At 41.8% G+C, this 122,600-nt stretch overlaps 4 protein-coding genes and 1 long non-coding RNA gene across 7 annotated transcripts; 1 reads left to right on the forward strand and 4 right to left on the reverse strand.

Annotated features, from left to right (window-relative positions):
* Positions 1-552: 552 nt before the first annotated feature.
* On the reverse strand, positions 553-49,215 carry ephb6 (eph receptor B6). The gene is made up of 19 exons (XM_061674463.1): positions 49,086-49,215; positions 36,767-36,831; positions 28,056-28,328; positions 25,776-25,945; positions 24,692-24,987; positions 9,492-9,647; positions 9,050-9,321; positions 6,897-6,978; positions 6,403-6,527; positions 5,795-5,957; positions 5,590-5,704; positions 5,449-5,504; positions 4,954-5,070; positions 4,637-4,884; positions 3,949-4,167; positions 3,714-3,863; positions 2,923-3,107; positions 2,687-2,845; positions 553-1,610 (listed from the first exon to the last, which is right to left on the reverse strand). The coding sequence occupies exons 1-19, from the start codon at positions 49,189-49,191 to the stop codon at positions 1,505-1,507; spliced, it is 3,063 nt and encodes a 1,020-aa protein (XP_061530447.1). The 5' UTR covers positions 49,192-49,215; the 3' UTR covers positions 553-1,504.
* Positions 49,216-51,963: 2,748 nt separating this feature from the next.
* slc2a3b (solute carrier family 2 member 3b) lies at positions 51,964-70,954 on the reverse strand. Its single transcript, XM_061674464.1, is given in 12 exon segments — positions 51,964-54,595; positions 55,674-55,877; positions 56,677-56,778; positions 56,866-56,970; positions 61,308-61,495; positions 61,598-61,613; positions 61,615-61,761; positions 62,950-63,190; positions 63,260-63,420; positions 64,661-64,768; positions 70,633-70,732; positions 70,832-70,954. Coding segments are annotated over 11 exon segments (1,557 nt in total). The 5' UTR covers positions 70,657-70,732; positions 70,832-70,954; the 3' UTR covers positions 51,964-54,334.
* A 6,213-nt stretch (positions 70,955-77,167) lies between these two features.
* Positions 77,168-81,161, reverse strand: LOC133401450 (cytochrome c oxidase subunit 6B1). Its single transcript, XM_061674465.1, has 4 exons — positions 81,072-81,161; positions 80,538-80,652; positions 78,120-78,220; positions 77,168-77,432 (listed from the first exon to the last, which is right to left on the reverse strand). The coding sequence occupies exons 2-4, from the start codon at positions 80,641-80,643 to the stop codon at positions 77,379-77,381; spliced, it is 261 nt and encodes an 86-aa protein (XP_061530449.1). The 5' UTR covers positions 80,644-80,652; positions 81,072-81,161; the 3' UTR covers positions 77,168-77,378.
* A 1,397-nt stretch (positions 81,162-82,558) lies between these two features.
* On the forward strand, positions 82,559-97,934 carry rasip1 (Ras interacting protein 1). 3 transcript variants are annotated; one of them, XM_061674466.1, is made up of 16 exons: positions 82,559-82,834; positions 83,394-83,515; positions 84,825-85,276; positions 86,427-86,675; positions 86,740-86,984; positions 88,790-88,954; positions 89,416-89,620; positions 90,203-90,501; positions 92,216-92,377; positions 93,376-93,416; positions 93,652-93,806; positions 95,094-95,206; positions 95,289-95,577; positions 96,198-96,361; positions 96,427-96,568; positions 97,533-97,934. In XM_061674466.1, the coding sequence occupies exons 2-16, from the start codon at positions 83,394-83,396 to the stop codon at positions 97,709-97,711; spliced, it is 2,982 nt and encodes a 993-aa protein (XP_061530450.1). In that variant the 5' UTR covers positions 82,559-82,834; the 3' UTR covers positions 97,712-97,934. The 3 variants fall into 3 exon arrangements, with proteins under 3 accessions (XP_061530450.1, XP_061530451.1, XP_061530452.1); XM_061674467.1 differs by lacking the exons at positions 82,559-82,834; positions 83,394-83,515 and adding an exon at positions 84,324-84,357; XM_061674468.1 differs by lacking the exons at positions 82,559-82,834; positions 83,394-83,515 and having other exon boundaries at positions 85,055-85,276; positions 86,480-86,675.
* On the reverse strand, positions 89,984-94,337 carry LOC133401453 (uncharacterized). Its single transcript, XR_009768419.1, has 3 exons — positions 94,167-94,337; positions 93,639-93,756; positions 89,984-90,530 (listed from the first exon to the last, which is right to left on the reverse strand). It is a non-coding gene; the product is annotated as an uncharacterized LOC133401453 (long non-coding RNA).
* Positions 97,935-122,600: the final 24,666 nt, after the last annotated feature.

Below are 122,600 nucleotides of genomic sequence, written 5' to 3' on the forward strand. Positions count from 1 at the left end.
CCTCCATCACTGAACTTTACATAATGTGGCCAGTGAGTATCTTCTGAATTATGAATGCATACGCACTTGAAAACATATTTCATGTGTGCATGAAAAAAACCTTTAAAAAAAAAATCTAATGTTTTGGATCTATTTAAAATGACCTACATGCTGAAATGATCTTTAATTTCTAATAGTTATTATTCATGGCGGATTGAGACTGAGCCCTACACAAAAAGCGACCTGCCCCCACCTCCAAAAGCTTTATAATTGCCTAGATATGCCACAAGATGGCACCAAAGCAAAAACTTTCTATTCGATGGGGCTTTGGCCTGTCGAAAAGAAGCTCCTCCCCTCTCTTAAACTTTTGTTCCTTGGCACCATGATGGTGCCAAAGCACTATTTTTCTATTAAATAGGACTTTGGCAATCTTGCAACTCATTTCTTCTCAAGTTTTGCCTTGTTTGCATTTTTTTGTAAAAAAACAACAGATTTGATGGTTTTCTGTAAAAGAAATGCCAGTAATATTTGTTAAATAAAGTCTTTTCATTTATTTTACAAATGTTTCACAATTACGGAATGGTGGTGAACAATCATACATGTAAACACAGCTATTTATGTGTGTAAGCTGACACACACACGGAGTCATGTGCAGCATACACTTTTAGCATATACATTCGCTCACTCTCTCTCTCTCTCTCTTTCTCACACACACACACACACACACACACACAAACATGCACACGCACACACGCGCACAAGCGCATCCACGTATGGACGCACATGTACACATTAGCCATTACCTTCAAGTGTTAGTTCGATCTGATTGTGTCACACATTCACAAAGCTCTCAGTGTTTTAATACTCGCAGTCAAAACCCAAAAACCAAAAAGTGTGTGACTTGTGTACAGTACGTAACCTTGTGGGGTGCTGCTCGTCTCGTGGCAAGTGGACGCTTGTTTGACACACAAAATCACAATGTCGCTGAAAATGCGAGTAAGTGTCATCAACGCGGCTGCAGTCTGGCCACGGGTACGCCTGGTGAAAAAAAAACATGGCTTTCGGGTAATTAAAATCATCTTTTTGATTACTTTTTTTCCCCAGTTTGAAGCACCTATCCGCAGGACCTTGAAAAGCAGCATACTTCAACACTTTCCAGTATTTGGCGACATAAATTGACAAATAAAATAAAACATTACTATTGTCTCTACGCAAATATTTTTTTGGGGAGTAACCTCCATTGGTAAATTCTCAAAATAAAGTTCTGGATGTGGACGGTGAGTGTAAATGAGATGCGGAAGAGAGGAAGGATGGGGATGGAAGACAACAATAATGTCTCATCGTATGTGAAACAAGTTCCCATTCTCTTCCTCCTCCTCCTCCTCCTCGCCGCTTTGACTTGGACTACATTTCTCATAGTGCACCTCTCCTCTCATATTAGTCCTGGATATGTCTTGTGGTGTCAAAAGTCAGTGTAAATCCATGCCGGCTTCCTTTAGGTTTTTGGCCTTCGGCGCGATTGGAGTCACACCTCCACCTGGCCCTGAGTCAGATGGGCCTTGAGCTGCTGGGCAGCGTTGAAGATCTTTCTCTGGTGACCCAACAGGTTCACTCCAAGGTTCTGGATGTCTCTGATGGAGAGAGCACAAGATCTAGTTAAGTAGGGTATGCACATACCGATAATCGGCCAAATTTGAGCATCCCTGGATTATTTCTTTCCACCTGGTGGATATGGTCTTCCGACAGCTACCAGGAACTCTTCGAGGGGGCCAGCTGTGCTGACGAACGTTATTGGTTGACAGATCTCTGCAGACGTTTACTTTTTGTTCACAGAGCCGCCATTATGTGAGGTTACGCAAGGCTCGAAATAAGAGAATTAAAAGACATTGAAAAACAAAACTTTGAATCCCTGATCGACCATGGCGGTGGCAGACCGAGAGAAAGAGCGAGAGAGAGAGAGAGAGAGAGAGAGAGAGAGAGAGACTGGCGAGCGCCCTGTGCAGTGTGTATTTAAATAACAGGCTACAAGACATGGATTTGTGAATAACAAAAAAATGAGAAAACTAATATTAGCAAACATTTAGCAAACATTTATTGAGTGCCAGTATACATGTGCGCCCCCCACGCTGATGCCGACTCTGAGCCTAGCCAGAGAGGAGAAATTCATTTGGACTATGCCGGGGACATAAACGTGCTCCAAAACTGCCCGGGGGCCACGTTTTATCTGTATAAAGCCCTGATAGAACCCGAAAAATGTGACGGACCCCCATCAGAAGATGATGGGCCGAGAGGGAACATACTGGCATACCGAAACATACGGCACCTTTGAGCCGTCAGTAACCCCGCCCGGATACCGTGACAGGCTGTGAGAAAACAGACCAAAAAAATCCCCAAATCATTTGCCACACTACATTTTGGGCACTGGGAACAAAGTGTAAACGTGGCATGAAGATTACAGTGACTTTTCATCCTGAACTGTCATCTGGAAAGCCAAATATCAATATCAAGTTCATTGAAGAGCTGTGAAATTGACTTTAGGTGTGAATTTAAGCACAAATAGTCGTTTGTCTATATGTGCCCTGCAATTGGCTGGTGACCAGGATTAATGCCACGTCTCAGCCCAAGTCAGCTGGGATAGGCTGCAACACGAATGAGGACAAGCGCCAGAGAAAATGGATCAGTGTCTTTCTGGCTAAACTGTACTCACTCCACGGTGAGTCGGCTGACTCTGTCCAACGTGTCCAAGTGTGCACGATCGAACTCATCTTGGTATCGCTCCATCCTCAGCGCCCTCAGCCAATCACTGACTGTTGCCACTGATGAAAAGTCTGTGGGAGTGGGGCTTAGCAGTGGCTGTGAGCAGCTTCTACAAACAAATAAAAGACAAGGAGATAAATCAAAGTCCCCACTGTGAGAATCCTCGGTGCCTCTTGACAGTCTCACCGAGTCATCTCTGTCTTGAGCGATGCGGGATGCCTGATGAGGCGGTCCATGGAGGACAAGATGGACTCGAAGCCCGGCCGGTCCCCTCGGTCGGCCTGCCAGCACTGAAGCATCACCGAGTGGAGGGCTGAGGGGCAGCTAGTGGGGGCGGGGAGGCGATACTGGTCCGCTACAGCCTTCATCACCTGTGGATAGACATTTGAAAATTGACAGACAGACTCAGTAAAAAAAAAATATTATTACGAATTAATGGAATTTCAATTCAATTCAGTGGGGAAATTTGATTTGATATGCAGCATTGCCTTAAGATACGATACATTTCCGTGACTACACCCGCAACTCAACACACACCGCATGTCATATTTACCCATTGAAATGAATGGAAATGCCATTAATCTGTTCCAGTCTCCCCACCAAAAACATTTTTGTAATGAAGGAAAATAGCACTCTATAATATTATACTTTATAAAATAATTAAAAATAATGTAACGAATTAAACTGTGCGGCATGATTAATGCATTGCGGCTCCTTCTGCGGTGCACAACTTGTCCACAAGGCGGCAGTATAACAGTCACGCAGACAAACGGAGAAGCGTTCCACTCAACTACTGTAAGTGACTCAGTAAAATGTAGCTTTTTTAGCCGAGTATAAATAATATATGCCTGTGAGTATTATTATATATTGCCTGTCTACATGTGTTGCTACATTGTCAGATGCACCTGGAATGACTTTTTCTCAGTATCAAATGACAAGAGTGAAATGTCTCCATCAACATTATACTCGATACTCACTTCCTGATTACTCATGTCCCAGTAGGGGCGTTCTCCATACGACATCACTTCCCACATCAGGATGCCGAAGCTCCAGATGTCGCTAGCCGAACTAAATTTGCGATGTTGAAAGGCTTCCGGTGCAGTCCACCTCACAGGAATCTTACTCCCCTGACTCAGGACAACAGAGCTGGTCAAATACTGAATATATAACGGGAGATGCATAACAGGGATTTTCAGATTTTCCAGTACGCACCAGTGAGGCTGTGTACGTCGGAATATTGTGGTCCAGGCCCCTCATGAGTCGGGACAGGCCGAAGTCAGACACCTTGCACACCAGGTTGGAGTTGACCAGCACGTTCCTGGCCGCCAGGTCCCTGTGGACGAAGTTCCTCTCGGACAGGTAACGCATCCCGGCGCCGACGCCGCGGAGCATCCCGACCAGCTGGAGGACACTGAACTGACCCTCGTTCTCCTACAGGGGGAGGCGAGAGAACGTAAAGTCAGTGAAAGGTGGCAAATACAGTGGTACCTTCATTCACAAGTTGAATTTGTTCCATGACCAAGCTTGTAACTCAGATTACTGGTATATCAACAATTTCCTCGATTAAGTGAAACCAACCCAGAAAACGTTTATTAGCGGTCTATCCCCGCTTATTAAAGACTTCTTAGGGTTTATGGTGAATTCCACATGCTTGAGGAACTGCTGCAAGTTTACTGCGCTGACCGACCACCAGTTGATTTCAGCGAGGCGGCTGTGTTACTAATACCAAAACACGTGATTGCCGATTAATCGACTTCAAGCTGTGATGGTGATTGAGCGACTAGTCGACTAATTGACTAATTGACTAATCGACTAATGGGTTAAACCCCTACTTGCAACTTAAATTTCACTCATATGTCAAGGCAGCACTATATTTGTTGGTTGTGTTTGATTGGCTCACCCTGAGGAAAGAATCCAAGGGCCCGTTCTCCATGAACTCTGTGATGATTCTTGCCGGAGGGACAGGGGTAATCACACCCTCTAACTTTAGCACATTGGGGTGGTCAAATTGACCTAAGACCCCCGCCTCACTGAGGAACATGCCTCTCTCTCTGTCGGACGCACCCCAGCGCAAAGTCTTGACGGCGACCAGCACCTCGCGGCGGCCTGGCGGACGGTAGCGGCCCCTGGACACCTCTCCAAACTGGGCTGCAGAGGACAGGAAATGATGCTTACCACCATATTAATCCAATTATCCGAGGAGAAAATGAGACTTACCAGCACCGATCACCTCCTCGATCTTCAGGTGAGTCGACTCAATCTCTCGAGCAAACTCTTTGACAGCCTCGCTGGGGTCCTCGTAAGTCGAGGGGTCCACGTAATATTTAATGCCACCTGGACAAACAGGTTGGAACATTATCGGCCATCAAAGTGAAATGCAATCAAATTTATCAGAATGAAATTTGTAATTATGCATAGAGCTTGTTTAAAGTTTCTTTTAATCAAGTACAGTAGGTTTTACTCTTTAAGTAGGAGACATTTTCTTTTTCAAGAACAGCTTAGTTGTACTTTACTTTTCAAAAAAATACTTTTGTATTTAGTCTTTAAGAAATGCTTGCTAATGTTCAAAAAGTGGATTATTTTACTGTGGCTCACAATAATATGGAATATACTTTTTAGGTATGAAACCTCTTCCTCGTTTTTTTTTTGATGAACCCTCATGCCTACTATGAAGGGTTGTTTTAAAATTTCGTAAAAAGCGTGTCCTCCCACCTCTGTTACTGATGTACCTCTGGAGTCTGTCGCTGTACGGACTCGCTCTTCTTTTACTGAAGCAGAGAAGCAAACACAGTTAATTGCATGATATTGCCCACCGTATAGGCTTGGTCTGGTTGCGTTGGTCGACTGTATCACCTGCGAAATACCACCACGACCACGATGGCCGCTACCACCAGTAGAAACGCCGCCCCTCCCATCACTGAGCCCACCAGCAGAGGAAGTTGATTTTGGACCTGCTGGGAATGTTCCTCTATGGAAGAGAAGATGGAAAATGAGACTTTGTAGGTACACCTGCAAAATCCAAGAGCTGGTTAGCCAACAGGGTCCATCTCGAGCTTACCAAGCGGCAATGTGGTGAAGTAGATGGTGTTGCTGTAGGGGCCGAATCCTCGCTCGTTGCGAGCTCGGATCTGAAAGGCGTAGATGGACCCCGCGATGAGGGAGCTGACGGTCAGCGTGTTGGTCTCGCTGTACACGCTGACCGCACTGTCCACGTCTGAGCCCTGTCAGAACCGTAGACTCAACAGTGAGACATATATGATGGTAAACAGAGGTGGGAGGTCGTCACATCTCAAGTCTCAAGCCTTAACCGACAAGTTTTAAACAAGTCCCAGTGCACAGAAGGTACTGTCTCGGGACAATGTCAACATAGCGTGCGTTTCCCCATCCTGATTATGGAGCACTTGAGGATCTGGCCCCAAACCTCTTCCCAATCCTTAGGTGACTCTTTATCTTAACCTTGATGTTAACTGCATTGCTACACACTCACTTGTTGCTGGACTTGTAGTAGCAGTCAATTCCAACCGTTCCTGTGAGCACTTGGGTTCTACACACCTGTGTCAGTCAAGCCTTGAGACTCGAGTCAAGCCTTGAGACTCAAGCCAAGCCTTGTGACTCGAGTCCCCCACCTCTACTAGTACGCAATAACGGAAGACTTTGTGAGGTTACCTTATCAAAGTATCTCAGCTGGTATTCCAGGATGTCCCCGTTGGGTCTGTCCGGTTGGGGCCATGATAGGGTGATGGAGTCCGGTGAACGGCTCAGCTGGTGCATCATGGGAACTGTACTGGGAACTGCAGGAGACAACAGCATAGGTGACATTTGAGTGATTCAAGAGGCAGTGACCACAAGAGAGCGGCGTTGTAGAATCCAAAAATGTCATTTCCCAGCACGTGAAGACAGCATGCAACATAATCTCCCTTCCTCATTCGTCTCTTGTCTTTTTTGTCATCCCACAGAGACTAAAATGGGATCTGACGGGATATTGTTACCTCGAGCAACCTTCCTGCCTGGACAGTAGGAGCGGAAAGAGAGGGAGGAGGAGAGCGTGGGGGTGGGGGCGTGGGGGTGCTATTCATGCCAGAGCCCAACACAAATACATTAGCATCAAAACCAGGCTTCACTTTCATGTCCTCTTTTTCATCCTTTTTGTGCGTGCTCACCTGACTGGCTCGTGGTAAAATTGATGCTTGTGTAACGAGCTGGGAAAGGGCTCAGAGCGGACACCTCATTCATTGCTTGCACCTGTCAAGACAAGAACAAGACGTGTGTCATGAACTATTATTTTATACACCATTATACACCACACTGTGGAAGATTTTACCAAAATCTTAACAATTGTGATAACGTACATCGTACACAAAAACATAAACCCTAACCCTGAAAGTAATCCTAATCGCAATTTGAACCCTATTTTGACATCGTAAATTGATTTTCGGACCTATATTTAAAGCACTAATGTAAAACCATGACACTGGCTCCTAACTCATTTGAATCTGAAACCTTAACCTGAAAGTCAAACTTTAGCTTCACAATCTAATTTGAAAGCCTTTCCCTGGTTCCAATCCCTAACCCAGGCTTTAAATCCAAATTTGAAACATGATACCTTTGAAACAAATCTTTACTCTGCCTCGAAACCATAATTTGAATCCCTAACCTTCACTTGAAACCCAACCTTGAAATGCTAACCCGGGCTGTAAACCCCAATTTGAAACCCTATCTTGAAACCCTAACCCTGTCTTGAAAACCTAATTTGAAACCCTAAACCAGGATTTCAACCCAAATTTAAAACTGTAACCATGGTTTCAAACCGTAATTTGAAACCCTAATCCTAGTTTGAAAGCCTAACCAAGGCTGTAATATTGAATTTGAAAGCCTAAACTTTGTTTGAAGCCCTAATTTGAAGCCCTAACTAAGGTTGTGAAAAAATATTTGAAACTCAAACCTTAACTCACCCCATTATTTGAAACCCTTTCCCTCTCTTGAAGCCCGAATTAAAATCTCTAAACTGAACTTGAAACCCTTGATTAAAACTCTAGCCCTGGTTGTAAACTCCAATCTAAAACAATTTCTTAAAACCCTAACCCTGTTTTAAAAGCCTAATTAAAAACCTTAACTCAGGATTCAAAACAAATTTGAAACCCTAATTTGTCTTGAATGCCTAATTTATAACCCGAACTTGAAAGCGTAATTTGAATCCCATACCCAAACTTGAAACCCTGATTTGAAACCCAAATCTTGACTTCAAACCTTAATTTGAAACGCTTTCCTTAATTTGAAACTATAATTGTGGTTTAAAACTCAAATTTGAAACTGTAATTTAGACTGTAAAACTGAATTTGAAAGTCTAACGTCAACCTTAAACCTGTTTTCACACCCTAATTACAGACCATATCCTTAATTTGAAACCATAATCCCAACTTGAAACGCTAAACCTAAACCTAACTGTTCTCCAAACTCTTACTCTTACCCCTAAACTCAAACTTTACCATCACTTTTGGGCACTGAGGGTTATAGCAGCCTGTTGCGGAAGATCCGACTCACTTTCTCTTGTATTTTTTGTTTATTTCACCTTCATTCTATTTCTTTTTTTTTGGTCCGAGGAGTGTCTACGCTATCTGACTTTTTCCAGTCTTGTTTGCGAAGCGTCACTTTCAAGGAACTACTGCCGTGCCTCTAACTTGGAGCTGGCCTGCGTCCCCTCGGCTGAGAAATGAAACCCGGAGGAGTTATGGACAGGGATGAGAGTCGGCGCTAAATGTAAGTAACACAAGAGAGAAGAGTGAATAGGACAGGTCATTTGAACCGTTCTTTCCATTGATCATTATGGAGAATCTATTGTAAGGTTACTCGCCAACGGACAAACTACTGTCTGTCAGAAAACTGCAGTCGTTTGTTTACATTGAACCTGCAGTTGCTGCAGCCAACTCGAGTGCTGTCATGCATGTTGTGATTGCGACGTTTACATTTCAGCATCCCGGCACCCGGGAAATTAAGACGGAGACGTCAATCATGTTCCTCTCCCTCATCGACTGAATACTTCACACAACATGTTAGACTGTGGGAATTACAACTCTGGACCTCCTGTGAATGCGAAGGGAGCGTACGACTAGTTTGATGTTTTCAAGGAATTTGTTTTATATATGTTATTATTATTACTATCAATGTTTTTTCTTGTCGTTTCAGCTGAGGTTGTTTTTAAAAGTTCTCTATAAAAAAGTTGAGTTGAACCAAGTTATCCTCTGCAACCCAAGTTTGACTCCTAACCTCTTACCCCCTTAATACCTTCCTCTCTAACGCAGATAATCCAGCACACCTGTATGAGATAAGTGACTCTGGTGAGCAGGTTGTTGAGGGTCACACTGGTTTGTTTGAGGTTGGTCTGGACGGGGCTGAAGGTGACGCCCTCTCCGCACCAGGAGCACAAGGCCGGGTTGGTGACGGTGGCCGAGGGGCAGATGCGACACACCACTCCGTACCACACTTCGCTGCGACCTCCCATATCCGTCGGAGGGCGCCACCTTAGAGACACCCCGCCGTCGCCGCTCTCGTACTCCCAGGACAACGACTGTGGAGCGGAGGGAGGAGCTGTGAAAATATTATTTTTTTTAAATGTTATGCTCTGCGTCCAAATGCCACAATGAAATCTCTATGAGGGAGAACAGAGGATGGTTGTTGCGTCTAGCAACGCTTGACCAAGATGAACGACTCACGGCCTCCCGTAGAGTGTAACCAACAAAAGCACACAGAAAGCTTACTTGTGCAGGCGGACGAGTTGGCATCGCCGGCTGCCCGGTAAAAGCTGCTGCGACATTCGCACACGCTGGACCCCTCGCGGCTGGTTCGGCTGTTGGGGACACACACCGAGCAGGGGACAGAACCCGAAGCTGGCTTGAAGTAGCCCACTGGACAGGCTGCAGGAAGAAAAACAAGGAGGGTTTTTGTCATAGTTTCGAACCATTTAAATGAGAACTGAATCATTCAATCTATCATCAAAGATGATAATGGTCAGTTTTGATTGACACTGTCAGAGAGCTAATTCATAATTGGGGTTGTAGTTTGCATACCACAACCAGATGTTTAATGCTCAGTGAAGTTATAATTCAAGAACTGAACCAAGCAGTGCTGTAACAGTATCTTGGATTGTTCTCCAATCCATTCATCAATCTGCATACTGTATAAAGGTCTTATATAACATGTGATTTTACATATTTATACTTGTAATATTCAGCTTTAAAAAAAACAAAACTTTATTTGTGTGTTATTTCTAGTTCCCCCCCCCCCCCGCCCTCAAAAAGCCAAAACAAATTAACTGTTGTAACTTTGACAAATTTTCTCCCAAAAAAAAAAAACAAATCTTATTTTACTCTCGCAACATTACATTTTTTCCCCTAAAAAGTGATTGTATTCTTGGAAAATTAAGACTTGTTTCAAATAGAAACACAACTTTAAAATTAAGACTTTTTGTTCCTGAAAAAACAACTTTCTTTTGTTACGTTACAATTTATTTCATGTAAAAATCCATCCATCCATTCATCCATTTTCAACACCGCTTATCCTGGTCAGGGTCACGGGGCGCTGGGGCCTATCCCAGCTGACTTCGGGCGAAAGGCGGACTACACCCTGAACTGGTCGCCAGTCAGGTCGCATTCACACCATCACTGAGTGGGAAGTGAACCCACGCTGCCCACCCCAAAGTCAGGCGAGTGGACCACTACACCATCAGTGACTTCATGTCAAAATCATGCATCGTAATTCCTAAACAATATTATTAGTAGTAGTAGCATTCGTATTAATAATCATCATCATTTTATTCTTGTAAAATTCTCAGACAAAAAGGAGTCACCTAAGACTCGATTTTAGGAAACACGTGTTGTTTGGTATTTTACACCATGGACAAATTCAACCACAGCAATAATTATTTAGGGCTGAGCATCAAGTTTTTGAGAATTAGTGGTCAAATGCGAGGCCTGTTATTAGTAGTTGGCTCTGAGCGGCAAAGTGGTGTTCTGGTGTTGACATGCTATAATGGTCCACAGTGTGCTGCCAAGCCACTGGCCACCATAGACGGTGTACACAAGAGGTCCACATGGTGTTTTGGTTGTCGCCATGTTGTTTTTCTGAGGGCAGAGGTGACCTATTTGAATGAGAGCGGGACATTTGGAGCAACATCCGTAATCCTTCTTAGCTGTGGTTCTAATTTGGATGCAGTTTATGCTTGGAAAGGGAAATCAACATTATTAGCCGCCATAATTGGAAGCAGACATAAAGTAATTTAATTAAAAAAGATGATAAAACCTATGGAATCTCTGTGACACACTAAAACTGCAGACTTTAATGCAGTACTATTATCTTTAACTGCTTAAAATGTGGACCATGTGTCGAGTGTTGATCTCAAACGTGTGCCGAGGTCGACGCCAAACATGCTCGCTGCTCGCCCGCAACCCCGTTTGTCCTGAGTGACGCTGTAAAACGATTGAGTGTTGATGTGCTGTCACCCAAAGCGAGTGTCGATTGAAGGGTGTAACATTCAAAAAGAGCCAACTGTAAAAAGAGCATAAGGATTGTAATTTTTTTGGTCAGGCCATCCATGAAAATTCACATTGAGACATGTTTCTAATATTTGGGATTACCTCATTTGGCTGCTAAAAAAGGCAAAATATTAGAAATACCTCTCAGTATTATGACCACAACATATCCTACAGGACATCCTCCAATTATTAGTATTTAAATATTTACGACATTCACTAACCATCACAACTTCAAGTTAGCTTTCAATAATAAAATTTATAATTTATAATAAATACATTTTTTTTTTAGTTAAATCAGTTATTAACAACATATGGTAAAGAATTAGATCAGGGCTGAGCAAAGTTTTGTGCTCAAGGGACTTTTGCAATGAACAGATGAGCCAGATCATTTGTAAATGATTTTTTTAAAAAAAGTGCTTATGTAAAATGTGTAGAATATTATAGTTTCTAGGGGTCTGTGAAAGAATCGCTGCGCTGGTACTGTTCAGTTGTATTGAACGTTTTAGTGCAATACATTTGCAATCTTTAAGAACAGTTTGTTTTGGAACATTTATCTATGTCAAGTTTGTATTTAGCTTTTATAAGCAGTACATTTGAATTGGATCAAAATGTATGCATTATGATCCGTGAGCACATATTTTTATTATCCTACAATTAGGTACAACGCCAATGTTCAAAACGTGCATAATGTTACTGTGACTTACAATTGTATTAATCACAAAACAACGCTGCTGTATTTTAATGTTGGTCGTGATGCTGGTACTTGGTGAGTATTTTTTAAGTATTTATTTTTGGGTTGAACTTGGTGTTTGAGAAGTTTGAGAAGCACCGAGTTAACCAATTAATGAGGTAAAAACAACGAATAACTGCATTTTAATTAACCAATTTTCAGGAAAAAGATGGCAGAATGAATGCAACAAATATTACAGGACCATTGGTAATGTAAATACTCGCCGGGCCATACTTTTGACTATGACGCTGATGAAAGCATCACAACAATATCGGAACAATTTCCGGACACCACGCAAATATGCTCGTTCGCGGCTTAAGCTTGCTTGTTCTTTCAAGCGATGCCACGACAACATTGCGTGTCTCATCTCTGATCTGTTTGACTGGATTTTACACTACTACAAATGACCCAGTTCCAATTTTTTCCGACCAAATGGCCAAGTTCAGATACTGAATGTGTCGTTATTAACATTGGGTATTTCTGATTGACAAAGGTTAAAGTGATTGGCTGGGGACCAGTATGTAGTGTACCTCCCCCTCTGCCCAAAGTCACCTGGGATAGATTTCACCCTTGACAGACAGAAGGGAATGGTTAAAAAAGAAGCATGACAATGTTTGAAATGACATTTGGTATTCTTTTATCACTAACGTTCTTTGTGGTGTGTCTTGAAGTGAATCAGATCAATGAAGTTAAGTGCTGCTAGAGGGATTGCAAATTACAATAAGCAATACGCTTTAGCCGGCAAAGGTTGTCATTATTATTTCAGAGGTTACATGCAGCCGTGCATTTTCCATAGCGCTTGTCCTCATTAGGCTCACTCGAGCGAGCTGGAGCTTAACCCAGCTGAATTTGGTTGAGACTAGAGATGGCGTACACCCTGGACTGGTCGCCAGTCCAGCACAGGGTAGGTACATATAGACAAACAACTATTCACACTCACATTTACACCTATGGAGAATTGCAGGAGTGTCAAACTCATTTTAGTTCAGCGGCCCCATTCACCTTAATATGGTCTCACATGGGCCAAACCAGTATATAATAACCTATAAATAAAGACAATTCTACTTTGTTTTGGTGCAGCATATTATATAAAGTAGGTTTACTTTGCTCCTGAAAGTTAATCAATATCAGGCGTCAAAATCCACCAGCACAAAACAGCTGCTTGTTGTGAAGTTCGCTGCTACCATCTAGCGCTTGTAACGTACAAAATGTTTTGAAAAAACAAATCTGCTGAGTGAAGGCTTGTATCTCAAAAAACTAATAAGTCGGTGCATTTGTAAGTTGAGGTACCACTGTACTGCACTATGTTTTGCAGTTTTAAGGTCCTCAATTGAGCTCTGGTAATCGCTGTTGTTCCAAGAGAGCAGAGAGAATATATACCTGTGAGTATCGTTGTGTCTTCTATTTGTATCTACTCCTTAATGTTAAAGTAGCAGTTGTTTGAAGGTTTATATTACTGTAACATATATGCAAATTTTCATGAGCCTGTCTATGGTGTTTCCCATGATATGTTATCATTAAGCTAGTAGACATTCGCTGTTGCTGTTTAGAGAATGTTGAATGTTACGTTATGTTTTATGTGTCAGTTTTACAGTAAAGTTCAATGGGGAACTTCCATTTCCTCATGGACATCTAGTCAACGCGTGGATGAAAATATGATTACAGCGTACTTGTTCAAACTGGCAAGAACGTTGGTGGGGATAATTCACCAAACTGCATGAAAAACAAATTGACTCATGATCCGAGACCTATTCTTAAAACCATATAAAAAAAAAGGTGTGACCTGTGTTCTACACACACAAAACCAATATACAATGCGCAAATCAAATGGGATACAAAATGGCCGTCCTATTTTCAAATGATGCTTTCGGTGTAAAGGAAGAGTGTGCGTCTGTGTTTTCTTCATGGCCCACCTGACCCTTATTTACACAATCTTGTCTAGAACATGTCTTAAAGCTGACACGTGGATGTGAGTACGGCTGCACTACTGGCGAGAAAGGAAAGGAAGGAAGGGAGGATGGGCAAAGTGGCAGGAAATGGAAGAATGGGGAGAGAATAAACTGATAAAAGCCTTTCTCTGTTCTCGCTTGTCTCCTGGAGTCCACGTGGCTTTTATACAGGTGTGAAGAGGGAGAAGACACAGCGAAGGGAAAAGGGGGGCAAACAGAAGGTAGGACCGAGAGCAGCCATGTGAGCTCATGGCTTGGAGGACGAAGAAGTAAGAGAGAACATGGTAACTAGAGCTTTCCTCCATCTTTAATGCCCTGTGTGCACATCAGTGGACGTGTTCTCTTACAGCTTTGACATGGAACATGAATTGGCTAAAAAGCATTACCCACCCAACCACCCACCCACCCACACACACACACACACGCGCATACTCAAACTGATTACATCAGCTCTATTGTATGAAACATCCACCGTCAGTTACGTGCTCTTTTATTCCATATTGTACATCAATCAAATGCAGTTCAGGCCATTATGGATGACCATTACACACACCAGGGAGCTGTGCTGCGGGTTGCCAGCTCCCGGGGTGAACGCCGCTTTTGTCCACCAATCCGGTAATGAGCCTTTTTATTCCTTTAGGGCAAGGGTGTCCAAATGTTTTCCTTCGAGAGCCGCATAGAGAAAAATGGAAGGATACAATAGTTGCAATAACATTCTTCAATTTTAATGTATTAATATACTTACTAATTACTCTAAAACCAGTCCATTAAGCAATTGTTTATTCTTTTTATAGATCGTCACTGTTGCCCGGGAATCTCGTATGTCCAATTATGGTCAATTTAATATTTTTTAAAATTACAAATCTATACTCTTGGTCAGTGCATAAATTGTCAGTTATTTTTACGCATTGTTACCCCAATTAAAGTGCTGAAAATATCTAGGAAACAAGCCTAGTAACTCCCTTGAATGCTCAACCGTCTGAGAAATATTGTAAAACTCTGCCGCTTGCTTAATGCTAACACAGAATGCAAAACCCTATACATAGGTTAATGAAACTAGCATCAATGTCTTGTAGTTGTTAACCTTTAAACAACTTATATTTGATTGAAAGCAGTAGCAACACATACAGACAGAGCATGAAATACTTGCATATATTCCTTTAACATCTGTGAAAAACAACGAATATTATTTCACCTTAATTATGAAGGTTTTCCCTCTGTATTCCATCATCAAATGTATGTATTATACTGCCCCCTGGTGGCCAAGGCATGCACAACAGAATGAGCAGCACAATCTCCATTGAAGTAACATGATGCACAAACTATTGAATTAAAAATATTGTTATCACTGTTTGATTTTATAAAGTACAATTAAATGGATTAATGGCATTTTCATTCATTTCTATGGGGAAAGATGATCTGAAATATGTGTTGGAGTTACGAGTCAGGTCACAGAACGAATTAAGCTCGTAAATCTGGCACCACTGTATTTTAGTTGTAAATAGTTTTCTCGTCAATTCATGTCAACACAATTCATTGGCTCCAAGATGCCACAAGATGACTCCAAAGCAATACTTATATTAGACATACCATTGGTGTGAGCATAAAAACAGTTAACAGGTAACATTTTCAGTGAATAATAGAGGAGAGCCCCCCCCCCCCCCCCCCCACCCCAAATGTCAGCGAATCACACTTGATCACACACAAACTGGGACGTAAAGACCTTGTAGCTGGTTGGTGCCACGACGGACAGTGATTCTAAAACAGTCGAGGCATCCAAGGCAGCCTAACCCTAACCCGTTACCAGATGCAAGTTTGAAATCAGGATTTTCTTTTTCTTTCTTTTTTTTTAAAGAAATATTATTATTTCTTTAGAATTAAAAAACAAACATTCCCCTGGGAAACAGTGGGAAAAAAATCGATCTAAAGTATTTACATTATTTTCTTTTAACATTCTTAACAGGCATAGCCTAATAGAATAATTGCCTAAGATAAAAACAAAAACAAAAAACACACCAATGTGCTTTCTAAAATGTATAATGTTTTCTTTATGTCTTTTTCGATTCTTAGGCATCCAGGTCATGTTAATCCACAAAGGTTGAATGGAGACAACTAGACTTTTCTTGTTTACTGAATTTGTTGCCCGTTTTCTGAAAGGTTCAAAGATGACAATTATGCTATTAGGCTAATGATGTGTAAAAATAACCACTGTTAATAGAAAAACCTAAGACAATAACAATGATCTTTACTGGTGTAGAATAAAAGGCATAATGCATCCCATTGTTATAACATTCATATTTGTCCCAAGTGGAAACAGACATTGACCAATATAAAATGTAAAAACAACAATAACAAACCACTCATCTTTGACATCATTTGACTCACTTTGAACATTAGTACAGTGATGGCTTGAGATACGTTTGACCCGACGCATGGGTTTTTCTAAATATGAGTGCACAATCTCTTTCATTCTTTACATTCTATTTCATTATGTTGTTACTCTATGCTTTTATAAAATATTAGTGTGCTATTTTCCTTATTCAAAATATAATTTAATAATAAAAATCGTCGTTTTTTTGGGGGGGGGGGGGGGGGGTTGCGCTGGAATCATTAATTTCAATGGGAAAAAAAAATATTCTTTTGGATCAAGTCTCACAAAACAGAACTCCCAAACAAACATAAAAAGCCAAAGAAAAACTAAAACACACCCAGGAAAACCATTTGATGCTCTGAGCCAAGTTGCATGATATGGTTATATTTATTTGGAAATTTTGCATCTCGTCGTGACTGTTCCCTTTTGCCTTTCCAGAACGAAATATGACAAATTTCCATTGATTAAAACATTTAGCGAGAATTAATATTACATTTGCAAATAATTTATAAGGTGGGTCGACTTTTTACATAAACATTGTGCACTTGGAACTGTGCAAAAAGCCCAAATACATTAATCCACTTATTCCTATGATTGATTTGTGTTATTTTGGATGACTGGGATTAAACCCGCAAGGTGACATTCCAAGAAAGAGACACTCAGAGGAGAACAGGAGGATGCCTGGATCTGTGACCCACTTTTTTCCTTGTTCTCTCTCTCTCGCTCTCTCTCTCTCTGTGTCCCTCTTTCATTCACTCTTTTGACTCCCAGCAAAATCTGTTACACACACACAAACGCACACATACATGCACACACTCAGGCACAGATGCGAGTACACAAAGGGAGGGATGCGTTTCGACTCTCCGTGCAAGTTCTCAGCATCCAGCACTGCCTGGGAACACACTGAATCATACATGCGCTCAACATGGCAACTACTGGCTGAGAAATCTTTTGTTTTCCCTTCTGTTGTGTACACAAAGAAATTAGGAATCCGAAAAATAGTGGGCAATAAGTGCCCACTATTTTTTTTTTCCGCCTTTACAAACAAATGACTAAAGAATTGCGAATACCGTACGTCTAATAAAATGCAGCCACACAGGAGCACAACGAAGATTGTATTATGGGAGCCAACGCCTCTCAGTCGACAGCAGTGACCTCGGACCTCGCAAATGTTTCCAACAGACACACTCCAAAATCTCCTCAGCAGGTTAATTATAGCTGAAAAAAAAAAAAAAAAGTGGGACCAACCCCATATTTTATGCTATTTTCCGTTCCTGTATGATTACTTAGTGAAGTGTTTCCTAACCTTTATTGAGTTAAGGCACATACAGCATGTTACATTACATCACCACCACACACCAACAAACAGAAATATATACCAGTACCTGAAATGTCTTGTCTCACTTTATTCAAAAATGGACTTTGTGTCACATCTGGGCTTGTTTAGTGAATCACAAAGCTATTTGTCAAAATGGCCAGAGGTGGATCTACAGGCTCATTGTAATTTACAGTATGTCATCTAGTGGAATAGCATTTAATTGCTCTGCTTGTCATCACATGTTGCCCGCATAGACAGATGAAAAAATATACATTATTTGAAGTAAATAAATAATAACTTTTAGACCAATTAAAAGAAATGAATTAATTTCCCACAGTACATTAGCACTATGGTTTATATTGGTATAAATAAATGATATACACATTTCTCAATAAATTAGAGTGGAAATGCTGGAAATAACAAGACCGGGAGATGAGAACCAGAACAGTAAAACTGCATATTTTAAAGAGGCCTTTTATTGTGGGCAGCCTAAGAATCATGCTGTCTAATCATCATCTTGATATGCCACACCTTTGAGGTACAGTAGATGGATAATCTCGGCAAAGGAGAAGTGCTCACTAACATAGAGTTAGACAGATTTGTGAACAATATTTGAGTGAAATCGGCACAAAAATGGGAGCAAAACCAAAAGTGTTGCATTTATATTTTGGTTCAGTGTACAGAGAGCAAAGAAGCTTGTCTGGGGGTTACAAAGAAGCCATGGCACAGCTGCTTGCCCACTGATGCAGGACTCGTTCACGTCTGGCCGAACAGGCGCAATTGTTTGATATTTTCCACGTGTGTTCTTCTGAGCTTCTTCTCCTCCCACACAAGCAGTCGCAAATGTCAAGAAGAAAATCATCGGTCTGTGGGAAACCAAACAACATGCGGCAGCCAGTGCGCACGTGTCCCCTTTCAAAAGAGATGAGAGGAGATTGAGCACGAAACCCAGTTTCAGAATGTCACCGTGATCGTATAGCGGGCGGATATTCCGCTCTACTTGCTTGTGACAAACACTTTGATGTATAATTAAACCAGAAGTTTTTGAATTTCTTTCTGCCAAAATGTCAGCTGTGTTTTTGTGTGCCTTAGAGATGCATACCCATCACTCTGGAAATTCCAAGTGTCTTGTTTGGGGAAAGGTACAAAACCAAATGGAACGCTATTGCACAGGGGTGTTTATCCTTATCTATTATCTATTATTTTACCATTGGCATCCAGGCGCCGATGGTAAAACACACAAACAAAATGACAATGCTCAGGCAGAAGCTGCTGTCGGCCACGGTTCACACCAAATTATGCCGATGTCAAACGCCACCCCGTCAGACTCCGCCTCTTAAAGGCACATGCATGCAAAATACAATACGTACTGTATTTTCTGCACACATTATGCTTGCAGTTTTTTACGTGTTCGAATACATTTACAATGTGTTTGAAAAGTCTGTTTCAATAAGTTTAATTATGTGTTTTTTTTTATTTAATAGGGTCTTTCATATCTCTGAATTTCACCTATTGCGAGTGGGTCTGGAACATAACCGCCAAGATAAACGGGGTTTCATAACATGCAGAAATGCATGGCTGGAGAGGACCATAATGTTTCATAAAGCCTTGTTTACATTGGCTACAACATGATTAACTGAGTCCTTTATATTTTCTTGCTGTCCCGCCCTTGATATTTTCTTACAGTCTTTGTGAAACACATGACACTTGGAAAGGATGTGACAGAAACTGAGAGGTCAGGCACGCTCAAAATTGTCCCTATTTGTTCAACAAATGGTTGCTAGTAAAATGCATATCAGCTGTAGTACTTGTTCTCTTTTTAACTGAGGTGTCTAAAACGCCGCAAACAATCAACATTTCACAGACGCGCGGCTGTCGATTTCTTACGTTGCCGTTTGGATTAGAGCGGCCGATGACATTTTAAAATGTGCTGGAGAACAAAAAGTTGCAAGTCCACAAAGTCCCGATTGTCATCTAACTATGTTTAATTACCAGTGATGACTTCATCGCCATTTGTCTCTCTTCAACAATGCGACCATCGCTCAGAAAAACACAGTCCAAAGACAGTTGGAACCGTGGGTAGCGACGTGTTAGATCGTTCATAAGAACCTTTCAATTAAGTCATGAAAAGAGAAAAAGCCTTTACATATTTCACAGCTGACTTGGCAGGACTGGACCATTCATTGTCATGTGGGGGAGTTTGAAAGGAGCCACGGGATTTGGGCAGCAAAATTCCCAAGAAACTTTTCCTTCCCTTGCTCAGACCTTCGATCGTAGGTACAGTATAGCCTCGCAACTAACAGGAGCAAACTTAGAGAGACAAACATCCATTCCCACCCCACTAACAGACAATTTAGAGCAATGGTTTCCAAACTATGGTCTGGGGGAAATGTGCGGCCCGTCGTCTATCTTTTAGCGGCCCGCGTCATATGCTAAAATAAAAATTTGACACGACCTGCAACCCTATTTTAAAAAATGGTTGGGGGGGGGGGGGGGGTTGGGTGACAGCGTGAAAGGTGTGGGTTACGATACCCACATTTTCCATGGGTGCAACAACCCTGACAACTATGACTACAACTACCACTATTAATAATATATAGTTTTTACATAGAGATTTTCTTGAAATGCAAAGAAACAATTTACAACTAAAATCGTAACTAAATCCCTCTTATGACGTCCTGGAGAATAATGAGAATTCAGTTCAGGAGGAAAAATGGTGTGCTCCCCTTTCTGCTCCGTGTCAAGGTCTGATTTGTCAACATATCACACAAATGATCCTCAAGTATACGCTTTTATAAAGCTTGTCAGCCTACAACATATTGCTTTTGTTTTGGCTTGAAATGTGGAGAGCTTTTTCTGTAGGTGGCTCGCGAAGATGATTTGGTATCAAATGTACACTAGTGGTCAAAAGCTTTAGAACTCCAATTTCCCCCTCTTTTTATTGAAAGTAAAGCAGTTCACGTCCAACGAATTGCTTGATGCTAAGATAAATGGTGAACTGCCAGAGGTTAAAAAACAGGTGAGGTTACCCAAAACTGAGTGGCTCCAAACTCGAACCCCATCAAGCTGTTTTGGGATGAAATGGACAGAAGAGTACAAGCAAAGCAACCTACATGTACCACACATTCATGGGAACTTCAGCAACAGAGTTGGAAAGAACTTTCTGAGGAATAATTGATTTCTGTTATAGAAATATATGTGTTATATCTGCCTAAGGTGGCTACTTTAATTAGTCACATTTTGTTTATATCATCTTTGTGTATATATTGAGTCGAGGATTTCTTTTGTAACTTGAATTGTTCATTTGTTTTATGCTTCTATTTCAGTGTACAATGAGACATTAATTTCAGTTTTGAAAAAAATTTGAAAAAAATTGGGGTGCCCCTAATCTTGACCGGCATTGTAGAGAGAATTTAATGAGTTGATCAAAGAGGTGCTGTGAGTTGGCTATTACAGTGTTGTGCAATATTTGTGATCTATGGTCCTTTGCGCATGCATTCAAATTTGTACATTTTTTAAAGGAGTAACTATTATGTTTATTATAAAGTATTTTTTATTTGAATACTGCTCTACTCCTAAACTTTAAAAAAGTATTGATACACAACTGCAAAAAAAAATTACCTTATGTACTTATTTATAAGTATACTATTTTATTTGCATTTATTATACTTATTTATCATACTTATACTATTTTATTTGCATTTATTATACTTATTTATCGTACTTATACTATTTTATTTGCATTGTTCACATGCACTTTGTAAGCTGGATGCATCTGAAAGTATATCAGTACACTATGGAAACTGGGGATGGAATCAATGTTTTTTTTGTGCGTGTGTTTTTTTTAATACTGTATACTAATGTTTTTAGTGTGCACATTTCCTTTTACAAATCTATCAGTGATGATAAACCATCATGATGACAATTAGCAATAAAAAAACGAAAGCAGTACTCACAGGTACTGTATATTGTTTTCAATAACAGTTACTTAACAGTACATACAAACCATACAATTTGTGATGGCGACATTTTATTTCCATTATTTTTTACTGGGAGGATTAGTTTGAAATACATTTTCATTTTGTGCATTCCAAAGTTTGTTTAAGTTGCTGTTCAATCAATGCCCGCCACCACCCGTTGCTCTGCATACCCCCCCCCCCGCTGTTTCCGTCATTTGCTCACACAGACGAGTGGCCATTACATCCCTGTGACCTAAATGTGTCACATCCCTCTCACCGTGACTCTCGTTCCCTTCCCCCTGCGCTCTTCTTATAGTATCGCTTCACTGTTTTCTCATCTTTTACCGTAATCGTCTCCCAAAAAAGATAACGAGCGGTCCCTGAGCACGATGCTACGTGTGTCCGCATCATTATCAAAAAACATCATGGCGGTCACCCAAGTGGCCAGGCATCACTGTGTGTTTTGCTGTGAAACATGCCTCCAGTGCGGTCGAATGGAGACAAATGAGCTTGGCCATATGGATGCAGTTGCCAGCAGTGTTGCTGGATGAGCGCAATATTTTAAATAGATCATGATGGCTTCACAAGCGTGGGCTCAATGTGGTGGCATGGACGTGCATATACAGTAGAGCGTGAATGATGGCTTTGCACACGACCTAGTGAAACTCTTGATGTGTCAAAATCAGTATAAACACAGAGAAACTTGTTCAGAATGTAACATACTGTGATATGTGCTTATCGTGTCCCAAATATAGAATACATTACATTTATAGTTCATGTTTAACAGTCTCCACCGTCATCAGTTTTGACAAATGTATGATTTTTGAGTTTGACGAGTTAATAAAAGTGTAATTTCACAAATAATGTCACCATTAAGTAGGATTGCAACACTCAAACTCCAACCTTTTATCTGTTGAAATGCATGACAAAATCCAGAAGATGCCTAATTGAAACATGCATCTTAGAGAGAGGAAATAAACAGATTTTTTAAAAATAAATTGTTCAATAAATGAATTAAATCTAGACATACAAATGCCAAAGTGGTCACTGGTGGATTCATCATCATCACCATCATCAAAAACACAAAGTTATTCAATAGCTACTGATATGTGACCACCATAGTAAATGATGAACTCATCAAAACACATCCTAAAAAAAAAACAATTTAATGTTAATAATTTCATACAAATAGAAACCTTTGGGTCCTAAAAAAATCTAATTTAAATGCATTTATGTATTTTTTTCAATTGAATTTCTAGCTGCCTGATGTTTTGTTATGTTTGAACAATAATAAATACAGTAACTTCATTTACAACCCAAATTCCAATGAGGTTGGGACATTGTGTTAAACATAAATAAAAACAGAATACAATGATTTGCAAATCATGGTCAACCTATATTTAATTGAATACACTACAAAGACAAGATATTTAATGTTCAAACTGATTAACCTGATTGTTTTTCTCAAAGAATCGTTAACTCCCAAAAAGCTGGGACAGGTGGCAAAAATGAGGAATGCACATCGAACACCTGTTTGGAACATCCCACAGGTGAACAGGCTCATTGGGAACAGGTGGGTGCCATGATTGGGTATAAAAGGAGCTTCCCTAAATTGCTCAGTCATTCACCAACAAAGATGGGGCGAGGTTCACCTCTTTGTGAACAAGTGCAGGAGAAAATTGTCGTACAGTTTAAGGACAATGTTCCTCAACTTACAATTGCAAAGGATTTAGGGATTTCATCATCTACGGTCCATAAAATCATCAAAAGGTTCAGAGAATCTGGAGAAATCACTACATGTAAGCGCCAAGGCCGAAAACCAACATTGAATGCCCGTGACCTTCGATCCCTTCGCGCTTCGATCATTAATCCCCTAAAATGCTATTTGAAATGATTTTTTTTTATTTATTTTTTTTTTAATTAGCACCACGTCACGTGCCCACTTGTGGAGACGAGAAAGGCGCCTTCAGTGATTTTGCTAATACATTTGTGCTAGTAAGTTTACATACTCTGGCAGAATTTACAAGATGTGCCCGTGAGTGATCATCCAAAACACATTTATCTCTTTTTAATAGGATTCAAATGAAATGACTATGTAAGGCATTTCAGAATAGCACAACCATTAAATACAATGTAGCAATGAAGAAAATGATGAGATGGTCCCCATTTAGTCAGCAGTCATATTTTGCAAAGACTTATCAATATTTCACAGGGTACATAAACCTCTGAGCACAACAGTAAACGGTGAACATTTTATCGACGTCAAGGTGTAGAGTTGTAGTTGAATTCATAGTTGAATTCAAATCTTGTTTGAAATGAGTCCAACTCAGGTCACATTAGCAAAGTCACATGACTGGAAACAAGCTGCATGGATTTCGTCATGCATCCCATCGCCACTGCGCTTCCATCTGAACTTTACATCCAACACAAGTTGTGTGAGTGACAACAGCGTCATTCACTATTGATCCTTTCTGGATAGTGTGAGATATTTTAACTATTGCCTTAAATATCACACTTTGTCAAAGGTTGCAAATGTCTCGAGCAAAGCACCCACACACTTTCTGATTAAAAGATTTGGAACTATTTTATCACAACATCGAAGGTCAGGGTCACTGTTCTTGAGATAACAAATTGAAATTCCCTGCACTTTTTGGGCAACGTGAGAGATAGATAAAAAAGAGACGCAGCCTGGAAGATCACCAGATCATCTGGCGAGAAAAAAAGTTACTGCTTCACAAAAAAGATACTGCTTCACTCGTCCGTGTGTCTCAAGCGCACCGAAAAAAACTTGACTGTATGATGGCTATTTGCTTCATACATAATTCATCTTATTTCTTGGTCTGGTTATTGACTCCCTCCACAAGTTTATTAACAAAAGAAGTGGAAAAATTACAATAGCAACCAAGAGTACAACACACACAACATGAATGTGGTGCTTTTTCTTGTTTCTTGGCAGCTGCAACATTGCGAACTTTGCTTTTATTCCTCCACAAACAGAAAAGTCATGATGGAGGCTTATCAGCCCTTCTGTGCGCTCTTAATCATTCCACACGAGGACGTGATTATGTGAGCGTTCTCCATGAAAGTGAGTCAGGCTTACCCAAGCAGGCAGATCCATTAAGGTTCGGTTCATAGCCCTCATCGCAGACGCATCCTCCGACGGGCACCATCCACTCGCCCTCGGCGTTGCAGTGCATGCGAGGCCCGCTGCCCCCCTGGGACTTGCTGTGGGGGACGCACGTGCCGCCCACAGGCACCAGAGCCGTGGGCTCCGCTCCGGAGGGGGTGGCCGGATAGGACGCCAAGTAGAGGCTGGTGGCGGGACAGCGGCGGTAGAAGACCGACACTCCCATGAGGGAAACGCAGGCGCCGCTGTCGACGATGGCCAGGACGAATCTGTGACAGGTCGGAGGAGGAAGAAGAAACATCAGTATCACGCAAACACACCTGGCAGAGGTACTCACACGCAGTAACAGCCCGGTCAAAATAGAAATACTGATTCAACTCCTTTACTTAAGTAAAAGTAAAAAGGTACCAGAGGTGCCAACTGCATTCATACTCTTTGCTTAAGTAGAAGTACAGTACAGATATTTGTGTAAAAAAATAAAATAAAAGACTGGTAAAAGTACTGATTCAATTTCTGTACATACTGTAAGTAAAAAAAAAAGTACCAGCGTTACCAAAAGTACTCACACTCTGCATGTATGTAGCAGTACTAAATACTTACAAAAGACACTGTTAAAAGTACACGTACTGATTCAACTCCTGTACCTAACTATAAAAGTAAAAGTAACATTTTTAGTGTTAATTATATGCATTACCCATTTTGATAACTTGGCACGATGAAAAAAAAAAACTGTTTATAATTTTTTTCCGTGCGCTTGAAGAAAAAGGAACAACAATTTACTTGAATGCAAAATTAGCTTATTAGCTCTGAAAAAGTACACAGTACTTTTCATAATAGTTACCCTTCTATATTTACTTAGTGTTAGTGCTCATACATAGAAGAACAAAAAAACAAACAAACAAAAAACCACGTTACATGTTGTTTTTTTAAACCAGAAACCGGCTAGTGCTGGCTGAACTTTTCAAAGTACACATTCCTGCAAAATCTATTTGATTACAACGAAAAAGTATTTGCACTTGGTTACGTCGCACCACTGCACACAAGTGTCTTTCTTTACCCATTGCGTGTGAGCGGGGCAAAGCTGCGTGTCTTGATGTTGATGCGACTGTATCTGTTGGGTTGGTACTGATGCGGTGAACTGGGCTCCACCTTGGAAAAACTCTTGTCTGCAGCGATGGTATCAATCTTCACCCAGCCCTCCCTGTTCTCCTTCTCGCCGCTGGAAGGCTGCAAATATACATGGAGGGTGGGGGGGATACATTTATTATTACTGATGTTTTTTTGTTTTCGTGTTTTTTACACAACAGATAATGTTACATAATTCAGTTAGAATCCACTCGAAATATGTATATATAATAAAATCAATAAAATATCATTGTAATTTTTTTACTTTTCGTACGACTAATCTCATAACATTACAATTTTATTTCTCAGATGAGTTACCGAGCAGAGTGAGCTAACTGAATTTTTTTACATGTATTAGTTAAGTGCAGAAATGAATGGAAAAAAAATGAATATCTTTCAGACGAAGACGAAACTATGTCCACAAAAATTTTGCAGGAAATATATCATTGAATTAATCCGACTAGATTTGAAAGCAAGAGAAAGCGAGGAGAGTAAATGTTGATTTGGATACAAGCAAGTCGCAGCGGGAGTTCAAGCCCTCTTGTCGCCTTCCAGCTCTTCCTGATCCCCTTTGACTCTCCTCTGCTTCCTTATCAGGCTTTGATTTGCATGTTAAAAACGGCATGTCATCTCCCCGAGGAGAAACGCACTCATCTTTACAAATGCCACAGTGCCCCCCCCCCCCATCCCGCTGAGACGACAGCTGCTCATGTAGCTCGGCCTCACCACTTCAACGGCGTGTCCCAAAAGGGAGGGAAAAAGCAAAGAAAACTTCTTACAAAACTAAATAAAACATCTTTGCGCAGACAGCGACAGTCACTTAGGAAGCCTTTAGAGGCAATGAGTTGGGCTGAAGTGATGTTTTGAAAGATGACAGCGACGTGTTTCTGTATCTTGTGAATCGTAGCATATTAGCTTCAGATCGGTGCAATGTAATCCGTCGTCTCCTTTCGGCAAGAGCGCAAATAATTACACTGATTAGACAACTATTTATTTGTATAGCAAGCGTGACATTAGCGTGACAACAGCGAAGGTTGCATGTTATTGTTTTTAAGGATACCGTCCAAACGCAGACATTAGTATTGTGGTCATCAGAGGAAACGCAATTAGAGAATGATATGCAACAAACAAATGAATCAATATTTTTTATAAATTTAAGCATAACAAATTACAAGCATAAAATGCACAGAAAATACTGTAAGCATCGTTGTGCTGTGCACTATACAGCCATGTGCCTTTAAGAGGCGGGGCCTGGTACGGGCGAGGCTATGTGTGAGTGTCTGGGTGCCAGCTGTGGTTGACAGCAGCTTCTGTCTGAGTGTGCTTATTATGTTTTACGGTTCTCCTGGTGCTCAATATATGGCTGAGAAGTTCATTGGTAACTGTGGCTCTCCTTTCCCACTTGCTAGGGCGTAACAGTACGTATAGTGTAAAAATGCAAAAATGGATGAATCGCAATATAAAAAAAACCTAAACATTTTGTAATGTGTACTTTAATGAGGAAAAATAGCACTCCATTAGATTGTACTAAAATATACAGAAAACATACAAAAATACAGAAGTGACGTACCTAGGGGCAGTATAAGATGGCTATATAGACAGACGGCTATTCCGTTCAGTGTGACATCTCAACTCCTCTCTCAGCTCATCAATACGGAACGAATATTAGTCATTCTACGCCGAAAATAAAGACTATATGACTGTGAATACTGTTAAAGTGGTTGTCTACACGTGTTGCTTAACGGGTTTAATCACCACAACATAGAGGCTATTTAGCATCACCATTAGACTAGCAGACTGAAAGGCTATGCTATGTGGTTGTTTTAAATACACAAAGTGTAATTCTCTTTGCTTATGTTTAGCTTGAAGCCTCTTTTTAAAAGAACTGTTCACTAATTGTATCTGCCAAACTGCTTCTTGTTGTGAAGTGAATTGTGCCACTGCCACGACACAGCACGCGTATCTCAAGCCTGTGCTCGCAAGTCGAAGCAAAAAAAACAAAACAAAAAAAATCGGTGAAACAGCTTTTATTACGAAAAACTCGGAAATTGAGTATCTCAAGGCAGCACTGCATTCCTAACTTTTTGCGAGTAGTCTGTAACCAAAAGGTCTTTGGGTTGAGTAAAGCTTTTAAAAAAATGTCCTCTGTTCTGCGGCGCACCACCAATACGGTCATATTAGGGTTTCATCATCTCCATAGCAACAGCCTCACCTCAGCCGCCCAGGTTCTCTCCAGTTCCCGCTGGCTGTCAGCCTGCTTGTAGTACAAGGTGAGGGTCTCTCTACAGGTGGGCGACGGCGTCCGCAGGCTGGCGCAGTCTCTCACTGAGAAGCGCAAGGTGATGAAGACCCGTGGGGCAGCGTGGCGGTACAGGAAGGGCGTGGCCAACCAGTTGTCTTTTGTGCGGGAATTCTGGTTGACGTTGCACACCTCGAACGTCCGGATGAGCTTCCCGCGGTCGTCCAGGACGCTCACTTCGTCCCACTGGAAACCACATTGTGAGCTTTAAAATGCATTTGAAAAAATTTACAGTATGCTGGATTTAAGACAGGTGTAAAAGTAGGAAAAATTGCACCTAACGGTCCTTCCCTCCATTTTCTATAGTGCATATCCTCATGAGCCTATCCCAGCAGCTTTTGGGCAAGAGTACACCGTGGACTTGTGGCCAGCCAATTGCAGGGCAAATATAGACAAACAACCATTCACACCCACATTCACGCCTATGGACAATTTAGAGTCTTCAGTGAACCTAACACCGTTTTGGGATGTGGAAAGAGGCTTGGGTAGTCATGCAAGCACAAGGGGAACGTGCAAACTCCACACAGGAAGGCCGGAGCAGAGCTTCGTGGAGTTGTCCAATCACAATTGTTTAAATGAGTGCGTGGGTTGCCAGCGCTCGAGGCAAGTCAAATTATTTACACCTTTACTTCCTTTAGGGCCACTGTCAGTTCCCTTGTGTCTGGCAACGTGCAAGTGAGCCAAAACAAAACAAGAGCGTACATGTAATTTATCAGCCACGTCATGTTTGTCTGTCACATTGCAAACACGAATGAAACATTTGCAGACCTCGTAGCTTGCGACTGCCTGTTAAATGGGTAGGGACGAGGCGCAAAGCGAGACTTTTCAGGCATCCATTGCAACTCTGAAATGCTGCTTTTTCTACATTACAGACACAACAACTTCTCCTACAATCAATCCATTCATTTTCTATGGGGCAAAAGGCGGGATTCCCACTGCACTGGTCACCAGCCAATTGTGGGACAAAAATAGAGCCACAACAATTAATTGATTAAAGGGCAAATCAAATTAATCAACAACTATTTTGATAATCGATGAATCCTTTGGAGACCTTATTTAACATAAAATTGTCCAAATCCTCTGATTTCAGCGTCTCAACTGTAAATATTTTCCGATTTCTGTAGTCCTCCATGAACACAGATTGATTATGTTTGTGTTTGATCAAAATAAGGCAGAATAAGACAGTTGCAAATATCTGCTCTTACATTCTGCTATTAAACAATGATCAACATTTTTGCCAATTTTCTGACCAAACCAGTAACTGAATCATAATCAACTTATGGAAAAAAAATATTAATAATTCCAATCTATTACGAAAAATAATCGTTATTTGCAGCCGCAGTACCCCTGCGATTGGCTGGCGACCAGTTCAGGGTGTACCCCACTTCTCGCCCAAAGACAGCTGGGATAGGCTCCAGCACACCCGCGAACCTAGTGAGGATAAGCGGTTCGGAAAATGGATGGATGGATGCAGCCGTAGTATGAATAACCTGAAATTGTAGTTGAACCTGAAGCAGCCTCAGAAGTGTATATCAAACTAGTAGTCCTTTGCATTAATCAGTAGCCAAGAAATAGGCTCTCATTTTCAAAAAGGTTGGTGAGGACAATATCACTCACTCTCATGTCATATTGCTTAATTGTTGTTTATTTGGTATCGTTTAATCATTAAACAATACCAAATAAACAACAATAATTGGTTAAGAAACAAGAATCGGAAAAAAAAACCACATTATTTTGCAATAACCTTTATGCAAATTACATTTTTAGCCATTTTTTATTCGATTAATCGATGGAATAATCGGTGGAACAAGCGACTCAAAACATATTTCAGAGTGACAACCGTAAATCATTCACTCTCACATTCACACCTATGTACAATTTAGAATCTTTAATGCATGTTTTTAGAAAGAGGGAGGAAGCCGGACTACCCAGCGGAAACCCGCGCAAGCATGGGGGGAACATGCAAACTGCAGGCAGGCAGGCTAGAGCTGAGACTTGAACCGCGAATCTCAGAACTGTGAGGCAGATGTGCTAACCACTATGACCCTCCCTTCTACTAATATTTTTTGGACCCTCCCACTTTACCCCACTGCATTCAACCAATTACCTTCCAAGTTAAAAAAAAAGGAAAAGATTCATCCCTTTTCCCAAATATTGAAATCATGTAGCATTTTGTTCTGAATATGGATTACTGTCCGTTATTTTTATCTCCTTGAAATTATTTTAACCAATGCAATTTTTCTATTGATCATTAGTTACAAATCAAAGTTAAGTCTCCTATGGTTATAAACACAGCTTAGAATGTTGTTCTATTCGTGCAATCCTGGGCTTGTGAACACGAGCGTGACTTTAGTACAAGTGTACATCATAAACATAAGCATAAGCTAACGGTGTCATATTTTGTTGAATTCTAATATAGTCCATGCTGTCATGGGTTTCGAGCGCTTCATTCATGGAGAAAACCCGGCAGCACAAAAGCAGGCCTCCTCTGTGACAATCCGTAGTGACGAGTCAAAATGTAAATGTGAACCCGGGGGTTCAACGTCACCAGTTATCCACTGCGAGCGTGAAAAAGGCTCGTCTAGAAGCTCGTGTAGTCCTAAATCCATTTTCTGTAGTAACACCGGAATTATGCATTAGGCCTCGACATCGTCCCCATTCTCCATGCAACAATTGCATGCAGAATGGGTGTCACGATAGGTTCTAACACCCATTCAGAGGCAGTGCAATGAGTTTTGCGGTTGTCACAAAGATCTGCACCATCGCACAACATTTGGTCCAATTATAATAATAATGAGGCGCACATAAGAAGACTCGGCTGTGCTGTCACAATAAAAGGAGTGTACGGTAATACGCTCTAGATGAGACAAGCGGAAACTAGCGGTAACACATGTACACAGCCGGCCACAACGTCTGGACAATCCTGAGATACTATAAAACAGAAAAAAATTTAAATAAATGAGATTTGCTTCCAAGTTTTTCAAATCATGAACAATTGCTTGTCACTGTAATACCCTGGGATGTGGGCAAGGGGAGCCACAGATGCAGATGCCTTTTCAGTCGTTTACTGAACGCAACATTACAGTGGTGCCTCGTGACTCAAAACACTTGAATCGCAAATCGTCTTTCCTCATTGAAATTAATGGAGATGCCATGGATCTGTTACAGTCTGCCCCACCCAAAAAAAATAAATAAATATGAGAATCTGTTTTTAAATAAGGAAAATAGCATCTATAATATTGTACTTCTTATAAACATAGAGAAATATTTAAATAGAATGTGAAGAATTAAACAGATTGCGCTTCATGATTTAATGCTTCAATTCAATTCATTCTGCTGCTCCTTCTAGTGTGCGGGCCTTGGCCACCGGGGGCAGTATAATACAGTCATACAAGACACAAACGAAGAAGAATAGTTTCCCAACTACTGTGACTCAGTAAACTGCTATAATGTTAGTAGTTTCTTTGCAGAGGATAACAAACATATGCCTATGACTCTTGGGAAATTGTCTGTCTACATGTGTTGCTCTACCGTTTGTGTTCAAATCATATCAGTTGCATAAAGGGTTATAACACCGCAACTATTGATGCTAATTGTTAGCCCGTCAATAGCGTTTCCCATGATGTGTTAGCAATAAGCTAGTGGGGGCCTTCTTAAGGCAAAGTTTAATGATTTCACTTAACATGTAACTCCATCCATCCATTTTCTGTACCGCTTTATCCTCACAAGGGCCGCAGGTGTGCTGGAGCCTATCCCAGCTATGTTCGGGCGAGAGGGGGGTTACACCCTGAACTGGTCGCCAGCCAATCGCAGGGCACGCACGTAACTCTCTTTGTTTTAGTTTGACGGTAAAAATCAACTGGAACTGACAAACTACTTGTAGCCTCGTTTTTGAAGTATATTTCACTATGTGCCAAACTGCTGCTTGTTTTGAAAGTAAGTTGTTCACTGCTTGCAGGTCGAAGAAGGAAAATCGTCAGAGCGACGGTTAATATCTCGAAAAACTTGGTCGGTCGGGTCACTTGTAAGTCAAGGTACCACTGTACCGCTATGGATCAAAAGCAGATTTTTGATACTTGTATTGGACAAAATAGAAGCCTGACCACATGACCGAGTGATGACTTCCAGGTATGAGTAGCAACAGCCGGTTGGCACAACCTGCTTTACCTGTGTGGAACAAAAAGCCACAGCGTTCATTTGTTTTCTGACCCCAGGCCCGTGAGAGGTTTCATGCGGGGCGAGGGGGAAGGGCGCATGATTCTGTGGAAATAGGGACAAATAGGGATGACTCATATTTGTGATTTGATTTGAACTGAAATGCCGGTGAGTCTCGAAATCCCTCCGGTGACAAAGGACATTGGGGGGGGGGGGGGGGGGGGGGGGGCGGGGGGCGTTTAAGACCCCAAACCAGGACACACATGTATACAATACACACATATGTACATTACTAGACATATGAACATGATGGAGCCAAGGTAGACCCTTGTGGAATGATAATGGCATTATAGGAATGCAAGAAGCTTTGACACTTGAAGTCACGGGTCTGGTGTGGAGACTCAGAACAAAAAGGGTAGTTGTGGGGATGTGAAAGGAGGGAAGATTCAAATAAGAAGAACAAGGAAGAGGAAGGGGAGGTGGCCAGGTGGCATGGAGACACAGCAAGGACACAGAATATCCATGTGCCCTGGAGCCTAGGAAAAGATGGTATGTAGAGAGAAAAGTAAGAGTTTTAAACAAGAAAAGACACGCACACACACATAACTAATAATGCCCACTCCCCTCCCCCCACCACCACCACCAAACCCCTTGATCTGTTTCTTTGCTTGTTGCTTCAGGCAAGAAAAGTGCATCTCCATCTCGTAAGCACTTCTCATCATGCACACAAGCACGATGTGTGCTTGCATACGCGCGTGTGCAGGCAGGCACTCACGCACGCACACACACACACACACACACACACACACGCGCACACATACGCGCGCACACACACGCACACACTTGCACCACACGCCAAACAAGACTTTGATGTCATTTTGGAGTACTTTTAGAGGACTGACAATTGAAATCCACTGGCCAGTGCCTGTATTTTTTATTGATACTGCATTCACAAATCCTACATTTGATCAATTTATGTAAAATTATTTTATGTACTGTTTGTATCTGTGACTGACAGGGTGTACAACGACAGGGTGGACATTTTTTGGCTAACTGGTTAAAATTGTATGAGCACAAGGTGGAGCGTCACATAGCAACATGATTTGGTACACAAGCTGAGTTTGAACTGTTTAACAAATATATTTGGAATCTCTGACAAGTTTAAAAAGTAAATGTGTCACTGTGACAGGGTAGACACGTTAATCTTGACAACATCCAACTACTGTACACACTTGATGGTAGCAATTCCAAGGACACATGCAAAATGATCAATATGATAACGAAAAAAATACATACATGATCAAAATGACTCGTTTTATCAAATAACACTAAAACCATGCGAATAGAATTTGGTTAGATATCATTTGAGGACTTTTTACACACACTGTAGTTAGAAGAGCAGTGTATGGGACATGCCAGAATCATCCAATGGGGGGAAAAAAATCATGTAAAATGAAGGAAACATGATTTAAGAGACTTATCATTGTTGTGGTATGTGTGCAAATTTTTGTCCACTTACAATAAGACCTCAGAGTTTCATTATTCTACTACATCTTCATAATGACTCAGTGAATCTGACGAGGACACCAAAGACACTTTTCGTGATATCGACCTCATTATGCAAGTATTATGAGAAGTGTATTGTTATATTAAAATGATTGCATTTGATAATTTTTAAAAAACAACACACTAATTCCACACATGTTCTCTTCTTTTTCATAGTTATTATATTATTATGTAGATTTTTCACACAATATATAAATTATTGTGGCACTGTGATATTATTGATGGAAAATAGTTGATGTGAAATTCTGACCTGTACTTCATTTACTGCAGATCTACTATTACTATAGTAATTACTATAAGCAATATTGTTTTTAAAAGGTGTTTAATTAGCGTTTGTACTGTGTAACAAAAGTCACTCCCCTTATATTGTATACCCAAGTTCCACCATGTACACTAGGAATTTAAATTGAAACCAGACTCAAAGACTAAACTAACCCAGGTAGCGGTTATTTCCTCTTCATGATAGAATAGCGTCCCAAGTGTTCTCAGGACATAAAGCCCTTTTGTAATGAGTTTGCAAACGACACATTGTGGCGAATTTATATGATGTTTAAGTTATTGTTCACTTTTCACTCAACGATGACAATGGATAAAACGTGTATGAGTGTGCGTGTGTGTAATTAGGAGACATATTAGTACTGAGCAACAATCACTCACGGATGAATGAACTTTACTGACCCAGGACTTGACCCCCGGCAGACTCACACAATCAGGCATGCGCGCGCGCACACACACACTCACACAAAGAAACAATGGTACATAAAGAATGGCACACATGGATTAATCACTGCAATCTCATCATGGATGGAGTCACATGGCAAAGCACATGTATGTGGAATGTAAGCCCTGTTCGTGGTCTTAAAGGCGAGTTACGAAATCTTTTTGGTCTTGTGGCGGGTCGCCAACATTCAACACACCTTGAAATTACACAGTTGGGAGATAAACGCAAATAAGTGCAGCCTTACATTTGCAGGCTGTCATCATCTGACTGATCTAAAAGGCCAATTCTGTCATGGAGAGAAAACCCTGACACCATCTGTATAATTTGACCTTTTTTAAATGCTCTTTCCAGGAAAGATGCTTCCAGTTTGCGGTATCTTGTAATCATACAGTGATTTCCAGTATAGGAGATGACACGTGTACATCTAAGGTTATAATCCAGATAGCCATTCATTTTCTGCTGCTTATCCCGTCGATGATCACGGCTGGGCTAGATCCCAGATGGATTTTGGGCAAGAGGCTGGGTACACACTGGACCGAACGCCAGTCAATCGCAGGGCGCATAGAGAACGAAGCATTCACTCTTAGATTCACATCTATGGTGGAGATTTGAGCCTTTCGACAGTGAGGCGCACGAGCTAACTACATGGTGTCGCCTGAGGTTATAATGTGACTGTACATTTAAAGATATGATACAAAGGAGGGCAACCATGCACACGGCCTTAGGTGTCCACACCTTGAACACTCTCTGTGTACAACTAAAATAAATAAATAAATAAATAAATAAATAAATAAATAAACATATATATATATATATATATATATATATATATTATTTTAAAAAATCACTGTAATCGTAAGTCAATCGTTCACTACCAGGGTGTCATATGAGGTGCCGTATCGGCAAAAAATAAATAAAACCTTTACCTCTCAAGCACACAAACAATAAAAAAAACTCTCACACACCTAAAAACATCTTTTATTTCTAACCATGAGTGTTTGTTGTTCTAGTAAAAGGGTTTTTGGTGAATAATATAACTTTTTCATGTATGTGGTTTATGGTTTGTGTGAAAGTTTTTTTTTACTGTGTGTGAGGTGTTTGTGTGTGTGTGTGGGTGGGTGTGCATGCGTGCGTGCGTTCATGCATGTGTGTGAGCTTTGTTGGCGTGTGTGAGCGTTTCAATGTGATTGTGAGGGGTTATTTTGTGCGAGCGAGAGGTTTTCTGGTCTGTGTGAAAGGTTTTTTTGGGTGTGTATGATTTTTTTTTTAGTGTGAGTTAGAGGTTTTTGGTGCTAGTGAGAGGTTGGCAAATGTTTGAGAGGTTTGTTGGTGTTTGTGAGAGGTTTTTTGTGTGTCACTTGTGAGAGTTTTTTGGGTGTGTGTGCATGTGTATGTGAGATTTCTTGGTGAGACTGAAATGTTTTCTGGTGTTTGTGAGTGAGCTAAATGCTTCTTTTTTTTTTTTGCCTACACGGCATCTCATATCATATCAACCTCCCTATTACGACTGTCATTCAACAGTCTTTACTGCTTGTTTTGGCCAGCATGTGCAACCAATCACAGGGCACATATAAACAAGCATTCACAATCATAGAATTTAGAGTCTTCACTCAACCTCACATGCTTTTTTTTTTTTTTTTTTTTTTGTGATGTGGGAGGAAGCCAGAGTTGAGTAAACGCCATGCAGAAAGTCAGGATTCGAACCCTGAACCTCAGAACAGACCATGCTAACCATTAGGTGCTGCCAGTGTAAAAAGCACAGCCTGATAAATGCCAGATTTTGCTGGATTTCTGTGTGAAAGAGGTTCAAAATTTTAGGCAGTGAGTAGGGAGTGCATACAGGCAGTGTTGTACCTGAACAAGTTCAATGAAAGAAAGTTCATGAACTAGTTCATATTTTGTCCAAACGTGAACTGAACTTAGTTCACTTCTGCCCGATAAACATACCGGTAATTGAGAAAGCGATCATTCTGGTGTCAAAGAACAGTTTTCGAACGAAGGTTTATTTTCATTCAAGAGTGCCAGGTTTTATTCGGGATCTCCAGGACAAACCCGTCTGAATACAATATTTACGAGCCTTCATATGTCGGCAGATAAACGTTGTATTTGGCAACTGATTCGTTGATATATAGATGTGTGTAGATATATATATATATAAAGTGTTTGTGTTAGAGTTTCTTACCCCTGTGTCCGGGTAGGTGGTCCAGCCCAGTTCTGATGTAGACTCTGTTGTGTCCAGCAGCATCACTATCACATGAACAAACAGACAAAATCTTTTTAGAAGGCACACCAACAATTTGCCAATATTAAATGCATGCAACTTGTAAACAAAGAGAGCCTGTTGAATAAAAAAAATGGGCGCCATTCGATAGAAAGCAATGCAACATGGACATGTAGCTTTAAAAATTAAACTTGAATTCAGATTTAAAGTGAAATCTTTTTGTGGGGCCTTTGCTAAATAAAAAGTCGGAAGCAGACTATTGATCCATAGAAGAATTCCAGGTTGGAGCACATTGCCCTTTGATTTTCTCCTCCCCACGCTGCGCAATCGCAGAGCTCTCCCAGTGCACGCATGCATATGTCAGCGATAATAAGACATTCTGAATGAGGATACACGCTGGCACAAGGCTCTGGTGTTTGGAAAATTAAACTGATTGACCTGAAAAGAGCGACCTCGATTAAAGATCAAACGTCGGCAACATTAACATGCCGGAAGTGTCGCTGTCAAATTATCAGACAGCTGTTTGGAGATTTTGGGTGATGTTCACTTGGAGTGTGTTTCCACTCGTTGCTACTCAACCAGTTTGAAAAAACAATATGCACTCCAGTGCAGAGTGCTGCATGCCGACACACTGACGGCTTCCCACATAAAAATGAAGCACTGGGCCAAGGTATTAAAAGTGAGGTTGATATGCACTAAAACACAATTTTTCACACATCAGCTGAACGTTTATACAGCAGGAACATGCAACACGAATGTTTACGTACTGTATCTCATCATAAGTGGCATGGTGAGAGAGCTGAAGACACGAGTATACACGGTGAAGTGGAAACAAAAAACACTTCAATGATAATGATGATGCCATCTTTGATGGCATTTTTTTTTTTTTTAAACGCAGACACTCATTAGTCTACACTGTAGAGTTTCCTCACCTTAATTGCACCAAGGCACATATTTTAGATTATATAAATCTCACAGCACATCAAACTAAAATTCCACAGAAAGTATAAATATAAACCTCATAAATTGCCGTCCCACAATAAAGCTAAGTTTTAAACAATTCTTTTTTTCTGCGTTTTTAAAGTCCTACGAAGTGAAAAGAAATGTCTTAAATGTGACACACCACAGAGAAGAGTGTTGTTTACAGCCAAACTTGACTAATTAAAAAAATATTCTCAAGTTTTTAAAATGAGGCTTCTAAATGGTGAAAAATCCAACCTTCATGTCAGCTCTCAAATGCTGTGGGCGTGTCCGCTGAGTGCCCTGAAACCACGCCCTGCTCACCTTTCAACTGTCAATCAAATACCACTGCTCCGACCTGGAGAAATGAATGCTATTTCCCCGAGCGTCTTGCCTACATATAACTACATGTCCCCTCACTCTTCAGCCTTCTTTCAGTGACGTGCGTGTATGACTCATGGCCAACAACGAGGCGCTCTAACGCGGCCATGCCAGCAGAATATCCGAAGGGAAGATGCATTTTCGGGCTGTAGGCGTAGCTTTCTAGCTAACTGCGCATCGCAATTGCGCCGGATAACCACTGATGCAAACGAAGGCACTCAACTTCTTATATATTGGGGGAGGGGTGACTTATGCCGTACTTCCAAGTGGGTCACTGGAAAGAGAAAATGCCCAACAAATCTGGAAAACCAAAAGGTTGAAAAGCAGTATCTTCACATTTGAGTAATATATATTTCTCAGTCTTTGCATTATCTCAGCAACTTTCTTCAAACATGTATAATATATTTAGAAACAAATCTGGGACTTCACTCCACAGGAACTTTAACAGTATACAGCCAAGTCTGAATTAAGAGTCACGCGACTTCAATGTAGTACCACATTGTGCAGCAACACGCAAGGCAACGCTGAGGTCGCTGGATGTAGATGCAGCGTGATAAACAGCAAAGAGAATGGAGAGAAGGTCCCCTACTAAAATGCAGTAATAGTTGTTATTCCCACAGAGTAGAGAAAATATATGCCTTTGAGTATTCCTGCATCGTCTGTATATATGTACTGCTTCTTCATGTGTGTTAAACTAGCAATTGTTTGAATGTTTATAATTACTGAAAAATTGATGCTAATTTTCGTTAGCACTAGGCCAAATGATATGGTTTGGTTGAACATTTTGGTGTTTGAATAGTGTGACAATTAAAACATTTTTTCCCCCCGCTGCATTCAACTGAAGCGAGTTGTGAGTCATTCAGTTCTCTCAGAGTTAAGAGTTATTTTATAACTGTCAAATTTGCACTCTACAAATGTAAGAGGAAAAAAAAGGACAGGCTCTACAACTGACCTTTGAGGAATACCGCAGGATAGGGTGACAGACTCTGACTTTTGGAGGCCAACAACCAGAGAAAAAGATTTGTGCAGCATATAATTCTTTAAAAGGCTATGAAGCCAAAAGACAAAATTATTAGGAATGAAATAAGGAATGAAAGTCGCAAAAAGGAGAAACCACACAAGTTACTGTAAGTCTAATATGATAAATGAAAGTAATGATAAATGAAAAAGGATGGATGCTGCCCATTTGTTTGCTAAATTTGCTTTCACTTTGGATACATCTCTTTTTGTGGTTTAGAAATAAAACAAAATAAATGTTTTCCTTACAAAATCCAGGAATGGAAAAGATTGCTTTGTCACTTTTCGAAGCAGAAACGTACCATTGAGTCAGTACACACATTTTGTTGAGATGGGGTCTACACTTAGGATCTGGCCACAGGAATTTTTCCAGTTCGCTTCAAAAATCCAGTTGGCAGCCGTCCGCTCCAGTCTGGCAGCGTCTGTGCTCGCCTCTGTGGTGTGCGCGCACGCTTAACCAAAGTTTCCTGTGCACGGTGAAACGGCAATGACTTCCCGTTGGAATCTTTTTCTGTTTTTTTTTTTTTTCCCAAAAAGACTATCATTGCATCAAGGGAGGCGCTTATCTCCTGATGGGAGTCAACATATGACGCGTTAAGGGAGGAAGCATCTGCCTCTCTGTTTATGGTGGTCATACAATTTTTATCCCTTCCTCCTCATATTTCATGACACAAGATTATTCACTGGAGAGGAATTTCTCCTCTGTGCATGGAGATATCTTGGCTGCCATCGAACCTAAAGGCCACCTCACCTGTCTGCTCCTTTCTGCCTTCATAACTCACACGTTAGGGCAGACGACAATCCGTAAACCAACAAACAGCAAGAAAGTGCTATCTATCGTTTGTGGATTATCTCAACAACCCCCCCCCCCCCCCACACACACACACACCCTTTGTGGTCTGACTGAGCCATTGAGAGATTTTATTTATTTATTTATTTTAAGGATTACACTTTCAGATGGAGACAGCAAATCTGCCCTACCATTTTATTTGTCCTTGTCCTCCCCCCCTCCCCTCGTCACTAGTGTAAACACATACACAATCCTACTGTGCGTTCACAACGGAAGCCGTGACTTTAAGTAATTCCTACCACAAAACCAAACAGTACCCGTGGAAATCTGGAGTCATCCATCCATCCATCCATCCATCCATCCATCCATCCATCCATTTTCGATAGTGCTTGTCCTCATTAGGTTCACAGGTAAAAGCCTATCCCAGCTGACTTTGGGCAAGAAGCTGGATATGCAGAAGACTAGTCAACAGCCAATCACAGGGCACATGTAGACTAACAACCATTCATGGACAATTTAGAGCATCGGTGTGCAAACTGTGGCCTTTGAGGGCTGCATACAGAAAAACAGCCACATTTTCCCATCAATTCATCGGACATTGTGCTGCTCCTTCTGCTGTGTGTGCCTCGGCCACCGAGGGTCATTATAATACGGACATACAGATAAACGTACATGGACATGGTCACAAGTAAACTGCATTATTAATCATTCTTCACAGAGGATAAAGAATATATCCTCTGTGAGGGAACCATAACTACAATGTAGCGTGTGACCAAAATAAGTTAACACTTTTGATTTAGTATCTGCAGTGAATGTAACGTGGATGTTGTTGGGATGTGAGAGGAAGCTGGAGTGCACAGAGAAAACCCACGCAACCCGGAACCTCAGAACTGAAAGGCTGATGTGCTCACCACAAATCCACTGTGCTGCTGAATCCCCCAAAAAAAACCCAAAATATTTAAAACCATTTTCAGATGTCAACGGTTCCTCAAACAAACACAGTATATAATACGTCGTGCATGAGCCACACACAAACAGATATTCATTAAGCGCTATTCTATTTAGCAGATGCTGCGCACGTGTCACTCCAAATTTAATTAACTTTTGCTCCGGGGCATTAGTTCAGCCAAGCACTAATAATAACAAGTATAGCAATTTAAAAATGAATATTTATGTCTATCTAGTTTCCTGTGGTGGGGGGCCGAGGTACTAACTATGCGAGACAAACGCGTACATGAGCCAGTTGTCGTCAGAGAGCCTCATGCATGTCTTATGGCGTGACATTTGCATGGTGAATAATTCACGGCGACATCCGGACGTAAAGCGTTGAGTGCACACCTTTCAGAGGATTAAGACCTCGCGACATGGACAAAAAGCGGGGGGACATTTGCTGGCAGGGCCACTTGGCTGTAAAAGCCCCTTTATTTAACTCTGTCACACACACAAACACACACACACACACACACACAAACACAGTGCCACAGCATCTCTGTTATTGGCCCATCTGACAGTAGAAACACTCAGCTTTTGTTCCTGACAGCTCCGAGAAGTGCTGAGTCTGCAATCTGGACCTAAGTGCTGCTGCCTTTAAAGCACACTGCTCCACTCATTTCTTCTTTGACCAGCTCCTCCATCACGTCCGTTGTCCCCACTCATCCTTCCATCCAACTGGGAGCACAAATATTCATTACGAAATGTAGAGTTTTCAGGTACCTGCACTTTACTTGAGTATTTATTTTTCTGATGACATTTTACATTTACTCCCTACATTTGAAGATACATATCTTTTCTTTCTACTCCTTACTTTGTCAAAATAGGCTCGTTAATTTTTCTAACCTCTGAGGATGACGAAACAATGTAAAAAAAAAAAGATGTAACTCGACAGAGGTCTTGTCTGTGAACATTCTCATTCATCCAGGTCATTTCATTCTCAGGGCATTGAAACGATCGCAACTGGACTGTTCTGATTTTCTCAGAAGACATCTTCAGTTCATGCAACAAGACTCACAAGGATTTTCACCCAACAACCGGTACACTTCAAACCTGGTTACATCCTGAGACAAAGGCTTGCGCACCCCAAAAACCGCACACCTCATTCCCAGAAAAGCAATCTGGTGTATGCGGTCAAGTGCAATGAGAAATGCACAGATGCATATTTTGGAGAAACCAAGCAACCACTGAACAGGCACATGTCAGAACACAGACCCGCCAAGACTCAGCTGTCTACCCGTACCTCAAAGGGCAACAGCACTCTTGAGGACAAACCTGTGCATATTCTGGAGAGGGAAGACAGATGGTTTGAAAGAGGAGTGAGAGAGGCCATCTCCGTGAAAGTGGAAAGACCATCTCAAAACAGAGATCTACTGTATCTTCCACATATAATGTTATCCTTTTGTCCATTCCAAAGAAAATCAATATTTCTGCTTCCAAAGAATAAAGAAAAGCGCAGCCTGTTTCAACCCTGAGGCAGCTCTACCAGCCGTTTACAACTGAAGGGAATATTAACGAGGGAGTTTCCACCCAATGACTTGTGTTGACAGACAGTGGCCTCTCTGCAAGGCATCTTAACAACTGTCATTTTACATTCCAAAAGAACGATAGTTATACCATTCCGGGTTTGGGGGGTGCTTCGAACTTGGAGTGCAAATTGTTGAGTTTTCACACCAAAAGCCCTGGCAAGTGGGTCCTAACTAACCCTTGTTGCATGAACTGATGTAGCCTGCACGGATGAGAAACGAAACCACTTCTGAGACAAACAGAACACGGCACGGTGGAACGTGAAGTAGGGAGCATTACCGACAAGAGAACTGGAGAAGCAAGATATTCCTAATCCATGACCTCATTTAAGAGAGTTAACTTCATGTTATTGGCTATAAGGATAATATACAGCAAATGGGTCTTGCGCCAGCGTAAAAACCCAAAATTCTCCATCAAAACTCTAACCTGAAAACACATACAGTACATGGACAGTGATACTCAGCTGGTAGGTTGGGACCAAAAAGTGGATTGCGCAGCCATTTTGGATGGGTCACAGACAAGTGGTAAAAAATTACAGGGAGTCCTAATTTACGACAGTACCGACACACGACACTTTGAGGTGAAACAGATGGCATAAGAATACGCCGTATTTACTGCATTGTTGACTGTACTGTTTTTTAAATTAGATTGCTTTATAGTTATGGCCTGGAAGTGCTTTTCAGACAAATATTTCTTGTAATTATGATTTAAATACTGCATTAGCATAGCTTTGCAATGGTGCGTTCCCACTTGTGTTACGCCGTTGCTTGTCCCCCTCCCCATCCTCCTCCCATCCTGCTTCTATTGTGTATTATTTATCTAAAAAGTGACAGCAGGCTCGGACTTGGTGTACATTAAAAACTGACGCCGGAGTGTTGCGATGCTCATGAGAGCATTGCCATCGTGTTTGTCTCTCGCCGTTTCCAAGCGTGGGTGTGAATGCTCCTGTCTGCAGTGCAGCGGTGACCCGCATTAGATCACGGGCGACCTCCTCCGCTTTGCTCACAGCTGAGCGACCCTCTAACTCGTCGCCTCTCATTCCATTTTCTGCATTTGCAGCGACACTCTCGCGCCTGCAAAGTGTCGTGTTTGTTGTCTGCGTCACACCTCCTTTCACGCCACAGGATACTTTTAACACTTTTCAGAATCTGGCAAAGAGTTTGCTTTTATTATTAACAAATGCGCCAGGTTGTAATACAACTTAAGTGGGGAGAGTGTAGTGTATAATGGCTTTTAAATATCCACTTCAGTTACATTTGCTATTCTGTTTTTTTTTTTCAGTTAGTTCTAACTTGACAAATGAAAAACTACAGTCGAAGCCGTCCAGTTTTGCCGCTGATTCGCTACACGCTGCACCCAACAGAGACAGTGCAGCCCAAATAACACATAAGTGGCCAATTCCACACTGTACTGGTAGAAAAATGGCCGAAGTTATGATCAATAAAGTAGCAATTGCAGCGAAAAGCCACTGCATGGAATAAAGTCGCTTGGTGTTTACAGTATTTTGTGGGGGAGGGACGACTCATGCCAGAGGCCTGTTTGCATCATCTGGCTTCGTTTTAGCCCCGCCCCTCAAAAAAATCTAGTCAACTGAGGAAGTGAAAAATAATTTAATGCAATAGCTCAGCAATTCAGTACTAAATTGTTCTCCGTCTTTGCACATTTTCATCACGTTTCTTCAGACATATTTATTGTACAGTGGGACCTGGATAAAACGGACCCCGATATAAATGAAATCAGAAAAAAAAACGGACCGTTGGGACTGAATAATGTGTCCAAAAATAGTTTTCATTTCTCATTTAAACTGCTGTTGACAAAGTCTGTTAATTCCAGAATTGGCCGCTGATGTTTACTGGCGCTGTGGCTCAAAGGAGGCAGAGAATCGGACTGATGGATTTCCAGGTTACAGATATACAAAATGTCACTATTCACTATATACTATATAAATTTTTGCTTGGTGATGTGCCTGGTGGTTTTTTTCGAATGTAAAATATGTGCCTTGGCTCAATAAAGGTTAGAAAATACTGGCAGCCAAACGCACTGACCTCACAGGTTCACTAAATAACAACTGCACGCTGACCTTTCCGTCTAAAATGGCTGCACTTTGAAGCATTTAGTCCTTTGCCCTTGATCCAACGGGCCTTGATCCGCTCCAGATGCTCCACTCCACAGACAGTCGGTCCAGGACGAAGCCTCCACCATACCATCATTACGTGCAACCACAGGCGGCGAGCGATATGCCAAGACGGGGAGATGGCAGCAGGGCCGAACGAAGGGGGGCGGATTAACCTTATTCCAGAAAAAAGCATGGCCGTGTCAGAGGGAGTCATCAAAAATTCTCTTGCGGTTTATCCGACTGGATGCGGCATGCTCAAAAAGATACCGTAAGCCTACAGGCCTGTAAGGGATAAATTAGCCAGCGGTGGCTTTGCACAAGCACCATTCATTTGCAGTCAGGACAGAAGGGTGAGCATCTCCTGCTCTGGAGGGAGTCTGATAAATCACCAATTAACAACACAAAAACATTTCTGCTCAATAGGTATGATCAACACCTCTTTTGTAATTGATTATACATTCTGTAATGATATGTGTAAGGACTGTTCACTTGATGTGGACAGTTTTTACTGTTACTTTTGTTCATTTTGTTTGCATTTTGAATGGGGACAGCACCAAATGGGGACAGCACCAAAATAATCATAGGTGCTCCACTGCGCACTCACATACACTTGCAAGGTTCTTACTGCACTTACATTGTCTTGACAACTGGATTCCATGCAACAAATAACGTATCATTAAAAATAAACTCGTAAAACCTTGCCTTCTTGGCTGAAGATTGTGTAACTTTAAGGCCTTCCAACTGAATAAGCTGGGCTTTAAAAAAATATATTTCTGCTTTCTCTGCAAGCCTCATTCTTAATCAAAGTTGGTGAATCAATTAATTTGAGGACTTCAGACACTGTAGGAGGTTACATTTTTTATATTTCGCACAAGAATGAGCATTAGGTTGAAAAGTTACTAAAACAACCGACCAAAACATGATGACTCTGCATCCTACCCTTCCCGCCAGGCAGCACGCAGTCACCAGGTTCCTTTTTTCTGGCCTGGCGGTAACTGATTATGTCACGCATCGCACGTCCTTTGTTTACTTTTTACACATTTTCTATAACTGGATCCCGAAAAGACGGTTTATCACACCCAATGAAAGGGCAGCGATCTGCCTAATTAACACTTAGATAAAAAGAAAACCTCCTGGAGAAAGTTGGCCCAGATGACCTTGGAGTGAGAATGTCAACAGTCCCCTCTTAAAACGAATGACGTGCTGGATTATTTGGGAAATTTCTTCAGCAGGGCAGCTTGTTGTTTTATTTAAAATAGGGCCTTTTTTGGGAGTCTCATTAAAAATAAAAATAAAAAGACTCAGAAATAATGAACGTAAAACATCTGGTTATGCATCACTGCAGCTTCACTCAAACATGACAGAAAGTGATGGAAGGAGCATCCGGTGTGGCTTTATCCCATCAGTATGAAGTGGTGATAAAAAGTGAACATGCAAACTGAATCACTCTCACACAAAGTAGTATATTCGCAATAGACGCTCCAAAATCTAAACATCCATTCATTTTCTGGAGGGATTTTCATGGAGCCTCTCCCAGCTGACTTTGAGCGAGAGGCGAGGTACACTGGACTCGTTGCCAGCCAATCACAGGACACATATAGACAGACAAGCGTTCACATTCACGCCCATGGGCAATTTTACACCCTAACACTGTACTATGTCATACTGAGATGGTCAAAATATTAGACTTCCTCCCACATTTTAAAAAACATGCATGTTTGAAAACTCTAAGCCATCCATAGGTGTAAATGTGAGTGTGAACTTGTCTCCCCCTCCTCTCAGACGAAGTCAGCTGGGATAGGCTCCAGCACACCCGTGACGCTAATGAGGACAAGCGCTATAGAAATGGACGGCTGGATTGTGCAGCCAACTGTTGTCGTATTTGCGTGCATTAAAGCTACAAAAGAACAGAAGAAATGTCTTGGTGGTTTCGAAGCACAGAAAGCAGTCACGTTGTTGCACACAGAACCTGTGCAGACAAACTCAGACATGCCCGAACAACATGGATTTATATGGATGCCCCTGCTATTGGGTCAAAAGTGTATGATGCAGAGATTTATTTCAATGACACAGAGTCAGTAGGCCAAACACAGAGCTGTGTGGTGGCCTCGCTCCCACTCTTTCATCGTCATCCAGGCCATCTGCTGCCAGCACTGAGCGATGTGCGGCTGGCTACATGCACACATACAAGTTACCTCTATTTTGTGCCATTGCTGACACACACACACACACACAAGCACAGTCAATGATTGAGAGATTTTGTTTTTAAATAGATAGATGGGACTTCTACAAGCAAGTTACAGATTTTCAAAATATTTGTTTTTGTTTGATTTTCGCAATAAAAGGCTCATTGCTTTATTGTTAAAAAATTATATTCACAGAGCTAACATCAGTAGACCTAATAGTGATCCCTGTGGAGGTACATGAGAAGGAATCCCGCTGGGGTCTGCAAATCATTTAAATTGTCGACGTGAAATAAAATAAATAAATAGAGTACAGTTGACCATCACATATTTACGGTTCGGCATCCACGAGTTTACCTATTTGTGTATTTTTTGGGGACTCTTTTTTTTTTTTTTACCTGATCCACTGCTCATTGAGGACGTTTTTTGACATGATCCCTTGTTTAGTCACAGGATTGTTTCGTGTAAATTCTGTACATGGCAGTTATAAGAGAGTGTCAATTATTTATAGAAATTATTCGTGGTCATCCGCGAATAGCGGGGTCCGCTGTACATATTCAATGTGCAAAAATGAAAATAAATTGCAAAAAACAGTGCAGTTAAATTAAATGACATTAAGGTGCAAAGAAAAACCAGGGAGAACAAGGCACAGGTAGTATAATATACAAAATAATTAGAAAATAAAATTACATAGTGACATGAAATGATATATTGCGGATATAATTGGGAAAGTATTGAGGTAAAATCAAGGTGCAGGTAAAGTATATACTATGACAGAATAAGATGTACAAAATTTAATAAAATACTATTCTACATAACATATAAAAATGGGATTCAAATTATTTTTGTTTATTTTTTTAAAGCAATAACAGGCTCGTTGCTAGGTAGTTGCAAATGATATTTAAAAGAGCGACTATCATTGGTCTTGATAGTGATCCCTGTGGAAGACCAGTGGGGTCTGCTAATTATTTAAATTGCTTAGGAAAAATTAAATAAATATATAGAGTAATTATTTAGAAAGGAAAATAATTGAATAGATTAGGAGCAGAGATAAAAATAAATAAATAAATGACAAAACAAGGTGCAGTTATATTAAATTGCCCAAAGGCAAATAAAAGAATAGGTAAGGGGAACAAATCCAAAAAGGGTAAAAACAAGGTCCTGGCAAAGAATAATATGTAAAATAACAAAAAAAGTACATTGGGGACATAAAATAATTGGCTATGTGCAAAGTATGGAGGTAAAATCAAGGTGCAGGTATAGTATACAATATGATAACATCAAATAAAAAAAATTAATAGAATAAGTCATAAAATAGGGATCCAATATTATACATAAGATATAAAGATTAAACACGGGATAAAAACAGGGTGCTGGTTCAGTATGATATAAAAAATGTAAATGAAATAAAACTAAGATACAAATCAGATAAAATGAAGTGAATTACAGTATGAACAGGTGTCTCCCCCACTAAATGTTAACCAAATGAAATAATAAAGTAAGGCATACATAGGTAAAATACTGTATGTAAGGTGCAAAGATGTAAAATAAAATAAGTAACCTGCAGTTAAAGTATAATATAGAAAAATACAAATAAAATACAATGACACAGTCATTTAAATTCAAATGAAATGTTTTAACAGGTGCCTAAAAAAAAAAAGCTTTATTTTATTTCATTTTATTTTATTTGAAGAGCTCGTCAACTTAGCCACAGTGTACGGACCACCTTTAAGGACACAGCACACATTAATAAACAGATACACCCACACACGCACACACAGATGATATCTGAGTCATTAGACTATCACTGAGATCTCTCAAGTCTGCCCACTCTCATATGCCCAGGATAAAGTCTCACATAAAGCATCTCTTGCACATTTTAAGACACACCACATTTGCCTCCATAAAAGCAGGGAGATGGGGGCAGGGGTCTCTGCTTATGAGTGGCAAAGGGTAGGAGGTGGGGGTTAAGGGTGGTCTGGCCTGAGGGAGACAGAGGAGAGTGAGGGAGAAGTGGCTTACGCAACTTATTATTCATTTGTGCCTGCTGCCTTATCTCCATATTCTTTTGTTTGTTGGCGCACGATAGGCCTCGACACACACCTGGCACCACGCGCACCACACACACACAGGAACAAGATGAGAGGGTGTTACTTCTTCCAACAAAGAGTTGACTTCCCATACATTGTTGTCAGAGAGTTCCCACAGAGCCACGAAGAGTAACTTATACCCATCTCCCTTCCTCATATCCCATGACAATTGATCGTTTGTGAAAAATGAAATATTCATGAGCATGGGGAAAAAGTTACTTCTTACCTTCCTCAGCAGAATTGGGCCGGAGAAAGAGACACAGAGACAGAAAGACACTCCACATCTCCACTACAGAGTGACACTGACAGCGGGCCAGGGAGGGAAAGAGCATGAAAGAGTGGGAAAGAGGGAGAGATGTGTGTGCGCGTGTGTGTGTGTGTGTGTGTTGTAGAGAGAGGGAGGGGGTGGGAGGAGTCTGTTTATTCCCTCTATCAGGAGCAGGAGGATGAATGGATGAGAGGAAGGGGGGACAGTAATATTTACAGAGCAAAAGAAGCAATCAAAAAGCCGTCGTCATGGAGACGAGGGAGTTAATACAAAGGAGAGGTGTGAAGTCCCTCAATAAATGTATAGTGTGTGCAACCTCTGTCAGCTGCGCAAGGTCGGCCGGCATGTTGTGGCGTCCCTCACATGTCTGTATGACGCACACGTTTTTTTCCTATATGTTAACATTTTGTGAAGTCACGAGCCCCCAGCACTTTACTACCTCCCAGGGCTCATCATGCCTTGGCTCAGGCCTCGGTCCGGCCCGCGCACTCCACTCACTGGTCACGCCGCAGCATTGCAGTTTGTTGACGGTGCTTTTCATGCCCCAGTTCACTGCAATGAGGAAGACTTGAGCGGACTCTTGCAAGGGAGATGTTTGCCCGCCGGGCGACACAGTTAGATGGCCCCATTCCCAGCCGGCCAGGGGGCCCCCCAGGCTCCTAAATTTGGGTATTTACGTCTAAAATGAATCATTATGAACTGAATTGCTTGACTTTTTTTTAGGGGGCTGTCAGTGCCTTTTGTTAAGGGTCGGATCAGGAAGCAAATAATTCCAATATAAGTACAGTTTACTTAACATCAAGGGCTCCTAATATTTTAGAGGGTGTGAATATGTTTTGAAATTAGTGCAACATCAAGCAGTTTCACCCCCTCATATTTCATATACAGTGGTGTCTTGAGATACGAGTGACCCAACTTCCGAGTTTTTCGACATGCAAGCCGTCGCCTGGACAATGTTTTGCTCTGACTTGTGAGCAGACATTTGAGATACGAGTGCTGTATGTGTGAACTCAACTTCACAACAATCAGCGGTTTCGCAGCTAGAGAACAATTCTTCAAAAAAGAGGCTTCAAGTTGTTTTATGTCTCTCCCAGTTGAAGTTTACAGTCAAACTAAGCAAAAAGAATGACACCATGTGTATTTCAAACAACCACATACCTTTGCCTTAGAAAGTCAGACTAGCTTAATGCTAACAAACAAAAACTCTTTATAAAAATGGGTATTTGAATACAAATGGAGGAGCAACACATATAGAAAGACAATATAACAATACTCACACTTATATAGCATATTCTTTATCCTCTGTTAAGAAAGAAATATTATTGCAGCTTCAGAGCTGAAGAAGCAGTACAATGGCCAATTAAAAAGCAAAACGTGGCAAAAACAGTTGTATTCGTTACATTTATCTAATGATGTCATTGCTGTATGTTTTTATAAAGTAAAATATAGAGGAATAATCTTTCATTTAAAAAAGTTCTTTTTGGGGGGGGGGGTTTAACAGATGAAGAGCACTTCCATTTGGGAAAAAGAAGAGTGTTTTAGTTACGATTGTGGTTATGGAATGAATTAAAGTCATTTCCCAAGGCATGTCTGTACATTTGTCTTCATTCAATCTTCTAATGAGATAAGTTTTAGGCTGTGCAAGAACATACGGTAAGTGTTTTCTAGGGGTGAAAGCAAAATTATACTGTAATCCCAAAAAGATCAGATAAAATAAGGATGCAGAAAATACATTTATTGTGTGTTGTGTGTGTGTATCAGTGGATCTAATAGTGATCCCTGTGGGACACCGGGGCTGCTAACATCTACTACTGACAAGAAGTTAATTTACAGTACTGTATGATGACAGGATGGGAAGGATGGATGAATGGATGGATGGACAGACAGAGAGACAAACACACAAAAGAATGAAATAAAATGGAAACAAAACCAAAGCAAACATTCATTCATTTTACGTACTGCTTATCCTCACTAGGGTCGCGGGTGTGCTGGAGCCTATCCCAGCTATCTCTGGGCAAGAGGCGGAGTACACCCTGAACTGGTCGCCAGCCAATCGCAGGGCACATATAAAGAAACAACCATTCACACTCAAATTCACACCTACGGGCAATTTAGAGTCTTCAATCTACCTACCATGCATGTTTTGGGGATGTGGGAGGAAACCGAAGAAAACCCACGCAGGCACGGAGCGAACATGCAAACTCCACACAGGCGAGGCCAGATTTGAACCTGGGTCCTTCGAACTGTGAGGCAGATGTGCTAATCAGTCGTCCACCGTGCTGCCCCCAAAGCAAACTGAAAAATGAAAAACAAAATAATAAAATACACTCAAAATACAAAAAAGGCCGGTCTGAAGAGAATTTATTTATTTTTATTTATTTTTAAAATTAAGGGATCCTGTGAGAAAACAAATAATATTTTTAGATAAACTGTATAATTTAGCATGATTAGAAGGAACAGAGGAATGTTTTCTTCAAATAATCACTATTAAAGTACATAGATTTTAGGCCAATCTTCATATCTAAATGCACTATCTTTTGAGAGCTGCATGACCCAAAAGGGAGTCTGCCTTGCCTAGTGAAAACATCAACATAATCAAACATCAAGCAAGGCAAAAAGGTTTAACTCTTGCTCGTGTTTCATAATTTATCACACGGCCTGAGCCTACTTTTTGTTTGGTTTTATTTTATCTGCCATTTTGGGTCGCTCTGCTGAGCAGGCGGTGCTGTCACACACACACAAACCGGACCAAAACGGACCACTCGCACACATTAAAAATCCATGGTGATAAACATTTGGTTCATTGAATCAAAGCAGGACACAGATTATGCACACATTCAAGTCAGACAGTCTGTAAACAGCTGTACACATTTATTTCCATTCAATTAAATTCATTTCAAAGCGTCTCACACCCACTTGACACTTATCTTTTACCGATAAAAAAATTCAAACAGAGCAAAATATACATAATGAAGGCTGGCAAATATAGTGGCATTCAGGAGCAGTATAGTAACAGTCCAAAGACAGAAGTGCATGAAAGATAAGAGCATTGAACAAATGCACACGCTTATCAATATATTAGGTATCCCTAGATAACAATGAACGGCCAATATAAGTGAACTTAAACATACAATGACATGTCAGCCAACAAAAGGATCTTGCAGGGTAGGTTGCATTTCGATATACCACATAAATTGGTAGAACGTTTCCAGTGGATTAATATTAAGCAAGTGCTTTAGACAGTAATCATAAAAGTCTGACACGGCAAAGTGCAAATGTAACCCCGCTGCGCAAGTTCCGTTCAACTGTTAAAGTTGTTATTGACACTGCAGCAGTATTAAAAACAAATAAATGCTCATTTTTGTGCATTGAAACCATTGACATAAATACAAGTTGCTAGTGTTTTTCATGGATCTCTTCACTGACCTGTGACATCACTCAATTGATTGAATCAGTAGGCCTCGAGTGTACACTGTTCCCCTGCATAGTCGCCATTCGCACCACTCACCTAGTCGCTGTTTTTATGCTTTGCCAAAGCCCTGTCCAATTGAAAAGTATTGCTTTGATGCCATCTTGTGGCATCTTGGTACCAATAAAATATGTTGAAGTGAGCGCAGGAGCTTCATTTAGTCAGGCCGTAGCCCTGTTTAATAGAAAAGTAGTACTTTGCTGCGATTTTATGTCATCTGTAGCCAATTATAATCCCCTTTTAGGGAGGCATCAGTTGTAGATTTTTCACTTTTCAGAGCAGGGCTCGGTCCCGATCACTCATGAATAGTGAAAATTGGATAACACCACAAAATGGTTTATACTGCACTGTAATTCCTGTAGCCAAGGAACTATGTTGAAGTGAGGGCATGAGTTTCATTTAGTCAGGCTGCAGCTCTGATAAATAGAAGTAGTGCTTTGGTGACATCTTGTGGCATCTATAGGAAATTATAAAAGGAGGGAGTCAATTACTTACAGATTTGAGCTCAAACTCATTTTAGTTCAGGGGCCACACCCCAATTTCAGAATGTCATATAAGTGGTAAGTGATCATTTAAGTGCTCATCAGTGTGACCTGCAGAGGACAAAATTAGCAACAACAGTTAGTTTTACTGAAAAAATGTGTTCTCAATCCCCTCGGGTCGGATTAGTCCCACCGATGGGCTGGTTCTGACCCGCGCGCCGTTCGTTTGACAACCCTGTTTTCGCTTTTTGCAAGAGATAGGCACCGAGCCTTGTCACTAAAAGCAAAAATCTCTGAGTAATTGACGCCCTGCCTTTATAATAGCCTATATATGCAACAAGGTGACGGCAAAGCATTTCATTTATGCTAGTTAGACAGGGATCCACAAGTAAAGGGTTTACTGCACAGTAAGCTCTAAGAGGCCACCAGATAGCGCCAAGGCAATACTCTTATTGCTTTGGCTTGAGCACAAAAACAGAGAAAAGGATATGTTAAAAAAAAAATATATATATATATATATATATATATATATATATAGGCACATTTGCAAATGTAAAACCAAGAAAATGCAGTGGATCTTGGTGCTCTATTTGACTGGGAAAAAAACAGCAACCAGGTTTAATGCAAAACGCACAGTAAGTGAAGAGATTAAACTACACCTCATTGTCACACAATCAAGTTTCTTATTGGGAGTAGACATTCACACAGATGGTGTTTCTTCTTTAGCAGCCAAGTCCAACACATTCACAATATATTCACACCCAACACGGTTCCCGTGCGACAGGATGCAATAAATGACCTTGCTTTGATGTATTTATTTGAAGTCTATCGTAAGTATTTCTCTGTGCATCTCAGTGGAGTGGGGGTGTGGGGCTGTGGGGGTGGTGATGGTTGAAGAATCCCTGCCATCAGTGTTTTTGGGGTCAGCCTGGCTTTTCTGAGCTTGACCTCAATATCTAAAAGCTCAAATCCAGCAACCTTCTAACGCCGCTGATGGCCGGGGGGTCTTAACACTGAACACATGTTGATCCTCTTAAAAAAAGGAGGCAGTATGTGAGGAATGTCAACAAACTTTTAAGGGTTAGCAATTCCGTTTAAACAGGCTTGCAAGGACCTCAGTTAATTATTTTGGTATTTCCAAGTGGGAAAAAAAATACCCTGTTTAACGTGATTTGTTTTAAACTACAAGAGTCTTGCATGTGATGTTATTACACTGACCTTTTCTAACCGCCCTCTCTTCACATGACTTGGCTCTCTTACGGCTTCTCCGCAGGAAGAGCCACCATGGGGACCTTTTCCGAGGGGGACATGGGCGGAGGTTCTTTGCTCCCGGGCAGGCCCACAACCACCGCTTCCGGCACGGGAGAGCTAGAGGACTTGGCGCCGCTCGCGGCGAATCCTTGAGCGATGTCGTCAAAGGTCCTTCCTTTGGTCTCGGGCACCCGCAGGTAGGTGAAGATGAAGAAGAGGATGAGAAATACCATGAAGATGATGAACACGTAAGGACCACAGAGTTCCTAAGGGAAACACAAGTTGCAATAGTATTACATTAAAGTCAAAGTTCAACATGGGAAGCAAGTAATATTTGAACTGTTGAATTTTAAAAAATAAAACTATTCTTGTAATATGCTTTTAATTTTTGGAAAAGATGACTTTATTCAAAAAAATATATAGGACTATATTCTTGGGGGGAATCAATTCAAGTAGGAATGTCAGACTTATGTGATAAGGTCGCAATCATATCAGCGCTTTTAATTGACCTGAAGCTAACGTAGGGATAAGTAATTGGTTTATTATGTTTGTTTTATTGGCGCACCGATTACCATCGAAGAGAAAAACGTCCTAATGTTGTGAGAACAAATTCATATTTTTCAGGGGGAACGGTGAAATATTATAAAGTTATATTTTTTTCAAGAAAAATTGCCAAAAAATTCATAACAATCAAAGACATATTTTTTCAGGTATCAAGGCTCTAAATAATGTTACGAGAATAAAGCGTTGTTTTCCAACATCATGTTGTAAAGGCCTGTAAAAGACACCTTTACAGGAACCCCCGCTATTTGCTAGGAATAGGGACAGAGCCCAGCTGCGAATAGTGAAATTCTGTGAATGTTTTATTTTTTTAATCAGTAAAAAAAGGGGGATTGGGTGGTTATAAGAAGTTTTTTTTTTTTTTTTATGCAGGTCTCCATTGGATATGCCTGAAAATAATTACATATTTTGAAAAAATAGGACTTTAATCCTAAAATAATACATACATGCATCCTGCTACTACGACTATTAAAAAAAGATTCATGCAGGGATGTCAGATTTATGTGATGGTACTTCACAATCATATCAAAGCTTTTAACTGGCCCTGAAGCTAAGGTCGGGAGGAATAATTGGTTCATTATGCTTGCTTTATTTGTGCACCAGTCCCCATATGTAGGTATGCGTTGTTTTTTTTGTTTTTGTTAAATGCCACAACATAATTATATATAAAAAATAATAATAATTGGCCCCGCCCCCAAGCTACAGCTGACGGACCCCTGGAGGTCCCCTGATCCTAGAACTATTAGTGTCACTGACTATATCTTCTTGTGTGTGAATGTGTACCTCCAGTTTAGGGAATCCAAGGCCCACCAAGAAGTTGGCGGTCCAATTGGAAAAACCAGAAACGGCCATGGCGGCGGGTCGAGGCCCCTGGGAGAAAAGCTCGGCCACGATGAACCAGGGGATGGGACCAGGACCCATCTCAAAACTGGCAACGAAGGCGAAGACGCCCACGATGGCCAAGTAGCTCAGAGATGGGCTTGTTTTCTGCTCAGACGGAGAGCAAAATGTCAACACAATAATACAATATAATACAAAGTAGAATTTTCATATCCAAAATAAGCACCACAAATTAAAAACTTATGATGATTTATAGGTAACTGTAAAATACTTGGAATTTTAAAGAATTCACAAATTTTAACTTTGGTTCATTATTAAAAAAAATTGAAAACCATTATCATTATAATTATTAAAGTGGCATACTGGTACAGTAGTGCCTTGAGTTACAAGTTTGAATTTGTTCAGTGGCTAGTAACTCAAAACACTCATATCCCAAATCATCTTTCCCCATTGAAATGAATGAACATAATTAATTAACAACATGTTTCTTTAAAAAAAAATGCTGGTTAATCTACAAACATTTTTGTAATGTTTTGTTTAAAAATAAGAAAAATGGCACTCGATAATATTGCACTTTCCTAACAGTAATGACGACATAATCAAATGTAAAGAATCTAAAATTTTGGGCTCATTTTTGGACATTATGCTGCTCCTTCTAGTGTGCACGCCTTGGCCACTTGATTGCAATATAATAAAGACATACAGATATACATGAAAACGGGTGGCCCTCAGCAAGCCACAATAATATTAGTCATTCTTCGCAGAGGATAAAGACTATATGCCTATGAGTAACCTACCCAGGGCGACGGGCTGCGGAAATGTCATGAAAGAGGCTACTATGTCAGTCCTGTTACTGACACCGACCAGCTGGCATAGGCTCCATCTTCCCTATGACACCTAAACATCATCAGCTGTTTTGTACTGGACTCGTGCAATTGTCACTCACCACCAGAGAGAGGGAGATGGTCATAACCAAGGCAGAAATCGCCATTCCACCCAGTCCTATGAGGTGTAAGGTCCTTCGGCCTGCCTTTTCAACCAGGAAGAGCTGGAAGAAATAAGAAAAGCTTGATTAAAAACAACAATAATAATAACTACACTCAAATGGACGACAAATATGACATCCAACACTCACGGACACGACAGTGAACACAGTGTTGACCACTCCAGCTCCAATGGTGGCGTAGATGGGTTGAGTTACACCTGCTGTAGCAAAGATGCCCGTGGAGTAGTAGAAGACCTGACAAATAAAATAAAATAAAATAGAGTTAAAAGTTCAATCATTCGGTGCCAGCCATTTTTGAGGATTTTGACCTATCTTTCAAGGCCTACAGGATATTGTGTTCGATGATTATGTACATCCCAAATATACCAAATTAAAGCATGGACTCTCTTCTTTCAGCAGGAAATAAAAGCTTGATCCTACCCTTTTCCATTTGTTTGTTCTATGGAGTGAAACATAGGTAGGTTTTTCATTTTTTGGTCGTGTATTAGCTTTTTGTGAAAAGCAGCATTTATGCAACAGTACCTTCGATGCTTTTATATTTTTTTGCTTTTTGTCACACCTCGGACGTCTTAAAGTCTTTTCATTGTAAAACCCAGCAAAAACAACTCTTAGGAATGGCTTTTAATTGCAAAAGAATCATGTATTTAGCCTTCCTGGCTGTTGACATGGTCCTCGTCATACAAGATCTCAGATCTTCTGGCACAAACACACAATTATGCTACTACAATAAATACCCTGCGAATACATATAGTACATTATTTCTTCCAGTGTAAAAAATGCTTCAGCTTGTCTGACTTCCAGCCTGTAAGTGGCGCCATTTCTGGCGCGAAAACATTGCTGTGTGCATATAATCAAGGCTGAGAGGGCTTTGTTCTAAAATCTGTTTTGGTTTTATTTAGTTTTTCATTTTCAGTTTGCTTTGGGGGCTGCACGTTGACTGACTGATTAGCACATCTGCCTCACAGTTTTGAGGACCCGAGTTCAAATGCAGCCTCGCCTGTGTGGAGTTTGCATGTTCTCTCCCTGCCTGCGTGGGTTTTCTCCGGGTACTCTGGTTACCTCCCACATGCCAAAAACATGCATGGCAGGTTAATTGAAAACTCAAAATTTCCCATGGCTGTGAATGTGAGTGTGACTGATTGTTTTTTTATATGTGCCTTGCGATTGGCTGGCGACCAGTCCAGGGTGTACCCCGCCTCTCACCTGCAGTTAGCTGGGATAGGCTCCAGCATACCTGTGACACTAGTGAGGATAAGTGGTGTAGAAAATGGATGGATGGATAAACATTGGGCAGCATGTTGAACTCATGGTTAGCACGAAAGGTGATCTAACAGGAAAAAAATACCCTCCTGCTTCCCTACTAAGTGATAAACTGTAGGTCACAAAGGGTGGAGGTCACAGCCTCACGCTGCGGGTTGCGCTGTGGTCAGCAGCCACAAACACGTCCAGTCAGCCTGGTTCCATGACCTTATTAACACATCCATTATAAATGCCGCGCTCGTCTCTGCTGACCCATCAAAAAGCTGCAATTATTCCACTTGATCTAACACGGCCCGAAGGCCAAGGAGAATTCTCTGTCATGCGCTTGTCATGAGTAATTTTGTATCGTTTCAGGGGGACGCTCCTTTAAGTCGCTTCATTTAGAAGGATACTGGGTGATTAGGGCGCTAACAGGGCTGCAAAATTCTGGGGATTTTCAAAATTGGAACTTGACATGGAAATTAATGGGAAAAAGTCAATAAGTTACAAAACTGAAGGTTGATAATTAGTAGGTTACTTAAATATAGTTGGGGAAAATCCATTTTAGCATAATTCTGACTAAGACACATGCAAGTACAGTGAACCCGTGCATTTTTGCGTTTAGTGATTCGCACATTCACATGCTTGTGGATTTATGGGGAAACCTGTCCTCCATGTTTCACTTTGTGCTCAGACTAAAGCACTAAAACTATCACTGCTACCTTGAAGCATCTTGATGGCAATAAAGTATGACGAATTGAGTTGAAGAGCTTCATTTAAACAAAAGTAGTGATTTGCTACCATCTTGTGGCATCTTCGTGTGAAGGAAATATGTCGTAGTGAGTGGAGGAGCTTTATTTATTTAAAAAAAGCTGTGGTTTGCTGCCATCTTGTGGCATCTTGGTGCCAATGAACTATGTTGAAGTATGCCTGTTGCCTCTCACCTGAGCAGGCTTCATCAGTTCATGCAACAAGGCTTAGTTAGGACGCACTAGCAGTGACGCTGGTAACGCGTTACAAAGTACACGTTACAAAGTAACGCGTTACTCTGAAAAACTGCCATTTTGTGTAATGAGCAAATGCGTTACTTTTCCCAAGAAAGTAATTAGACTACATTTATTTCTTCAAACCAACAATAGTTACTTTTGCATCATCAACGTCTCTCACTAAATATTAATTTGTAGCTGGTGATTCGAAGAAAGACCCGTCCAAATGTGCAGAAGCATTTCTTCTTTTCAACAAATAGAAGAAAGCGATTGGGAAGTGATTGTTTATTACAAAATGCACAGTGTAAAGTGCAAAGAAATGCACAATTTCCCCGTTGCCACACTATTTTTGTTATTTTGCTTCGTAAAAAGTGTATTTGATTGTTGTTACTTTTTTTTTATTTACACATTAAAAATACAGTTTTACTGGCGTATTAAACGCACAATGCATTGTGGGTTAGTTATTCATACCAACGTGCGCGGTCAATATATTGGTCATGGAGGGTAAGGACTGACTCATTGAAGGACTTACAATACTTAGCTTAAATAATATTTACAATGAAAAGTGAGAACTCTCAACTTGATCTGGAATCCAGACTGTGAGCTGGTCTGACCCGCTTCACGGCTGACATCACGTAATAAGAAATTTTTTTTCTAGCTCTTCGCATCAAAATTACTGTGGTGGTAGTAATGGTGTGTGTGTCTGTGTGTGTGTGTGTGTGTGTCACTCACTTTCACCTCTACGTACAAGCACTCACAAACACACGCACATGCACACACATACACACACACACAGTTGCCTTCATGGACCGCAATCGGCAGTGTACTGAGAATGGTGTGCTTGTTTACGTTTAGCAACTTACTGTACTGTGTTGGCATGTCAAGTCTACACTGATTTAATGTCGCTTCAACTACACTAATATTGAAGTTATTGACTAATGTTGAAAGTCACTGATGGTGTAGCGGTACACTCGCCTGACTTTGGTGCGGGCAGCGCGGGTTCAGTTCCCACTCAGTGACGGTGTGAATGTGAGTGCGAAGTCCGCTGGGACAGGCTCCAGCGCCCCGCGAACCTAACCATGATAAGTGTTGTTGAAAATGGATGGATGGTTCATGTTGATTACATCATTCTGTAACTTGTGTGGCGTATATTACCAAGTAATGGGTACAGTTAAGCTAATGCTTTTTTTTTGTACTGTGGATAAGTGATATATTCCTGTTACTTATTTCTAAATTTGTTACTTTTGAAATCAAGTAATCAGTAAACCAACTAAGTTACCTTTAAGATCAAGTAATCAGTAAAGTAACTAAATTACTTTTTCAAGGTAACTGTTGCATCATTGCGCACTAGCCAGTGGAAAACGCTCTTTACGCTCCAACTTAGACCACGTTTCATTTTTTTGGAATGCAAAGAAAAGGGGAGACCCGTTAAACCACCTGGCTGTCCACCAGAGTGATTGAGTTGAAACTCCCTCATTAATATTCCATTCAATTGTAGGCGATCATGGAGTTACACAATAGTCGAGGTGGCCGTGCTGTTTGTTGGAGGCGGAATTTCTTTGGAATGGACGGCATTATAAGTTCTTCTCTTAAGCAATATTTTTTCCACCTTTGTGTACATGGCTTCTCTCACCCCTCTTATTTAGACAAAAGTAGCGCTTTGCTGCCGTCTTGTAGAATCTTGGTGTCAAGGAACCATGTTGAAGTGAATTGAGGAGTTTCATTTAAAGAAAAGTAGTGCTTTGCTGCCATCTTTATGACAAGGAATCACAGTATGTTGAAGTTGAGGAGCTTTATTTAGACACAATTTGTGTTTTGCTGCCAGATTGTGGCATATTTGTGCCAAGGTACTATGTTAAAGTGAGTTGAGGACCTTAATTTCAACAAAAGTATTGCTTTGTTCCAATTTTGCAGCATCTATAGACAATTCTAAACTTTCATAGGGGATTCAATTACTCATAGATTTTCACTATTTACAGCAGCACTATTATGGGGGTTCACTGTATGGTGGTCCCTTGACTTACAGGTTTTTTGGGCTACGAGCAGTCGCTTGGTTGATGTTTGCTTTGTGTTTTGAGCCAAAATTTGAGGTAGGCGCAAGCTTTGGATATGCCACCGTTCGTGTGAAGTGAAAAAGAATGGCGCTATTAAGGTACAGTAGTGCAATGCCCTCACTTGTGGGCAAGGAGCGCTACCTATTTTCTATGGATGTCTGCTTATGAGCAAACAAAATGTTTATGTTTCTGCTTTAATATGATACCACTTCAGTAAATTCCCCTAAATTCCCAGTTAATTTCCACAAATTCCTATGGAAGAAATTTTCTACCCCTTTGCAAGCCTACTCACTGCATTGATGCCCGAAAACTGCTGAGAGAGCTGCAGGACGATGGCAATGATGATGGGCTGCCGGTAGTTGTGAGAGCGGAAAAGCTCCAGGATGGTGACTTTCTTCTCCATGGCCATCCGCATCCCTTCCTCCTTCATCTCGTCGATGTCGTCACTCACATCCTCGCAGCCACGCAGACGCACCAGCGCTGCAGGGGGGACAATGGTAGTAGGAATCGGAGTGAGAAGGGAATATGAATGAAAACTTAAGGTGAGGTTGTGTATGTTGGTGTGCGTCTGTGGGTCAGGACCTTTCCTGGCTTCATCCTTCCTCTTTGAGGACAATGATCAGGTATCGAGGGCTCTCGGGGCAGAAGGGCAGCATGATGCTCTGCAGGATCGCAGGCAGAGCAGTCATGGCCAGGAGGATGGGCCACAAAGTATCAGAACCCAGAAGAGACTCCAGACCAAATATCTATTAAAAAAAACAAAAAACACACACATTACCATAATTGTGTGCAGTGGCGGCTGTGACAGAGCACAATATTCTGTCAGTCTTGAAAGATGAGTCAAAATGCTCTAAAATTGCAGGCAATATGGGTCACTGTGGCGGCACTGGTTAGAGCGTCTGCCTCACAGTGCTGAGGACGGGGGTTCAATCCCCGGCCCCGCCCGTGCGGAGTTTGCATGTTCTCCCCGTGCCTGCGTGGGTTTTCTTCGGGCACTCCGGTTTCCTCCCACATCCCAAAAACATGGTAGGTTAATTGACACCTCTAAATTGCCCGTAGGTGTGAATGTGAGTGCGAATGGTTGTCTGTTTGTACGTGCCCTGTGATTGGCTGGCAACCAGTTCAGGGTGTACCCCGCCTCCTGCCCGATGAAGGCTGGGATTGGCTCCAGCACGCCCGCGACCCTAGTGAGGAGAAGCGGCTCGGAAAATGGATGGATGGATGGATGGATGGGTCACTGTGTTTTCAATATGGCTGGCATTGAATTAGTTATTTAAATATTATGTACTTTTCAGTCTCACAGTCAACATTATTCCATTTAACTGCACATCATGACAAGTTATATTTAGATGGGGGAAAGAAATTACAATAAAACACATTTTTTAAAAAGCCACAATACAATTGTGGCTTGTTTAAATACTGTGTGGCTAGCAGCTCTGGGAAACCAGTAGCCACAGTGGCTGGTGACCAAAAACCTTAATGTCAAGCCCTGGCTGCAACAAATGATTATTTGAATAATTGATTAATCTGTCGATTATTATTTTTTTGACTAATCGATGAATCGGATAAAAAACATTTTCTTTTAAAATATTCATCCCTTTATTCAAATACAGGAAATTATTTCAAATGGACTGTGCAGAAAATGCACAACCAAATGATTAGGATTCAGTTACTGGTTTGGTCTGTAACATGTTAGAAAATGGGAAAATGTTGATCATTCCAAAGTCAAAGCAGATGTTTGCAAATGTCTTCGTTTGATTAAACACAAAATAATCAGTCTGCTTTTATGACGAGTGACAGAAATCTGAGAATATGTACTGTTAAAAAGCTGAAATTTTATGTTAAACATGGTTTCTAAACAATTAATCAAAATAGTTGTCGATTAATTGATTAATTGTTGCACCTCTATTTAAGTGCAGGTTGTGCTCTCATACCTGCGCCACCAGGATGCCAATAACCACGCCCAGCTGGTGAAGGGTACCGAAGGCTCCTCGTAGGGCGGTGGGGGCGAGCTCGCCCACATACATGGGCGTCAGTCCCGTGCACAGACCGCAGAAGACGCCGATGATCAAGCGTCCTATGATGACCATCTCGAAAGAGCGACTGAGGCTGGACAGTCCCATCAGGCCCCCACCCAGCAGGGCCAGGATGTTAGCCAGCAGCATGGACTTCCTCCTGGACAGGAAGGCAGTCAAAGGTGACGTTTTGTGATTGTGACATTTTTGCATAATGTGAAGTTGTCACCTGCCAAACTTGTTGACCATGGCCCCCACACTGAAGGAGCCCACCATGCCGCCCACGCTAAAGATGGCCACGGCAAAACTCCACACCATGGTGGTGGCTCCCGGGCTGAAGGGCTCGTTGAAGCGCTCCAGGGACACATTTTGGAAGAACCTGCGCAGTTTCTGTTAACGTCCCAGCAACATTTTTTTAGGGTTGCCATTTAACATTAAGAACTTACAATATGCATTTAGTATTCATCAATCCACATGGTGGCAGCATAGTTTGAGTAAAGCCCTCTGTGTACAGGCCAGAAAAAAAATAAACGGCAACACCTGACATGATGTTATTCCCAAAAATACATTGAACAAAAATACGTTTATATTTTTGTTCAGTGTATTTTACACTGTCGTTGAAACAATTATTACATGGACACTTGCATCTACACTTTTCATTAAGTACACTTACACATATGGAGATACAATAATATTTCAGAAATTATGAAAAAAAAGGCAAAATTCTAAAGCGTTTGCTACCAAATGTAGCTACATTTTCCTTTGGCAAACAGAATCACTGGGTTTAATATTGCATTAGTTTACAGACATGTTAAACTTCAATTACGTATTAATGCAAATTTATTTGCATATATTTTGCTCCTATTATGTAGCGAAACGAGGTAAAATATTAGAGACAGCTCCCAGTAAGATCCGCTTCACCAGTATAAGGCATAAAACCTAATGAAAATAATGAAAACTGTTTTACCATAGTTATATTTTAGAAGTGTATAATTAATAAAAAGAAAAATAATAACAATCATAATAATAATAATAATATATACAATTGTAAAAATGTTTTCAAATTTACACATTTTCATTATCATTTTGTATCACTATTATTATACTAAATATATTACTTACAATAAATTATTAAAATTACATGTAATTCAAAATGTAAGGTCATTATAATATTGAAAATGTTACTTAAATTGTAAGAATTAATAATCATAAGAACAATTATAATAATTGTATTATTATAAGACTACTACGACTAGTAATAACAATCATTTTATTATTATTATTATTAAACAACATTTATAATGAAAGAAATTTTGTTGCCAGAGTAAAAATGTATTTTGAAGCAACAACAACAAAAAGTTGTGGGGGGGGGGGGGTACAATTATTCAAAGTAAATCACAGAGATTGAACAATGTTTATGCAATTAAATGTATTTTACATGTCTATTAAAAAAAAAAAAAAAAAAAAAACTGATCTGTAGCTGTATTTCAGACAGAATTGTTGCCGAAGCGGTAACTAATTTTTTGGCCCATGACTGGTTTAATGTTGGATGTTGAGTGGATTTTCTACATTGAAACATAAAAAGGCCGATAAAAGTTTGCACGTGGCACAAGCAAACGCAAACACACACCTGTTCAGGTGCATTGATGACCCCGGTGTTGTATCCAAACTGCAGCGAGCCGATGACTGCAGTGGACACGCAGTAGAGCAAGTAGAAGGTGATTTTCTTCTGCTTGGGCTGTTTTGGGAAAGTGAGATGGAGGGAGGGAGGGAGGAGAAGAAATTGGAAAAGGATAAGATGAAAACAACGCATGGATGCATTTTCTAAAAGAATGGCCTCTGTTTGAACAGTGGATGTGGAATGTTCCTGCCTTTGGACAAAGCACTTGTTGTTTATGGAAACACTGGGCACCCGTCACACACGCACAATGAGCCTTTTCCACATCTCCGTTCTCACTGTCTCTTTTCAACCTGCTTGTACTGGCACTACAGCACTTGCTGTGTTGCTGGGAATTCTACAGTGAAAAGCACCTGCAGGGACTGAAACGGAATTCTGTTGTTTTCAAGGAAAGCAGGCTTAGTGCACAATAACGAGATAATTCAACAGAAATTTGCTGCATGCACAACAACCCTTCAAAGTCTCACTTTGAGAAGACTACATCACTTATTGTATGGTTTGTATAATTTAAAAATGTTCTGTAAAGACACATTTTGTTTAAGAATTCATGTTATATTGAATATTTTTATTTCCAGTTGTTCAAAGATTTATTGTGAATATTTAAAGAATTTACATTACATTTATTTTTACATTGTTAAAAGATTAAAATTGTGTGTATATTTTAAGCATTTACAAACTGAAGGTGCATAAAATGGAAATATAGTTTTAAAAGAAAAAGAAATGTACTTCTTTAAGAATCCATGTATTTTATGTAATCATTTTTTACTCTATTTTTAAGTTGTTAAACAATTAACTGAGTATGTACATTTTAAAGAATTTACAAACTTTTTTTATTAAAAAACATTTTATTTGTTTTTCAATAATGTATGCATTTTAAGTATTAATTTATTTTGTACATTTCTTTTAATTTGTACCATCCATTTGTACATTTTAAGAATTTACACACTGATGGTGTATAAAGTAAGACAAGATGCGCAAAAATATTACATTTTATTGGAAATAAATTGTAAAATAACATGGAATAAATTGCAGTCCAATTGCATTTTTACAATTAAATGTAGGAAGACGTCTCTCCAAATAAAATAATGGATGGATACCTCTATAGACCACTGCTTAATGTACTTAGTGTTCTTGGAAAAAGAAGACAAAAAAAATAAATAAATTTAAAAAATTTAAAAAGCTGAAAAAACAGCAACAAAGTGATAATACAATCACAATAATCCAATAATTGATTGGAAATCCACTTTATATCTAACTTGAAATTATTAAAAAAATAAATTCAAAGCTGCTATCTATGCAGATAGCAGAAAGTATTTCATATCTGAGTGTTCCTAGGGAACAAAGTGTATCAAAATAAAAGGCTCCCTCTGCTGAAACAAACTCTCTGTTCTTCCATTGACTCAAACGTCTACTTCAATGTGGGAAAGCACCCCCAAGAGAAATATGCAGTGCCTTCGTCTATCAGGTACCAAGCAAATGACTGCAAACCAGAACAACACACCAGAAGAAGTGAAGAATAACTGTATTGTAATACGGTAGCTAGAGTGTAAGAGTGGATGTCATCATCCGATCAAAGAGGAATATTGCAACCTCTTCTTTTGAAACGACTTTCGTCACGAGTCAGACATGGCTGACATATTGTATCAATGTTTGTGGTCCGTGAGGGAACGCAGGAAACGTTTGCACACAGCCTAAAGAGACACACAGAGAGGAACAAAGTACAGTACGTTTGTGTTACGAGAACGGCAAACAAGAAGTTTGAATGAGATACAAACTTACCAACCAAACGACAGGCACAGGTGCAAAAGTAATTTTTTTTAAAGCAATTTGGTAGCTCAACCAAAATGTTCTGGAAAACTATGCCTTAAAAGTCAAAACATCAAACCAGTCAGACCAGCAGCATGCGATGCATAAGCTAATCCTGAGACTTCAGCTCAGTGAGCATCTAAAGCGACGATTCTCAAGCCGTACCTGGGCTCCCTCTAGTGGTACTGCCAATTTAATGTCCATAATGTTACAGTGGCTTAAACATTTTAAAAATTCAGTACAATAAATTTGTTAAGTACAGTTCAGTTGTGTTTAACTTTGAAGTACAATGCATTTGCATTTAATCATGGTGAACTGTTTGTTTTCAAACATGTATTTAGGTACATTTTGATTGAACTCTTTATTTTAAATTTTTAACAATCTTTTTTTAAGTACAATCGCCCTGCTGCAATAACTTTTATTGTTTATTCCTAAAATGTATTAATTAAAATGTATGTATTTTTTTTTCAAATTAAATATTTGTATATTTATTCTAAATAATAAAATTTTAATAAACAATTTTACAAGGCCCCCTTCAATCAGAATCCAATTATTTCTGCTGTTTATGCATAACATAGGTCAAAATGATTCTGTGAAATGGGTTAAGTTTGACATCTATGCGGTTTGTCGGTTGAATGCAAAAGGCAATAAACGCCATAAGGCTTGTGAAACAGGTGGATTTGAAATCGCCAACAGTGTGACGCACTTTAATATCCATGCACCTGCTCACTTTGTGGTTGCTACCACCCACTCAACTCAGGCAACACTGTATTTCCGGGTTCTAAGCGAGTGAGTCTCAGCTGCCGCCAAGCCATAAATAAATAAATAAAAAAGTCTATAAAGCATACATATTTTGTGTTTTACAACAATACTTAACTACCGGTATATTCATAATTTATAATGTAACAGTGGATGAAATTCCAAAGCTTGTGGTCATGGTCACCAGTGATGATCATCGCGGCAGGTTCAATTCAAATGACTGGGAGCGGATGACGAGCTTAACCTCAAAATATCCCCCATTTTTTTAAATTTTCAGATCACGTTCCCAATTACTGGGCCAACAATCCAACGCTTGATGAATTGTGTTTCACAATGAGACTAACGGGAAACGAGCATCCCGCTGACTGTCGTGGAGGCTTACAGTGTAACGTTGCCGGAAGAGGTGGAGGGGCTGGAATGGGCATTATAACTGGGAAGAAAAAAAAAAAAATATCTAAGGAACCAGCCAGGGGTACTTGTCACGCTGGCCGAGGCCGCTCACAGCTCACCGTCGCCAGACGCGAGTGTGCCGACGAGCCGCTGAAGAGAAGAGAAGTTGGAGGAGCCTATCAATGTGGCGCAAATGAAGCGTGCGTAAAAATAACTCCGTGATCAAACGCAGCATTATCGAAGGACACAATGTCAATATGAATGCTTGGCCGCCCTAAACTTATAGAGTGACGCTAGTGTCACTGCTGCTTGCGTCACCGCATCTGCTATTCGCTAGTAAGCAGATATTCAGTAGCTAGATATGTACCAATCAGAGCCAAGCTGTTTTCCATAATTAAATTAGGAAAGATGAGCGACCCAATCAGAGCAAAGCTCATTTACATGTCGCATAATAATGAGAAATCTTGCCAAAAATACAATAAAAAAATGGTGGAAGAGGACCTTTTAATAAGATGTTTATCAATTATAATCAACCTATTATAAACAATACAATTTAAAAGTTATAATTATTACTTAATTATTAAAACAAACAATTTTACATACATATTTTTGCTCTGTTTTCTTTTATGCCACATCTACGAATGACCTGGCCCACCTGTCTGTTTTAAAAATTAAATGCAGCCCTTGAGAGAGACAAGAGTTTGCCCACCCTTGATTTCAAGCTTAATTTGTGCAAGAGGGAGGCAAAGTCAACACGCAGGCACTTGCAGCGACACGCTTTTATTGCCCAACTGTCAAGCGACATGACGTGCAAATTTACACCAGCGCCGTGACGCCTTTTAAATCCGGGGAGTGGCTGGGACTTTTATCAGTCCAATAGAATGGCACGCAATGTAGCGCTATGTGTAAAGGAGTGTTATGTAACCGAAAAAAAAACCACATTGTTATGCACTTGGATGCATGAGTCTAAATGACTACCCTAGTGGTTATAAAATATATTTCAATGTGACTACATCATTTTATTTGCTTGCCAGTTCACAAATACCAATACTGGTAACTTAATTGGACTTTGTGGACTCTGATGAAGAAGCCAGTTGACTTCCATCCATCCAGTTTCTATAGCCCTTGTCCTCACTAGGGTTGTGGGTCAGGTGGAGCCTATTGCAAATGTCTTTGGACAAGAGGCAGGGTACACCCTGGAGTGGTCGCCAGCCAATCGCAGGGCACATACAGACAAACAATCATTCACACCTATGGACAATCTTAAAAACTCATTCACTGCCATTGACGGCTGTTGAATTCAAATATCCATGTTAACATGAAGGCCTGGCAATGAATGAGTTGAGGGTTCAATGAACCTGAGAGGCATGTTTTGGGAATGAGGGAGGAAGATGATGAACCATGTACAAGCATGGGGTGAAACGCGCAACCTCCACACAGGAGGGCAGGACTCGAGATTTGAACCTTGAACCTCAGAACTCTGAGACAGATGTGCTAATCACTAGTGCGCGGTGCCACCTGACAACTGACTCGTATTCAGTAATTTCCTGTCTTTCAGTTGCACTCCAGCTGGCACAATTACCCAGCTATCGTATTATTTCTTCAAAAGTAACGTCTGTCATCTTGTGGCTCCTCTTTAAACTGGAGCGCACACTCTTCATAGTGCATGGAGGGTATTGCTTGATGTTGCCACACATCTGGCTTGAGCGAAGAAGGTGGCACTTCTTTTTAAAATTGCTTTCAAAAATGCATTTATTATATGTAACTAATTCAGTCCCATTTGTTAATAAAAGTTGAGCAAATACTACGTAAATTGTGATTCGGTTGTTTAAATAGTAACTTTAATATTGCAAAATGAACTAGTGAGTCCAACCCAATTGCAAAAAAACTTATTCATCAAATACATAAAATGAAATTCATGTTGGAGCTACTTCATATGTTAGCGTTGAACTAACAAGATACAAATGTGCTGACATAAAACTAGTTATCATTTTAAATTTGGATTGCGTCGGCTGGCAAAGAGTCCATGTTGCCTCCAGCTGACCTGTGACCCAAGTGAGGACATGCACTATGGAAAATAGATGAATGGATTCATTTACTAAGTTTGGGAGAAGATCTTTGCTTATTTATATGACCATCTAAGTTGCTGTAATTGGGAATTTCACTGCTCCCTGACAAAAATCAGAGCATATTAGTGGGCCCACCTTTGTTTTTCTATTCCCTGCATCACACATGAGAGCTAAACAATAAATCAAATTAAACAAAATGACAGATGTTCTAAACATTCACTCTTTTTGTGTGTGTATTAATTTAGACACTAATGCGAGTGATGTCAAAATGTTAAGTAATCTTGAGGATGACCTAACAGTGTGCAACATGTTACAAAGGAAAAGCCACCAGAAGATATGAAACACTTGGAGTACTGGCTTAAAGCAGACACATTATTAGGGACACCTGAACTTATATGTAGCTAATCAAAGCATCATAATGAGGGTTCCTAATATTTTTGGTGATGTTTAAATTCCTACTACTTCCCTAAGAATCTTTGGATGCAGCTCTTGTACTGGATGTCATTAGATGGTGCTGGTGTACCTAATGTTGTGTCTATGAGGAGTATTCTTCTTCTGTGTGTCCTTGCTCTATCAAATGTGCATTTAAACACGGAGGCACCACGCTCAAGTTGCGACTTGTCCTGCTCTCTTTCTCTCTCTTAGTCATGTCCCCAAAATGCTCGGCTCTCATCTTCCTTGTGCAAGAAGGGAAAATTACAGAATTGCGACTCTGTGCCTTAATGAACACCAGCTACTTATTCAAATGCACCAAGCCTCAGAAAACAAACAAAACTGTTTCCTTACAAACCAGTGGGAACTGAGGCTGAAAGTTTAAAGGCAAAGCAGAAACTGTATAACAACAACAGTTCTCCAATAAAAATGCTGCACTCACACAATAAAAGTAACAAAAATGTCTACCTTATCATCTTCCATGCGTTCCATCTTTACTTTTTGGGAAAGACCTTGAAGAAAATGGTATTTCCAGAAAAACACCTCTCTGTGCAAATAGCTGTCTAACCTGAAAGCAAATACATAAACAAGCAGCCTATGTCAATGGAGCTAGAAGAGAAATGGTAGTGTATGGCGATGAGGCCTACTGTACGAACAAGTACTGTACCTGATGGCCTGGGATGGTGCGGACCTGTTTGTGGTCCACAAGAATGAGATGGTCTGCTCTCACTTGAACAGCAGCACACACAAGAAACTGCTCCTCCTCTTCCTCCTCCCTCGACTACCTACATCATCATCTCCCCCTCCCAATATCGCATTTAAAGAGGAGTAACACAGTATCCCTCACTTGTTTATTTACTGACAAGATCACACCCAAAACTTTTGAACCTATTACCACCACCAAAATTATAATACATTTTAATAAAGATGCCGATAAAGGTTTGGATCCAGGAATTATTTTGAACTTTTACCATTACTGAATAAAACTATAGTCATGGGAAAAAAATAATAGACCACCCCACTTTCTTCAGTTTCTTGTTAATTTTTATCCACAAGAACCCATTCAAGTTTTAACCTTTTTTTTGGTCAACTCCTCATTAAATAACCAAACAATCTGACACATCGAACGGGTGGTGAGCACATCCGCCTTGCAGTTCTGAGGTTGGGGGTTCAAATCTGGGAGCCCTTCTGTGTGGAGTTTTCACCCCGTGCTTGAGGGACTTTCCTCTGAGTACTCATTCTTCCTCCCTCATTCTCTAAACTCTCGACTCTAATTTGAGCCACTGAGAACTAAAGTGGACTAACTCAATTTTTGTCATTTTTAAGTTAAGCACATAAATGAATAAACAAAAGAAATATCTTTCAGACAGAGGTGGCGGAACGGGGGGGGGGGAACGTGCCTTCCCACTTTTTACCCTACGTGCCCCAATGTGTGCAGCCAAAATGTCCCCTCGGAGAGGACAAAAGTGCCCCCGAAAAATATTGCGCAACATTAAAAATGTTGACATGTAGGGGGCAGTCTATTATTAGACTTTTAGCACTTTTCCTGATTCACCAGCGCAAACACTGGGCCAACTCCCATTTCTGAGACAGTGAGTAGTGGTTTAGTTTGGGTGACCATGTATCTGCATTTCAGTCCAAGTGAATGTTATTGATCATCTTTCATGAAATATTGATAGATTTAATGGCTGTTTGGAGCGTACTAAAATCTGGGTAAAACCGCAATTTCTGTAAAAACAAGTATCCATATAAACCACCCAGATGTACAGTAAATTCCCCTAATTATATTGAAGCCATAAAACTTTAAATCATTGTACGGTATTGTGTGAATGTGCACTGTGACTGACTGGCGACCTATCCAGGGTGGATCTTCCCTCTCGCCCAAAGGCAGCCAGCTCAACCGTGATGAGTATAAGTGGCATAGAAAATGTATAGATGAAAAACATCTCACACATTGGCTCTCTGTAAAGGTGTAGAATTTGGTGCTAATCCTGCATATGGCAGAAAGTGGAGCAGCTGGAGTTGTGGTGCGGCTGACACAACCTGGAGCTGAACATGCTCAAGACTGTAGAGATGATCGTGGACTTCAGGAAGCATCCTTCGCCACAGCTGCCCCCCATGCTGTCCAACTGCCCTGTGTCAATGGTCAAGACCTTCAAGTTCCTGGGAATTGTAGTTTCTCAGGACCTGAAGTGGGAGACCAACATCAACTCCATCCTCAAAAGGGCTCAACAGAGGATGAACTTCCTGCGGCTTCTGAGGAACCACGGTCTGCCACAGGAGCTGTTGAGGAAGTTCTACACACCAGTCATCTAATCAGTCCTGTGTTCATCCATTGCAGTCTGGTTTGGTGCTGCTACAAAAAAGGACAGACTCCAACTACAATGAACAATCAGGACTGCCGGAAAAAAAAAAAAAAATTCACTGTCACCCCCTGCCCACTCTTGAGGACTAAGACGAGCATGCAAAATCCGGGGTGAAAAGCAATGTTGTTTTTGGGCCAAACATACCTTTTGGAATTATGGTTAAAAAGTTCAACCCTGGTTTCATTGGACCATAACACATTTTCCCACATATGTTTGGGAGGTTTTAGGTACAACTGTGTTTTACAGACTGTAGGCCACATTAATGGTGGAAACTAAAGATTTTTAAAATCTTGTGTCTTGGTCTCAATTCATTCCAAAAAAAAAAAAATCACAAAAAAACATTTGAACAGGCGTGTGGAGACTTTTTTATATCCACTGAGAGCCATTACGGTGGTTCATGCCACATAAAAACACAATTGTACATAACGCAATAATACTCATACAAATATGCAATCTTGTAAATTCCTCAATCACCTCCCTTGCCTCTGACTGCACTCATCTACGGGAAATGGAAGTAGAAGAAAAAGAAGGAGGAGGAGGAGGAGGAGGAGGAGGAGGTGTTGGGGTCAACGTACGCGGGCCCGAGGTGGAGAACAAACGTTGCCGGTGAAAAGAGGCTCTGTGGCGGCTGCCCACCAGGGCGCGAGCACAAAGGGCAACGTGCACATGCCTGAGATACAAAGCCCGGTCATGCAGAAACCATGAGACCGGCTCAGTGGGTGGCAAACAATCAGGAAGCCCCCCCTACTCCTAATTCTTCATTTCTAATCTTATAGCCCACCTAAATCTCTGCCTGGAATTTGAAGGCCTCCACAAAAATACCAAGCAAGAGGCCCAATTGTTAAGACTTGATTTTCATTGGCAAGATGAACTTTCATGATCTAATGAGAGAGTCATAATACAAGAGCTGCTGTTTACAAAAATAATTGAGAAAAACTAAGACAAATACTTCTTTGACACCTGCAATGCAAAATTTAGCCCTGAACAGTGTATTAATTTTAGTTACTACTATGAAAGAGGACACAGTCCGGGTCAATCAAGTGATTTTGAGATGGTAGTATAATCAGAAACTTTGTGTCATAAAACGTTATAGTATATAACTTCTTACTTGAAATTCCACAAAGCCAGGGCTGATTGTAAAAGGAAACAATGTTGAGACAGTGATTCACATCACAGCAGCACTATTTACAGTGATGAATTACTTTGCTGTAAGAACACACTGAAACAGTACACACACACACAAACTACAATATGATATGATACATATATATAATTTTGAGGAGCCTCTGGATGTTGTGGGGCTGTCCTGGTTGACACGTCTCTGCAACATTCCATGGAAATCGGGGGCAGTGCCTCTGGATTGACAGACTGGGGTGGTGGTCCCCCTTTTAAAGAAAGGGGACCGGAGGGTGTGTTCCAACTACAGGGGGATCGCACTCCTCGGCCTCCCTGGTAAGGTCTCTTCAGGGGTGCTGGAGAGGAGGGTCCGTCGGGAAGTCGAATCTCAGATTCAGGAGGAGCTGTGTGGTTTTCGTCCTGGCCGTAGAACAGTGGACCAGCTCTACACCCTCGGCAGGGTCCTTGAGGGTGCATGGGAGTTCGCCCAACCAGTCTACATGTGTTTTGTGGACTTGGCGAAAGCGTTCGACCGTGTCCCTCGGGGAGTCCTGTGGGGGGTGCTTCGGGAGTATGGGGTACCGAACCCCCTGATACAGGCTGTTCGGTCCCTGTATGACCGGAGTTTGGTCCGTATTGCCGGCAGTAAGTCGGACTCGTTTCCGGTAAGGGTTGGGACTCCGCCATGGCTGCCCTTTGTCACCGATTCTGTTCATAACTTTTATGGACAGAATTTTCAGGCGCAGCCGAGGCATAGAAGGGGTCCGGTTTGGTGGCCTCAGTATTGCGTCTCTGCTTTTTGCAGAGGATGTGGTTCTGTTGGCTTCATCAAGCCGTGATCTCCAACTCTCACTGGAGCGGTTCGCAGTCAAGTGTGACGCAGCTGGGATGAGAATCAGCACCTCCAAATCTGAGACCATGCTCCTCAGTCAGAAAAGGGGGGCGTGCCCTCTACAGGTCGGGGATGAGATCCTGCCCCAAGTGGAGGAGTTCAAGTATCTTGGGGTCTTGCACATTAACAAATTATAAAGTGTCAAAGCATGATTTGATTCCTCCCCAAATTCTCTCAACTTGAAATTTCACAAAGGCCTTGCAATGAGGTTATTAAACTGTTGCTAAAATTAGATTGAAGCAGTGCTATTTTTAAATTTGTCTTTAAATGTTAAATAACACTACAAGTAAGTTTGAATGTGTGAAATTTTTTTCGTTTTGTTTTCTTTGTTTTTTTTTTTTTTTCCCAAGTGAATGCAACCCAATAGATAAAAGCCAGCAAAAATAATGGTACAAAATTGTCCCAAAAATTCCACATTAAAAATCATTGTTTTTTTTTCTGGGAGGGTCTGAATTTGAATTATGTCACAGGGCTTACAAACACTAATCCGTCGGCAGACTCAATTATTGCAACAAACCGGTCAGTTTTCAAACCGGTCAGTTTTTGCAACAGTGACATGTCACCTGTAGCAGTTACACACAGGTTGCTTGTTGCAGCCAGTAATGTGCAACGCACTCTTGATAAAACCACTCTTCATCCTTCAGACCCTCCTGTCCCACCATCCCATCCTGTAATCTGTTGTCAAGGCAACCTATCCTCCACCGACGTGGACAAAATGAAATTAAAGTGCATTGTGCAACCAATTTGTCCACAATAAGAGAGTGGACAGGAAGCGAGGGAGGAGCTGTCTTCCAATCTCACTTGCACACACTCCAACCACTTGAATTCATTTCCTGATCATTTGCAATAAGTCCTGACAAGTACAATGTCTACTGCCTCAAAACATTGTCTTAGCAGACCAGCGTGTATCCACTACAGAGATGATGACACGTGTGAATACCGCATGGCGCATACATACCCGACTGGAACCACAAATTTGGCTTCAAACTTTAAATTAAAACCCTAAGCCTCGTTTGCAACGGTAACCCAGGCTTGAATCGAGACTTGGAAACCATAACTTGAAACCTGAAAAAAATGGCTTGAAACCTTAACCTTTCTTTGAAACCCTAACCTAGGCTTGAAACCCAATTCAAAACCGTAACTTTGTCTTCAAATGCTAATTTGAAATCTGCTTGAAACCTAATTTGAAACACTAAAACTGGCTTCAAACCTCATCCCAGCGTTGAAACTCTGACACTCATTTGAAAGTCAACTTAAAACCCTACTTTAGGTTTGAAAACTTAATTTGAAAGGCTAACCCAGACTTGAATCCATGACTTGAATAACTTGTTACCCTAAACCTGGATCTAAACCCTAAATTTAAAAACAAATGCTGACTTGAAGCAGAATTTGAAACCTCCAACTTTGGCTTGAAACCCCAACTTTTGAATCAATCTATTTATAAATAAATATTCATGCAGCGCCAAGTGCTTTACACTTACCATAACTTAAAAGCCTAACCCTGTATTGAAACATTTAGCCTTTTTTGAAACCCTACATTTGGCTTCAAACTCATACACAACCCTCACTTGAAGCCCTAATTTTGGCTTGAAAACTCAAATTGAAAATGAAACCCTAATTTGAAACCTAATCCTTTTTAGAAACCATATCCAAGGCTTGAATCCCTAATTTGAAACCCCAACCCTTGCTTGCAAATTTAAGAGGCTTGAATCTTTAATTCAACACAACCACTTGAAACTCTACCCCCTTGTTTGCAACCCTAACTCACTTGAAAACCAGCTTGAATCCCTAACTTTTGCTTCAAACCCTAAAACACATTTGAAAGCCTAATTTTGCCTTGAAACCATAACTTGAGAGACTGAACATGGTTTCAAACCCTAACCCAGACTTGACACCCTAATGTGTCCAGTGGTACACAATGTGATCATTCATGAGTAGTTATTAAAGTTGACAGTATGTCCACGGTCCTCATAACAGACTGATCATAGGAATGGCTGGATCTTAAGTCTGCATTTCGTAATGACCAACAGGGGACGATGTGGCGAGTTGCAAATACAGTAGTCAGTATACTGCAGACGCTAAATGAACACACAGACTTGTCAGGACCTATCAAGCATAGTTTGGATCATGTGCTAATGGAGGAGTGTGTTGTCAGTTTGTTACATAATGTCATGACGGTTAACCCACTAGCCTGTTAGAAACTCCTTAAAAGGTGGCTTGAAAAAAATAATTGAGAGGCCTAACGAAGAGTTTTAATAGCTTCATCAGTGGTGCTTTAGTGTAAATAGATTACCAGGAAAACGACCACATTTAAAAAGGTGCAATCTTGAGGCCTCTAAACCGGATAACTGGAAAACACTGGCCAACAGTGACACCATGTGGTGGAAGTGTGAAATTACAGTGCCAATAAATTTGTGTTGAATTATCAAAAACGTTGAAAACATGTTAGGATCCAGTCAGCAGCCTGACAAATACAGAACAATTGTCATTTTCCTAAATTGAATCTTTTTCTCAATTCATTTTAGCCCTCCCATTTTTTTCCTCATCTATCAGAGACTTCAGTCAGAGTAATAGAACAATGTAATCATTAGGATGGGATTGTAAGGGGGGGACGTTACAAAAGATGAGATTAAATGTGCACTGTATTTATTGAATAAACAATGCCAAAGAGGAGTTGACTGTACATATGTTGTGCGTTCGAAGCTTCAGCTAAGAACTGTAACGCCACTGAAGATGATGGCGATGATGTAAGGAGCTGTTAGCTGTTCTTCACAACACTACAGAGTTAACTCGAACAAACAGGGCCTGTAAAAGTACTGACAGATAACAGTGGTCATATTTTAGATCTTTCCAGGGAAACTTCCATTCTCTATCTGCTCGTCCCATTTGGCAACCTGCAGGAGACATGACAACAAATCACTCACTGGTCACATATTTTAGGTACACCCCCAACGATGTAATGAGATCTCAAACAAAAGCTATGACATACTCAGCTAATTTATTGAGACAGAAAAATAATAAATGCATATTACAAGCATATGTGCGCTTACATTTGTGTGTGAATTTAACTAACAAATGTTTTAGTGTTTTAATAGTCTATGAAAATAACACTAATATTGAGCCTTTTTCCTTGTAATTTTATTTTGCATTAATTTGGTGATATTACAACTTACAAAAAGAAAAAAACAGCTTGTAAAAACGTTTTAAATTTTATTCCTATAACACCAATTTGTTTTCTGAATTTTCAAGTTTTGTTGAAAAAAATGTTTTTGCTCTTAACATTGAGGTGTTTTGTAAGATCACTGAAATTGTAATAGTCCAACTTCTTGAATTCACGTAACATTATAATTTTTCTTAACATTACAACTTCATCAACAAGTTTCACATTATAACTTTGAATATGAGCTTATTCCTTTATAATTGCCATTATCTAAAAACATTTTTTTTTTTCAGTGCGGTCACAATACTTTACAAATTCATATAAAAACAGAAACTTGCATAGCCTTGAGGTTGATATAGAGAATTAAAAAAGTAAGCCTTCTCCTATTTAAATTTTTTTTAAAAACAAATGTACACCTTACCCAGCTCATGGGACAAAGACTTTTGTAAACCCTCTGGTACCAGTTGCAGGGGGCCACATCCTGGTCTTTGGCTGACAGGGCCTTGTTGCACCTGTGGAAGTCTGAGTAAAAATGAAAATATTTTACTAAACTAATTATAATCCCTCAAGGGGACATGAGGCAGGGTTCTCGATTGATGAGAGTCTCGCTTCTGATAAGCACAAAAATGAGCAGGGACGCATAAAGATCTATCTGGGTCAGAGGACGCAATGCTATGGTATGGATTAGTTTTCTGGCGTGGTGCTGGAAAGATGCCGTATTAATTTTTTTTGAAAAGACAGGGCTCTAGAGTGCGACTAATTTAGTCACATAGGTAACTTACATTTCTGAATGGTGCGATTAAAAAAAAATACTAAATAAAAAAAGACGGTCCACCCATACGCCCAGCTATTTGAGGAAGGAAGAAAAAAAAAAAAACGACTTGAAAGCAGACACATGGAACCCATCTGCTATCTAAACCAATCAGAGATAGTGCAGGGCAGGCGGGACCTTCCACCCTCCCTCTGATTGGTCATGAGCGTGTGGCGAGCATGCTTTTCAAATACAGGCACTAGCATACTCAAAGCTACCGCAAGCTTTCTGAAGGTGAGCCATGATGAACGCGGCCATCCTGCTAACGGGCTGGTATGTCGAATTTGTATGAAGTTGCAACAAAGACAAAATCCATTTTAAACAACCATCCCACCCAATTTCTTCAGCTGGGATTGGGAACAAAAAACACAGAGGGATATTTCCCATTTCCCCAAAGTTTGCAATTATGGAACCCTTTGTCCAACAAAGCAAATACACACCTGACAGCGTATGTCACACGTATGCTCACATTATATACAGTATAGCGTACTCACCATTGTAAGAGATGTAGCCATTTAACAAGTTGACAAAGCAATGTTTAAATAGCTGCAGACTTTTGAATAGTAGTACAAATCTTGAATCAAAACCGGCTGCTTTGATCTACTTGTGTTGTTATTAATGTTGCTATAATTTCCACTTTATCTTAACCAACTGGAAACTTGATTGGTAGTATAGTAGTATTAGTGTGTATAATCTGTGCCAAATGTTTAATATTTGTTCAAGGGCAATTTTTGTAAATGGAGCCGGAGTGGGGGCCGACTGGTTAGAGCGTCAGCCTCACAGTTCTGAGGACCCGGGTTCAATCCCCGGCCCCGCCTGTGTGGAGTTTGCATGTTCTCCCCGTGCCTGCGTGGGTTTTCTCCGGGCACTCCGGTTTCCTCCCACATCCCAAAAACATGCATTAATTGGAGACTCTAAATTGCCCGTATGTGTGAATGTGAGTGAAAATGGTTGTTTGTTTCTGTGTGCCCTGCGATTGGCTGGCAACCAGTTCAGGGTGTACCCCGCCTCCTGCCCGATGATTGCTGGGATTGGCTCCAGCACTCCCGCGACCCTAGTGAGGAAAAGCGGCTCAGAAAATGGATGGATGGAGCCGGAGTCTATTTTATTTATATTTTTTTATCTAAGATATGTATTGTTACAATGCCAATGTTTGATAAAATTTTGAGTTGCTCTTAAAACTATATCTGTGGTATAAAAAACATCCATGATTCTATCATTTGCTGTGATACTTTGTGGGAAAATATATCCTAAAAAATGTAAATAAAAAACTAAACATATTTTGAGAGAGAGAACGAGCAGTGGATAACACAAACATACTGTACAAACAGTAGAAAAACAACTGTAGTAAAAATCTGCAATACAGCGGGAGCTCAAAGCAAGAACTGTGATATAGCAGAGGATTATTGCATCTGTATTCCGTGATGATAAATTGCAGGGACTCATTGTTCCAGGGCAGGGACTCATTGTTTCCAGACATGTGCATCCTGGGACTCCGTTTAAATTGTAAAATGATACATGACGAGGCCATCAGCATTGTGAAAGTTTAGGATTTGCAGTTTTTTGAAGAATATCATTCACTTGGCTCACCAACTGTAGCATTGTAAAATTGCCTCCTCATGAGAACTATTTCTGTCCCCGACTGCAGTTGGGTGCCAGTTTGAGAAGCTTTACGGCCATCACACTGCTGCAACACCTAGCAAAATGTATGCTACTCAGTAAGTTTCTCAAAACAGGATCTGTTCTTGACGAACGACGAGAACTGGCATTTGCACAAAGCTGGGGAATGTCCATCAAGACGGCTGCAGTAGAACCGACTAGAGGTTGTCGAGCATCATAAGCTTCAGAGTGCTCGGAGAATTCAATCTTGTTCCTCTCTCCTATTTACGAACAGCTTCACACGTGCAACAAGAGGGGGATATAAAACTGCACCTCCTGTGAGCTAAATGACAAGTGTAAAGAGCGCTCTTGTATATTGTAATTAGAAACGAATAATTATAGGTATTTTTAATATAGTTATTGGCTCACCTAGGTAGTTCTGGAAGCAGTTGCGGGTCTGGTTGGTGTTGGGGAACCGGGCGTCGAAGGGCGCCGTCCTGTAGTTCTTGATCTTCTCCTCAATTGTCTCAGACATGTTTGCAAGCTTCGGACAATGATGTTGATACGTTACTTCAACAAGACACATTTATGTGCATTCGACTGGAGGCAAATAAGACCGCTTCGACGTGACCTCGGCATAACGCGCTACGTCAGCCGGCTAAGCGAGAAATAAACCAGCCAGCGGCGACTAGTTAGTCTCGACAATATTCGGTCACCGTTTAGCGGAGGTTTATACAAACAAGCAACATAATAGTTCATGTTGTGGAAAAGGCAACACAACCGCGTAGTTACGAACGCGAGGTAGCCTTCATGCTAACACGAGCGCTTTTAAGCGGAAATAACGGATAATAGCATGACAGCAACCAATACTAATTTCTACAACTTGTATTGGGTCATTAGAAAATCCACAAAAGACCGAATGTGTGCAGCAAAAGCCATATTTGAGTGTGAAGGCTCACTAACCTTGGGCGCTTTTCAGCTGTGTCCTATCCGTAGAGATGTCCTTCCTGTTCGAGCCGCACAGCATGCTGGGAACTTGGGTCGGGAAAACGCCGAGGAGCAGGCAGATGACCTCTCACACACACTACTGAAATGCTCTTATACACACAAGAGGTTTATTATTATTATTATTATTATTATGTTTTTTTTTCACATAAAATAAGATGTTTTTACATACTCTAGCAGGGGTGTCAAACTCATTTTAGTTCAGGGGCCACATTCACCCCAATTTGATCTCAAGTGGGCCGGACCAGTATATCCGTGGCCTAATAAACTATAAATAAAGAATATTCCCCCCAAAAATGTCCCCTTTGTTTTGGTGCTAATAATTTATTCTGAAAATATTCCCATTTATTGATACTATCTTGTTGGAAATCTTATTGCAAATCATATGAAAAATCTGACATTTCTTTACAAAAGTGAGTGCAGTTTCAATTATGTTATGACTCAGTTCTATATATGTACCTTTTATTTCAGTACGTTTACATAGATTTCCACATCTGTCTCGAAATTCTGACAAGGCCAACTGACTGACTGATCAAACCATACAAACTTAAGCGTTCTGAAAGAGGGTGTGGTTATCCCCCTGCCTTGTAAATGTATACATAAAAACACATACAAGTTGTGTCAGTGAACGAAAAGAAAACAACGACAACAAAAAAAAGTGCCGCTAAGCCAACCTCTTTTGAAGTGGCATTGTGGAACATTCAGTTATGGTAATAACCACAGAAATAAAAAGTAGCGTCAGTGCGACCTCCAGTGGACAACATCAGCAACAAAAGTTACTTTTGTTGAAAATCTGCGGTTACTGTGTTCTCTAAATTTTACACTTGCCAACAATCGAGCAGACGGGCCGGATTGGACCCTCTGGCGGACCGGTTCTTGCCTGCGGGATGTACGTTTGACACCACTGCTCTCGGGCAACACTCTCACACACACACTATTGAAATGCTCTCATACAACAAGTGACATTTCTTTGATAGTTTGAAGCCTATCCTGGCCGACATCGGGCGAAGTAATAGAAATATACAGTATAACGAGTGGAGAACCTGGAAGAAGTACATGTCACTGCTATGAGCCATGTGGACCGTGTAGGCACCAGACCCCGGTACTGGGATTCGGTCATAGTCTGATTTGTCCTTCAAAGGTCACAAGTGTCTCCTTCTAACTTCCTGTCTCACTGTGTGCGACTTCCCCTCATCCTCTTTCCTGTAGAACCAAACCATTCCCGTTTCAAAGAGAAACATTTATGTCCAATGTCCCTCCATTAACCCTCAATTGTAGAGAGGTACGATTCATTGGAATTCACTGCAGTTCTCAATGGTCCAAGTGCCTTTTCCCATTTTGCCCACTTTCATAGTAGTTGTTCCTTCCCTCCCGCTCTCAGTCAGGATATAGGTGTTGTCCACTGCAAAGGAAGGAAATTCTGTCACTTCGAACAATGGGCCTGTTTCTCTATCTATAGACTCAGAGAAGCCGAGGGCTTCGGAGAACGAGCATAGCGTGGATAAACTGTTGGGGGAAAAGAGAATTAAAAGTAGTTCATACTGAGGAGAAGACTATATTCATGGATGGCAGGAATTGGAGAAGCACACACCTAGATGTGTGACAGACTGAAAAATGGAATTTCGTCACAGGGAACGGAAAATACTGAGGATTGTTAGAATACTTTGAGCTGCCTTTAGGGTACAAAAAATAAACTCCAGAAGGATCAGAAGTTTCTGTGGGTGAGTAAAAATATTTTTTTGGGGGGTTTTTTTTTTAGACCACAAAGGTTTAAAGCTCCTTCTAACATTCGGATGTAGATTTGGGACAGAACGTTCATTTAAAATGTCTTCTTCCGTCTGGAAGCAATCACAATCCATTTAAGTACATTTATAATGAGATGAGATTCAAATGTTATCATGTTATGAGATTTGATTACTTTAAGGCTGCCGGTAATGTATTTTGATGAGAATTGTAGAAAATGGCGGCGGAGTGGCATTCTAGTTGGGACACTTCCCTTCCAGCTGGACCTGAATCCAACAAAAGGATGTTTCCTGTTTAAAATGTTGTAGTTTTCAGGAACTGCTTTTGGATTGATTTTGCCGTGTTTATTTCCACATGTTGACAACTTACAGTGTGTTCATCCTGTTGATATATCTTGACGGTGACATCATCCTATTGTTACATTGTTTCATTTCTGGCACTGCTGACACACCGTCACGCAGTATCCAGGTGCAATTGTTGCATTTTTAGGATCTGCGTCTTTGAATTTTTTTTTTTTTGTCCTTGTTTACGTGTCAGATGGAGGGGTCAGGCAGTCCTCGTGTCAGAAAGCTCCACTTCCCAGTAGGTCTTTGGATCAATTCCCCCAGGAAACATTTTGCAAAGCTGGGGCGTCGCTGGCCCAGCGCTGTCTCTGTCAAGTGAGTCTACTGAACCTTATTCATGGTGTCATTTTCTCCTCAACGCCAGGCATTGACAATTACAGTGAGTGGATGACTTTCAGCAGCACACTGGATGATCTCACAAAAGACTACAACTTGCCGTAACGCAGTGGTTAGAAATCATGGAAATCAAATCAAATCAAATCAAATCATCATAGCGGTTAGCACATCTGCCTCATAATTCTGAAGTTCGATGCTCGAATCTCAGCTCTGGCCTTCCTGTGTGTAGTTTGTATGTTCTCCTTGTGTACCCCGGCTTCCTCCCACATTCCAAAAACATGCATATTAGGTTAATTAAAGTCTCTAAATCAGGGGTCACCAACATGATGCTTGCAGGAACCAAGGACCACTTGATTAGTCCACAGGCCTGTTCTAAGGGTAGCTCAACAGTGATGGGACATTGTGATTTCCTAGGAATGTTGTAGAAGGGAGCATTTGAAAATGTAAACACTTGCAGAGATTTGTAGAAATTAGTGCTGCATATTGATCTGTTGATTTTGTATTATCTGTTTATTGAGAGAAATCATTAACATGATCAGTGTCTTAATAATATATACAGTAATGAAAGGTAATTTGAGTCACTGATGGTGTAGTGGTACACTCGCCTGACTTTGGTGCAGGCAGCATGGGTTCAGTTCACACTCAGTGACAGTGTGAATGTGAGTGCGAATGGTTGCCCGTGTCTATATGTGCCCTGCGACTGACTGGCGACCAGTTCAGGGTGTAGTCCGCCTTTCGCCCGAAGTCAGCTGCGATAGGCTCCAGCGTCCCGGGACCCTAACCAGGATAAGCGGTGTTGAAAATGGATGGATGGATGAAAGGTAATTTGAGCAAATTTGTAATTCAAGAAATGTATACTCAACTGGTTTGCCGCGCAGTCAGGAGTCAGGTTCAAATTTCTGCGTTGAGTTCGCATGGGTTTTGCCCGGGTACATTCTAAAAACATGCATGCTAAATTGACAATAGACTAAATTATCCATAGGTGTGAATATGAGTATAAATGTTTGTTTGTTTATATGTGTCCTGCAATTGATTGGTGACCAGCACAGGGTGTACCTCTCGCCTAAAGTCAGCTGGGATAGGCTCCAGCTCACCCGTGACCCTAATAAGGACAAACCCTCTACGAAAAGGGATGGCTGGATGGTGTTCCACGGTCACTTCCAGTGTATCCTTCCACTTTTGTAACCTTGCCCGTTTTATTTTGGGCCTTGTTGTTTGTCCCTGTTCAGTCAGTCATAATTCACAGCTGACTGGCCCCTTCCTCTTCCCCTCTCTGTGTTACTTCCAGGTCGACCACCAGCTCTGACGCGGCCTCACTTCACGAGGCGCCCTCCATTCCTTCCTCTTCCCTGTCTAACTCCACTCCCTCGCTGGCTTCCCCAAACCCGTCGCCGTCTCCTTCCCCGGCCTTCCTCAGGCCTCGGCCGGCTGCGCCCCAGTCGCGCGCCAAGCGCCTTTCCCACCTCTTCCTACGGGGGCGCTCCAACAGCGACCGAGACCGAGCGGTGGGGGAGAGGGAGCGAGAGCTTTGGGCCCACTCGGCGGCCTCCTCCTCTCACCACTATGTGCCCCCGGCCACTTCTTCTGCTCCGGGCCTGATCAAGATCTATGGAGATGCTCTATCCAGTGGCGCTAACTATCGCTCCCTGCTGGCCAACACTCACTCTACGGCCAGTCAGCTCATCGCTCAGGTCATCACTCGCTACACAGAGAGAGAGCGGGAGGAGACAGATGATGCAGGTACAAAAGAGAGGAAACACTCTTGCTCTGATCCGTTAATAGGATTTGTTTGCTAAAACATCCCATGCCAGATGGGGATGACATGAAGCGGTGGCTTGACTCAAGTCAGACTTAAGTCGCCAAATTTGTGGCTTGGCACTTGGCTAAGACGTCCATAAAACCAGACTTGACTTTGACCTGGTATTCATGTGACTCAAATTGACTTAGACGTGACCTACATGGCATGAACAAAATCGTGCCTGTGTACATTTAAAAATATGCATTTTAAAAAATTTTTTGTTTGTTTGTTTTGGTTTTGAAAACAAAGAAGCACGTATCAGCTCAGTAAACTATTACATTTGGATTCGAGGGTAATGTTTTTGAAGCCATCAGAACAAGGAGAGCATGTTAACTTCATCCACCACCATCAAACCCACAAAGACAGTGTAAGCTACGTTAAATTCACAGTTTAGCGAACCAAGAGCTGCTCAAAAATGACATAAGCTTCATGTTGGTTATGAGTTTATTTGAAAACACTATAATGTAACAATACAGAGACTGGTTTTGGAACCAGAAACTGTGATTCTATGAATGTTTTAGTACAGCTAACTTACGCAAGTGCAGACTCTGAGTGCAAAGTGGCTAATGTGCGAATCGACATGACTCACAAAAGGATCAAAGAGCTTAAAAGTGTCATTAGCATTTTGCAACGAGGATACAAAGGGACTGGAAGAGTCGCAGAAAGGCATAGAAGTGGACATAGGTGATTTGGAAATTGAAAAAATATGTATTTGCCTTTCAGCTCCTTGTTTGAAATCAGCAGGTTGTGCAAAAAGTATTGACACATTGAACATTTGGACATGTGTATTCAAAGTTGACCGTATGGGTTCTGGTGCATTTTAGGTTCATCCTGAAATTTCACCCAAAAGCTGAATATCCTCCACTTTGTTTGAGTAGCGAATGTAGTGACTGAGCAAGATTGTACGACTTGAATCGAAATTTAGCGACGACTCAATTTGACTTGATTTTTGCCTCAGCAACTTGGGACTAGAAGCTTCAAGGTTAAGACGTAAGACTTACTTATGACTTGCACATAATTATGTAACTTACCCAGGCCTCTGACATAATGTAAACATAATAGCACCTAAACCCTTCCTCCTTCACCTATTAGTTATCCAGAAACACATCCCTGAGGACTTCCTTCTGTGTGATGTAATCGGAAAGCCCATCCAGCAGCCAGATGGAGCTATCAAGTGGGAGACGGAGTGTCGGAGAAATGTAGCCCCATGGGAGTGCCCCTTGTTGTTGGCGGACATGTGGCGGCCCAAGGATGGATTCGAGCGGCGGTTTGAAATTCAGAGGAAGGAAGACTACGAACGAGAGGAGAGGGAGCGGGAGAGGGAAGGAGAGAGCTATCAAGGTATGCTGAAGCTAGGAGTCGGTGACGCGAGGTCCCACTCATTTTCGTATTGTCTGGCCGACAGGTGTGCGCTGGAGGCGAAGCAGGATGTCGTCAGGGGGCGCAGCGGAGGAGGGCGAGCGTGGCCACCGCGGAAGGAACTCGGAGCTCAGGAGGAGCATCAGTGACATGAACCTCAGCCTGAGGCGCCGCCAAGGCAACCACGTGACCAACGACCCGCGTGGAGGTGGCAGCCGGCCCGCCAACAACAACGGAGCGGTGCAGGACAGGAAAAACATTGTGAGCATGATCAACCCGCTGCAAGGAGAGGTGAGACACTGGAACAGCAAGAGCATTCAGAGGACCTTTGTCTGGATCTTCTTCAAAGGGTGGTGTTTTTGTCTTTGGTCCACTTTACACATCCTTTACCAAAACCTTCTGGGAATTCTTTGTGTAATGCTGCGCAGAGGGGCGATTCTAGGATCTGGGGTTTATGGGTGCTGGGATTTCCTTTAGGGGTGCTTCACCACCCCCGAAAATGGGCGAGAAGTGCCTACCCGTAAGCAATTCACGAGCACGTTGGCTTTAATATTATCACATGTACATGACACAACGACTACCTCTCTCAATCCAATTCAAACAGAGGACCGTGGTGCTGTCTGACCACCTGAATGGTTGCCAAAGAAAAAGAACTTCAGCTCAGTCCTTCCAACAATATAAACAGTGCCCTACGATTAAATGCAGCAAAAATGAGGACTGCTAATGATAATAGTGTGGTAACTTGGTATTGAGTGGTTGAAGTAAAGAAAGGTGGCGCATATCCTGGTTTAAGGCGGACATTTACGCCATATCACTGGAAGAAAGGTATTGCGCCGCGTAGGTCGAGCGGTCAGAGCCCAGTCAGGGAGAGGTGGGAGGCGTTGGGTGGAGAAAACCATTATGAGTCAATGGGGGGTCGGGGGGTTGTTTGGTGTATTTTTGTTGTCAAAATCTTACGTTGCAACTAAGTACTGTGCTTTTCAAGTTTTCTAGGTTGTTTAAAAACAACATACAGTTAAAAAATATTTCGATCCCTTCAATTTTAGGGGTGCTGGGATTCATTTTAGGGGTGCTTCAGCACTCTGCCCCAAAATGGACGTGAGTACCCGCAGAAAACCCACACAGGCACGGGGAGAACATGCAAACTCCACACAGGAAGCCAGGAGCCCGGATTTGAACCCATGGCCTCTCTGAACTGTGAGGCGGATGTGCTAACCTGTGGTTCACCATGCCGCCACTTGTACAACTCGGTTGAAAAAAAAAAAAGCTTTTAGAGGGCAAGTAAATGAACAACTGAGATAATGTGATTGCACAAGTGTGCATACCCGCTTATTAATGGGTGTGTGGCTGTGTTCGAGCAAAAGCATGAAGGTTTTGTGACTGACTGATATTTGGAACTCTTCATAATTCTCTCCACCTTGACTTGGGCTCAAGTTCAAGGTGAAGAAAAACAGCCCCAACACAAATGATGCTGCTCCCACCATGCTTCACTGTAGGTATGGTGTTCTTTTGGTGCCTTGTTCTTTAATGCCTTGGAAATTCTTTTGCACCCTTCTTTCGACTGATACCTTTGAATAATGTGATCCCTCTGATGCTGTGGAAGCTCTCTGCAGACCACAGGTTGTGACTATGAAAATGTCAGGAAAAGCCTACTAGAACATCTGAACTTTATTTGGGGTTAATCAGTGACCATTTAATTGGTTGCAGATGTGTGCTTCGTCCAACTTAACATGGGTTTGAATGTGATTGGTTCATTCTGAACACAACCATGTCCCACTTATAAGAGGATGTGCACAACCACATTATCTCAGTTGTTTATTTTTAACTTTCCCTCCCTAAAATATTCGATTTTTCGCAAGTTGAATGGTACACGTTATAGGCCGTATTTATCTTAGGCTAATTTTTTTTATATCACAAAAAAAACAGGCATTTGAACGGGTGTGAAGAATTTTTATATCCCCTGTACATATATAAACCAACCCATGGTCATAAAAACCTCATTGTTTGTGTCTTTTTTATAGGTACTGATCCATGATTGGTTGTCTCATTGTGATTTTTATTTTGTTGTTGTTTTTTTTTGGGGTCAACATATTCAGATTAGAGCATCAAAGGCAGAGGCAAAGGTCGGCTGGACGCACCAGCAGCCAGAGGAGGAGAAGGACTACTCCAGCTGTGACCTGGAGATGATGTCCCAAAGTTTGATCCTTCCACCTACGGACCGGCCCTACTTCTTGTTGCTGCAGGGTTACGACCAGAGCAAGGCAAGACACGCTAACAGATGCTATCACACTCACAAACAGCGGCGTAACCAACAGATGAGCCCAGCGTAACAACGTGAATGCTATAAGCACAACCACAACACTGAGATGATGAATAAAATTCAGGTGCAGTATAAACACGTGCACACGCCCAGGTCATGACATCATACCTGCATGCTCGTAATCGCTGCATACAATCTCACCACGAGTCTCTCGCGCCAAGCATCTGACTCAAAACATCTCCAGACGAGCACAATGCCTGGACAACATACCCTCCCGAAACAGAAGAGGTTGTGTGCACATCACTCCATCTCGCACAATGACCTCATACAGGTCCCCTTTGTAGCAAACTGTGACACACTTTGTATAATATCAACTCCCTTCTGCTGATGGAGCCTTGATATAAACTGAGAGACCCCCCAGGGATCCCTCACCTTTTCCCCGCTGCTGTGTGCTTTCTTTAGGATTTTGTTTTGTACATTATGGCGGGACATACGCACGTGTTTGGGAGAAAACCCACGATGAGGGAACGGGAGAAGGACAAAGAAAGAGAGAGGAAGGGGAAGAAGCCCCTCAAGGTGGACACATTCCTGTCTGCACCTGACCTCTTGGCCAGACACTTACTTGTGAGGAGGGATTCTGCTGTTCCCGAGACCCCCACTGGGCGAGGTATACACAGCATCACAAAAACAGACTCAATGAACAGTACGACAGCAAGGGGTATTAAACTCAACAGGCTGTTACGTGGGTGAAAATCATCCATCCATTTTCTGTACCGCTTTATACTCACAAGGGTCGCGGGCGTGCTGGAGCCTATCCCAGCTAACTTTGGGCGAGAGGTGGGGTACACCCTGAACTGGTTGCCAGCCAATCGCAGGGCACATAAACAAACAACCATTCACACACACATTCACACCTAAGGGCAATATAGAGTCCTCAATCAACCTAGCATGCATGTTTTTGGAATGTGGGAGGAAACCGGAGTGCCCGGAGAAAACCCATACAGGCACGGGGAGAACATGTAAACTCCACACAGGCGGGGCCGGGATTTGAACCCCAGTCCTCAGAAATGTGCTAACCAGTCACCCACCGTACCACCGTAGACATCCTAACCATTTGGTAGTGGCTCATATTTGAAAAACTATTGATTTTTATCATAACTGTCCAAAGAAAATATAAAATACAAACATTCTGGATTGGTTATTAAAGGAATACTGTATTCTGCTCTCATCTATGTCCACGTTATTTCAGCCTTGATCCGTCCTTTCCGAGGAGGTGGCGTCACACACAACGGGGTGGCTCTTTACAGGGAGACAGTCCTAAACCCCGGCGATATCATCGGTCTCGGGAACCACTTCCTCTTCTTGTACCGCGACCCCCGAGTCACCCCGGCTCCTCCGTTGGCATTGACGCTGCCGTGGCACTCGGACGGCTCGCATCCATGCTGCTCCTCGGGGTTGGCGGACAAGCAGGAGGCGCTGAGGCACTATCTAGGATCCACAGAGTCTGTTCTGAAGTTCCATCCTCGGCACGCTGATGGCTTGTTGCAGGTGAGGCGAGAAGATATATAGTGCTGTAGCTTCAATGAGAAAGTAAATATCAGGACACATTATGCAAAACCCCATTTATTGTTTGTGAGAATCTGGAGGAAGGCGACTACAAGGATATACAGTGCCGTGAAAAGGTATTGGTCCCCTTCTCAAATTCTTATATTTATATATATCAGACAAATATAACCCCAGTTAACTTAAAATCCTGTTTTTAAACGGTGATTTTATTTATTAAGGAATAAAATACTATTCAGTTACAGCAGGCGCCACCTTTAGAGATGAGAAATGAGAACACTCACAAGGAGCTGCTGTAGGCCTCAACTCACGCACAAACGCTCACACGCAGACGAACCGGCCAACCCGACTCTCAATCACGCACAAGGTCACGCCCCTTAAAGGAAGCCATCCAACATTGGGATACTACAATAAGTACTGTAACTACACTTAAAACCAGTTTATCTCTTTACATTCTCTTTTAATGTGTTTTATTATGTAGAAGACTCTTTTTCTTTATTTTTGGAGGGCTGAAACGGATTAATATTATTTCAATTAATTTCAATGGGGAAATTAATGAGTCAATTGAGTTACAAAGCTTGGTCACAGAACAAATTAAATAAATAAGGGTCCCCTGTATGATTTGTATGGGATATCTGAAATCCGTAAGTATTTGACATTGTTTGTAATTATATCACGGCGAAGGAGTACTTTTGCCTCAAAGAAACTCCTCAACACACTTTAAACTGTTTACTTGGCACCAAGATGCCACCCAAAACAGTGAGTAGGTGAGTTTTCAGCCAATATTGGAGAATAGGTTAAAAAAAAAACTGTGAAAAGATGAACTTGCGAATGCCGAACCACAAATAAGCAGGGGTTCACTGTACAGCGAAAGCATAGACAATTAAATATGGTATAAATATGCTCGAGGTTAGAGGTGCATCGATCATTAAATAAGCAAAAATAGTCGCTGACAGCTGTCAGTGGAGGAATGTGGAGGTTAAATTTCCAATAAGTACATATTGTTTACTTCTGTTTTGTCACTACCGACTGTTGGATGTAGCGTGCTAACTAACAAATAAATAAACAAACAATCACAAATATGGCAACCCACTGACAGTTCGACCTTGGCGGAGGTCTGACATTCATGTCGCTATAAGTGGACACAAGAATATTGCTACCAAATCCAGTGTTGGCCCATTAGCTTTGCACATATTCTGCCAGTTTTTACGAGATGAATAACCTAGATCAGTAATTCGGTGCAGTGACTCACTTGTGTGCCCTGGGAGATCATCAGGGGTGCTGTGGGAAATTATCCAATTGCACTTAATTTGTCTTTTTATTTGTTTTAAATCAAATACGAATATATTTTGTTCATCTATCTATGCTAGGGACAGGTAAAATAATTAAATGCTCTTCCATTAGATGGCAGAAGGTACAAGAAACCTTTTGCCATTTGTACAACAAAATAAGTCATGGCCTACTTACGAGTATATGCCCAGATTTGGCACTAATTCAATTCGTGAGTAAAGAACATCCAGAACATCAAGGGTCTGAGAAAAGAACGTCATTATTTAGTTTTAGTTTTCATACTTTTTTGTGAAATGTTTGTTTTGTAGTTTGTTTTGGTGGTGAGATTTTTCTAATGTAAAATGGGTGCCTTGGCTCACTAAAGGTTGGGCAACACGGTCCAAGATTGCGTCTCTCACTTGTTTCTTAGGAGATACTGTCGAAAAACTCCTCTCCCGACTCCGGAGGAGGGCCTTTGGCGCCGGCGTATCTGCTGTCAATCATGATCGACCACGCGTCCAAGTGCCTCGATCCTGCGCTCACGCCGCAGATATTGCTCAAGGCGGCCAATCAGATCAAAGAAATTGTGTGGGTAAGTCACATTCAACTCTATGTTTCATTCCAATGAGCAAATTGACCGTATTCTTAGGTACACCTGCATAATTGAATGGGAACCAGTGATACTGTATGGAATTTTTTTTATTGACACAGTCACAGAGGTATTCATTTAACAATATGTTTATTATTGCTTCTAAAACATGAGGACGTTGGATTTTTTTTTTTTTTTTTTTGTCCAATCAGATTTCAGACTCTGAGCCATGTCAACCAATGCCAAGGGCCTTCAGAATCAATAGTGCTGGCCCAGGTAAATGAAACTATATGAGCAATGGGACTGTTTTTTGAACCAATCAGATTTCGAACTTGTCATCACAGAGCCAGGGCGCTGGCAAATGCGCTGGCACTGCATTTCTCTGTCATGTGACTGGTCGGTTAGAGCAAAACGTGTCACAGCGAACTTTTACTAACAATCTACACACATTAACTCGTTTAATAATCAGTATCTCTGGTGATTATGGTGTATTTTATTGTAGGTTTCTATCTTTTTGTCATGTTTTTAGACAAATATTGATCCTTAACTGCTCCATATTATATACTTGACACAGTTGCATGCTATTACGTAGCTTTTTTTGGGATAGTATTGATGGTTTGTATAATTTACGACGTGATTCTGGGGGTATATGAGATGGATTAAGTTGCAATGGAACTCACTGGATATGCAAGTGTAGCTCATATGGCCTTTGGGTGTATCTCAGTCCTGGTTTGTTTTTGCAGTCAGAAAAGGATAAGAGGCATCGCCAGTAAGTGTGCAGTTTGCACATTGATTAGGAGAGACTAAGACATACAATATGCTCGTCATTGTGGTCTGCTAAGTTATAGAGAGGAGCAGGGATGAGCTGATGTCACTCCCTTCTTGCTGGAAAATGTGCTGTAATGGTGCTGGCTGCAGGGCCCGACTCCTGCCGCTGCTCCTCCACCTCCACTAAGCCCAGATGTCTTTCTCTTCTCTTCTGTCTCCAAATCTCTCTACAGGATAACATTAAGGAATTTGGGGATAAGCATCCCACGCAAAAGTAAGACCATTTTGTTCCAACGTCATGTTTGCTTCATTTAGCGGCCTCCGGTTCAGCGATTCATGATACATTTGTCCTTGCGCTGTTATGACTGCGCTACATTTTTGTGGTATGATGAAAGCAAGTCGAAAAATTGAGTCGGGTAAAAATAACCCAGGCTGTTATTACTCAGGCCATGAAGTTTAAAAATTATGTAAGGAACTAATTTTGGAATGGCATTACCTGTTGTGTCCAGTTCCAGTGAGCCAGAAATCGAGATTAGCACAGCCAATGTCCAGAAGTTGTCATCGGACCTTAGACCCTTGATGTTCTGGATGTCCAACGCCACTGAGCTCCTCAACTTCTTCCAGGTTAAAGTGGAAGTCATGGAGAAAGAGTGGGAATTTGAAGGTGAGAGTCATGGGGAAACCCACAGTGAGTAATAAAAATAAAAAAATCAGTAAATCTATGGAACGTAGTCAAATCCAGTACTGATTGCTAGTCAATCCCAGGACAAATAGAGACAAACAACAATTCCCACTAACATTCAAACCTATGGGCAATTCAGTCTTCAATGCACCTAACGTGAATGTTTCTTTGGAACGTGGGAGGACGTTGGGGTACTGGGAGAAAACAGAGAACATTGAAACGCCAGACAGAAAAGGCCAAAACTTCCAATCCAGAACCTTTTGTCTGAGAAGCAGACATGCTAACCACACGCTCCACTGTGATAACTATATTGAAACATAAAAACAAAAATTGTGTACTCACCAGAAGCGGGCAGAGTAACCGAAAAATTCCAAATAGCAGCCAGTGTAAGAACAAAACCTTTGGGCTTCTGCTTGAAATAATATTTTTCTTAAATGCCAGGAAAAACATACTAAAACATCTGAGCATCTTATTTGACTTAGTCAGAGGCACTTTCAGTGGTGGCAGTTGAGTTTGAATGTGATCGGTTAATTCTGAACACAGCCACTTCCCAGTTATAAGAGGATGTGCACACTTATGTGACCACCTTATTGCCTTTTTTTTTTTTTTTTTTTTTTTTTTTACTTCCCCTCTTAGAAAACTAATCTATTCTGATGGACAGATTACACGCCACATTAGTGGTGAAAAAAGTTTTGAAGTCATTTATCTTGGTCTCATTTTTTTATGTATTTTATGTATGGGTGTATAGATATTTTATGTATGGGTGTGTAGATTTTCCATATCCATTGTGTATGGTTTCGCAGTCATAACGGTCCTCTGAGGAAAACTCTAACTAACAACATTGCCCATGACAAAAATGGGTTGAACACCCCTGATTTAGGATGTTCATAATTTGAGTTTGAATTGTAGCTCTTTGGGTAACTGGACTAACTGCCGAAAACCCCAAATATAAATGGCACTCAGTAGAGCCCAGACTTACACCAACACCATGCATACCCACCTCTTTCATAGTGTATGCCCATTTGTCGTTAGGATTCATGAATTATTCAATGACAAACTGAGGAAAATGTCAAAAAATGAACATCAATAACAATGCCATTCCTGGATCCACACCAAAATGTAATGGGTTTCTACTTCATTCATGCCCAGTCTATAATTGGCAAAGTAGTTATTTTCAACGTCGCGCTTATAGCTGAGGTAATGATTAATTCAGAGGGGTGAAAAAATAGTCTCGTCTTTAATCTATCTTCATGGTTGTTTATGCTACAGCCCCAGGAGATCCGGTGTTGACTGCCGACATGGACACATGCTCAGAAGCTCTCGCTCAACTCGACGACGTCATCATGCACACCTTCCAGCAGTGCGTCTATCACCTAACAAAGGTAAACCGCCACCCGCACCGTCATCATTATTTATCTGCCTTGCACCCAAATGAATCCCCTTCCTGTCTTTCCTGCCCACAAGACCCTCTACTCCCTCCTTCCTGCGCTGCTGGACACCAACCCTTTCTCCAGCGAGGAGAAGGAGAAGGGAAAGGCTGGAGCACAGGGAGTGGAGGGAGAGGAGAAGGGAGAGGAAGAGGTGGACGACGTGTCCGCCCTGCCGGCCAAAGTGGCCGGGCTGGTGGAGGTGTATCGCTCTTCCCTGATTCTCTCCCGGGAAGCTTGCCTTTCCCCGCCGCTCACCTCCCAAACCTTCGGCTACCTCTTCTTCTTCACCAACACCTCTTTGCTCAACACCTTGTTGGAGAGAGGTGAGAAGTGACTGGGTGTATTGTTCGTTCTTCCCATTTTCAATTGGCAATTAAGAATCAATATGGAAAAAGTGACTCATTTGTTTTTAATCTAACACATTTTTATTTTAGGCTCAGATCAAAAATACAAAATGTAAAAACTGGCTACAAGGTTGAGTTTGAGATTCACAGTTGTGGGAAGTAATGAAGTACAAATACTTTATTATTGTAATTAAGAAGATATTTCACATATATATGGCGTTATTTTCTTTCACCCGTTGTGTAATGATATGTGAGGAACATTGTGTATGTCTCGGTTAACTGATTGTGGCAGCTAGCAATCTCCTTATCAAACCTCCGACTCATGTTAACAGAATCAATTAAATATTAAAATCAAAGTCAGTCCTATGGCCTGCTTTACAAAGTTTGTATATTTGATCTGAGCCAAATTGAATGAGGAAAAAAACTTTATTTTGTTGCATTAAAAAACTAATAACAAACAAATCAGTCACTTTTATTTTTTTTCAACTTCCGATTACCATTTAAAAAATTAAAGAACGAATGATACACGGATTGTAGTGAACTGTCATCTGAGGATGAGATGTTAAATTTTTTTAATTCCTGTCATGTTTTTTCCAAAGATGGACTCTTTTCTTGGTCCCGAGCTGTGCAGATCCGTACAAACTTGGACTTGGTCCTGGACTGGCTCCAGGGGGCGGGACTTGGGGACATTGCCTCCGAGTTCATGAAGAAGCTGTCAGTCATTGTCAACTTTTTATGTATTCCGAAAACCCGTCTCATCCAGGTAATATGGTTTTCTCATTGTTGCCCACTTGGACCTCCTGTGAAACGTTTTCTTTTCTCTTCTAGTCCTCCTGGAACAGTTTACAAGAGGATCACGCCTTGTTAAGCCCTGCCCAACTGCACCACCTTCTCACTCATTATAAACTGGGACCAAGCAGAGCCCCCCCAGTCTCCTGGGCTCCCCCACCTGGCACGGAGCTAAGTGGAGGTAATAGATTCATACATACTGTTAATCTAATTAGTTGAGTGCAATCTGCACATCAATACATTTAATAATCAGCATCTCTGGAGAGTATGATGCATTTTATTTATTTTTTTACATTTTTGTCATGTTATTAGATAAATATTGATTCAGAACTGCTTCAGATGATGTACATGGCACAGTTAAGTGCTGATATATGTATTGATCACTTTTATAATTGGAGCATGATAGTGGTGGTATTAAAAAGTGGATTAAGTCAGGTAAGTCCCCACTGAAGGCCCAGGTACCAAATTCACAGCCCGCCACTTATAGAAGGCTGATCGTTAGCAACTACCTTTACTGCGATTCTAAATTGAAATCGGAAGTGAATGGTGTCGTAATGTCGCAGTTTGCAACGGCCAATCAAAAATGCCATGTCGTATCATAGGAATTAAAAAGAATAAAATTACTTTTCCGGGTATGAAGCGAGATCCAGCCTGCCGCTGCCATGCCGTAGTAATACAGTATATATTAAATCATCTTCGTGCCCACCCGGACGATATCTCCTTCAAGCTTGGGTCCTCTACCAGAGGCCTGGGAGCTTGGGAGTTTCTGCGCCGGATCTTAGCTGCTCCCAGTATTGCGCTTTTCTGGACAGAGCCGTCAGATGTTGTTTCTGGTGTCTGCTGGAGCCATCCTCCCAGCTGGGGGGTTGCTGCCCCCAGTGCCCCAATCACTACGGGCATCACTATTGCCTTCACCATCCACAATTTACAAAGTACGTATATATGGCACCTCAAAACGAACACGAGGGGTCACAGTTTTTCCGTTGCAGTGAGTTGGTATGTGTACGTATGTCAATCGTTAGGTGTGCGGGAGCGAGTGGCCGACTGTAACTTATTCGCGATTGTCGGCCACAGTTTGGCCACAGGCCTTACAAATGGAATCTTTTATTCTCTTCTTTTTTCTATTCCTCTTGTTGACACTTTAGACATATTTGAGAGCTTCCTGGACCACCCTCCTCTCATCCTGCCAAACGAGACTCCTCGCCTTGACTTATCTCAGCCGGTGCCGAGCTCGGACCTCCTGAAGGAAGTGACGCGTCTCCGCACCTTCTTGTGGGGCCTCGACCAGGACGAGCTCCCCGCCAATCAAAGGACTCGGCTTTGAGTGAGCCTGGAGTTAGATTTATGGATGTCGCATCAAATGAAACAAACAAACTTCACAACATTTCCATATCAATTCATGTATTAGATAAGATTTTTCAAAGTACAGTGAGAGGAATGCATTGTTTTTGTTCCCAAAATGTACTTTAAAGTCTTTGGAACAATGCTTTACATGTCTGTCTGACTGAATTGTATCGAGTAAAATTACTGGTTTTTAATAAAAGTCTTAATGCTAACATTTCTGTATGATTTTTGGCAAGCTTGCTCCCGAGTAAGGCCTCCGGTGGCAAGCAGGGCTTTGACGCACATAGACAAAAGGTTTCCCACAAGGTGGCGCTGGAAGCCCCATTCCCCCTCAGATGAAATGATGAGTCTGCATGTAGAAATGCTTGAGTAAGGAGGCCATCATAGAGCCACATAATCACCACGCCAAAGGCACAACTCTCATTTCCTGTAATAATGGTCGCATTTTATGCCAGCTCATGACTCAAGGCAACAAATGATGATCAGACAAAGTCCACTAAAGCAAGTTATCAGAAAAAAAAGAAGACGCAGTTTTCTAATTTCCCTTCAATTGATGTGACACACTGAAGTGGTTTCCCATTTCATTCATGTGGTAAAGTCCCCCGATGATGTCCGAGCACTTAGGGTAGACAGATGGTGCCGGTATCATGGCGTCAAATGAATAAGAGCATGGCATGGACGTGTTGCTGCACCCGGTCTCTGTCATATCCAGTTAAGTCCACACACTTATCAAGCACGAGGCCAAAGAAAACAGTGCATCAGCGTCTCTGTTTGGAGGCTGAAGCTCTCTGACGTCTCTGCAAAAGTTATTGTTCTGCAACGCTGGCTTCCACCCAAACCGGTTTCCCCTCTTCCGGTCAGCTTCTCGCATGATTACGGTAAAAAGCTGCTAAAAAGAACGTCACTATCGCCCAGAGACGGCATCATCCTCATCCCGACACCCCTCCTGCTTATTTCATCACTGTTGCCCCCCCTGGTCTTGTCTCGCCAGTATTCTCACTCACTATGCAGACGTCCAAAAAACATTGCACTGAAGAAGACTGCTTATAGAGTTTGAATCACAAGCAGAGACCGGGTTAGGGGTCTGTTTAGTAGATAGCAACTTCATCAAATGCAATTTAAATAGATTTGTTGCCAGCTTATATGCACTGGCTCCACTAACAACATGTCTATAATACAATAGGGAGGAGCTAGTTTACAAAAGCAAGAATTGCTAAGAATTGTTTTCTGTATCACTAGAAATGAGTCCAGTAGAAGGCAATCACAAAGTCAATTGAGCTGAACACTGTCAAAGACACGGTGCTCATTTATATGTTGCAATGTTGGAAGGTTTTGACCTGAGGTATATGCTTCCAAGCCGCTAATGTCAAGGTCGCCTTGCCTCACCTGTCCAACTCTACATAGGAAAAGAACACATGACGGGGTGTCCGATTTATGTGATATTTCAATCGTATCAGAGCTTTTAACTAGCCCAAAGCTAAGTTAGGGAGAGGTAATTTGTGTCGGTCCCCATCTGTATGGTAGATTTCTAAAAATTGCCATGACACACAGTGGGACCTCGACTTAGGTGTAAGAATTTTCCAAGTTGTGACCCACTGCTTGGTCAATTTTGGGCTTTGTGTGTGAGCAAAAATTTCAATTATGAAAGAACTTCAGACACGCTGCAGCTCGAGTGAAGTGAAAAAGTAAACAGAGTGACATTCACCGACGCACTTTCAGCTGTTTATTGAACAGGAGTAACAGGCATACACAAATACAAATGAATACACTCGCAAGGAGCATGGAGAAGACGCTCAGGGGGAACTAACTGTGTGGTAAATGGCTAACCAGAACTGGAGTCAGAGCTCCTGAGTCCACAACGCACACAAATACTAACCTGTGTGTGTGACTTTTGGCTTTATTACTCTTTATGAAAACAGTCTGTTACTTTACATTCTCTTTCATTATGTTTTATCATGTTTTTATATTTATAATTTACAATTCAGTGGTATTTCTTTTTATTAAAACAGGAAACGGATTGATTGAGTTACGAACTTGGTCATTGAACAAATTAAACTCAGAAGTCAAGGTACCACTGTAGTGTAATAATTTATTGCCAATTGTTTTGCGAAACCCAAGCTATGGCTTGCGGACCCGAGGGCGTCCTCAGTTTGCGAACTACTGATTAGGTGATCGTAATCAGCATGTGTTTGTGTGCCAATTTGAACTTTCCAGTAATGCCACACAGACACAGCCTGGAACGAATAATTTGACACAGATGAGGCCTAAGACTGGCACTTCACTAATTGTTTGATATGTTTCACTTCTGTGAGCACCGTCTGACTGGGATTAAGTAATAGCGTAAAGCTTTAGTAAGCGTGTGACACACAAACGCTTCCTGTGATCTGACACAGACGACATGTCATGCACACTTTCACCCGGAATTACGCCATCACACCAGCCTCACGCACGCACCGGGGGCCGGCTTCTTCGCCCAGGTGCACAATCCCCACACCTGTTGTTGTGGCGTTTCTCTGTAATTAGCCCTGCACAATTACCATCGCTGGCTGCGGGGAGAGGAGGAGGAGGAAAGGGGGCTGAAGACAATGGGGCAGTTCTTCTCTCTCTATCATCTCCCTTTTTCCTTCTCCGGGACCGCTGTCGAGTAATGAAAGATTCTTCCACTCTTCAAAGGAACGGAGTTTCCTACAAAAATAGCTGAGTCAGAGGAGAAAAGCGAAAAGGATGAAAAGAGGAAAACAGTAGGGAAGCGAGTAATGCGACGCTGCTGTGAGGCCTCGTTGGACCACAGTGATTGTGTTGCGCACACACGCAGGAGTCACTGTCAGGAACCAGAAAAAGCCCACGGTCCTGCACACTTAACACTAAAAGCTACCATCTCTATTTGTGATCTGGCAACATTTTACCTGAGCCGTACGTCACCCTAAAGCCGGCAGTCTAAGGAAGTTTTTCAAGTCGTACGTCAGGGACACTGACGGAGGCTGTGAGACTATCAGGAAATTGGATTGGAAAGTGTGTGGGCTCCTCTCGGTCCAAAGCAGTCATCATTACCACACATTGTGGAACCTTAAACGTGATGTGGACTTAAATTGTTTTTGTATCATGGCCTCATCGAAGGGTGGGCATCACGATGGAGTCTGGCTCCCTATAAATGAGGGAAAAAAAACCTTTTGGTTCTCATAGTGAAAATATTTGAAGAGTCTGGCTGTATCAGACGCAGTCAGACAGCCAGAGAGTGGAACATTGTTCACAGCTGAGTCCTGTGTAAAGGTGAGGTAGGAAACACAGGAGCGGGGGGAGATTCTCTGTTAGTTCACAGACTGGCAGACTGGGGGTGTAGACAGACTGCTCTTGAAGGCCAGCGAGGGAAATAGGTCACGTTCAGCCAGACGACTGTAGTACAAAAAGGCAGCGTAGAGAAAAGCCTTCAAGGAGAAATTCTTTTTTTATTATCCTTCTTGCGTCACCCAAACATGAGATGTACATATAAACACAAACACAGCGTTCCTTTCGGAGCACGTTCCCGACTTCGAGGAGCACATAGACACACGCTGGGGTATAAAGAAGCCCTGTGAGGTCAGATCCAGCCTCGCAGTCTCACCACTACCACCAAACCACTGTGCCCTGCCCCAGCCCGGTTCGCTCCCCACTGGCGGCTGTGTGTCCTGGGGGCCGTCGTTTGGGGCAGGGCCAGAGGTGTCACCAATTTGGGACACCGGTGTTTTTCTCAGCTCTACCTTTACCCTCCATTCCTTGTCTTCTCCTGCTTTGCCCTGGACCAGGGGACCTGTGGGCCTGCGGGCAGGGGCCTTATTCCATCCAGCCCGGGGCTTCTGTCAGACGCTTGTTCCATTTTGCGTCATGGTGTTGACTGAGCGGACCCCACACTTAACTCCCATAGAACTGAGAGACTGGGCCGGCACGGGGTTAGCGTGGCCCCGTGTTCAAGCGTGGTAATCTGATGGCCGTGTTTATTTTATGTAGCTCTCCTTTGATGGAGCAGAAAAAGTCTTTGGGCTTTTTGTTTCAACAGTTTCACTGCCAGGTCATAGGTGCTCGCCGTGGTAACTGTCAGGAAGAATAATATTTGCCCTTATATTCGCTCCAAATGGGCTTTTTTCCATATTAGTGTCAGGGACACTCTTTGGGGTTTCTGCACGTTGGAGGTAAAAGGGTGGCAGGGGGGAGGCCTCCACCGAAACAGTGTTGCTCCCTGGAGGATAATCGAGGTGTTCCACAGGTCGTCCCCGGGGGCCCACTCTTGTATACTCACTGGACCCATCACCTTCAACTGTGGCTGTGGGAGACGGCCACATATATATACTGTATACATACATACTGTAGGTCCTAGTAGTTAAGGAAAACACATTCAAAAACACAGGAAAAACTCTCCCACCTTCTTGGCCGCCCCCAGGCTCCACCTCAGTTGTCAGTAGTCCAAACTTCCCAGGGGTTCTTTTTTAATGCGGTTACCTAAAAACAGAGTTACCTTCGCCCATCTGCCTGCGTCTCTCACTGCCTACCCTCAAAAGTCACACACACAGCCGCCCGCCTGCTGCCTTGCGTCAGCTGTTTCAGATGGGTCGAAAAGCCAGGGAACCGCACTATGTCATTACGTGAGGTTTTGACCCAAAAGTTAAACTGTGGCAGGACTGTTCACATTCATAGAATCTGAATTCTGACCCCAATTTGTTCTGCGCAAACCACACGGTGGGACAAATAGTGTGTCATCTATTGTCTGTCTTCGTGGTGCGCTGCGCCCACTCGGGTTCATTTGACCTTCGCAATGTTGATCCGATCCCACAGAAGGAGTCCTTTAAGTGGCTGGCTTTGCGTTTTCATGAAAGGTCAACTCTTGCCTTAAAAGATTAATTAGTATGGTGCTTTGGAGAAAAGCAGTCCAGATTGTGGCTGGAATATTGTGATCCATCTCAATTTGGTTATTGCAATTGGCCGAGGTCTGCACTGTGATCTTGATATTTTAAGAATTATACATTTTCATACAAAATACGACACCATAGGCGGTTTTATTGGGACAATCTTTCATTTCATTTAATAGTTAGGGTGATTATGATCTGCATACGAAGAAGTCTTGGTTTTGGATCAGACTTGAACAGTAAGAACACTTGCAAAACAGGACAAAAGACATCCAACCACTTCCCATACTGCTTCTCCTGTTCGGGGTCAGAGCAGAGTGCAGAGCCTTTCAGAGATGCTAAAAGCAACAAATCAATGGCAGGGTGCTTTTAATGGGGCATTGAGTGGAAATTGATCCCAGCGACCAGCTGCATGAAAGTCAGCTATGTGAACCATTACACTAACAATGGTTGGACAGAAACCATCCCGCCATTTTTATTCCACTTATCCTGTCCAAAGCCATGGGGAATCTTGAGCCTTTCCGAGCTGATCAAGATAAACTACCCCCTGGACAGACCAATTTCAGGGTGAGTGTTAATAGAGCCTTGAGTAGAAATTGAGCCAACTAAGTCAGCAATGTGAAGCACAACACTACCAATGGAAGGGCAGAGATGATCAGTTTTTAAAGCTTGTAACAAACAGGATAACGGGGAAGCTTGAAGCTATCAGAGTTGGCCGAATGTTGGACCCAAGAACGACCAATTGCTGGATGATCGTCAGTGGAGTCTTGAGTTGTTCCCAGCTGCATAAATGTTAATTCTATGTGAAGTATTATACAGTCAATGGTAGAGCCATCCATTTGTACAGCTCAGTCAAACTGACTTTTGGTCACATAATCCCATATCGGTTGCTCGAAGGTCACCTGTGTGAACTACTACACTACCAATGGTAGTGCTATGCCACGCACCCAGTGCAGGTTCAGGGCATGAGGTATCCCAACTGAATAAAATAAAATCCGACTCAATCAAACACCCCACTTCCAAAGAACTTCAGTCACTGGACTGGACAACAGTTCTTTGGAAGTGGAGTGTTTGCTGGATTGAGGGGGAATTGGCCTGACCAACCAATGGCTTGAAAGTCACCTATGTGAACCACAACAGTACTAATGGCAGGAAAGAAATACCACAAAGATAGGGAGCAATTTCAAAGAGGTTTTTAGAATCACATTTTCTAGTCAAGTGTTCGGCCTCCCCTGTGACTGTGAGGTATGTGCTTACTCACAGATGAGGGATCTTAATTACTGATGTAATCCAGGAGAAACTGGCCCGGAGGTCGGTAATCCAATCCTTCCCGGTGCAATTTACCAGCCCAAAACAATTTGCAACTGACTGACCGCATCTGTAGCCAGACAGAAGGGAATGTAGAGTGACGTTTAGTGAGATTTACTGGGTCATGCCAAATGAGAGGCTAATCAGAGTGTTGTGTTTGAGGCTGAAAAGTGTAGGCGACCGTCGAAAAGCCAGGTGGGTGACTCATAAACAGGGGCTGTCAGTCAAACAGGAGGAATCAGCGGCCAAAAATCTGCCTGGGAGGCATGTGTCCTCATCTTCTCATCCACTGTCACCCAATCAGGAGCATCATACTCCTTGTCTTCCTGCCCCAGTGGCCTGACACCCTTCATACATGCCTGTTTTATGTCTCTGCAATTGCTATCTAGCATTGGGTCATTTTCTTAACATCCCTTTGTTTTGTCTAATCCTACTCCATCCCGTCTGTCACTGTTCATTAGGCCTTTTCTCATGACTGTCCGTGTCATCCCCACCCATCCCATCTCTCCACTTTCCCCCTTTCATGTGTCATCACTCGCATCTTCGTCATCACTGTCGGCCTCCCAGGATAGCCACTTTCGCCGTGTTTATTGTCTTAGTGTCAAAGTCAGACCCTGCCCAGGCCGGCCCACACTTTGTCGTCATCCCCCTTTCATTTCTCCCCAGTGATTGTCTGCACGCCTGTTGTTCCCCAGGCTTTCAGTCCAATCGGACGCGGGGAATTTCCTTCTTATCGCTCACCAGGGGGGCCATTCCTTGAATTCTTGGCATGCTTCCTAGCACTACCGGGGGTCCGGGCCAGCTGCGAGGGCGTCGGTAAAACAACGCAGGCGCTCGCTGAGGCCCGACCGACGCCATTCCTACATCCAGCAGTGACCTTCTCGTATGGACAGTGTGATTGATGAAGAGAAAGTAAACGAGCAGTCAGGAAGAAAAGGGAGGGAGGGCTAGACATCACAAAAAACGACTGCGGCGACGGTGGTGTAATGCTAACGCGTGTGAACTCGGTGCCAAAAATAGAACATTCCGAATGGCTTTCATTACAAAGACCTTGACTCGGACAGTTATTGATAAAAGAAGACATGTCAGGCATTCAAATCTCCCCCGGCAGAGCCATTTGTGGCAAATTGGTAACGGCGAGAGGTCAAAGTGCACATTAAACAGTGGGAACAAGAGGGATTAGAATGCCGACCATGTCATTCCTCTTAGTCACGGCCCTCTTCATGATAAAGGTGGTCCACTAAACAAAGCTTCAGCGAATTGCCACCATCAACAAAGGTCGAGGAAATGAAAGCAGAGTTTGTGCTGTTGTTCAGCTGAATGATGTGAATTGCAGATACTGCAATTGGTGGTTAGGAAGAATGAATGCAAACACATTACTTCCATATCTCACTGTGCCAGAGATAAGATTGTTTTTTCAGGAGGAATGATGGCTATAAAGTTCACAGCTTGTATAAACAATTATAGTAAGACCTTTCTTTGAAAAAACAAAACATGCATTAGAATAACGCTGGCTCTTTTGCGTCTGTGCTAAGAGTTCTTTTAAGTTCATAGTCACGTCGAACCAAATTTGAGATTGCAGTGAACTTGAGGTAAAATTCCAAGTCTTTTTTCAACTCGCCCATCATCTTCAGATGCACGCAGCCTCCTGATTGCTACGTTTAAACTCCCCTCACACCACTTTAAAACATAAAGTCTGACAATGTGCGGATATGAAATTTCCTTTCCTGTGTTTGCTCTCAGCCATGACAAAATTTACACACTCACAGGTCTGACGCACAGGAAGCGGCTCGGTGGAATCAATACAGCTGCGTGCTGCTGTGATAGAAGTTCGTGTTATCTGCTGTCACCGTTGCGGGAGCCGTGATTTACGACGGCCCAAGTGTAATGAGCTTTAATTTAATGAACGGCAACTGAGGAGGGGGCCTGAAGTGCGTCAGCGTTCCACAAAAAACAGCACGTTAAAGAGGGTAGTGGGTTATAAATTGTTTTAAATACTTGCACGAACCGCCTCACGGACGTAAGCATATTTATGTTGTCCTGACTTGTATTTGTGTGTGTGTGTGTGTGTGTGTGTTGGTACGTGCATCTGCAAAGACCCTCGTGACCGGTGTCACGTTGATTAAGACATTCAGGAGGGTAACGTCACAACCGTCACTTTTGTCTTCCTTCTGTCTGCGTTCTCTCTCTCTTTCTCACACACACAACCCTCCTCACTTCCCATGAGTGTAGCTTCTGTAGAACAAAATGGCAACAGGCTCATTGTGTGACTGACGTACAGCATGCCGGTAAATGGCGCTCAGCTCCGATATGGCGTACATGACACACATGCAGTAATTCACCACAAAGTGACTGACAAAAAGGGGAGCGAGAAAGTACACTAAATGTCTCCAGGGGCAACCTCGCTGCAGACGTGGGCATGCACCCGAAATAGGGCTTGACTCTTGACTATGGGCTGAGATGTTGTAGCCAGCTGGTAAAAATGATCCACTGTTTGATTATATCTTGTGGTTTAAGGCTTGCTCTGTTTATAGTTCATTGATCCCGCTGTGTTGCAGAGGGAAGAGAAGAAGACAAGGCAAGGGAGCACAACTTGAGGTGTGTGGGAGAAACATGAGGGGGAAGGACTTTGGCGAGAGGAAGAGTTGAGGGATGCGGCAGACAGACGGGACGCACAGTGACAGGCGAGGAAAGAATGTTTAGAGCGACTGAGAACAGCAGTAGAGGAGGAAGCGGAAGCTCTGAGACGGGCCCGGGTGCTCTCGGGCCGATTAACACCAGTCTGAGACGGAAGGGGAACGATGGAAAGAGTGCTTTCACAGTAAAAACTTCTCTTGTACATAGGCTTGCTCGTTTCTCCTAGTAGCCACTCCCCCCCGGCACACACACCCACACTTACACAAACAGAGTACCCCCCACAATCCTTCTCTGGAGGTGACCAAAGCTCCAATGCTCATTCACAGAATTCCTCTCAGTCAGAGATTGAAAAGGATGACAGCAGACTTTAATATCTCTGATTCATATCATTCCCTTGCTCATGGCTCACCAACTGACATTGAACATCGGAACAATGTTGCAAAATGGCCACCTGGCAAGAAGATTTTAAACAGTAGTTCAGCTCCACTTTGATAAGTTTTATGGCTGTTACACTGCCCCAATGTGCCTCTGAACAACCTAAAATCAATACAGGTGAAGTTTTATCAACTTTGCGAAGCATCTGATAAATCAAGCTTTTTTGATGCTGAGTACCAGTGCAGCCCTTCGGATAGGCCTTGCATAAATACCTGCTCTAGAAGTTCAGTATTTTCATCAGTGGTGGTAGTAGTAGGCCTGCTGTGTAGTTTGTCAAGAACAGACACTGTCATAAGCTTGCCATGGATAGACAGTGATAGAAATAAAACAGACAGGAAACAGGAAATGCCCATAACCCTAAACCAGTTGGGACTTAAATCCCTCGGTTGCAGATCCCATTCTTTCACACTTCCTCATTCATCCACATTTTTAACCACGTGTCTATAACTGTCGTGTCAGATTGGGTTTCTCTCTTGATTCTCCCAAACCCTTCAGGAATTCATTGCCTTTTAATGGCCTTACTGAATGAACCCGAGGTCCTCCAGGTACAGGCCACGTTGTTAAACACTTGGTTATAACTGTCCAACTAGAAAGATTGTCTTCGCTGAAGGACATCTTCCATGAAGGCTTGGGTTCCAGCGACGGCCCGTAGCTACTGTATATACCAATGTAGGAGAATCAAACACCCCTTCAGCCGTACCCCACTACAATACACACATACCCCATTTTTGTTGCATAGTCTCATTATCAATGAGATGTGATGCAGACGTGGGTCTCCTATTATTCCCCTTTCGCGTTCTGCTTTTTTTTTTTAGCACGGAGCAAAACAGCAATGACGACTGCGCTCTCATAAAACAGGCTGCACAAACCAGACAGGTGACTCAAGTCGTTAGAGCCAAAGCTCGAGCAAGTCCAAAGTCATTGGCTTCCAAGAAATCTGAAGTCTGTTTCCTGTGGGGAGGACGAGAGGCTATGATGGACACATGAGCAGAAAAAAAAAGGGAAGCAGACTGGTAGGACTTGAGGAGCTGATGATTCATTGAAAAAATGAGACACGGGTAAAAATGACAAGAGAAAGATCCACAGAGGAATCATTTTCAAAACAGGAAATAACTTCATAAACGTCCATGGTCAGACATGGTCTAAACAGGACTGGTGACAAAGTCCTTTTCCCCCCAATCGATTTTTTAAAACACCTGCAGTAGGATGTTAAACAAAAGTAATTCAGTTAAGGATGCAGCGATACCACTGTCTTTAGACCGACTACGAGTACAAGTGTTCACATTTGAGTACTTACTGATACTGATTACTGATACTTGATAATGCCATTACAGCTTGGAATTCTCATGAAAATATGTTTTATTATAATAAAATATTGTTCAATCCTGCAATTGGTTGGCAAACAGTTCAGGATGCACCCCGCCTCTCGCCCAGAGCCAATTGGAATAGGCTCCAGCATGCCCGCGATCCCAGTGAGGATAAACGGCACAAACTTTTATTGAACATGGCAATAGTTTCACTCAAAATATAAGACAGAATAATAAATAATGCTATTCCACTTGCCCGGGAGGTATATACTGTATGCTGCGTCTGCTGTGTGCCCCTTGGCCTCCCAAAGGGGAAGTGTGGTGCACAAATGCAGATAACACAGGTAGATTTGGTGAAAAGTCACAAAGAAGAACATCACAGCAGTTGCAGTAATAGAACTTGTTTTTGGTCCAGTAGAAAGAACACTTGCCTGTGAGTATTGTTAGTCCATCTCTGTGTATGTATTGTTGCGCTGTTTGTGTTGGAACATTTGTTACTTAAAGGATTAGACTCTGACATCTGATAGCCTGTCTATAGCATTTCGCATTATGTGTTAGCATTAAGCTAGTGGATGTTTGCAAGATGAAGCTATGTGTTTGCTTAAATATACAACATGGAATTCTCTTTATTTTGTGTTGGTTTTACTGCCAACTTCAACTGGGAGTTTCAAAAAACAGCTTAGAGCAAGCACACACTCACTCCTTTTGAAGAACTGCCAAATTACACACCGCACGCTCAGGGCGGCCAGAACAGTGTAGTATATGACAGGCTGGTATTGGGTGTCGTAGTATCCGAGTGTTTTACCAGTGGCCTACGAGTGCAAACGTACAGTATCGGTGCATCCATAAATGCAATGTACCACAATTTCTCATGTATAATATGCACCCCCAAAGTTGACCTACAAATTTTGGAAAACCCTTCTACCTATGTATAATGCATTTTACAATGCATGATTTTGCTTCTACCCATATGATCACAACATGAAGTATTAGCTGTATTTTGTTAGGTTTTTTTCAAAGAATTATTCTGAAGTGAAGCACTTGGCTTGAACACTTCATCCTTTTTTTAAATTTACTTGCTCGTATTTTGAAATTCACAGCCCTATTTTTATTTAGTAAATTAGAAAACACACAGTTGTGCTCATATGTTTGATTACCCAGGCAGAATTTGTCAGATGGGAACAATTCTTTTAAAAAAAACTTGAAGGACCAGGCAAAACACATTTCATTTTATTTTAATTGGATTCAAATTAAATGGTCAAGCATTTCAGAAAAGCATTATCATTAAACTAAACATAACAAAAAATAAATTAATGATGGTTGTTGTTCAGTCATCAGTCATATTTAAAAGAAAAAACAATATTTCACAAATTCTGCCAGGGTATGTAAACTTATGAGCGCAACTGCACATATATGCAGTCATACGTACCCCTGTCATATTGGAATGAAAGTGTAGGCTACACCTTTTTTATAACCACTAGGTGGCGGTGGCATTTTGGAATGAAAGTATACAGCTTTTTCATAGCCACTAGATGGAGGCATACATTTATAAAATCCATCCAGCCATCCATTTTCTTTACCGCTTATACTCACGAGGGTCGCGGGCTGCTGGAGCCTATCCCAGCTATCTTCGGGCGGGAGGTGGGGTACACCCTGAACCGGTCGCCAGCCAATGGTAGGGCACATAGAAACAAACAACCATTCACACTCACATTCACACCTATGGGCAATTTAGAGTCTTCAATCAACTTACCACGCATGTTTTTGGAATGTTGGAGGAGACCGGAGTGCCCGGAGAAAACCCACCCAGGCATGGGGAGAACATGCAAACTCCACACAGGTGAGGCTGGGATTTCAACCCCGGTCCTCCGAACTGTGAGGCAGATGTGCTAACCAGTCATCCACCATCCCGGCACATTTATAAAATGTGCAAGTTTTTTTCCATTTTCCCCTATACCCATGTATAATGCGCACGATTGACTTGACAATATTTTTTTTGGGGGGGGGGGGGGGGGAATTATTATCGCATTAAATATGAGAAATTACGGTAATTCTTTTGGGGGTTGAATTTTATTAAACCTATATTCCCCAACCATAACCCATGGGCAATGATGGCAAAATATATCAATTTTTGGGCAAAGTTCAACATTTCTAGCCATAAATGGTGTGCATGGCAAAATTGCAACTCAACATATTTTGAGAAAATGTTGGGAAACACAGCGCCTCATTTCCCCACCATTTCCTACTAAATTATCGTAAGAACATAAAGTGTTTCATGTTTTCTCACAAAACGCAAATTTCTGAAGCTATTATTTTAATAGGCTTTTTCCATTTTTATATTGTCACTGTCCAAACACACGTTCGTAAGTCTAAATATGCTTTTCTCTTTTTGACATGATGATACATCCATTCATTCATTTTCTCTAGCATTTGTCCTCATTAGAGTCGAGTGTGAGCTGGTGACTATCCCAGCTGAATTTGTCGAGGAAAGGGTACACCCTGGACTGGTTCCTAAATTTAGTGCCTAAATTTATTAGGATTTCGAACAAAAAGTCATGAACTGTAATTCTTTGCTTTTTTTGTTGATTAATTTTATGACAACTGTTTGTTTATATGTGCCCTGCGATTGGCTAGCGACCAGTTCAGGGTGTACCCCGCCTCTTGCCTGAAGATAGCTGGGATAGGCTCCAGCACGCCCGCAACCCGCATGAGGATCTAGCGGTACAGAAAATGGATGGATGTTTTCCTAATGGGTTGTATGCCCCAACCCATTAGGAAAAATATTTTTAAAAAAAAGTTTATTATTTCAGTTTGCCAAGAAAAATATATTTTTTCTTGGCAAACTGGAGTTTTTGGAGCATCCTTTATGCCGTAATTGTGGCGTGCCTTGTAATATCACCACTCATAACATGGGAAAGTTCGGAGTTGGCAAAACTAGTGATTCATGTTTTTACCATTCTTGTAAGAACATAAAGTATTTCATGCTTTCTCACCAAATAAAAAATGACCAACATCTATTAGTAATTTTTTTATACAGACTTACTTTTACACTGACACTTCCACAACTCCAATAACACTTTTGACTTTTTGATATGATGACGATATAGTGCTTGAATATTAAATTATCAAATCCTTCATTCCCGCTATGTTTAGAAGACCCTGGGGTGTCCAAAGACCACATGGAAGTGTCCTTAAAAGTATGAATGTATGTGAGTGCTACACTAATCTCAACAACTGTTACTCGAGTGGCGTCGTTACACATCACATCTGTCTGGACGGGGGGCGAAGAAAAGGGACAGTCCCGTGGCCAATTGGCCAATGACTCGAGGAGGGTCCCTTGCATGACATTGAGTTTCACATTGACCCTTATCACTGACAATGGCAAAGAGGGTAAGCCAGAGATGTGACTTTATTGCCCATTGAGGGCAGCCCCCTTCCTGTGTGTTACTATTTCCCTTCCTCCATATTTAACCCCCCCACCACACCCCCCGGTCTTCACGACTATTAAATAACACACTCACTTTCTCTCTGACGTAGGAAGAAGTACAAGGGGGTATGTGCTGGGGTGAGGGGGCAATGATAGGTAGCGAGTTGGGGTTGGGTTACCATGACAATTCCCCCGGATAGGATGCTCCGTTGGAGTCACTCACGTGGGAGCGAGCCGGAGAGAATGAATGAGGGCCCGAATGACGGTGTCGAGAGGAAAAAAAGACAGGACAAGGTCACAGGGAAACTTAAGTGTCCTGTTATGGGAGAGTAAATATTAACATTAAAAGCTTGGACCTTTGGTTTCGCCTTTGAACGTAATCACTGCGCTTGTTTACTCAAGCCCCTGCTGGAATTCCCTGGAGGAAATGAGCATGCTACATGAAAAAAAAAAAAAGAAAATGATGAATTTATTACCACATCTTCCGAACGCCGTTGCGTCACGGCCAACGTTTCCCCTGTTTACAAATGACGCTCAAAGGCAACCGGACCTGACCCTAAAAACCACACAACTTGCTTTATCAACCACCTGGACGTGGAAATACTCATAAAAGAAAAGGATGGGGAAAACCAGCCATATCGCAATCGATGGACACACAGTCAGAATGTGATGTACAAATAGCAGAGTAACTCACCATAAAATATTATCATAATATTTTGCCAATGATATGGCTGACAGCAATTGCGGGATAAGCCAATAGGATACATTATAATATGTGAACATGAAGAACGGGAAGACTTATGAAAATGCATGCATAACAACGACAAGTGGCACGACCAATCATGAGAACCTTGCCAAAATAAAACAGGCTCTCATTGGTTGTTTGGATACACAGTGGTGACCGTACATGGAGTATACAGTGGTGCCTTGCGATATGAGTGACCCTACCTACGAGTTTTACGAGATACGAGCCGTCGTATGGAAAATATTTTGCTTTGACTTGCGAGCAAAAATTTCAGATATGAATGCTGTACGGTGCCCGTGAACACAATTTAGCTCACTTCACAACATTCTGCAGTTTGGCATCAAATCTTCAAAAACTATTTAATGCTACACCCAGTTAAAGAGAATAATTATGTGTATTTAAAACAACCACATAACTTTGCCTTACAGTCCGCTATCTTAATGCTACCACATAATGAGAAATGCCAAAGATCAGCTAATGAAAAGCATCCATGGGGCAGTGTTTTAACACTTTAAGGCACGGATATTTGAAAACCAATGGTGCAGCAACACATGAAGACAGACAGTATAACTTTTGAAAACGGATGGAGCGGATTAATGGCATTTTCATTCATTTCGATGGGAAAAGATTATTTAAGATATGAGTGTTTTGAATTATGAACATGGTCACGGAAAGAATTAAACTCGTATCTCAAAGCACGGAACTGCTAGAGCAGGCGGTTGTGCAAAGCCAGGTAGTCTATCCAGAGGGTTGCACCAGAACTCAACATCAACAAACACTCGATTCAGCGGATGCTTCAGAGACTGAAAAAGCTTCAAGTGGACCAACTTCAAGTTGTTCAAATGCTTCAAGCAGAAGATTATGATGCTCAACGAACGCCTGCTCTCAGAGTTCGGTGTCTGGTAGTAACAGGCCTTCCGCTGCGTGGGTTGTGAAGAGTAGATCCACTTTTGAGAAACTTGGCATGCATACCATAAATTGCACTATGCACTGATTGGAGCAATGTGATGGCTTCTCAAACTGGTGCTGAACTGCAGTCAGAAAAACTTGTTCCCAGGCAGAAATTTTGCAATGCTGCGCCAATGTCAATTGGGCAGCAATGGGCAAGGGAATGATATGCTTAAAAAAGTGGTGAACCCTAAGCTGTCAAATGCTGATGGCCTTTGTCCGAATGATACTTAAAACGAAATAGGGAAAAAAAAGAAAGTGCACTGTATAGTGAATTTTGGGACACCGTGTGCATTGCAATAGCAATAGTTTGGTCTCCGCCCGTATTTGTCACACTAAAGTAAGCAGTGAACAACAACATGAGCATGTTTCTCTAGTAGGAGAATACAGCCATAATCACTCCGACTATGTTTAAATTGGTGTATTAAAGAGGCTTTGGCAAACACTGGCATGAATCAAGCAACTGTGCGGGCAAAAACCGCCAAAGGTGAGCGAAGAGTGGCGGGCATTCAAATGATGTGAAGCCTGCGTAATAATGTGTGAATGCACGCCACGGCGCACAGGAAACCCAGTGTTGCGCGGCTGAGAGAAGCTTGTGTGAGTAAAGTTTGTCTGGCAGCGAGGCCCGGCGAGGCCGTGTCACAGGTTCCCCTTCCTCCCCGATGCCTTTGAGGTCGCAGCCTAAGTGTCTCACTCTGTTTCTCCTCCTGTGGTGCTTTAACACACATCGGTGATGTAATGGGTAGCATATGAAGGCCACACACACGTAGATGCACAAACACACACAAACAGCGATGCCCGGCGCGCTACACAGGCACCGCATTTATACCGCCACATGCCCATAATTACACACGCGTACAGTACGCACACCCATTTGCACAAATCCTGGATTCCCCCTTTTCCAGCAGGCATGCTGGAAAAGGGGGAATGCCTGATGCCCCTCTTTTGTGTTGTATGCATGCTCACTCACAACACGCACGGCAACTTTCACGTTCGGTGAAACAGGTGAAAGCATTTCCACCTGGCAGGAGTAAATGGCGGAATGGGGCTTGGACAAAAGCAACTAAAGAGACATTAAATTTTACAATGGCGATGTTTAGACTTTGTTTGTGTTTACATACAGTATATCACATCATATTTGTATAAATAAATTAAATAAAATAAATATATAAATAAATTATATACAAGTATTTAACTATGTATATATATATATATATATATATATATATATATATATATATATATATATGTATATATATATGTATGTATATATATATATATGTATGTATATTTATATGTGCCCTGCAATTGGCTGGCGACCAGTTCAGGGTATACCCCGCCTCTCGCCCGAAGATAGCTGGGATAGGTTCCAGCATGCACGTGACCCTAGTGAGGATAAGCGGTACGGAAAATGGATTGATCGATATATATATATATATATATATATATATATATAGAGAGAGAGAGAGAGAGAGAGAGAGAGAGAGAGAGAGAGAGAGAGAGAGAGAGAGAGAGAGAGAGAGAGAGAGAGAGAGGGAGAGGGAGAGAGAGAATATATATTGAATATGTATAGACCCTTTACAAAAAAAATTTATATCATGGAAAAGTTTATTTAATTCCATTCAAAAAGTTAAACTTTCATAGATTATAGATTCAGGGCCCACAATTTCAAGTATTTATTTGTTTATTTTTACATCATTTGGGCTTCCAGTTTATAAAAATCAGGAATTCAGAAAATCTGAATATTGTGAAAAAATGACCATTTACTTCTCAGTTTTTGTAGAAAAAAAAAGAAATTAGGGTCACATTAAATTAATCAAAATATGGTGCTTTAAGAACCATTTGTTCATCTTCAATACTTGGTTGGGAATCCCTTTTCTTTAATCCCTCCATGGATGTGCCGTGGCATTGAGGCAATCAGCCGGTGGCATTGCCTGGGATTTATGGAAGCCCATATTTCCTTGATGCTGTCAGTCCTTTATTTTTAGGTCTGGTGCCCCTCATTTTCCTCTTGATAATACCCCATAGATTCTCAATGGGGTTAAGAGCGAGTTGGCTGGCCAGTCAAGCACTGTGATGGCATGGGCATCAAACCAGGTTTTGGTGCTTCTGGTGGTATGGGCACAGGCCAGGTCCTGCTGGAAGATGAAATCTGCATCCTCTAAAGTCCTCTAAAACATTCTGGTAGACTGTTGCGGTGACCTTGGATTTAAGAAAGCAGAGTTTACCAACACCTGCACTGGACAATGCACCCCAAATCATGACTGACTGGATATTTCACACTGGATCTCAAAAACCTTGGGTTATGTTCCTCGCCCGTCTTCCTCCAAACCCTTGGACCTTGATTCCGGAATTAAAGGCACACTTTACTTTCATCGGAAAAGAGGACCTCGGACCACTGGCCAACAGTCCAGTCCTTCTTCTCCTTGGCCCAGTTGAGATGCTTCCTACGTTGGCTCAGGCTGAGAAGTGGCTTGACCCGAGGAACCCGACAGTTGTAGCCCATCTCCCGGATGCATCTGAATGTGTTGGTTTTTAAAGCTGTGACTCCTGTCTCCTTTCACTCTTTCCGGACCTCTGCTAGATTCTTGAATCTTCCCTGTTTTGACAAGCCCACGGTCATCTCTTTTGCCAGTGCATCTTCTCCTGCCACATTTTGTCCTTCCACTAGACTTTCCATTGATATGCTTGGGCACAGCACTCTGTGAATAGCCAGCCTCCTTAGCTATGAACTTTTGTGGCTTCCCCATCCTATGGAGGGCATCAATGATGGTCTTCTGGCCAGTTGTCAAGTCTGTAGTTTTCCCCATATTGAACCCAACTGAGACAATTGAACCAAAATGAAGCAATTTAATGACACCTGGGGAAGCCTGTTCAGGTGCTTTGAGTTTAGTAGACGGTTAATGTGTGACACTCAGTCTAAAATATTTATGGCCTGCAAAATTTGGGCTGATTTCTTCACAGTATTCTATTTTTTTTGTAATTCCTGATTTTGTGGGTTTTATGAGGAGGAAGCTCAAAATAAACAAATAAATACTTGAAATTGTTTCAATTGTGGGCCCTGAATCTATAATCTATGAAAGTTTCACTTTTTGAATGGAATAATGGAAATAAACAAACTTTTCTATAATATTCTATTTTTTTGGAAAGGGTCTGTAGTATATACGCAAATATTTTGTGTCCAGAGACCCCTTCAAGGGGGGATATTTTTCCAACGACCCCATTGTAAATCTAACGCCAAACAAACAGAACTATCATGTGTACTCCTAAACGGCAGCAGAATGTTTTTGTTTTTTTTTTAGCAAATTTAATTCTATAATGTTAAATTTTCGCTAGATGACATGCACTGCGGCGGCACGGTGGGCGACTGGTTAGAGCGTCTGCCTCACAGTTCTGAGGACCGGGGTTCAATCCCCGGCCCCGCCTGTGTGGAGTTTGCATGTTCTCCCCGTGCCTGCGTGGGTTTTCTCCGGGCACTCCGGTTTCCTCCCACATCCCAAAAACATGCATGGTAGGTTGATTGACAACTCTAAATTGCCCGTAGGTGTGAATGTGAGTGTGAATGGTTGTTTGTTTATATGTGCCCTGCGATTGGCTGGCAACCGGTTCAGGGTGTACCCCGCCTCCTGCCTGATGATAGCTGGGATAGGCTACAGCACGCCCGCGACCCTAGTGAGGAGAAGCGGCTCAGTAAATGGATGGATGGATGGATGGATGGATGGACATGCACTGCTTCCGCTAACAACATAGCTGCAAACAGAGAGGAGGAAGTTTACAAAAGCAGTCAGTGTTGCCAACTTCGTGATTTGATCGATATATTTACCAACTTTTCTGAAAAGCTAAGTTTTTCTTTTTTTTAAGCCACTAGCAACTTCGCGTGAAGAAACCGTCAACGCCCGCTAAATTGTTTTCACATCGTTTTCTGTATGACAAGAAAGGAGCCCGGTGGAAGGCAATCACAGAGTCAATCGCAATGAACATTGCAGAAGACATAGTACCTATTTTTATGTAGCAAAAACAGGGATTTATCCATGTTGTAAACTTTTGACCCGAGGTACTGTATGTGATTTCAAGCTGCAAAATTTTTTTGCAGAGGTTGCCTTGCCTCTCTTGTACAACTGAATGGGAAAAGAGCTAGAAATGCTGCACACATGTAGGGATGTCAAATTTGTGATATGTCATGTGTCATGACAGATCTTTGAAAATGATCTTTGGAAATGTGCGAAGTTCCATCCTGTTTCAAACGCTCCACCATCATTCCAGTCCCCAAGAAACCTGCAATCACGGGTCTGAATGACTACAGGCCTGTCGCTTTGACATCTGTGGTCATGAAGTCCTTTGAACGTCTCGTGTTGGACCACCTCAAGAGTGTCACAGGTCCCCAGCTGGACCCCCTGCAGTTTGCCTACCGAGCGAACAGGTCTGCGGATGATGCAGTCAACATGGGACTGCACTTCATCCTAGAACACCTCAACAGTGCAGGGACCTACGCGAGGATCCTGTTCGTGGACTTCAGCTCAGTGTTCAACACCATCATCCCTGAACTCACACGCTCAAGACTGTAGAGATGATCGTGGACTTCAGGAGGCATCCTTCGCCACAGTTGCCCCTCACGTTGTCCAGCTGCCTTCTGTCAACCGTCGAGACCTTCAAGTTCCTGGGAATTACAATCTCTCAGGACCTGAAGTGGGCGACCAACATCAACTCCGTCCTCAAAAAGGTCCAGCAGAGGATGCACTTCCTGTTGCTTCTGAGAAAGCACGGCCTGGCACCGGAGCTGCTGAGACAGTTCTACACAGCAGTCATCGAATCAGTCCAGTGTTCTTCCATCACAGTCTGATGTGGTGCTGCTACAAAAAAGGACAAACTCCGACTGCAACGGACAATCAAAACTGCTGAAAGGATTGTCGGTACCCCCCTACCCACCATTGAGGACTTGCACGCTGCCAGAACTAAGACAAGGGCGTGCAAAATCCTCTCGGACCCTCCGCACCCCGGTCACCAGCTCTTCCAGCTCCTTCCCTCAGGTAGGCGCTACCGATCAATGCAAACTAGAACTAGTAGACATTCCAACAGCTTCTTCCCTCTTGCGATCAACTTCTTAAACACCTAACCTATAATTCCATTACAACAAGCTGGCAATTTTTTGACTTGAGTTCGTTGTCACATTTCTGTGGGGCCAATTATGTATTACTCGTGCACTCACTGTAGTTGTCTCGCCATGCTGCACTATTTACATATACTGGCCACTCATGCCAGAGTAGCATCTGCTCCATTTGCACACTGCTTGAGGAGTATCTGTAACATTTGCACAACCAACATTGTCCCAGATGATCGCACTACTCGTCACTTTAAACCGCATACACTCCTTGAAGTCTCAGCGCCCTTTGCACAATGGTCATTGCACCGGACAATATTAGTCATTCGAACTGCTCTAAGTGCTAGAGGACTGCATCTTTTTGCACAATTGTTTTTTTTGTCAATGTCTTTATGTCTCCAAAGTATTCTGTAAATTGACTGTCTGTTGTACAAGAGCTGTTCCAACTACCAGAGACAAATTCCTTGTCTGTTTTGGACATACTTGGCAAATAAAGATGATTCTGGTTCTGATTCTGATATGTTAATAGACCATTTTTTTTAATTATACGTTAATAGTGATTTTTTTTGGGTTTGGGGGGGGGGGGGGGGGAACCCAATTTACAGCTTGCGGAGCCCAGTTTGACAACCACTGGTCTAGGGCACCACCAAAAATAAAACAACAGAGGGAAGACATGAAGAGACTGTTATAACCATCCGCAGTGCCTAATAGCACCTCCAATAGGGGTCACTAGCGTAGTACCACTAGTAGCAGGTCGCCCCCCAAGGGCCACATGAGTAGGTGTTGTCCTGTTCTAAAAATAGCTTACCAGTGATGGGACATTGTGATTTCCTCGGAATGTTGGAGGAGTGAAAATGTAAATACTAGTAGAGATTTCTAAAAAAAATATGTGTTTTATATTGATATTTGTCTAGTTCCCACCTTGTTAAATCATTGTTGATAATTATTGTGAGAAATAAAAAAACAGTGAATAGTATATATTCACATAGGTAAATATAATTAATTATCAATAATAAATTCCAATTAAAGGTAATATGAGCAAATGTTTTTTTTGTTTTTTTCTCTCAGAAGTGTGTGTCAAACTATTCGCATTAATCAGTAGCCAAGAAGTAGCTCTCAGTTTCAAAAAATGTTGATGACCTCTGACTTAGAATAACATGTGCCTATAACATACAGCATTACTGTAGGTCTACATGTGAAGCAGTCTCCATGCTGTGGCTATGGGCTATACAGTACAATTAGACTATAATAAGTACAAAAAAGTCTTGTTTTTGTCTAAAAACCCTCCAATTAATTCAATGAGTGCCCTATAAAGGGTTACGGGCATCTGTGTGTGTGTGTTGGTGGATGGTCTGGCTCTGAACCACCCAGGAGACCCCCATGATGTGCGCAAGCAGGGAGAGTGACTAACTTCACTCTTTCTTTTCTTCTCCTCACCAGCTGTGTCTTCAAACGGCCTTTTGATGTGGCAAATTAGAAAGAACGAGCAAGTGTGTCAATATTATCTAACCCTCATTTTCTTCTACGCCATTGACCTGGGAAAAGAGCATGCAACCATCATCCATCCGGTCAGTCTGTGTAGGCCCGTGACCACTGCACTGGTAACTCCACTTATGCGGAAGAATGTGCTACTGTGCCCACTGCCAATTATTACCTTACCACACCATGAGTGTGTGTCTCCTTAAAGAAAAATGCTCTTCCTTCTCCCCCTTCTCTTCCTTTCCTTGTGAGTGTTAGTGGGCATTTCCTTGTAAATAGTGTATACACTCTGATGCATTATCCCTCTGGCATGACTGGAAAGTCATTTTTGCCCTTTTGCAACACTGGGTCACGCTTTACTGCACCTGACTGAATCTTTCCAGTCAGCCCAACTCAGCTCTGTGTGTGTGTTTAGTGAGAATGCATAAAACATAACACGTGCTCAGAAGAATTGACTAAAACTTCAGACAAAAAGAAAACATCCATCCATTCATTTTCTATAGCAATGGGCTAAATAGGGTCACGGGTGAGCTGAGGCCTATCTCATGTGATTTTTAGCAAGAGACAGTGAACACCCTAGACTGGTCGCCAGTCAATCGCAGGGCACATGTAGAGATGGGTGACCATACACAAGTGAGTGAGTCACGACGCCATCAGTGAGGAACTATACCAGTGGTTCCCAAACTTTTAACACCAAGTACCACCTCAAAAAATGCTTAGCTATCCGAGTGCCATCAAAACGACCAGCATTAAAATGGTCTCTATCCTCGTGGGGGATAGAGACCAGGCCACATCGCGAATTGTGCAAATCCACAAATAACTGATTCACAATATGATTGCCTTGAATTTTTTTTTATTAAACCCCAAAAGCAAGTGAGGATAAACGGTAAATAAGCGTTTTGGGGGTTTGAGTTATGAGCGAAATCTAGCGACGGGAATTGAAAAAAGTGGAGCAAATAAGGTACTGTAATGCCCTCGCATGTTGGCAAGGAGAGTCCCAATGGCCGTTTACTGAATAGGAAGACTAGTCAAACACGCAAATACAAAATGAGAACACTCGCAAAGAGCTGCTGTCGGCCACAGCTCATACCCAGACACTCACACTGAATTATAGCCAAATGGACTACCGCTCCTGACATCACTCACAAAGCCAAGCCCCTTAAAGGCACACATCCATCACATACATACAATACGGAAGAGTGATGATACTTTATATAACAAGTTTATTTCTTTTAACATTCACTTCAATTATGCTTTATTATGTTCTTGTACAAAACAGTGCTATTTTTTTTTTTTTTTTTTTAGGGCTGGAATGGATTCATGGCATTTTTTTTATGTTGCATAAGCTGGATCGTCAGTAAGCGTGACTTCACGTAAGACGTCAGTGTACCTCACAAGAGCGACATCAAAGGACTAATAGAGTGTTTTGCTTTTTCTTTTGCTTGTTGGACCTATTCCAAAAGAAGGAGCAGTTAAGAGTACAAGACGAATATACACTCGAAATTATATGAGGGAAGCTGACTCACGTTCAAAGCAATAACGCTCAAAGCATCCCAAAGCATGTTGTCACTTGTTGTTTTGGTTTGTTTTTTTACTTACTTACTTACCTACTTAAGAGTGTTATTTAGTGACATGCCTGAGGCGCATCTGCGAAATATGCCAACTCTCTACATTTAGTAAAAAAAAAAGAAAATCCTACTAAATTGTCATGAGAACAAACTCAACAAGCGCCGAGGAATCATTTTCGTGTCTTTACAAGTACCTGGGTACCTTGACTGAAGAGTTCAATTTGTTCTGTGGCCAAGCTCCCAACTTAATTTACTTGTATAGCAAATCAGTTTTCCCCTTTGAAATGAATTGAAATGTCATTAATCCGTGTTCTTATTTGAAATTTGTGTTTGACTGTTTGTACCGTTCAAGAAACATCTGAAAGTCGGTGAACCCAAGAGACATTTGTTCGAAAATTACGTGTATAATTTGATTTATGAGTGAACTGAGGTTCCACTAAGTTTCACCTCCTGATCCTTTTTAGTTCATTTCACTCGAGTGGCGGCGTATCTGAAGCTCACTGGTAAGTTACATTTTGGTTTGCAACGGAAAGCAAAAAAATCGATGGGGTGATGGCTCTTACCTCGAAAGGTTTTCTCCATCCATCCATCCATTTTCTGAGCCGCTTCTCCTCACTAGGGTCGCGGGCGTGCTGGAGCCTATCCCAGCTGTCATCGGGCAGGAGGCGGGGTACACCGTAACTCGAAATATATATATGTATGACATCCTTGGTCCTGCCCCAACACAACTCTGCGTTGAGAGTTGAGTGCGCTAACCAGCAGGTTAAAAGCCCCGGGCTGCTGACCGACCAGCTAGCAATACACTTAAGCCTTCCGAGGACTGAAGTTTGACAAATGTACTTTTGCACAGTGGTAGCTGGCATCCGTTACATATACACTGAACAAAAATATTAACGCAACCGGAGCTTATCATTAACTTTTTTGCTCACCGGCCACTGTGGCTAGTGGTTTCCCAGTTTCAAGCCACTCAACATTGTCACTAGCCACAATTTTGGTTTTGGATAATAGGGCTCCTGAACCAATTCTCAACAGGAGTTTGT

This window comes from Phycodurus eques, chromosome 4, assembly GCF_024500275.1.
Source record: "Phycodurus eques isolate BA_2022a chromosome 4, UOR_Pequ_1.1, whole genome shotgun sequence".
Taxonomy (NCBI): Eukaryota; Metazoa; Chordata; class Actinopteri; order Syngnathiformes; family Syngnathidae; genus Phycodurus; species Phycodurus eques.

Excerpts from the sequence above, each read along its gene's own strand:
- ephb6 (XM_061674463.1), bottom strand. The coding sequence starts at position 49,191 with ATGCTCTTTCCCTCCCTGGCCCGCTGTCAGTGTCACTCTGTAGTGGAG. Across the intron at positions 9,322-9,491 it reads CAACTCGTCCGCCTGCACAA|CTCCTCCCTCCGCTCCACAG; the intron begins GTAAGCTTTCTG and ends ATATTTTCACAG. Across the intron at positions 3,108-3,713 it reads GGGACATGAGTAATCAGGAA|GTGATGAAGGCTGTAGCGGA; the intron begins GTGAGTATCGAG and ends GTCTATCCACAG.
- LOC133401450 (XM_061674465.1), bottom strand. The coding sequence starts at position 80,643 with ATGTCTGAGACAATTGAGGAGAAGATCAAGAACTACAGGACGGCGCCC. Across the intron at positions 78,221-80,537 it reads CTGCTTCCAGAACTACCTAG|ACTTCCACAGGTGCAACAAG; the intron begins GTGAGCCAATAA and ends ATTTTTACTCAG. Across the intron at positions 77,433-78,119 it reads GTCTTTGTCCCATGAGCTGG|GTTGCCAAATGGGACGAGCA; the intron begins GTAAGGTGTACA and ends TGTCTCCTGCAG.
- rasip1 (XM_061674466.1), top strand. The coding sequence starts at position 83,394 with ATGGAGGGGTCAGGCAGTCCTCGTGTCAGAAAGCTCCACTTCCCAGTA. Across the intron at positions 88,955-89,415 it reads AGGGTTACGACCAGAGCAAG|GATTTTGTTTTGTACATTAT; the intron begins GCAAGACACGCT and ends TGCTTTCTTTAG. Across the intron at positions 96,362-96,426 it reads CGAAAACCCGTCTCATCCAG|TCCTCCTGGAACAGTTTACA; the intron begins GTAATATGGTTT and ends TTTCTCTTCTAG.